The following is a 118074-nucleotide window of genomic DNA, read 5'->3' as shown; positions in this document are numbered from 1 at the left end:
GGGGCGTCTTTGGCGAGCCAGCCCGCAACGGGACGACCAGCCCTGCACGCTCTGCTCTATGCAGACTCCAAAAGAAAGTTCCGTCGTGGGTCTTCCGGGGCCTTGGGTCTTTTATGCCCTGAGTGGCCTAACCAGAGAAATATGTTGTTTTCCCTCAAAATTTGTAAATCTGCTGGCGCCTCAGCTTAAGGAGCGTGGCCCTTCCTTAGCAGGTGACGGAGAGGGGTCCAGTGTTAGGGCGAGATTTGGGGTCATCCCGCCAAAGAGAGGGAGGCCGAAAGGAGAGACGTTTTCAGGAGGTGGAGGCTTCAGAATTTGGATGCCTACGAGAGGGAGAGGACAGGAAGCCTCTCTTGTGCTGAGAGGCTGGGTAGACGGTTTTGTCCCCTGCGGGCTGATCACGAGTTCATCTTAGGAACCAGTGAACCTCAGGGGGCCATTGCACATTCAGGTGTGAACTGCGGTGTGGCCCCCAGGTGAGGACAGGGTGTGGTGGGGTCTTGGGCAGGCCCTGCGGCTGCAGCCCTTGGGGAAGGTGAGTGTGAGGACCATGGAGGCTGGGAGGGTTTATCTGGAGAAGTGCCAGAGGAAACCCAAACTTTCTTGGCAGAGGGGCCAAGGAGAAGCAGGCATCCACTCTTTTGGAAACTAAGAGGGGAGGGGTTTGAAAGCAGTTTGGAAGCTAGGGACAGACGGTAGGTTGGGCGAGCTTGCCTGGTCGTGGGCCAGAGGAAAGAACCACTAGGAGAAAAGCTTAACTTGCAAGGGGGTCACGCAGGATTCCTGAGCGAGGTGGCGCCCGTGAACTCTGGTTCCTCTTCTGCAACCAGCGCAAGCCATCAGCCCCGTGCTCAGCTCCCAGCAGGCAGAGGGTTCAGAAGCACCAGTGCCATCAGCTTGGAAGCCTGCAATCCACACACGGCTGACCTTGCCTACTTCCTCTTTCCAAGTTGACAGATTTTTTTGTTTTGGCCTCTCCACCTTCCCCACCCGTCCTTCTCTGGTTTGGCACAAAGTGGCCCCCTGGTGGGGATGAGCCCGCCATCCCTGGGGGTTGAGTCTGGACTGTAGAGCTGTAGGTGCAGACGTCCTCAGCCAGCCAGTCTTCCCTTTTCTCTTGCAGGTCGTAGATTACAGACTCTCTTTTGGGAAATTGCCCCCAAATCTAACAGGAGTACAAGAAGCTGGGGAGACTGGAAAACAGCACCGAATTCCCCTGAAACTGCGGTCTCCCCCACCCTCCACCTTGAGATAGCAAAGCTATAGAGACCCAGGAGTCAGGCTGGGTCCCCAGCAGAACCTGGGCTCCCTTCCCCTTTCACACCTTTAACTCTTCTGGAGCCTTCAAGAGGGCCTGAAGTCCAGTGGTGCCCAGGCCCTCTTGGACCTAATCAGTTTATAAATGGAAGGTACCATGGGAAGCGAAACTGGTAGGAGGAGATGGTTAAGCTTTAAGAAGCAAGAAAGGGGCAGTGGTTAACAGGTGAAGGGTGGGGGGTGCATTTTGTGCCAGGGAGTGCCCATTCCCGTGCCACAGGAACTGCCACAATTTACCCTACTGGAAAGAGTGACCCTCTGGGGCCTCTCTGAGAAGCATGGAGAAAGCTAGATACTCTCAAGTTGTGTGTGGAGGGGGGGTGGAGGGTGACAGAGCAGGGGCACCTTGAGGGGCGCCCACAGGGAACGTCATAGCCAGAGCTTTGTCAGAATTGCTGTTTCCCTTTTGGCACAACCTGCAGTGCTGGTGGTGAGGGTGCCTGTGGTCATCGTCATCTTCATAGTTTGGGTACTTACTGTGTGTCAGGTACTGTGCTAAGTGCTAGTATTTTTCAACAGGATGGAAGCCTTCCCAGTCCTGCAACCACCTGCAGACTCTCACAAGCACTGTGTTCCCGGGAGAAGACCTTGCTACCCCAGGCCCGGGGAGTCGAGAGAAAACAAAGCCCTGAAGGTTTTTCATCCCGGGGGTGAGAGTGCGTGATCCAAGATATACTTGAGGGAAATTGTACAGATAGTCCCAACTTAGCATTGTTCAACTTTATGATGGTGTGAAAGTGATGGCATTCAGTAGAAATTGTACGTTAAGTGCCAATACAATCACTGTTTTTCACTTTTGGTGCAGTATTCAAAAATCACATGAGGTATTCAACACTGTACTATAAAATAGGCTTTGTGTAAGATGGTTCTGCCCAAATTAAGGGTAATGCAAGTGCTCTGAGCACATTTAAGGGAAGGCTGGGCTAAGCAATGATGCTCTGCAAATTAGGCTTATTAAATGCATTTTTGGCTTAGAATATTCTCAACTTGCAATGGGTTTATCAGAACATGACATCGTTAGTCACTCAAGGAGCATCTGTGCTACTAATGACAGAGATGCTGGTTGGAGGAAGGCAGCCAGGGAAGGGCACAGTGTGGAAGAACTCAACTTTTTAAAGACAGAGGTCAGCTTTAGATATTGCTAAGAAAGAACTTGGAGAGAGAAGTTGATGATACTGGAGGCAGCAGGCAACAGATAGAGAGCCCCGAAGAACAAGAAGAGGAGGGAGTCTCCTCTTTTGGGAGCAGGAGTGTTGACTTAAATATTAGGGAGCCAAAGATGAAACTCGCAGAGAAACTGCAAAACAGTCTCAGAAATACTCGCCCACATCTAAAACCTCAGTCACTGAAAGTCTGAAGTCAAATGATTATGTGAAATCTTGGTAGTACATGTGGTTTCATTAGATTATTCTTTGTATCTATATTTGTACTATCTTATAAACACTATAAGTTGTAAAACTATACAAAAGGCGCTATGAAAAATAAATTGGACTTCATTAAAATTCAAAACGTGTGCATCAAAAGACACTATCAAGAGAATGAAAAGACAACCCATAGGATGGGAGAAAATCATGTATCTGACAAAGGTCTGCAATCCAGAACGTATAAAAAAAACTCCTACAATTCAACAATGAAAGACCACAACCCAGTTTTAAAATGGAAAAAGTACTTGACACTTCCCTGAAGATGTGCTCATGACCAATGAGCACATGAAGGGATGTTCACTGTTAGCCGGGCACGATGGCTTCACACCTGCAATACCAGCACTTTGGGAGGCGGAGGTGGGCAGATCACCTGAGGTCAGGAGTTTGAGACCAGCCTGGCCAACATAGTGAAACCCCATTTCTACTAAAAATAGAAAAAATTAGCCAGGCATGGTGGCGGGTGCCTGTAATCCCAGCTACTCAGGAGGCTGAGGCTGGAGAATCGCTTGAACCCAGGAGGCAGAGGTTGCAGCCAGCTAAGATGGTGCCATTGCACTCCAGCCTGGGCGATAAGAGTGAAATTCCATCTCAAAAAAAAAAAAAAAGAAAAGAAAAGATGCTCACTGTCATTAGTCATAAAGGAAATGCAAATCAAACGTACAGTGAGATGCCACTTAACACCCACTAGGATGGGTAATCATAGAATGGGAAAAATAAAATAAGTGTGGGTGAGGATGTGGAAAAATCAACTCTCACACACTGCTGGTGAGAATGTAAGATGGTGCAGCTGCTATGTGACCGTCTGGCAGTCCCTCAAACGATTAAACGTAGAGTTATAATGTGACCCAGCAATTCCATATATACCCAAGAGAAATGAGCATTATTCGTAATAGACAAGGGTAGAAACAGGCCCACGGTTCATCAGCCCATGAGCAGATTGACTGAATATGGTGTATGCATATAATGGAAGACTGTTCAGCCATAACAAAGAATGAGGTGCTGATAAATGGTACGACATGCAGGGACTTTGAAAACAGGTTAAGTAAAAGAAGCCAGTCACCAAAGACCGCATATTACCTGATTCCATTCATATGAGTGATCCAGAACAAGGGAGTCTACAGAGATAGTTGGTTAGTGGTTGCCTAGGACTTGGGGAAGAGGTCTGGGGAGTGGAGAAGTGATGGGTATAATATACATGGTTCCCTTTTGGAGTGATGAAAATGTTCTAAAATGGACTGTGGTACTGGTTGCTTATTTTAATATATCTGTGAATATATTTAAAAAACCATTGAATTGTACACTTTACATGGATCAGTTTTTCAGTTTGTGAACTATATCTCTATAAAGCTGTTTTTTTGTTGTTATTGTTTTTTTCCACTTTTGTTTTTTACTTAGATAGAGTCTCACTCTATTGTCCAGGCTGGAATGCAGTGGCGCAATCTCAGCTCACTGCAACCTCTACCTCCTGGGTTCAAGCGATTCTCCTGCCTCAGCCTTCTGAGTAGCTGGGATTACAGGCGTGTGCCACCATGGCCAGTTAATTTTTGTATTTTTAGTAGAGATGGGGTTTCACCATGTTGGTCAGGCTGGTCTCAAACTCCTGACCTCGTGATCCGCCCATCTCGGCCTCCCAAAGTGCTGGGATTACAGGCGTGAGCCACCAGCCTCACCAAAGCTGTTTTTAAAAAACCATACATACAGTGAGATATCACTTCATATCCACTAGTCTGGGCCATCACTTTTAAAATGGAAAATCACAAGTGCTGGTGAGGATGTGGAGAAATTGGAACACTCATGCAATGTTGGTGGGAATATAAGATGGTACCGCCACTTTGGAAAAGAGTGTGGAGGTTCCTCAGTAAGGTTAAACACAGAATTACTACATGATCTAGTAATTCTACTCCTAGGTATATACCCCGGAGAACTGAAAACAGGTGTTCAAACAGAAATTTGGGCTTAATGTTCATAGCAGCTCTATCCACAATAGCCAAAAGATGGAAATAACCCAAGTGTCCATGAACAGATAAACAGATCAACAAAACATGCTGTGTTCGTACAATGGAATAGTGTTCAGCTCTGAAGGAAGCACTGACGCATGCTACAATATGGTTGAGCCTAGAAAACATGCTAAGTGAAAGAAGCCGGACACCGAAGGACCAATGTATGACTCCATTGATGGGAGATCTCCAGAGTGGACCAATCCCTACGGAGGGGAGCGATCAGTGGCTGCCTGGAGCTCGGAGGAGGGGAATGGGGAGTGACTGCTTCCTGGTTACCGGGTTTTGGTTTGGGGTGATGAAATGTTCTATAACCAGACAGCGATGATGGTTGCCTAACACTGTAAATATGCTTAATGCCACTGTTGCACAATGTAAAATGGCTATGATGTTAAATTTTCTGTGTGTTTTACCACATACACACATAAAACTTATTTTGTGCCATTAAAAAGAAAAAGCTCTATGAACACCTCTATTATTACTGCTGTGATTAATGTTTGGAGAACAATGATCAGAGAATTAAAAGTATTAATGTTTGTAGAATAACGTGGCCACATACCCTTAGAACCCAGTATGTATATGTGTCCAGATTGTCAGTGCTGCTGGAGTCCAGAGAAGTATGGGAGCAGCGCTAGATGTTCAGAGAGTCCTGGTGTCCCTAGGCCAGGCCATGCACTCAAGGACTCAGATCTCCCCCACACCTCACACTCCCTCACATTCAGAACAGCGTTCTCTCCATCTGGCTCCAAGGGGTCAGTGTCTATTCCAGTCAGGTGCTGCGTTTCAAAGGAGGCAGCACTAAGAGACCAGATCGCCTTCTCCTGCTAGGAAGTCTTTGTCCTGATCTCTGCTGGTCACTGCCTCTAGCCCTGGAGTCCAGAGTCAGGCCCAGCTGAGTGAGAGAGTTGCTGCTTGGAGCCTGGCCCTGGGCACAGAGGGAGGTCTGGAATTAGGACGTGCATAGGTTTCTGTGATCCCCCAGCACCTGGGACTGGAAGGTCTGGGCCCTTCCTGGGTCTCTGACCAGGGCTATGTTATAAGGACAGGGCAGTTCTGGAGAAAGCAGGCCAGCTGGTAAACATCCCATCCCCCTACATTTTAGTTTATCCCCCATACAGCCTCCTCCTGGCAACTTCAGAGAAATGTCAGAGGCTAACGAGATAGAGGGAATGCAGTTTTGAAACAGCTTTCAAAATTCACTCACTTTGACTTCTGCTACTGGCCAAGAGGGAGTAACAAGGACCCATTTACCCTCCTGCCTCCTCTCTGAAACAACCCAAAACAAACACAAAATATATGAAGCAATTGTTTTCCAGACACTGGACACCAGGCAGTGAAGGACAGTAATCCCCAAGAGACGGGAAAAAATGAGGCAAGTCAACGACTGGCCTGGTTTATTGCCTTGAGAGAATGTCCAGACCACAGAGCAGGAACGGGGATCCCAGACAGAGCCCAGTGGACTTCCTGGGTTGAGGAAACAACTGAGTGTCTCGGGAGAACTAAGGGACCGGAGTGAGCAGGACAGAGATCTGGAGAAGGGAGCGCCCTGGAGAGCTCCACAGGTTCCCTCTCCATATCAGCTGAGTGTCTGTCAGTGCGTGCACGGGAGGAAATGACTCCAAGTGGGATCGGGTCAGAGGCAACTCAGCATCTGCGCAGAGTGGAGAATAGTGCAGACAGAGGCGTGAAGACAGTTGCTGTGGATAAGAACACATGGGGCTGGGTGCAGTGGCTCATGCCTGTAATCCCAGCACTTTGGGATCCCGAGGAGGGCAGATCACGAGGTCAGGAGATCAAGACCATCCTGGCTAACACAGTGAAACCCCATCTCTACTAAAAATACAAAAAATTAGCCGGGCGGGGTGGCAGGTGCCTGTAGTCCCAGCTACTCGGGAGGCTGAGGCAGGAGAATGGCGTGAACCCAGGAGGCGGAGCTTTCAGTGAGCTGAGATTGCGCCACTGCACTCCAGCCTGGGCGACAGAGCGAGACTGCTCAAAAAAAAAAAAAAAAAAAGACAGTTATTCAGTTATTGTACTGTATTCCATATGTTCAAAAAGTTATGTTGAAGCATGGAAGATATCAAAAAATTCAAAATTGAACATCTAGAGATGAAAGCAGTATCTGGAATTAAACAACACTGGGTGTATGGCCGGGCGCGGTGGCTCAAGCCTGTAATCCCAGCACTTTGGGAGGCCGAGACGGGTGGATCGCGAGGTCAGGAGATCGAGACCATCCTGGCTAACACGGCGAAACCCCGTCTCTACTAAAAAATAGAAAAAACTAGCCGGGCGAGTTGGCGGGCGCCTGTAGTCCCAGCTACTCGGGAGGCTGAGGCAGGAGAATGGCGTAAACCGGGAGGCGGAGCTTGCAGTGAGCTGAGATCCGGCCACTGCACTCCAGCCTGGGCGACTGCGAGACTCCGTCTCAAAAAAAAAAAAAAACAACAACACTGGGTGGGATTAACAGCAGATTAGATGATACAGAAGAAAATATTAGTAAACTTAAAGACATAGCAGGAGAAACTATCCAAAATGAAAAACAGAAAGAAAAAGGAACTTAAAAATGAAAAAAAATCAATGATCTGTGGGACAGGTACCCTAAATATATGTAATTGGAGTCCTTGTAGAAGAGGAGAAAAAGGAGATAACAGAAAAAATATTTGATGAAATAATGACTGAAAAGTTTCCAAATTTGATGAATAAGTCCATAGATCCAAGAAACTCATTGTACCCCATCACAAAAACATAAAATGCACAAACTACCAAAGTTGCATCAAGAAGAGTATGTAATCAAAATAGCTCTATATCTATTTTTATTTATTTTTAAAATAGAATATCTGGATAAAATGTTCCACAAAGAAAATTCAAGGCCTAAATGGCTTTACTGGGGAATTGCATCACACATTTAAGGAAGAAATAATACCAATTCTCCACAAAATTTCCCAGAAAACTGAAGAGGTGGAAACACTTCTCAATTTATTCCATGAGGCTGGTATTACCCTGATACCAAAATCAGAGACATTGTTTGAAAAGAAAAGTACAGGCTGGACACTGTGGCTCATGCCTGTAATCCCACCACTTTGGGAGGCCAGGGCAGGAAGATCACTTGAGTTCAGGAATTTGAGACCAGCCTGAGCAACATAGCAAGACCTCAGCTGCACTAACATTTTAAACAATCAGCTGGGCATGGTGGCATGTTCCTGTAGTTTCAGCTGCTGGGGAGGCTGAGGTGGGAGGATCACTTGAGCCTGGGAGGTTGAGGCTGCAGTGAGCTGTGATCACACCACTGCATTCCAGCTTGGGTGACAGAGCAAAACCTTGTCTCAAAAAAATAAATAAAAATAAGAAAATTACACACCAATATTTATCATGAGCATAGATGCAAAATTCTTTTAAAAATTTTAGCAATTGAGTTCAAGAATGTATAAAAACCATAAAACATGATAACTGAGGTTTATCCCAGGAATTCAAGGTTGGTTTAACATCCAAAAATCAATCAATATATGGTATAAGGATAGACATATAGATTAATAGAATAGAATTGAGAACCCAGACATGTATGGACCATTCAACAGGGGAAAGAGTAATCTTTACAAAAAATGGTCCTGGGACCACTGGATAGCCATATGCAGAATACATTTGGGCCTCTACCTCATACCATATAGAAAAATTAACTAAAAATGAATCAAAGATCTAAATGTAAGAGCTAAAGCTCTAATGCTTTTAGAAGAAAACATAGGTGTAAATTTTCTTAATCTTGGATTAGGCAATGATTTCTTAGATACACCCAGAGAACAAGCAAACAAGGAAAAAAATCAGACTTCGTCAAAATGAAAAGCTCTTGTGCTTTGAAGTACATGATCAAGAAAGTGAAAAATCAACCCATAGAATGGGAAAAATATCACAAATCCTTCCAGCCTCAGGCCTGGGAGATACCAGATGCTAAGGAGAAAATCCAAAGGACTTGGAAGACCCTTCCTCCGCCACTTCCTCCATTCTCAGTGCATTTCTGAGGACTGAGACAAGCAAACCACCCTTGGCACCTGGCACAGTTCTCCCAGCCCAGACAGAGATCTCAGACCTTCTGCATGCAGGCACCACATGTCTTGAAAGGGGATTTTGTTCTTATCTGTCACATTTAGGCACCCTGGTTAGAGTGTGTGTGTGACTGGGAGGGATGAGGAGGGAGCCCCATGCAGGAATGTCTGTTTCCACTCACTCCATAGGATTTCTAACTGCCCACAAAATGATGCCTTTGCTTATTCTTTGTGTGGATTCTGAAGCCCAGCTTCAGGAGTGCTGGGGTTGCTAATCCTACAAAGGGTATTTTGTGTGAGTTCACTGTCCTTCCTAGTGGGAGCCAAGGCCAGTGGGGCCACCCACTCCACAACTGCCTTTATGCTGCTGGGAGCGGAAAAAGGGAGAAAGTGGGAACCGTTCAGATTCTTTGGTTGCGGTGAAATAAATGAGTTTAGTGAGTTTAAGCAAAAAAAAAAAAAAAAATTGATTTATTGAAAAGAGAGCAACAGAAGATAGAGCTAAATATCCAGATTTGAAGGATAAGCACTAGGGAGATGCCAGGGAGCTCGGCAGCCTGGCCTTGTGTAATCGTCTCCACAATGTTGCTGCAAGTGGACTTGGCTCCAGCCTGCTTTTTCCCAGTGTGCTTTTGCACCAAGTTTAATTCCAAGGACAGAAGACTTAAATACCCTACCTTTTCTTTTTTAAGAGATGGGGTCTCGCTCTGTCACCCTGGTTGGAGTGCAGTGGTATGATTATAGGTCATTGCAGCCTCGGACTTTTGGGCTCAAACAATCCTCCCACCACAGCTTTTCAAGTAGCTGGGACGGCAGGCGCCAAGTACCGCACCTGGCTCAAGGGTCAGAGTTTTTAAAGTTAAAAAGTCACAGAAAGGCTGGGCATGGTGGCCCACCCCTGTAATCCCAGCATTTGGGAGGCTGAGGCAGGTAGATCACAGGAAGTCAGAAGTTCAAGACCAGCCTGGCCAACATGGTGAAACCCTATCTCTACTAAAAATTCAAAAATTAGCCAGCACAGTGGCACGTGCCTGTAATCCCAGCTACTTGGGAGGCTGAGGCAGGAGAATCGCTTGAACCCAAGAGGTGGAGGTTGCAGTGAGCCAAGATTGTGCCACTGCATTCCAACCTGGGCAACAGAGTGAGACTCCATCTCAAAAAAAAAAAAGTCATAATACACATGTGATATTATAGCAGCTGCCCTCTTCAAGGATGCCTAGCCTTCCCATTCAAAGGGTGCCAGGTCTGTGAGCTGATCCGGGTCTGGGAATTTCATAACAGGCCATGGTTCTCTAGCATGCTGGCTTTACTTGGGCCTCTGGCAACCTTCCTGAGTCTGCAAAAAAAGGCGGACATGAGTGGATTGATTACCGACATAATTTGGGGGATCCCTATCAATCATCCATGACCTGAGATTTTGGAAGATAAGGTGACTCCCTGATATCCATGCTCCACTTAGCCCTACCCAGTACACTTCCAGAGTGAAGACCCCCAGCTCCCAGCAATTCTCTCACCCCTCAGAGATTGGGGATCCCCCTTCCATCACTGTCCCTCCCATTAACATTCCATGGCAGTTTACACTTTGTGGCAAGGCTGAGGGTGGTGGAGTCACCTGATTCCATCCTGAGGTCCGTCCTGAGGGGTGGGTGGGGTGGAAATACACAAATGTATCCATTTCAGCATCTTGTCTCCCACAGCTCAGAACCAGTCTCTCTCTAATGCCAAGGGTTCCTAGCCTTTCTGCGTCATTTCAACACCATCAACTTTGCATCAGGAGGTTGTTAGGACATGGACAGCACCCCCTAAGCCAGTACACAGAATGCAGAATTGTCTTATCAATACCCTTGGTGCAAGCCAGAATCCAGTTCTTCCTTCTTTGGCCAAGAATCCTCAAAATCCATTCCCACAAACATTCTCCAGACTTCTGGCAATGTGGATGAGTGACCTCCGGCAATTTCTCTGGGTCTCTCTGCACTTCTCCCTCTAATCTAACCCATACAAGCTGAACTCCTGTTATGGGGCAAGCAACACTATGCAGTGGGCTGTGAAGGGAACTCTTAATTCTCCCCTTCAAAAGAGGAGCATCTTTCTCAGGTAAGAGGAACTTAGTAGGGGGTGTTTTAAAGGACTCGGGGGATCTGGAGGTTCTCCTAGTTTTCCAAATACTCCCAAATATCCCTGTTCCAATGGTTGGTGTCTCATTCTTTTTGTGTTATTGCTTTAAATTTCACATCAAATCTCTGGGAAGTTCATGCAGACAACTAACGTTTTCATTTAGCAACCTACAGGTTTGTTTCCAAACCCTGTCTCTAATGAGATTTTAGCCTGGTCACAGAAAAGCCTTGAGTTCTGCTCTCCACCTTGAGATGAGCTTTGTAGGATTTAATCTTGATGTGCATCCAAATATCCAGTGCTGTCAGAGGCAACTACATGTCAGCTGCATTCTGCATTCTTTTAAAATTATGTCACTACAGCAACTGTACAACCCTCAAAACTCTGCCTCAGTGCACACCTGGTTCCAGCTGGCCACGGAGGGTGGCCTGACTAGGCATGAGGCCCGTCTGTACCATGGGCAGCTCTCCCCATCTATATTCATTTCTTAGGGCTGTCATAACAAAGTACCACAAATTGAATGGCTCAAACAACAGAAATGTGCTGTTTTACAGTTCTGGACACTGGACGTCTGAGATAAATGAAGGTGTCAGCATGGTTGGGTCGCTCTGAGGCTTGGAGGAATCTGTTCCAGGCCTCCCTCCCAGCTTCTGGCGGTTTGCTGGCCGTCTCTGGGGCTTCTTGGCTCACAGGAGCATCACCTGGGTCTCCGCCTTTAACTGCACATGGTGGTCTCCCTGCGTGTGTGTCTGTGTCTAAATTTCCCTTTTTTTTTTTTTTTGTGAGACAGAGTCTCACTCTGTCACCCAGGCTGAGGTGCAATGACGATGTCGGCTCACTACAACCTCCGCCTCCTGGGTTCAAGCGATTCTGCTGCCTTAGCCTTCCGAGTAGCTGGGATTACAGGCGCCTGTCACCACGCCCGGCTAATTAAATTTCCCCTTTTTATGAGGACACCAGTCATGATGGATCAGGGGCCCACCCTACTCTAGTAGGATCTTGATGTGGACTCCCCAAAATTGATGCATCCAAGCTCAAGCTCCAAAGTGACTGTATTTGAACATACGGCTTTATCAGCTAATTAAACTCAAATGAGATCATAAGGGTGGAGACCTAACCTCATAAGAAGAAGAGAGAGATCTTGTGCTCTTTCTGCCATGTGAGGACACAGTGAAAAAGTAGCCAACTGCAAGTTAGGAAGGGGGCCCCTCACCGGGAACCAAGTTGGCCAGCACCCTGATCTTGGACTTCCCGATCTTCAGAGCTATGAGGAAATGCATTTCTGTGTTTAAGCCATCCAGTTTCTGGTATTTTGTTATGATAGTTTCAGCGGACTAAGACAGACCTCATCCTAACTTAACTAAAGTACATGGCAAGACAGTCCCATTCTGAGGTGCTGGGGGTTAGGACTTCAATATATACGTTACAGTGTCAACGCATAATGCCGTCCACACCAGAAAGTAAATGGGAGTTTAACTACTCTCTACTCATCTAGATCCCAATAACTAATTCCAAATATCCCACATTTTTCTGCTGGTCTGTGGCCTTCAACCTTCTGTCTAGTAGAAATTTCTGTCAGTTAGGGTTTTTGGTGTGCAGGTAACAGAAACAGACTTGGCTCCAGCCTCCAACCACCTTGGGTTCCTCTGTGTCTCTGCATAAGATTCAAATTCCCAGGAGTGCCTCTGATTGGCCCAGTCCACATGTGGCAGGGCATTGAGGGTGAGGCACACACACCAGAACCAAGGCAGGGTCAGGGGAAGGGTCACTGCCTAAAGGCAGTGATTCTGGGTAGAAAGGCCAGCAGGAGTTCTGGGAAGAGGACTGGACTGCTCCATTGAGACCTAGGATGTAAACACAGGCAAACCCCTCCTCCTCTCAGGGTCTCAATTCCTTTTCCATTAACCAGGAGCAACAAGACTTGTCCTGCTCACCTGACAGGTTAGCATCAAACATAAATTAAGACAAGGATGAACTTGGAAATTAACACAGAGACTTGTTATTACAGCAGCCAGGCACCCGGTCCCTTCTCTCTAATCGAAAGAACCACAGCCCTGCAGTTTCCAGCGTGAATCGTGTTGCCTTCTCTTCTGGAAACCTTTCACACATCTCTTCCTAAAGACCCCACACTGAATGCAGCATTCCCGTGCAATTGTTTTCCATTTCCACATCCCACAAAACTCTCTTCCAAAGAATGTGGGTTTGCCCCATGATAGAAACAAATAGGCCAGGCATGGCGGCTCACACCTGTAATCCCAGCACTTTGGGAAGCGGAGGCAGGCAGCTCACTTGAGGTCAGGAGTTCGAGATCAGTCTGGCCAACATGGTGAAACCCCATCGCTACTAAAAATACAAAAATTAGCCACGGTCAGGATACCGCGGCCATTGAACATATGTCACAGGGCAGGCAGTGCCTCTAATTGGGAAAAAACAAACTATGACCTTAAATAGATGAACTATTTAATAGATTGCTTTTTTAAAATCTATTTTAGTATTTCCAAGTGCAAGCACCTTTATTGCTCACCAGACAATGAAGCACACGGCTTAACACAGGAGGAACTAGCTGTTGGAGGTTTTGGGGTTTTTGGTTATGATGTTATCAGTTAGGAATGTTTTCAGCTGCAAATAATAGAAAACCTAAGTGTGGTGAAGCAAATAGGGGCTCACTTCTCTTACATGACAAGAAGGGTGGCTGCTGATGCTGATTTAGCAGCTCAGTGTGCTTGGAGCCAGCCTTTCCCTGATTCTCTTTGCTTTTATCTCATGATTACAAGAAGGCTGCCTGAATTCCTGGCATCACATCTTTATTCAAGGCAGGAAGCCAGGGGAAAGGGGCTTTCTACCCAGAAAGCCAAAGCTTTTTCTGAGGTCCTTCTGTCAGCTTTCATCTCGGTGACCAGAGCTGTGTCCCATGGCCTGGAAGGCAGAGAAAAGAGCATTTGGCTCTTCCAGATGCTTTAGTGAAGGCAGGCAAGGGAGGGAGGAGGGAACCGGGATTGGAAGAGCTAATCCACAGCGAAGGCTGTGGCTCCTTAAATCTTCATTTGTTTACACCAGGCAGTGCAGTATTTTTCAAACTGGAGAACTGTGACCTACTAGGAGGTTGTGAAATCAGCTTCGTGGGTCTCTGACCAGCATTCTTTTACAGTAAAATAAAATAGAAAACACTGATGCTCAACTAAAGAGTGAAAGTCGGGACTGTTTGTGACACAGCTGTGTTAGTTTTGTATCTAATGACCTACATGTCAGTCTCAGTCAAAAAGATGGGGAAGCCGTTGCCACAGGGGGGTGATGTGCAGAGGGGGTTAGGCGTGGGCTTGGGGGTCAGATGGTCTGGGGCACTTGGCCTCTTTGGCTATTTATGGCACACATTTGGGCAAGTTACAATCATCCTTTTAGGTCTATTTCTTCTATTGTGAAAGAGAGAAAATAATATACCCACCTTGTTATATGTAAAATATGGGCTAGCACACAGTTTAGGTCCCAGTAATTACCCGAGAAAATGCTGTTGGTATTGGTATCTACTGATAACCAGTCGCTGCCAGGCCCCGCTTTCATGACCCAATTAGGTTCACTTAAAAGTAGCAACATGCTCACACGTAAACCAGAAATGTTAAAATCTCCTCCCCCACAAAAAGTTGACTTTGGCACAGTGCCATCCACCGAATCCTATGGGATGCTATTAGAGAAAATCCTAGGAAACCTGTTGATTTCCCTGCAGGAGGGCTAACGTTGAGGGTGCAGCTTGTGAATGATCGGCATGGGGCCAGGAGACCCGTGGAAGAAACTTCTCTCTGGCCTCGGTCCCAGGAATCGCTGGGCTTCTTCCGGAAAACTCACTTCCTTTCATCTTTGGGACTGAGCAAATGATGGAGTTGATCCTGTTTCCCTGCTTGCTTTGGCCCTATTAGGAGTTCCTCTCTAGCAGAGAGCACAGGACTTGCGCCAGGGAGAATATTATGGATGCCTAGCTTTTTTCTACAACCTTTTCCTAAGTCCCCTCTGCCTCAACGATTTCCTCCCGTACTTTTTGTGTCTGCGTTTTTATCACAATGGGCTCCTCCTCTGGCCTTGGACCCCCTTCCCCCAGGGGTAAAGCAGCACTTGAGCCTCCCCTCAGTGTGCAGAGGTGACACCATCTCTGCCATCACCAGCCCCACGAAGGAACTTCCATCCAGCAGCCCCACTGGGTGGGAGCGCCCATTTCTACTGCCCGCATGACTGTCTGTGCAGTTTAGGAATGCCGGGGCTGGGAGTTAGGCTGGGTACACCGTGCGGGGGACACGCCGCCCTGCTCCCTGTGCCTGGCATCTAGAACTGAACCCTCTACCGCTATGGGAATGGAACCCAGGGCACGACCATCTCAGCCTGCGGAACGATCCAGCCCAACTGGTGAGAACTCCCTCCCTGGTGTTGGGGGCCAGACAGGGTGCGTGGAGAGGGTCCTTAGAACCTGGCCAGAGCAATCCCACACATTGCTGAGCCTTCTTCAGGTTGAGAATGCTCGCCCTCAGCCCAGCCCTACCCTCTGCCCCTGCCCCTGCCCCTACCCAGGGAGGGCAGTCCTGCAGGTCCCAGGACAGGCATGGACCAGGACTAGAGTTACCAGCACTGACCTGCCCAGCCTGCCCCCCCGCCCCAGCAAGGGGCTGCAGACCCACAGGCTGGCTCCAGGGCTGCCACCCCTCCATGCACAGCCTACGCCAGCTGGGCTCTACAGGATCCTTTTAAATTACGATTCCAAAGCGGGCTGGCCACAGGCAAGAAGCCAGGAACCTGTTTACACAAATGCTCCCTGTTCAGGGAAGGCTGTCCAAGTCACTCCTTCCTGCTGTCCCTAGACCCGGGCTACTAAGGTCTAGGGGTCCAGAAGGCAGAGTTAGTCCCAGGCAACCACAGGGACGCTCCAGGGGGCGCTGCTGAAGGACAAGGACCTCCTCCTCCTGCATCTCAGCCTCCCCAGCAGCCACAGCCAAGAGCCCTGCCAAGCTGATGGGACCCACTCCATCAACAAGCGGGTGACAGCTTCTTCAGGTAGGGGTGGGGCGTGGTCGCACAGGAGACCCGCAGGGTTCCCTGGGATCCAGGGAGGACCTTCATTCCCACCTTGCCTCCCACAGTCCTGAGCACCTGAGCAACCAAGGAGTTAATATTTTTTGATTATGGCAAAATACACATACAGTTTATCATCCTCACCATTTGAAGTGTGTGGTTGAGTGGCATTAAGTGCACACACACAGTTGTGCAGCCATCAGCACCATCTGTCTGTCTCCAGAACTCTGTCATCTTCAGAAACTGAAACTCTGGAGCTAAATCTTTAAATCTGTTTCATTCGACAAGCTTTTTGTTTGTTCATCTTTTTTTTTTTTTTTTTTTTGACGTCCCTGGGTGGGCTCAAACTCATCCAACAGGCTTCGATTGAAGATCTGTTGTGGATTCCTGGGGGGAACACAGGCAGGACAGACCTGCTCTGAAGGCACCCAGTGGCATGAAGAGGCAAGCCAAGAAGCCTCCAGCCAAGAAGGCGGCAGCCCGCTGGCCACCTAGGGGCACGGGAGGGAGGCCCAGGAGGGGGAGGGGCCAACAGAGACTTTTTGGACCAGCACTTGGTTGGTGGGAGGAACTTCTTGGCTCGGGGGATGGGGTGGCTGGGGGGATTCAAAGGGAATGTTTTTCCTGTGGTCAGACTGGACCTGATAAACAGTGTGCAGGGGTCCGGCAGGGCAGGGGGACCCAGGGCTGAGGACATGAGGGGATGGCTCTGTGAAAGTCCCAGCTTTCCAAACCACAGAGGGAGGCAGAAATATGTGAAGCATGTGTGGCTCTGAGGGCCTCTCACCCTCGGTCCATCGACCCCTGGACAGACTTCAGATAAATTACAAGCTGCCCACAAGCACTTTGGTGGGAATCTTGTTTTTCCTCTTTCAGACAAAAAGCAGATTTGCTGACAGATTAGGGAGCAGGGGGCTGGGGTGAGGAGGAGGTCACCCAGGAGCACAAAGCCCATTCGAGAAGCATTAAATCACCAGTTAATGAGGTGCTGCTATGCCTTGGTGCTGGGGAGGAGAGGAAGAGCTCAGGGGAAGCCTCTGGAACTCATGGGAAGGACTGCTAGGCCTGGTTTTTCCCGTGACTCCCAAGGACCTGGACTGAACCGGTGGGGCCTGCGGTTCTCATTTCATTCCCCAGGCATTAATTGCCTATGAGGGGGCGGAATGATTACCACTGCTCTATGTCTGAGGACACTGAGACACACAGCAGTGGCTTCTCCAATGTCATATCCTAGTGAGTGATGGAGTGGGAATCAGGTTGGAGTTTGGAGCCATGTTACCCTCTCTCCTGTGACACTACTCCCCTGCCTGCTTCCCCACCCCGCCACCTGCTGGGTCACCTACCACTAACCAGCCCTCATATGGCACCTGCTCACAGGTCACGCCTTTGGCTTTTACAAGGGTATACAGTTGGCACAACAGACATGATTGTACTCATTTCACAGAACAGGGTCTGAGGCCTGGAGAGGCTTTGGGTTTGCACCAAATTCATGACAAAAATATATCTAAATATGCAAAGGTGTGGTGCAGTATAGAGGAGTGGTTAGGAACAAAAAGAATCCATCAGCCAGCCAGACCTGGGTTTTAGTCCTGACTGCTGTGTGACCCTGGGCAAGTTGCTTAACCCGTCTGTGTCTAGCTCTACTCGTCTGTACAGTGGTGATAAGCGTATCATCATCTTGGCATTATTGTATGTGAGAAGTAAAATTACACAGATTCCAGCTACTACAGAGCCTGGCATGAAGTCAGTGCTCCACAAATATCCATCAACATCATCACCATCATCAGCCACGGGCTAACAGGTGCGAGATTGTGGAGGCCTGAGGGGAGCAGGGTGCCAAGGCCCAAGGAGGCTGTGGAGGGTTGGACGGCTGTTTCAGAAAAGACAGGGCCCTTGCCATGGGTGGGGAGGGCCTCCCGCTGGCAGATATGCCACACAGAAGGCTCCACCTCCCTAACAAACTGGCGGAGAAATGAAAACTGAGGGCATGATTTTAAGCAAACACTCTCCCGGCTCAGAAACAGTGCAGGTGCATTTCCATGTTGACCGGTTCCAGGCTCAGAGCTTTGCCGTCAGGAAAGGTGGCTGGGTTGTTGCTGGTTTTGTGGTGGCCTCTTCCAGTCCTTGATCTGATTGAAGAGAGCTGCTTACCTGGAAGTCCTGAGCTCCGAAGCTGCTAGGGCTCCATGTTCTGTGGTTTGCAGGTAAAAGGAGGAGGGGCCAGGGCATTAGGGGTACAGAGCAGGCCTTTTGTGGACCCGTCTACCACATGGCAGCAGGGAGCCCCTTCCCCTTTCCTGGGCGGAGTGGACGGTTGCCTAGTGGTTTCGTATCTTCATTTGGCCTCAGCTGTCATGGGACAGCCTAAGGGGCTCCCACAGCAGTCATGGCCCCTCCGTCTTTGCCACCCAGCTCTTGGTGGGGCATGGTCTTGGGTGAATTGAGTGACTCATCGTGACTCTTTTTCCATTGCTCTCTCAGTGAGGGATAAGGAGGGGCTGGAGGACACCCAGGAACGGGACAGCCATCCCCTGGCCCACCACACTCAGGCCACCACACTCTGTGGCAGAATCAGCCCCTGAGATTTTGTTTTTCCTTTGGGAACCCTGTGTTCCTTCCCTGAGCTCCCTGCCATACATCCATCACCCTCCGGGCCTGTCAGCGTGTCTCAGTTCAATTCAGATGGTAACCCAGGGCTCATGGACTTTCCCTCGGAGTCCTGAGCCGGGCGACCAGCCTAGAGGGGCTGATCCCCAGTCCAAACTCCTCCGCCTACTCAGAAAACCGGAGCAAGATGTGTGGTGAGGAGGACCCGGGAACTGAGAGGCCAGTCGGGAGCCAGCTGGTGGGGGGCCCTCTGGGATCTCTGTGGGGAATTAGAGGTCCAGGTCCCTGACCAGAACGCTGTGGGCGCATGGGGGATCCAACCCATGTACCTGGCCCCCCACTGATCCCTCAGACAGCCAGGCCTTGGTCCAGGCACAGGCCGTGTGAACATCTTTGGGGTCTCCACGTCCAGCAGCCCCGTGCTCAGGGACCTCGGGTCCAGAGCCCCTGCGTTCTCCTCAGAAGCCCAGAGCACTCCATCTGTTGCCTCCTTCTGGAGTGGGCTACGGTTTCCTCACAGGCAGCCTCCATTCCGGACTCTCCTGGGGGGCTGCTGGCAGCAGGGAGTTACCTGGGCCACCCCCAGGGACCAGCGTTCCCCCTCGAGGATCCTTTCCTCTCTCCCCGGTGAGTTGGAAGCCTAGGCGTGGGTGGGGAGGCAGTGGGGGGATACTTCTGGGGACGTGGACCCTCTTATGCTCAGGAATCCCACTGCCTGGGCTGAGTATCTCCTTCCGGGACAGGCTTCCTCCCTCCCTTCTGTCCTCCAGGGGTGGGGTGTCCCCTCGAGATTCAAGCCCACCCCAACAGGAGGACCCAGTGTTCTGGAGAGGGCCCAGGCCTGGAGGAATTCTGCAGGCGGGTGCTTGGTGCTGCACGAGGTGAAGACCCGAGCCAAGGCTGCCGGTTCTGGGTCTGCCGGCCCCACTGCTCCAGGGGCTACAGCTGCAGTAGACACGCCCCATTTCCCTTTCTCCCTGAAAGCCCCTCCATTCCCACAGAGCCCACCTGTTCAAGCTAAACCCCCACCCCGACACTCACCACCACTAATTTTTTTCTCTTTCGCAGGAGAGGGGTCTACCCTGGGTGCAAACCATCCTTCCAGAGCGGTCACCCTTAGAAATTCCGAGGCCAAGATTAGCCATGAGGATAAAACCCAGAGATCAGACACAGAGACCCTGGGTCAGGCCTTCGGCCACACGGCCTGGCAACCTCACCTTGCTGAGTCACAGAGAGGCAGAGCCCCAAGCGAGCCTGGGGAGTCCTGCACCGGCCTGGGTTCCGACCCTTCCCTCTCCCCATCGCTTCTCATCACCTCTCCCCACCACTCTCCCCTCCCTGGCCCGGGGGTCCCTGGGAGTCTGGGAAAGCACCCTGGATCATCCGGCTCCTCCTAGGGCTGGGACGTCCATTGCCAAGAGAGCACTCAGAAGCCGCCCGCTGGCTTTGAGGACTTTTATTGCCCAAGGTCCCAAGGTCTGGGTGGGACTGCAAGGGGCTGCCCCTGTCCCCAGAGCTGTGCCTGGCCATCCTGGTGGGAGGGCTCAGCTAGAAGAAGTTGGCCACTCTGCGGAGCGACTGCACCCGCGCGCTGTGGGCCTCCCAGTCAGAGAAGCTGCGGAAGTCGCCCCTCTCCACCACGTACATGCGGCCGCAGTAGTTGGGCTCCTCGTACAGGACCCACCTGGAGGCCAGGGGAGCGGGGATCAGGGGCCGCCAGGAAGCCCCCCTGGACTCCGGACAGAAGAGCTTGCACAGCCTGGCCACCCAGCAACCCCTCCCGGCCGAGCGGCCCCTTCACTCTGGGCTGCACGAAGGCATCCATGGTGCTCACCTTGGCTTTTATTTCCTTCCCCAGTGCCGTGTGGGGTCCGTGCAGGGGTGTGACATGTGTGGGGACAGGCCTAGTAACGTCCACATTTTAAAACTGACCAGTCCTGGCCGGGTGTGGTGGCTCATGCCCAGAACTTTGGGAGGCCAAGGCAGGCAGATCTCTTGTGGTCAGGAGTTCGAGAGCAGCCTGGCCAATGTGGTGAAACCCTGTCTCTACTAAAAATACAAAAATTAGCCGGGCGTGGTGGTGCATGCCTGTAATCCCAGCTACTCAGGAGACTGAGGCAAGAGAATTGCTTGAACCAGGGAGGCGGAGGTTGCAGTGAGCCGAGATCGCACCACTGCATTTCAACCGTCCTTGGCAAGGATGCACTCCCGCCATCACTGCACGCCCCACGCACTCCTGTTCCCTGATAAGGACCACCTTGCACAGACAGTGCCCCCAGCACCTGACAGGGGGCCTGGCACAGAGGGCACCATTCATTCAGTGAATGCCAGTGGGTTCCCACATGTGTGCACAACACCGTGTCAGGTACCAGAGGTGCCATAGTCACACGACATGGTTCCTGCCCCCTCCTGCCCTCATGGGGCCTCTGCTGCAGAGGAAATGGGCTGTGGGGGTACAGGTGCACAGAGGAGCCTGCAGGGCACAGAGAAGGGTCAGGGAGTCCCAAGTGGGGCCCCTTCCTCTCCTCCTCCCCTTCTGCACACCACCAGGGGTGGCCACCAACAATCCAGAGAGCAGAAACAGTCAGGACAAGTCTTTACGGAGCCCGGAGGACCTGGGGCTGCTGGGGGCAGGAGAGAACACAGACCGTCATCACCCAGGAAGCTGTGGGCCCGGCCCAGAAAAGCAGGAAGGTGCGGTGGGGAGGGAATGGGGGAACAGGAGGAAGGGACTGGAGGTCCAGGGTAGTGGCCTCTGCCTGGGAAGGGGCATGTGATACAAGGAAGACAGCTCAGGACAGCTCGGAGCAGGGGCTGGCCTGACCCTGTCCTTCCCTCACCATCTCTGAGACGAGTGAGGCTTGTCACACCTGGTGCCTGGCACAGTCTGCTGCCTCGAGGGTTGGCGCCAGGAAGGAAGAGAGAGAGGCAGAGGGTGTGAGCCAGCCTGGAGCACCTGCTGGGGGACTCTTGGCAGGCCTGGTCCAGCCTGGACCCCACCCTCAAGGCCCCCGCATCCATGCTCCTCCACACCTAGAGCTTTCTGACCCCATACCTATGCCATAGCTGGGGCCTCAGAGGCACCTCAGGGAGTCAGCTGGTCCTTTCCTACCCTGTGGTGGGCAAGAAATACCCTAAGCCATGTCCTGGGCCACATGAGGTTGCTCACATGGACACCCCCAAAAGGAAGGGGCAGGGAACCGCCCATCCTCCTGTCCCCTGTCCTGGCTGTGGCTACTGGGAGGAGCCTGTCCTGCCCACATCAGCACTGTGCCCTTCCCCAGGTGGGGGTGGTTGGGGGCAGAATGCCAGCACATTCTCCTCTGAAAGCCCACCAGGACATGGATCTGAGGGGACGGGTTATGCCTGGGCTGATGTGGGACCCAGAGGGAAGGAGTCTTGGCAGTGGGAGGTGGTGGAGGGGCCCTGCCTCACCCACTCCCCAGACCCCAGGAAAGGCCTCCTAGCAGCGTCCCCTCCGGATCCAGGGGACCTGGGGGCATTACCTCCTTGACAAGGGCTTACATTTGTGTAAGAGTTAGAGTCTTAGGCGGCAAAGGCTGAGCACCTGGGCCCCCACCTGGGAGATTGACAGCTGGCTCCTCGCAGGGATGGTGGGGATTGAAGGAGACGGACTGTGTGCCCCTCAGTCAGAGAAATGTTCATCTCCACCTTCTCCATCTTCCTTCTCAACAAGCCCCTGAGTGTTGGCAGTGGGCCGGGGGGATTGTGTCTCGGGCCTCTGGACATCCTCCATGCAAAGGTGTGACTTGGGCCTTACAAGACACAATCTAGCCAGCAAGTTTTCCAGGGCAAATTCTTGCTTTGGAATGCCACCCCTGGGCTCCAGGTGCCACCAATTTAGGGCAAAATGCAATTTTGTAAAATGGAATCCTGGAGCTAGCTAGAGTGACAGAAACAGCAGATTTCTGCCACTATCAGGCCACCAGGGAAAGGTGGGATGCACACAGTCCCTCCCTATCCCTGGGAACTGGTTCCAGGATTTCCCTTGGATATCAAAATCCAAGGATGTTCAAGTTCCTGATATAAAATGGCATTGTATTTGCATATAACCCACGCGTATCCTCCCATATATAGTAAGTCCTCGCTTAGCCCCATCAGTAGGTATTTGGGAACCATGGCTTTCAGCACGCGATATATAACAAAGCCATTTCTCCCCTCATCAATCTTATAATGAATCCACATTGAACAAGACAACATATTCAAGGACCTGCCATACATCGTTTCACTTAAAGTCACAGTCTCCAAGAACCTATCCTCAATGTTAAGTGAGGACTTACTGGACTTGAAATCATCTCTAGATTACTTACGATACCTAACCCAACGTAAATGCTTTGTAAATAGCTGTACGGTATCTTTCAGGGAATAATGCACATATTCAGCATAGACACAATTGTGGGGGGATATTTTCACTGTGCGGTTGGAGCCCATGGACATGGGGTGCCACCTGTGCCCAGCTCTGCCTTGGCTCAGTCTCTGTCTCCCTGGAGTCCCTCTGCCCCCTGCATCCTCTCCAAAGCTCCCTGGCCTTGAACCTCTGGAGTATAGAAGGCAAATTGTTCTTCAATTGCTTTGATAGGAGCTAGAACCATGCACAGCCAGCTGGAACCTGTGTGAGGGGCTCTTGGCCTGAGGGGAGGGAACTGAGGCCTGGGAAAGTGGTCAGCTCTGGAACAGGGACAGACACAGGCTTGGCTGTAGTCTCAGCTGTGCCACTCCCATGGGACGGCTGGGCAGTCAGCCTTCTGAGTCTCAGCTTGCCCTTTGTAGAACGGGGGCAATAATATCTACCTGACACAGAGGTGTGGGCTGGACCATGAAAATAGATGGCCAGCTTGAAGGTGCTCAGAGGGTAGTTGCAAAAGGGGAGTATGCGGGAGGGCAGGAGGGGGCACGAAGGCTGCTATTGGTTGACCAGGAGGAAACTCAAGTGTGGGGCAGACAAACCCATCTGGGCCTGGGCAAAATCCCCCCAGCTACTCTCTGTCCAGAAGTGAGCCACCCTGAAGTCCATCTTCCCCCAGAGGCCAGGGTGGTGGGGATTTGCAGAGAGGCCCGGTTCAGGGGTCAGCTTTGCTGGGTAGGCGCTGGGCAGGGTGGACTGGTCCACCCTTCTCAGAGCAGGTGAGCCCACTGTGGCTTTCCAGCCCGTAAGGCCCTGGGGGATCCCTTGGTAAGCAGGTGTGCCCCGGCTCAAGAAAACCAAAGGCGTTCTCTTGCATCAGATCAATTACAGAGAACTGTGCAGCTTTCAAGGCCCTCTCCTAGCTCTGTTCCTGGACTGACGCCCTACAGGGAAGGTCTCAGGATGCCTCTGGGGCCCAGGGTCCCTCTCTGAGAACCTTCTGAGCCACAGGGGAAGCTCCCTGCTGCTTGACTGGGGCAGGTGAGGCAGCTGAGGAAAAGAGAGGGCCTGTGGGGCCAGGGCCACGCTGCCCCCTGCTGCAAGTCTCATTCCCACCCCACCCATCAGCCCTGCATGGCGGGCAGCCTCCCACGCCTGGTGCTGAAGCGCCTAGCTGGGCCTCGGGGTGCAGCCACCCCGTGGCTGGCCTGTACTCACGCTCCGTCCCCATACACCTTGATGGCGTTGATGCAGTTCTTGGCCCAGCCCCCACTCTGCAGGAAGGGGCAGTCCTCCAGGAACTCCAGGCACTGGCCCGTGAAGTTGCAACCCTCGAAGATTTCTAGGCGGAAATGTTCCCCGTGCTCCAAGACCAAGCAAAAAAGAAGGAAAGAAGAAGGCTGCTGTGAATTCCCCTCTCCCAGAAACAGAAGCCCTGGGCAGGAAGGAATTAGGAGGCACCCAGGGCACTGGGCACCCCCACCCCACATACTTCAACCCCGCACTTCTGTTTGTTCTTCCACATGAGATGTGGTTGGAAGAAAGGATTCTATTACTCTAAAACTGTTTCAAGCTACTGAGCTGGTCTAAGCACCTCTTTCTACAACTAGAAAATCTGAGGTCCAAAGACAGCCAAACTGACCAGAGGCCAGAGGTCAGGCTCAGACCAGGGCTGGGGTCTCGGGGCTCCCTCTGGGTGCTCAGCCTGGGGGACTCATGCCCTGGTCACACCAACACACTCCCGTTTCTGACTTCACTCCGGGGCTGCAGCCCACAGGCAAGCCTTCAAATGATAACATTTTAAAACTGTAATAGAACCTTTTAGTAGAACATAAAGCCAAAAATCTAAAACAAACACCAGATCTCGTGTGCTGAAACTCCTGCTGGCCTTGACATCATTGTCCCCGAGGCTCAGCATGTCTCCCTAGATGATTCCCGCATTTCCAAAAGACAGAGGAGGGCCAGACCCTGCCTGGCTCAGAAGCCGGCAGGGCCTGGTCTGTGTCACAGCTGGCCCCAGGACAGCTCTTAGGAGAACAGCAGTTCTCAAGATACCAAGGATATTTTTCATATAAATAGCATTATGCAGGGTCCAGGGCCAACCATTTAAATTTCTTTTTTGCCAAATGTACCACAGCCTGGAAGAAATACTAAGAAAGCATTCTTACAATTTGAGATGCCAAAGCCCAGCTGGTTTTGCAACTAATACAGAAAAGAGAGGGGGCCCCACACAGAGGCCCCTTCCCTGGGATTCCTCAGACATTCACCAGAACCGCCCGGCCCAGGCATCAGGAGAGGGTCCTCGGCAGACCTAAGCCGAGACCCTCTGTGATGAGACACGCATACCCCCAGGCTCAGGAATCCGCCACTTCCCACATGAAGCTCCCAGAGCTCACAGCAGGTCAGCAAGTACTCATGACCCGGGGGAACGGCCTTGCTCAAATCCCACCCTAGGAGCAGCTGGACAGAAACAGGCCTTTGCCACGGGGGAGCCATGCCCCTCGTCTGCCCTCCCTGCATACACGTCTTGGGTGGCAGCTCCCTGTGCAATTCCAAGGGACCTGCCCTCCAATTTTCCCCTGACTGGCGGGTGATTCTTCAGCTTCCTCCATCAGCCACTCCAAGACCGCAGCATGGAAGGCTCCAGAATGTGCTACAAGACCACCTGTACCAGTGGCCACATTAGGCCCAAATCAGCCTCCCATTGGCTGAGTGTCCCTTATCTGGCTGGAAATCTAAATTTGGACGATTTCAACAGCATTTTAAATGGAAAATGCAGCTAGATTTTTGCATCCGAAACTTAAAGTGGTTTCCTGATACCTGTATGAAAACTCAGGGCCACTCCCGCTGGGTTCCCAGCAACTCGGCCCCCCACCTACTCACCTCATGCCAGCAGGTGGCTCTGGGTATAGCTCCCTCTCAGTCTTACAGACTTTAAAGCTGGGAGGCCCACGCTCCCCGATTCCTTGCCACTGTCTGCCAGGGCTGACCCTCGGTCCCTCCGGCAGGAAGACTCAGCCCTCGGTGGACAGGCCCACTCACCATTCCTACAGGCCGACAGGACCCCATGTGGTCACTGTGGCTGTTCCAGCGGAAGAAGTCGGGGTCGTCACCGTGCTCCAAGATGAACTGCTGGCCCCAGAAGTCAGGGTGATCGAAGCAGACCCAGGCTCCGCTCTCCACGCGGATGGAGTTCACTCGGTTCATAAAGCCCCGGTCCTGGAAGTTGTCACAGTCCCCAAAGACCTCCAGCTTCCTCCCCGTGAAGTGCTTGCCCTCATAGAGAGTGATCTAGAAAGGGCAGGTTACAGAGCTGAGGGCCAGGGGCTTCTCTCCTTCAGTGTTGGAGGTTGGTGTCTGGGTCCCAGCACCCTTGACGGAATCCCTACTCCCAGGCCCCCCAAAGCCCAGTCCTGCTGCACACAATAACACTCTTTGCCAATTGGGCAAAAGAATGAACAGCTGGCAGACTGATGCCATACACAGCTCCTGCTCCTTCCTACCCTTAGGAGCTCACAGTGGAGCAGACAAATGTCCACAGTGGTTTGGGGACAGGGGTTTCCCCTTTGTCTAGGTGCCCATTTCAAAATCGGCTCTTGTCAATTTCCACTGCCTTTTTAAACTCATTTTTAAATTCTTAAAACATAAAGCCGATAATAACATTAAAGGAGGTGTTTTCAAAAGAAGAAACTGCACCCACAGCCCTCTCGTGGTAACCCAACATGTGTTTTGCAGAAAGGTTCCTGGGATTGGGCTTCCTTCACTGGAGAGGCTGAATCGGCCGAAGCCGCATCAGGGCCTGGCTCGGGATTCATGTTCTCAAAAGAGGGCTTCTAAGTGCCACCCTGTCTCTCTGTTTTGTAGGCCACTCCTTTGGGTGGCAGGCACGTATGAGATCTGGAGCTCCATCACCCTGGTGGGAGTTCAGACACCGTGTAGTATAGCTACGTGGTACACACAGGTTGTCCTTGTCCCGAAACAAAACACAGGGAAGCAGTAACAACCCCCCAAACTCCTTTCCTGCTGTGGAACCTAAAATCCCAGCCATTCTGTAACTCTTTGGGTTTCAAGAACTGTGGCCCTACAACAGTCCTGTCAGAGTGCAGTGATGTTCCCCATCACTATGGTCGTTTGTGCCTCACCAGTGTCTTCAGTTCGCTCAAAAGAATGTGAGAAATGCCCTTCCAGGCCCCTTGGAGTCAGGCGTGGCCACCTGCTTTCACCAGAAAGGAGGCGGACACCCTGGTGTTCTGCACCCCAGAGTTACTGGGGCCTTTGTTACTGAAGCATCACCTGGCCCATGCAGACTGATACAGCAACACAGTCACCCCCAGACACTCTGGAATGTGGCCCTGGAGACCAGAGGCTTCATGGGAGTGGCTAGGCTAGGGGCACTGGAGAGAGGGAGGGAGAGCCACGTCTCCCATCCTTCCTGCACCAGGCAGGGCGGGTGGAGGGCCCCTGAGACTTTCGGGGAGGCCTGGGCACCAAAGGGATTCGGGGTTCCCTCAAATCTCAACATTTTTCAGAGAACCAGCCCTGAGTGTCCCTGAAGAGACCCTGAGGAAGGAAAAGCCACACAGACCAGCCTTGGGCAAAGACGCTGCAGCAGTGGGGCCGAGGGCTGTGGGACAAGCCAAGCCCCCCACCCCGAGGAAGTCCCAGGGAGTCTGACCACCCTCCCTGCTCCTGACTGCCAGGCCAGGGGTTGGCACCCCGGACGGAAGGAGTGGAGATGGAGACCTCCCTATCCACCCACACTAGAGAGGCCCCAGGCCAACAGCGAGGCCACCCCGTTTTATTAAGAAATTAAACCAGCTATCCCTTGGGTTTGTCATCCAGCAACAGTGTGCACCCTCCTGAATCCCCTAGCACAGGGGGTGAAGGTGGGGCCCTGCCCGGTTTCCTTGGGGTTGAGGGACTCACTCACCTTCCCCGAGCGCTGCGCCATGGTGCGCCCCGCCCCATCCGCGGGTCCCGGTTTATACCCGGCAGCGCCCTGCTGGCTCAGCGCCGTCCCGGACAAAAGATTTGCTGGGCCGGCCCCTGCGCGTTAGTGCTGTCGGGCGTGCTAAGCCCGAGGGGCCACCAGGCTGCTGAGAACCGCCGCGGCCACCCTGTGCCACCGCGAATGCAGCCCGCCCTGCCCGGGGTCTCCTTGCGCTCGGCGCGTTTAGCTCCCAGGCCTCCTTCCTCCCTGAGCCCTCCCGCCCAGCCCGCGGCTGCCCCTGTCCTGCCCTGGAGTGGTGAAGGGAGGAGTAGGGGTGTCTCTCCAGCCCTCCGGCCTTTCTTCCCTGACGCTGCCCCTCAGCCCTCAGGCCCATCTCCCTCCCTCCCAAGGTCTGTTCCGAGCTTCCCAGTCCACTCCCCTTTCTCACCTGGCTGCATGCAGTCTCACCTTGGTGCCAACTTTTCTCCAGGAGGGTGCAACCCAAGCTTCCCGGACAGACAGCGCTTGACCGCCCCTCCCCCGGATGCTCTGGTCTGAGCTCCCAGGTCCCCTTAGACCTCCTGCTCCTACTCACCCAGCCCCTGATGCACTCCCTCCCCCTTTTCCCAAAATGCCAGGCCAGGTCAGGCCTGCCTCTCCTCCTGCTCTCTTCCTGCCTGCCTCCCTCCCTGGCACTCTCCCTCCCTGGGTCCCTCTCTCCTTGAAGATCCTGCCTAGGGTGCCCAGGTGACCCGTGCTGCCCTGAGCTGGGGGCACAGTGCTCTGCCCCTTGCCTCTCTGCTGCACCAACCATAGCACCCTGGATGCCCAGGATCAGTTGACTGCACAAAGGCAGTCCCACCGCGGAGGGAGAGTTCCCCAGAGCCCTGGAGGAAGCACTTGGCAGAAAGCAGAGGCTCAGAGATTGTGGAGTGAGCAGAGCGAACATGGAGCCCACAGGATGTGTAGCCCCAAACGTCTGGGGAGGTGAGCTGAGAACACAGGACCCATGACTCAGATGGCTGGGGTGGTGGGGACAGGGCTCTGAGATCAAAGGAGAGGGGGGTAGGTGCTCCACAGCGGGTTCTGCTGGAGAGAAGGGAGGAGCTTTGGGGAACAGTTTGGGCTGCTCTTCCCTCAAACAGTGGAGTGTATTTTTATGACCAATTCACAAATGAGACACTGAGGCCCAGGAAGAGGAGGTTATGTGATTCTTGGGGCAGAGGGGTGACCTCTGTTTTGGGAGGTTTTCAGAAGTAGACAGGGTGTGAACCAGAACCTGCATGTCACCCTTGAACCCGGGGACGGTCTTTCCCTGGGACGCCGCCCAGCAGGCTGCCTCCACTGGTGACCTTACTTGCCAAGCCACACATTCCAATGTTTGTCTCTGGACACGGGCCCTGGTGGGGACATAAAATTAAAAACAAAATCTCCTGCCAACCCAGAAAACTTCTCCACGAAGGTAGAAGAAAAAGAAAACAATTTTATTACTGAATAAACTTTAAACTGGAATGTGATCTGCATCACGCTCTCTCCCCCTAAGAGATCGCAAAGATGGAGAGCGATCTCACTCTTCTGTAGCCAAGCAGACACAACCCATTGCATTCATGTTTTCAGGATAAAATTGCTGATTTTCTGTATCTCTATGACTGGAGGTGGGTTTTGCAATTTAGAGTCAGGTGACAGCTGAAGTCAGGTTTCTCAGGAAACGGGGGGAAGGGGGGTGGGGGCATTTACTGCTTGATGTCAAGACTCAAAGAGATGGTCCTGGCTCCCAGAGGAAACATGACTGAGTTGTTAAGACTGGCAACAGGCTTGTTTAGCCGTTAAAAAGATTTACACACATTTGAAAATGACAGAGAAGGAAATTCTGCAAGAAAAGGGAGGAAAGGGAAGCCTCGTCCCTTATTTTCAACAGGGAAAAGTAAGCCTTAAAAAAAGTTTTATTTTTTAGAGCAGCATTAGGTTCAAGCTGTATTCAGCAAAAGGTACAGGGATTTCCCATATACCCCCTGCCCCTCCATACACACACACACACACACACACACACACACACAGAGTTTCCTCCACTATCAATGCCTCCATTAGAGTGGTACGTTTGTCACAACCGATGAACCTGTGTTACACATTGGGACACAGGATGAGAATTTGAGAGAATGCCGCACAGGCTTTGTTAGAATAACACATTTGTAAAGTCTCCCCACATCATTGGTTGATTTCTCACAGCTTACTACTCTTTGTCCCATTCAGTATATAAGTGTTTGACTCTTAACTTTTCCTTTAGGTCTTCATCTCCTTAAAAGGGATCCCATGCCACATAAAACTTGTATTAAATAAGTTTGTATGTTTTTCTCCTGTTAATCTGTCTTATTTCAATTTATTTCTCAGGCCCAGCCAGGGCCCTAAGAGAATGGAGGTAGAACTTTGCTGCCCCTACAGTGTAATGTCATGGTTCCACCATTAGAGCACCATCTAGAGTATTCTCACTGCCTTAAAAGTCCCCTGGGCGGGCTGGGCGCGTGGCTCACACCTGTAACCCCAGCACTTTGGGAGGCCGAGGCAGGTGGATCACCTAAGGTCAGGAGTTTGAGACCAGTCTGGTCAACGTGGCAAAACCCTGTCTCTACTAAAAGTACAAAACTAGCCAGGCGTGGTGGCAGGCACCTGTAATCCTAGCTACGTGGGAGGCTGAGTCTGTGAGAATTGCTTGAACCTGGAAGGTGGAGGCTGTATTGAGCCAAGATTGCACCACTGTACTCCAGCCTGGACGACAGAGTTAAACTCCATCTCAAAAAAAAAAAAGTCACCTGTGCTCCATCTGTTTATTCCTCTCTCCCCCTTAACTCCTGGCAACCACTGATCTTTTTAGTATCTTCACAGTTTTGCCTTTTCCAGGATGTCATGTATTTGGAATCTTACAGTATGTAGCTACTATGGTTTGAATGGGTCCCCCAAAACACATGTGTTGGAAACTTAATCCCCAATGCAACAATGTTGAAAGATGGGGTCTCATGGGAAGTGTTTAGGTCATCAGGGCTTCACCCTCATTAATGGATTAATGCTGACTATAAAGGGCTACAAGGTCTATCTCTTGCTCTCCCTCTCACCCTCTCTTTGCCCTTCTCCCACGGGATGATGCAGCAAGAAGACCCTTGAAAAATGCCAGCACCATGATGTTAGACTTCTCAGCCTCCAGAACTGTGAGCCAATACATTTGTGTTCATTGTAAATTACCCAGTCTGTGGTATTCTGTTATAGCAGCATAAAACGGACTAAGACAGTAAGTAGCTTTTTCAGATTGGTTTCTTTCACTGAGTAATATGCATTTAAAATTCCCTCATATCTTTTTCTGGCCTAGTCACTCATTTCTTTTTACTGCTGAATCATGTTCCATTGTCTGGAAGTACCACAGTTTAGTTATCTGTTCATCAATGGAAGGGCATTTTGGTTGCTTGCAAGTTTTGGCAATTATGAGGAAAGCTTCTATAAACATCCATGTGTAGATTTTTGTGTGCTCCTTTCACTATACACTAAAGAGTGGGATTGCTGGATCATATGTTAAGGGTATGTTTTGTTTTGCAACAAACTGAAAATAAATAAAAGCCAGGTGCAGAGGCTTGTAATCCCAGCTACTCAGGAGGCTAAGGCAGGAGGATTACTTGAGGTCAGGAGTTCAAGACAAGCTTGGACAACATAGCAAGACCCTGTCTCTAAAAAATTCAAAATCAAATCAAATAAAAAGTAACTGTTAAACAGTCTTTCAAAGTGACTGTTTCATTTTTCATTCCCACCAGCAATGAATGAGGGTTCCTGTTGCTCCACATCCTCGTCAGCATTTGGTGGTATCAAATTTTGGATTTTAGTCATTCAAATAGGTGTGTAGTGGTGTCTCATTGTTTTAAGATTTTTTTTTTTTTGAGATGGAATCTTGCTCTGTCCTCCAGGCAGGAGTGCAGTGATGCAATTTTGGCTCACTGCAATCTCAGCCTCCCAGGTTCAAGCAATTCTCTTGCCTCAGCCTCCCCTGTAGCTGGGACTACAGGTATGTGTCACCACACCCAGCTAATTTTTTTGTTTTTGGAGATAGAGTCTTGTTCTGTTGCCCAGGCTGGAGTGAAGTGGCATGATCTCAACTCACTGCAACCTCCACCTCCTGGGTTCAAGCAATTCTCCTACCTCAGCCTCCCAAGTAGCTGGGACTACAGGCACACGCTGCCATGCCCAGCTAATTTTTTCTATTTTAGTAGAGATGGGATTTCACTGTGTTGCTCAAGCTGGTCTTGAACTCCTGAGCTCAGGCAATCTGTCTGCCTTGGCCTCCCAAAGTGCTAGGATTACAGGCGTGAGCCACTGCGCCTGGCCAATTTTTGTATTTTTAGTAGAGACAGGGCTTCACCACATTGGCCAGGCTGGTCTTGAACACCTGACCTCAAGTGATCTGCCTGCCTCGGCCTCCCAAAGTGCTGGGATTACAGGTGTGAGCCACCATGCCCAGCCAAACTTCCAAACTTTTTTTTTTTTTTTTTTGAAGATGGAATCTGGCTCTGTCGCCCAGGCTGGAGTGCAGTGGCACAATCTCGGTTCACTGCAAGCTCCGCCTCCCGGGTTAACACCATTCTCCTGCCTCAGCCTCCTGAGTAGCTTAGACTACAGGCACCCGCCACCACGCCTGGCTAATTTTTTGTATTTTTTTAGTAGAGACGGGGTTTCACTGTGTTAGCCAGGATGGTCTCGATCTCCTGACCTCGTGATCCGCCCGCCTTGGCCTCCCAAAGTGCTGGGATTACAGGTGTGAGCCACCGCGCCCGGCTGAACTTCATATTTGTAATTTGTGTTTGCCCTCATCACAGCAGAGCCAGAGCACACAGACAACCCAAAAAGGTGATGAGAACAGAATCCAAAATGGAAGCAGTTATTTGGGGTGTTTTCTGATAAATATATATGAAAAAATACCTAGCTAAAAGCCCCACTCAAATTGTTAAAAATGGGTAGATGAATAAGATTTTTGCAAATTTCACATCCATTCCCTATTTCTAATGCAATATCTCAGTTCTCCCCTGGGATTGTATTATAATTCAGTTACCAGAGGAGGAGTCTGCTAAGATTCATATTACCTATTTGTGCCCAGGTAGAACCTCTGCCCAAAATAGCTGCAAAATATGCAAACCTCAACATCAGAGTCATTTCTTAGAGTCATGTTTTTGAGTCATCTTTGGTAGAGCACTGTTAAAATGTACCTTGAGATAGGTGAGATCTTGAGTCACTATACAGCTGCTAGTTGGGGACAAAATTCTAGGGGAATGGACTGAGAATAAATATGGTGATAGCACAGAAGACACAGAGCTAAGAATGCTGTCATGGCTTAAAAAAATAAAATCTCAATAACATGTAGCCTTAGAACTGCCAGTAGCTGCTCAGCATTGGAGAGTTTTACAGCGTGGAGACTAACAGTTTTAATAATAAATCACCCGTTTGCCTGCCTCCCTTCTCTGCCTCTTGTCTCTCCCGTTTTTGGGTAATTTAGAGCACAGAGAAGAATAGGAAATAATATAAGGAACAATAACACCACCATACAAAGTTTGTCAGATCTTAGCATTTTGCCACGTTTATGTCGGGTCAATGTTTTTCCTTAAAATAAGAAATCGTTATACATAGAGTTGAAGCCTTTCTTCCCCATAAGGATAAGATACTGTCCTGATTTTTGTGTTGATTATGTCTTTGTGTGTTTTCATCTTTTTACTTTCTTCGTGTGTACCCTGTAAATAATAGAAACATTTTAGTGTGGCTACATTATATGTAGCTTTCTGCAATTTGTTTTCTTTTTTTAGTGACAACAGGTTCTGAAATGGTGAATGAACAAAGCTCAGTAGAATTTCTCGGAAAACTAAGTAAAATCTTCCATCTATAGATCTAGTAAATAGCATACTAGGAAATCTTCAGTATATATTAAAACCATGCAAAAAATACTATGCATTTCTAGGGGAAATTGTGGGACAGTGTCTCCTTGGATGTTATGGGATATCCAGCAACGTGGGGCCTGCCCACCCGTCCTCCAGCATTCTGACAAACAGGAACACCCTATAAAATTCCAACCGCACCCTGGGACCAATACTGCCTTCTTTGAGGTCCATGCCTCCGGGTGAAATTGCTGGGTTCAAACATGAGTTCACCTTCAAGCCACTAGATGCCACAGAGGTCCTCCAATGACCCCACTGACATACAGATGAGATCCACCCTTGGTAGATCCAAGGTCAGTTGCTCAGCATCAGTTCAAATGTACAGCGTTCATTTGAATTGGATCTTTTGTAAATTGCTTGTTCATATGCTTTGCTCATTTTTTTCCTGAGTCTTTCCTCGTTGATCTCATATGTGTGTGCGTGTGTGTGTGCATGCGTTTGTTTGTTTTAGAAACAGAGTTTCACTCTCACCCAGGCCAGAGTGCAGTGCCACGATCATAACTCAATGCAGCCCCAAACAACTGGGCTAAGGCATCCTCCTGCCTCAGCCTCCCTTGTAGCTGGGACTAAAGGCACATGCCCACAGCCGGCTAGGTTTTTTAAATTTTTTGTGGAGACAGGGTCTCACTAGGTTGCCTATGCTGGTCCCGAGTTCCTGGCCTCAAGGGATCCTCCTGCCTTGGCCTCCTAAAGTGCTGGGATTACAGGTATGAGGCACCACGTCTGGCTGTGTGTGTGTTTTAACTTGCTATCTATTCTTTTGCTGTGTGTGTGTGTGTGTGTGTGTGTGTGTGTGTGAGAATCCACTGTCTGTTCCTTTGCTGTGGGTGTATTAAGCTGTTGTCTATTCCCTGTTGTGTGGGTTCATTTTAGACTTTTTCCCAGTTTGTGGCTACTCCCAAACCTGCCTTAATTCAATACAAAGTCATGTGAGTGGGTAATGAGGCCCTTCCAGCCCTTCACTCTGGAGCTCTAGGTGTGTGTGACAGGTTGGGGGGAGGCACTTTCCCAGTGACCCCCTGCCTCCAGCATCATCCTAATGCTCTTGGGAGCAGAGTGGTCCTGAGGCTTGGGAGAGGCCATCCTGGGTAGCGTTTGAGAGACAGGACTCAGGACTCCCCTCCAAACTGAGGCTGTATGTGACACCACTGTGTAAGACCCCCAGGTTCTGTCCCCTTCCCTACTTCCGTCTCCATGCCCACCCCCAGTTCCAGCCACCATCAGCACCAGTGGAACTGCTGCGGGAGCCTCTCAGCATCCCAGTCTGTCTGCTCTCAGTTCCTCCAGACTGTTCTCCACGCACTGCCAGAGCAGCTCTTCTCCCTATATATATATTATGAGTCATTTTAGGCAGCGAATCTACCTTCCAGTTTAAGAAATAAGACATTATAGGCCAGGCAAGGTGGTTCATGCCTGTAATCCCAGCACTTTAGGAGGCCAAGGAGGAAAGATTGCTTGAGCCCAGGAGTTTGAGATTAGCCTGGGTGACAACGCAAGACCCTTTCTCTACAAAAAAATTTAAAAATTAGCCGGGCATGGTGGCACATGCCTGTGGTCCTAGCTACTAGGGAGGCTGAGGTGGGATGCTTGAGCCCAGGAGGTTGAGGCTGCAGTGAGCCAAGATTGCACTACTGCCCTCCAGCCTGGGCAAGAGAAAGATCCTGTCTCAAAAAACAAACAAACAAAAACAAAACAAAAAACAACAACAACAAAATAAGACATTACAAATAGGGGGGCCCCTAGGTGCTCTAATGTGAATACTCACTTAAAACCTATAATCTGATCCTACCTAAAATTGCTCAATGGCTTCCCATGGCCCTTCAAGTGAAGCAGGGTCCAGGATATGCAGGACCCTGAGATCAGGCCCCCTGAGATGTCCCACCCATCCTGGGGTGTGGTCCCAACACCTGAGCTGAGCGTCCCAGGGCTCAAGGACCTGGTCCCTCTGCGCTGCCTTCCCCCAGCCCCACTTCCCAACCTCTCTTGCCAGGGCATACCATCCCATCTATGTGGGCAAGGCGCTCAGCACTAGAGCTGTGGACACCAAGGAGGCGGCCCTCAAAAGATGTTTACAAACCGGCTGGGCGCGCTGGCTCACACCTGTAATCATAGCACTTTGGAAGGCCGAGGCAGGAGGATCGCTTGACCCCAGGAGTTCGAGACCAGCCTGGGAAACAGGGTGAGACCTTGTCTCTACTTAAATTTTACATATCTCAGGTCTATAATCCCAGCACTTTGAGAGGCCAAGGCGGGTGGAACACCTGAGGTCAGGAGTTTGAAACCAGCCTGGCCAACACGGTGAAACCCTGTCTCTACTAAAAATACAAAATTTAGCTGGGCATGGTGGCAGGCACCTGTAATCCCAGCTACTCGGGAGGCTGAGGCAGGAGAATCGCTTGAACCCGGGAGGCGGAGGTTGCAGTGAGCTGCGGAGGTTGCAGATCGTGCCACTGCACTCCAGCCTGGGCGAAGACAAGGTGAGACTCCGTCTCAATATATGTATATATATTTATATCTTTAAGAAATAGATATATTTCTTAAAGATATTTATAAACGAACAAAAAAATTGGAAACACTTTGCATACAAAAGCTCTGGCATGGGTGAGAGCTGGGCAGACTAGACTCTGTCCGCGGGCCAGGGCTGCCTGGGGCAGCGATGCCCGCTCTGCCTGAGGCTCCGCTCCGTTAGTGAAGCGCAGCTTGTGGTCGCCGGACCAGCGGCTCCCGCCTGGGCTCCGCGCTTCCGCACCGGGCTGCGGGTTCCTCTCTCCGCCTCCTGCGTCCGGTCAGCTCCGGAGGCCACTGATGAGTGCGTGAACGAGTGCGTGAACGAATGCATGGACAAGGGAACGAATGCGCGAAGGCCAGCACCCCCACGCTGCAGCGCCGGCCCAGGGCCCCCGCGGGGCTCGGCGGGGGTGCGGGGCGGTTCCGGGAGGCTCGCCAGCTGCTGAGGACCGAGCCCGGGCCCTGGCGTCGTGGCCGCCGGCAGGCAGCAAGGAAGGGGGTGTAAAGAGCCTGGGGGGTCCCTTCCCTTCCGAGGGAGTTAGTCCGCGAGTGAGCTGGACCTGGACCTCTGCAGGGGTCGCCCGGCCAGCCCGGAGCCCCTGGCTCCGCCCCATTTCCAGCCGGCGTCGGGGAGGGGGCTGTAGTGCTTGGGGGTCATCGGATTCGGGCAGGAAGGAAAGGCGGGACGTCTGCGCCCCCAGAAGACAGTCCCCGGGTCGCCCACCCTGAAAGCCAGCGAGGTTCGAGTAAATGAAAGTTGCTGAAGCCTGACCCCTCGTGGTGGGCACAATCACCACACACCCCAGGGCGGCCGCGGGGGGATTTAGAGTCACTCTTACCGTTACATTTTAGAGATGGGCTCTCCTTGTGTTGCCCAGGCTGGTCTTGAAGTTCTGGACTGAAGCGATCCTCCTGCCTCGGCCTCCCGAGTAGCTGGGACTACAGGCGGGTGCCACCACATCTGCTTAGAATTATAATAAATTCGAATTCTCATAGTGCCCACCACAGCCAGCACCAACTAAAGCTTAACATATATCAAGTCATTTAATTCTCTCAACAATCTTAGGAGGTGGGTTCTGTCGTCTTAGAGTTGTGGGGAGTGAGGCCCAGCCTGCCTGAGTAACTTGCACAAGGTCACAGGGTCACACAGCAAGCAGTCAGTGAAGATGGGATTTGAATCCAGAATTGGTGCCCTTAACTTCTACAGAGAATTATAACACACACATTTCCTCACCTTTGTGAGGTTTTAAAAGCTCACCAGCTTTATGTATTCATGTTCTTACTTTATTTTATTTCAGACAGAGTCTCACTCTGTTGCCCAGGCTGGAGTTCTGTGGCGCGATTTCAGGCCACTGCCTCCCAGGTTCAAGCAATTCTCCTGCCTTAGGCTCCTGAGTAGCTGGGACTACAGGTGTGTACCACCACACCCGGCTAATTTTTGTATTATTATAGAGACGGGGTTTCACCATGTTGGCCAAGCTGGTCTCGAACTCCCGACGTCGTGATTTGCCCCCCTCAGCCTCCCACAGTGCTGGGATTACAGGTGTGAGCCATCGCGCCCGGCCTCATGTTCTTATTTTAGATCTCACTTCAATTCCTTCTTCCTTACCTAAGTCATCAACACATCCTGATTGACTCAAAGGCTGAAAAGATGCCCATCCTTTAAAAGCTACCCCTCAAAGTGCAAATTAAAAGCACAATGAGACATCATAAGTGTCGATGAGGGTGCTGAGCAAGTGGGGCTCTCACTGCTGGGGGGCGTGTGAAATGGTACAGTTACTTTAGTTTTTTATCAAGTCAAGAGATGCTTACCATGTTAACTGAGAATTCCGCTCTTGGTGTTTACCTAACAGAGTAAAAACATAGACCCCCGGCCTTGCACATGTTATAGCAGTTTTATTCATCACAGCCCAGCCTGGATGCAGCCCAGGCGTCCACCAACAGTTGAATGATAACTACATCATAGTTCATCCATACAACTGAATACCTCAGCAGTAAAAAGGAACAAACTCCTGATACACATGAATGGCCCAAATAAATCCCAGAAACATCCACTGAGCCTAGGGAGCCAGACACAAAAGCCTGCATGCTAGATGGCTCTATGTGTATGAGACTCTGAACAAGATACAGGACTCTGGTGACAAACAGTACATCAGTGGCCTCCTGGTCTAAAGCTGGTGGTGGCAGAGATGGTGATTTTAGCACAAGGGAACTTTTTGGGGTGATGGAAATGTTCTATATTTTGATTGCAGTGGTGGGCATACAGGTGGATACATTTGTCAAAAGTCATCAAAGTTTACACTTAAAGTGAGTGAATACAGTAATCTCAGCACTTTGGGAGACCAAGGCAGGCAGATTACTTGAGGTCAGGAGTTCGAGACCAGCCTGGCCAACATGGTGAAACCAAAAAGTATTTGTAATGTAAAATGTATTTGTAATGTAAAAAGACATGTAAAGATACATGTCTTTACCAAAAAGTATTAAAAAATAGTCAGGCGTGGTGGCGTGCGCTTGTAATCCCAGCTACTTGGGAGACTGAAGCAGGAGAATCGCTTGAACCCGGGAGGCAGAGGTTGCAGTGAGCCAAGATCATGCCACTGCACTCCAGGCTGGGGGACAGAGTGAGTCTCAGTTTAAAAAAAAGAAGAGTGAATACATGTATAGCACGATCTGACAAGACTTTAAGACAAGAATTTGAGGAGTTCAGAGAGATAAGCAAAGCAAAAAAAAAAAAAAAAGATGTTTTTTGTCATCTAAAAAGGACAAGAAAGATAGGGGTGGGGACTGACGCCTGGAATCCCAGCACTTTGGGAGGCTGAGGTGGACCGATAGCTTAAGCTCAGGAGTTTGAGACCAACCTGGGCAATATGGCGAAACCCTGCCTTTACAAAAAATACAAAAATTAGCCAGGTATGGTGGCATGTGCCTGTAGTCCCAGCTACTCGTGGGGGCTGAGGAAGGAGGATCACTTGTTCCTTGAAAGTCCTCAGCCACTATTGCCTCGGGAGGTTGAGGCTACAATGAACGATGATCGTGCCACTGCACTCCAGCCTGGGTGACAGAGCAAGACCCTGTCACAGAAAAAAACGGTGTTCCAGAAAAGCATAAATCAAACAGCAGAGAAGCCTTACTTGAGGCAATAATGGCTGAGGACTTTCAAGGGGGAGGTGGAGGTTGCAGTGACTTGAGCCTAGAAGGTGGAGGTTGCAGTGAACTGAGATTGCACCATTGCACCCCAGCCTGGGCGAGAGCGGGAGACCATGTCTAAAAACAAAAAAAAAGATAAAAGGAATAATGAAGCAAAATCAGAAAGAAATAAAATAAGTCACGTATGAAAAAGAATCATTTAGAAATTTTGGAAGTAAAAAATATAAAGTAATTGAAATAAAAATTTTATGGGACAAACTCTAGACTGGGCCCAACTGAGGAATTTAGAGAATTCATAGATGGCTGAGAAATTCCTCCAGAAAGCAATGTATAGAGAAAAATATCAAACTATGCTGCAAAGTTAAATGACATAACTGAAAGACTGATAGTTCCCTCATATGTCTAAAAAATGTTTCAGGCTGGGTGCAGTGGCTCATGCCTGTAATTCCAGCAGTTTGGGAGGCCAAGGCAAGAGGATCATTGAGGCTAAGAGTTTGAGACCAGCCTAGGCAACATAGCAAGATCCCATCTCTACAAAAAAATAAAAACATTAACTGGGTGTGGCTGCACATGCCTGTAGTCCCAGCTACTTGGGAGGCTGAGGTGGGAGGATGGCTTGAGCTTGGGAGGTTGAGGCTACAGTGAATGATGATCGTGCCACTGCACTCCAGCCTGGGTGACAGAGCAAGACCCTGTCACACACAAAAAAGGGTGTTCCAGAAAAGCATAATACAAACAGCAGAGAAACCTTATTGGAGGCAATAATGGCTGAGGACTTTGAAGAATTGAAGATAATCTTGCATCCCCTGATTGAGAGTACTCTCTGAGTAGTAAACACGATAAATACAAATGCTGTAACTACACATCCAGACACTTTATGATGAAACTTCAGAACCTCATGGTTAAGGAGAAAGTCTCCAAACATGTCAGTGAGAAAGCTGGATTGTCTCCAGATCAACAGCAGACTTCTCAACAGCAGCAACACACCTGGAAGGAAAATAGGAAATAATTCAAAGCACTAAGGAAAGATGACGACCAAATTTGAACTTCATGTCTTGCAGAACGATCGTTCTTCTTTTGTTAAATTGTTAATTGTAGTGAAATACACATAACAGTTTAAAGTATTTTGAAACGTACATTTCGGTGGCAGTAAACACATTCATCCTGTTGTACATCCATCGCTGTTATCTTTTTACCTCTTTTCATCTTGTAAAACGAAAACTCTGTCCCTATTAAACACTAATTCCCATTTGCCCCTCCCACCCCAGCAACCTTCATTCTACTTTCTGTCTCTAGGAATTTGACCACTTTAGGGGCCTCCTGTAAGTGGAATCATGCAATATTTGCCCATTTGTGACTGGCTTATTCCACTTAGCACAGTGTCCTCAGTGAGGTCCTCCATGTGGTAGCATATGTCAGAATGTCCTTCCTTTTCAAGGCTGAGTAATATTTCATTGTACATATACATTGTTTATCCAATCAACTGTAGGTGGACACATTTTCACTCTTGTAAATAATGCTGTCAGGGACATGGGTGTACAAATGTCTTTTCCAGAACCTCTGATAAACTCTTATTAAGCAAAATCATTTCAGACAAGCAGAGACTGAGAGTGTTTACCACACAGAGGCTATCACTAAATGAGTAACTGAAAGACATACTTCAACATGAAGAGGAGAGAACTCAGATGGGCGGTACAGGATCTCAGAGACAATAGTGCAGTTAGCAATAAGATGTGTTGGTAAGTTTACTAACTAGTTACAGTCTTTCAAATGTGTTCTTAGAAAAAGGAAAATTAAAACTATAGATTGTAATATCAACTTGTGGGGAGAGAGCTCTTCTTTGCTTCAAGAGTAAAAGAAATATTAGAGAACTATGCTTGTTTTTTTTTGTTTTTGTTTTTTTTTTAGGAGTCTATGTCTGTTGCCCAGGCTGAAGTGAAGTGGCGTGATCTCAGCTCACTGCAATCTCTACCTTCCAGAGTTAAGTGATTCTCCTGCCTCCGCCTCCTGAGTAGCTAGGACTACAGGCACGCACCACCATACCTGGCTAATTTCTGTGTTTTTAGTAGATACAGGGTTTCACCATGTTGGCCAGGCTGGTATGGAACTCCTGACTTCAGGTGATCTGCCCGCCTTAGCCTCCCAAAGTGCTGGGATTACCGACGTGAGCCACCATGCCCAGTCAGTTTCTTTTAAAACTGTGCAGTTAAGCACAAATGTTAAAAATTGAGGGAAATCACAAGAAGAATTGAATTCCAAACATTCAGGGGGAAAAAAAGGAACACAGAAACCTTGTTAACCAGAATACAGGAAAAAATAAAGTATAAAAGACGATAAATAAAACACAAAATAAGATGTTAGACATCAAGCACTAACATGTCAGTAATCACGATAAGTGGGAATAGATTTTATGTATCCATTAAAACATAAAGATGATGGTAAGATTGGACTCAAAAAATCAGTCAGCTATATATACAGCTTACAAAAATTACATAAAACTGGATCACACAGAAAAGCTGAAAAAATTGTCACACATAAATGTCAATGTACAAGAGACTGCCATTGTATCAATATTCATAATGCACAAAACGGAATTTAAGGTAAAAAGCATAAATCAGGATAGACAGGATGCTACATAATATTGAAAGGAAGGACCAAAGAGCTTACCATGGTTTCTTTTTGCCTGGGAGGTCAGCCTCACAATTTTAGCAAAACCAGTATAACTACAAGGAAAAATTAGCATATCTACAGTCCTGATGGCAGAATCTTTTTTTTTTTTTTTTTGAGGCAATCTCACTCTGTCGCCCAGGCTGGAGTGCAGTGGCATGATCTTGGTTCAATACAACCTCCGCCTCCTGGGTTCAAGCAATTCTCTTGCCTCAGCCTCCTGAGTAGCTGGGGCTACAGGCATGTGCCATCACACTCAGCTAATTTTTGTATTGTTAGTAGAGATGGAATTTCACCATGTTGACCAGGCTGGTCTCAAACTCCTGACCTCAAGTGATTCTCCCGCCTTGGCCTCCCAAAGTGCTGGGCTTACAGGTGTGAGCCACCGTGCACAGCCCAGAATTTTTTTTTTTTTTCAAATATCAGAAACATATCAAAGGTCGGGTGTGATGATTAATGCCTATAATCTCATTGCTTTGGGAAGCCAAGGCCGGAGGATCCCTTGAAGCCAGCAGTTCAAAGCTGCAGTGAGCTGTGATGGTGTCGCTGTGGTCCAGCCTGGGTGACAGAGCAAGATCCTATCTCTAAAACGGAATGAAAGGAAGAAAGAGAGAACGAGAGTAGGAGAGAAGGCGAGAAAGACAGAAAGAGAAAGCAAGAAGAAAGAAAAGGAAGAAAGGAAAAAAGAAAAGAAAAAGAAAGATCAAACAGGCAAATGCTTAGCAAGAATATTGAAGATCTGAACAACAGAATTAACAATCTTCACCCAATATAAAACTACATGCAATGAATTGAGACTATTCCTTTGTTCCAAGGACACAGGGACTCTGATGGCAAAGTAACTGAATTAGAAATTAACAATAAAAAGATAGTCCTCAAACACTATATTTTGGAAACTTAAAATGCACTGCTAAGTAACTTATGGTTTAAAGAGGAATCATGAGAGATTTTAGAAAATATTTAGAGTTGAATGATTAAAAAAAGAGAACAGGCCAGGCGCAGTGGCTCACGCCTGTAATCCCAGCACTTTGGGAGACTGAGGTGGGAGGATTACTTGAAGTCAGGAGTTTGAGACTAGCCTGGCCAACATGGTGAAACCCTGTCTCTACTAAAAAATACAAAATATTAGCTGGGAGTGGTGGCATGCGTCCGTAATCCCAGTTACTCGGGAGCCTGAGGTGGGAGAATAGCTTGAACCTGGGAGGTGGAGGCTGCAGTGAGCCAAGATCGCACCACTGCACTCCAGCCTGGGCAACAGAGCAACACTCTGTCTCAAAAATAAATAAATAAAAAGGGTACAAAATTCATGGGTACAAATAAGAAAGGTTGACTGATTGATTGATTGATTGCTCAGCATCTAGAGGCCGCCTGCAATCCTTGGCTCGTGGTGCCTTCCTCCATCTTCAAAGCCAGCAGCACAACATCATCCAGTCTCTCTCGGTCTGTCCCTCTGATAAGGCCCCTGTGGTTGCATGGGGCCCACTTGGAAAACCCCGGAGAATCTCTCCATCTCAAGGTCTTTAGCTTAATCCCATCTGTAAAGCCTCTTCTGCCACGAAAGGTGGCACATTCACAGGTTCCAGGGAGTAAGACGTGGACATCTTTGGGGGTCGCTATTCTGCCAACCATGAGGAGCAGGAGTGAAGCTTCTGAGCTGGGGGCCTCAAGCCAGGCTCTTCTCAGCACCAGTTGGGCCTCAGCAGGGAGACAGCCGGCGCTTTCCACTGCCAGCCCTCAACTCGCCTCTGCTTCTGCTCCTTTCCTGAGGCTCTGGAAGGTTCCTGGCCACCAGATGGAGGGATGGGCAGAGTGGGGGCTGCACACCAGAGCCAACATGATGAAACACCATCTCCACTAAAAATACGAAAATTAGTTGGATGTGGTAGCGGGCACTTGTAATCCCAGCTACTCAGGAGGCTGAGGCAGGAGAATCACTTGAATCCAGCAGGCAGAAGTTGCAGTGAGCAGAGATCGCGCCACTGCACTCCAGCCTGAGTGCCATCCCGGGGAGTAAGCCTGTCCCCGCTCTGGTTAGTTGGGAAAGGTGTGTCACCAAGGGGAGGCCCTGGCCTCACACAGCAGGAAGGGCCTCCCTGATCCAGCCCAGGGAGGGAGGCTCTGTTCTGCATCCCCTGCCTCTGTCCCTGCGTGGTCCTAGTGCCGTTGTCCCCCTGCAGCAGGGCTGTCCACCATCCTGAGGTGCCACAAGCCCCTGCTGTGAGGCAGGGGCACCACACGAAGTCACGCTGTCCCCATCTGGGCTCCTGGCCCCGTGTCTCTGTGGCCTGATCTGGGAAAGGTGCACATGAAATCCCCCCTCACGGACCCACCATGGGTTTTGATCTTTTGGTGTTTAATGAACTATCACTGTTTAATTTGTGTCCATTTTGAAGCTCACAACAAGCCTGCCATCTTGGCAGAGTTCTGTGCGGTTAACCCATTTCACAGATGAGCAGGCTCCTTCCGGAGGAGCAGAGGGACTGGTCACCAGGTGAGTGTGGGGTGCTCCTGAGAGCCCACAGCTCAGGCAGCCCGGCACCAGCAGACAGGACACCTGGCCGCAGTGAAAGGGACCCCTGGAGTCGCCCTGGGCACCCTCAGGCTGGGCTCCTGGGAGGGCTGGAGCAGACTTAGGAGCAGCCAGTGGCCCTGGGAGACAGGAAGCCGGAGGGTGGGAGGAGCAGCTTTGTGCCTGCCAGGGTCTGAGGGGACAACTGCCCCGACTGCCTCTCTTTGCTTTTCCTGATGATTGGGGCAGCCTGGCAGCTGCTGTGTCTTCTACCCTTTGTCACCTCCCCGTTGCCCGTGAAGTGTGGGAAGTAATGCAGTCACCTGGGTCTCATTCTTTGCTCCCTCTTGCCCCTTCCCCAGGCAGAAGGTCAGCGTCTGTGGCTCTTCTCTGGGTGGTGGATACAGGTTCTGCTAGCTTCATAAAAGATGACGGGGACTGTCACTTTCTACTCTCCGGGAAGAGTTTGTTCCTTAAAAATTCTGGACGGTCCCAGCCTGATGCCATTCTAGGGTTAGATTTTTGACTTCCAGGTTCCATTTCTGTAACAGGTCTAGTTCTAGCTAGGTGTTCTATTTTTTCCTGAGTCAATATTGGTAATGTATCCTCTTCTAGTCTACTGATTATTCCATCTAAAATGTCAATGCACTGGCATAAAGATATCCACAGAGTACACTGGAACTGTGCGAGCCTGCTTCATCTGCAGCGATGCTCTCTTGCCTTGCTCTCTCATCTGCATCATGAACACACGGCAGGTGCCTCAGTCCCCTCGGCATCACTGGGGCCGGTCCTGACCCTCCAGTCATCTCCTCTCTAAGTGGCCTCCCTCTCTGGCTCCTGGCATCCTCACCTGGGTCGGGGAGCTCTAATGAGAGGCCAGTACTGCAGCCACTGAAATGTGTGCCCTGGAGGGGCTGGCACCACCTGCCGCCCCCACTTGGTGCTTCCTCCCGGACGTGGTGGGGTAAGGAGCCAAATGGGATGATAACAGCTCTCCTCAGCTGAGCAGATCTTCCCCAAACACAGCTTTCCACGGCTTCTGCTTGGCTAAGAAGCTTCTGTTGCCCAGTGACTCATCCCAGCGCCTGCCAGCAAACAGGTGGGATAGAATCACACCTCGGCCCTAGAGGCCAGAGGCAGCCTGGCTGCTGGGACGGACTCTCTCCTGGCACCTCTGAGCTCTGTGGCTCAGGTGCTTGCTGGCTTCTGCAGGTGCTCCGGTGAGGTTGCTGGACTCAGTTCTGCCTCCCTAGGAGGGTGTAGGCTGAGCCTGTGTGTGTGCACGTGTGCGCGTGCGTGCGTGTGTGCACGTGTGCATGCGTTCAAGGGCAGGGTGTGGACTTAGAATGCAAGCGGTGCCTTAGAGGACTTGGACTCCCACAAGGCCACTACCCCCTAAGACTCTTGTGTGCACCAGGAGCAGGACCTTCCTCAGCACAGCCCACGCAGTGGGGCATGTGTTCTAAGGGTGCCTTGAGCCCAGAGGGGAGACTGGGATTTCCAGGATTTCAAGCGAGGTCGCCCTCAGGATGTACTGGACCTGGGCACATATTTTGTGCAGAATGGCTTTCTATATACACAATTTGAGTCCCTTGAAATCCATACCACCACACCACTCCAGTGGCCCATCTTGGGCAACCCAGACCCAGTCAGAGTGATGGACTGACTTGCCAGGCCCACCCCCTGGAACCAGCCAAAGGGTTCAATGGAATTCTCTGGGAAGTTCCAGACCCCTGTACTCTTTGGGGCATCTGGCCAGGCCCCACCCCACTCACAGGGGGTGCGTGGAGGGTTGGAGAATGCCCCAAAGGGGCCCAGCTTAGCTCAGGGCCCCCACCTGAAGGCACTGCCAGCCTTGGCCAGTCCCAGCAACCAGGGGGACACTTAGACATTTTTGAATATTAAGGAGGGCATTCCAAGGCTCTGGAGGGTGAGGGTGGGAGTGCTGGTCCCTGAGGCACAGGGTTCTTGCCTGGGCTTAAGGCAGGACTGACTCCAAGAACAGGGACTGCGCACAGTCAGGCCCTAGTGTACTGACCAAGCAGGGAGCTCCAGGGCCTGCAGCAGCTGGGGTCCATGGTGCCCCCTCAGTGTCCCGCTGTGGATGCTACAGTCTCCTCAGCTGAAGTCCTAGGCTGCAGCAGCGTGCGTCCTCACACCCCCTCTTCCAACCTCAGGAGTCTGGTGCACACAGCCTCGCTTGCTTCTCACGTCACAGCCCTCTGGGCCAGAGCCTCATTCCTTCAGGATCTCTGAGTCCATGGCCCTGAGTAAGGGAGCCCGGACAGTTCATGTGGGGCCAAGTGGGGTCCCAGCCCAGCTCACTCCTGGTCTGATTGCCTGCAGCTGGGGGCGGCCCACACAGCACGTAGTCCCGCACCAGCCAGGGACAGGGGACAAAGCACAGCATGGAAGCCTGCCTCCTGACCTAGGCCACTGCGCATTTGCATCACCATTTGGTCCTGGTGGAGGCCGAGTGGCTCAGGATGAGGCTGAACATAGGGCCAGTGGCAGAGCAAAGGCAGGAGGAGAAGAGAGGAACTCTTGTCAGCAGGGACGTGGCTTTCACGGCAGCACCACATGCAGGGCGAGATGAGACATTTGCAGGGTTCACATCAAGAGAAGGTGTTTATTTTTTATCGTTTTAACCTTTTCTGAGACAGGGTCTCGCTTGGTTACCCAGGATGGAGTGCAGTTGTGCGATCGTAGCTCACTGCAGCCTCAAACTCCTGGGCTCAAGTGATCCTCCTGCTTCAGCGTCCCAAGTAACTAGGACCACAGGCACATGCTTCCATGCCTGGCTAATTTTACATGTTTTTGTAGAGCCTGAGTCTTGTTATGCTGCCCAAGTTGGTCTCTAACTCTCGGCATCAAGCAATCCTCCTGCCTTGGCCTCTCAAAGTTTGTTTTTTTTTATTTATGTATTTTTTTGAGAGTGAATCTCGCTCTGTTGCCCAGGCTGGAGTACAGTGGCACTATCTCAGCTCACTGCAACCTCTACCTCCCGGGTTCAAGCAATTCTCCTGCCTCAGCCTCCCGCGTAGCTGGGATTATAGGCGTGAGCCACCATGCCTGGCTAATTTTTTGTATTTTTAGTAGAGATGGGGTTTCACCATGTTGGCCAGGCTGGTCTCGAACTCCTGACCTCAAGTGATCCGCCATCCTCAGCCTCCCAAAGTGCTGGGATTACACATGTGAGCCACCTCGCCCAGCCTTGTTTTTGTTTTTTAATTAAAACCGGCCTGCAGCAGGAGCTCCACGCATGGAATGTGGAAGACAGCTGCTTTCCCAGGCCTTCCTCCTCGTCTCAGTTCACTTGCACTGCTGTAACAAAATTCCCGAGACTGGGTAATTTAGAAGAAGAAACTCACGTTCTCACAGTCTGGAGTCTGGGAAGTCCAGGTCATGGTGCTCGCAGGGGCAGGGGCAGGGGCTGGGGAGGGCCTGCTTCTCACCGATGGCACAGCCTGTCTTCATCGGCTAAGAGTGGACCCACTACCTCACGCCCTTTCATAAGGGCCCAGAGCCCATCTGTGAGGCTTCACCCTCAGACTTCCTTCCCCTTGGAAAGGCCTCTTCTCCTCCTAGTATCACACTGGCGATTAAGTTTCAATACCTAAATTTTGGGGGGTATGTTCAGACCACAGCACTCCTCAAATCCAAGCAGGATGTAGCAGAAGACAGAGGAGGAAGACTGGGCAGAGTGTCTGTGTCCTGAGCCTGCAGAGGAGCTGCTTGCACCCTCAGGAAGTTCCACAAGGAGCTGTGGGTCCAGCCACCATCAGGTGACAGGTGGCAGGAAAGGGGGCTCTAGCCCTGGAGCCCAAGAGCCTGCATGTCAGGAAGATGCCATCCAACTGCCCCTCAAAACCAGGATCTGTGGAAACAGAAAAAAACACAGCAAGGCCTCACATCCCACAAGGACTCTAATTCCAGGGGTTATGGAACCTGCATGCCCGGCTTGGGGTTCCAAGCACCTGGCTGTCACTGCACTGCTGGGTGATGTCAGACACGTGCTCTGCACTGTCTCTTGCCACCTTCCCTGCAAAGCCATGAAGAAGCAGCAGGCAGAGCAGGCACCCCCCAGTGCCAGGCCCCTCCCCTTTCCTGGGAGCCTGCGCTTTCAGGTCTCCCTTCACCCTGAACCTGGAAACCTCGAGGTCCCTGGGAGGGCTAAGTGTTTCTCAAAGCAGGTGCTGCATCTTCATGAGGGGCTCATGTGTGGCCCCCAGTCTAGCAGCACCAGGGTCACCTTGAACTCATCAGAAGTGCCAAGTCTAGGGCTCTACCCCAGAACTGCTGAATCTCAATCGGCACTAAGCAACGCCTTCCCCCAGTTGGCTGTCTCAGGGCTGCTGACATGTGCATACATGCACATATACACGGATCCATGCATGTGTGTGCAAATCGACTGGGAGGTCCAGCTGTTAGAAAACGTGGGTTCTCGTCTTGGTTGTAACATGGATTTTCTGGCTGCGTTAGTCTGTTGGCAGTGCTATAAAGGAATACCCGAGACTGGGTAATTTATTAAAAAAAAAAGAGCTTTATTTGGTTCATGGTTTATTTGGTTCAGGCTGTACAAGAAGCATAGCGTTGGCATCTGCCTCTGGTGAGGGCCTCGGGAAGCTTCCAATCACGGTGCGAGATGAAGGGGAGCCAGTGTACCCCATGGCAAGCGGAAGCAAGAGAGACGGGGAGGTCCCTGACTCATTTTAATAACCGGATCACGTGTGAACTCAGAATGAAAACTCACTCATTACTGTGAGGAAGGTACCAAACCATTCATGAGGGATCCTCCCCTATGACCAAAACACCTTCCACCAGGCCCCCCTCCAACACTGGGGATCACATTTCAGCATGAGATTTGGAGAGGACACACATTCAAACCATATCATTCCACCCCCGACACCCCAAATCTCATGTTTTTCACACATTGCAAAATACAATCATCCCTTCTCCATGGTCCCCTGAAGTCTTGACTTTCTAGTATTAACTTAAAAGTCCCAAGTCCAAAGTCGCATCAGAGACTCAAGGCAAATTCCTTCCACCTATAAGCCTGTAAAATAAAAAACAATTTTCTTCCAAGATACAATAGTGGTACAGGCACTAGGTAGTGATTCCCATTCCAAAAGGGAGAAACTGGCCAAAAGAAATAGGGAACAGGCCCTACACAGTCCGAAACCCAGCAGGATAGACATGAAACCTTGAAAGCACTAACATAATCTCCCTGACTCCATGTCCTGCATCCTGGGCACACTGGTGTGAGGGGTGGGCTCCCATGGCCCTGAGCAGCTCTGCCCCTGCGACTCTGCGGATTGCATCCCCCATAGCTGCTCTCCAGGTTGGACTTGAGTGCCTGTAACTTCTCTAGGCAAGCTGCTGGTGGCTCTACCATCCTAGGGTCTGGAGGGTGGTGGCCTCATTTCCACAGGTCCACTAGGCAGTACCCCAGTGGGGACTCCATGTGGAGGGTCCGTCTTACATTTCTGCTCAGCATTGCCTTAGTATTCTCTCTGCAGGGACTCTGGGTGGAAATCTAGGTGGAAGCTGCCAAGCCTCCTTCACTTTTGCACTCTGTGCACCTGAAGACTTAATACCACAAGGAAACCGCCAAGGCTTACAACTTGTGCCCTCGGAAGTGGTGGCCTAAGCTGTACCTGGGGCCCTTTGAGCCAACGCTGGAGCTGGGGTGCCAGGGATGTGGGGAACACTGTTCTGAGGCTGAACAGGGCAGCAGAGGCCTTGGGCCTGGCCCACAAAACCTTTCTTTCCTTCTAGGCCTCTGGGCCTCTGATGGAAGGGGCTATCATCCTAAAGACTTCTGCAGTGGCTTTGAGGTCCTTTCCCATTTGACCATTAGCACTTGGCTCCCCTTTAGTCATGCGAATCTCTCTAGCAAGTGGTTGCTTCAGCTCCTTTCAATTCCTCTCCTGGAAATGCTTTCCCTTCTTTACCACAAGGCTAGGCTGCAAGTTTTGCAAATTTTTACACTCTGCTTCCCTTTTAAATATGTTTTAACTTTAAGTCATTTCCTTATTCCCATATCTGAGCGTAGGCTGGGAGATGCAACCACACCACATCTTGAAAGCTTTGCTGCTTAGAAATTTCTTCCACCAGATACCCTAGGTCATCACTCTTAAGTTCAAACTTCTAGATTCCCAGGACTTGGACACAATGCAGCCAAGCTCTGCTGACGTGTAAAGGGTGACCTTTGCTCCAGTTCCCAATAAGTTCCTCATTTCCACCTGAGATCTCATCATTCTGGCCTTCACTGTCTATATTTCTATCATCATTTTGGTCACAACCAGTTAACAAGTTTCTAAGAAGTTCCAAACGTTCCCCTTGTCTTCCTGTCTTCTGAGCATCTTCAAACTCTTCTACCTCTTCCCATTACTTAGCTCCAAAGCCACTTCCACACCTTCAGGCATCTTTATAGCAACACCCTCCTCCTCAGTACCAATTTTCTGTATTAGACAATTTGCACTGCTATAAAGGAATACCTGAGCCTGGGTAATTTATAAAGAAAAGAGGTTTATTTGGCTCACAGTTCTGCAAGCTGTACACAAAGCAGTGTTGGCATCTGCTTCTGGTAAGGGCTTCAGGAAGCTTCCAATCCTGGCAGAAGGTGAAGGGAAGCCAGCATATATGGTGAGAGGGAGCAAGAGAGATGGAATTGGGAGGGGAACCCCGACTCTTTTTAACAACCAGGTCTTGCATGAATGCAGAGTGAGAACTCACTCATTAACATGAGAACAGCATCAAACCATTCATGAGGAATCCACCTCCATGACTCAAACACCTCCCGCCAGGCCCCACCTCTAACCTTGGGAATCACATTTCAGCATGAGATTCGGAGGCAACACACATCCAAACTCTATCACTGGCGACTCTTGGCAGATCACAATTTCTTTGAGCATCGCTTTCCTCCTTTGTAAACATGAATGTGCTGGCTAGCTGTCATCTGGGCTCCTTATCCTTTCTTGCCCTGGTTTGCCAGGGGCTGTCTTGGTCTTAAAACTGCAAGCCACAGCTAGGAGTGGTGGCTCACGCCTATAATCCCAGCACTTTGGGAAGCCAAAGCGGATGGATCACCTGAGGTCAGGAGTTCAAGACCAGCCTGGCCAACATGGTGAAACTCTGTCTCTACTAAAAATACAAATTAGCTGGGTGTGGTGGCAGGCACCTGTAATCCCAGCTACTCAGGAGGCTGAGACAGGAGAATCGCTTGAACCCAGGAGGCAGTGAGCCGAGATTGCGCCATTGTACTCCAGCCTGGGCGACAAGAGCGAAACTCTGTCTCTCTCTCCCACAGACACAAAAACAAGAAACAACTGCAAGCCACACACTGAAGGAACTCTCTGTTTTTGCCTCCTGGGGCTGCCATAACAAAGTAACCCAAACTGGGTGTCTTACAACGAGAGACGTATTCTCTTGTTCTGGGGGCCGGAAGTCTGAAATCGAGGTGCTGGGGGGTTGGTTTCTTCTCGGAGGCTCAGAGAAGAACCTGCTCCAGGCCTCTCCTGGCTCCTGGTAGTGCTGGCAGTCCTTGGTGTTCCAGTCTCTGCCTGTGTCCAAATTTATGTTTCTTATAAGGCAGGGGTCCCAACCCCCAGGCCATGGACTGGCCTGGTCTGTGGCCTATTAGGAACTGGGCCATACAGCAGGAAGTGAGCGGGGGCAAGCAAGCATTACCACCTGAGCTCCGTCTCCTGTCACATCAGTGGTGGCTTCAGATTCTCCTGGGAGCACGAAGCCTATTATGAACCGTGCATGCGAGGGACCTAGGTTGCGTGCTCCTTATGAGAATCTAATGCCTCATGATCTAAGATGGAACAGTTTCATCCTGAAACCATCCCCTCAACTCCAGTCCGTGGAAAAATTGTCTTCCACAAAACCAGTCCCTGGTGCCAAAAAGGTCAGGGACCACTGTTCTAAGGACACCAGCCATTGGTTTAGGGTCTGACCTAATCCAGTATGTCCTCACTTTAACTTGTTCATTGGTAATGACCCTATTTCCAAAGAGTCACATTCACAGGTGCTGGGAATGAAGACTTCAACATGCCTTTTGCGGGGACACAATTCAACCCACAGCCCCCCTCAGTCCCAGTCCCCAGGGGGTGGTTAGTGGCCCGGCCACCTCTGCGATCCCACAGTCCTGTCACTCCGGCCCATGCTCCCTCCTAATTCAGACAATAAGAGCCCTGTGCCATTATTGTCCAAGCCAATGCTTCTCAAAATGCAGCCCCTGAGCCCGCAGCAGCAGCAGCAGCAGCAGGCTCCCTGGGACTTGGGAGAAATGCAGACGTCCTGCATCTGATGGGGACTCCACAATCAGGGACTGTGCGGGGGAGGCTAGCCTGTGTCAGCGAGCCATCCAGGTCACTCTGACACACGCGAATGTGTGGTAACTGCCGAGCCAGGCGGCTGCGCTGGCTTAGAGCTGTTACTGCCATTCTACAACTTTACACAATGACCCAGACACAGAAAAGGTTGCGCCTCGGAACAATTTCTGTTATGGGATAATAAAAATCCCGACGTCAGAGCTAAGGAATGTGACCTTCCACTGCTCCAGTTGTAACTCCCTGCTGTCCTCCTGCTTGAGCCTTTTAGGGTAAAGTTCAGCACATATCACCCTCGTCAACCGCGCCCTGTAAAGCAGCCGCAGAGTCCTGTGCTGATGCGCTTGAATTCCTTGCTGATCTGATGATGGTAGGCGCAGGAGGCGAGTGGAGGGACATACAGAACGCCAGGCGGCAGCCACGCGGTGCAGGCAGAGGCTCTCTCCCCGCGGGAGCCTGCCAGCTGGCTGCTGTGTTCTTGTAGGGAATAAATCAGGAGGCACAGCTCTGCCTGGGACTTTCTTGGGCAGTAGGAGGAACTGGGTGAAAGGTCTCGGCGGCCGAGGCCACAGTAGTTCCCGAATCCTGTGCTGTTTCCTGTGAAACTACTAATCCAAGACTGTTTCCTAGATTGTGGCAGATGTGGGAGCTGGGGGGACCTTCGGAGCTGTCTCCCAGGCGACCCTCTTCTTCAGAGATGAGGAGCTGAGGTCCCACTGCTCAGAAGCTGACTGGGCATGTCAGCAGCCTCCCTGGCCATGACACAATCTGCCGTGCTGCCACAGGGTCTGGCTGGGCAGGTGTGGGACTGAGCTCTGGGGACCCATAGTGACACCACACAGCCAATCTTCAGCATGATGGTCGTGAGAACGAGGGCGGGCCTGCAATCCTTGCGTCACCGTGTTGGTAGTTCTGAGTAGATCATACTATCCTTGATGCCTTGGGCCAGACTGGAATGAAATATTTTTTCTCGGATTTGGTAAACTCGTTTGCTGGGGTAAATCGTGATGTTCCGTATTGCTTCTTTGGATGTGTAGACCAGGAATAAGATGGCAGCACTGCAGGATTCCGGAGCCACTCACAGCACCAACTGCTGCAGCAGACATACAACCATGGGTGCTCATGAAGCTGCAGAAACCTGCGGGGACCCTGACACCAGGTGAGAGCTCCAGCTGGCAGTCTGAGGTGCACACACCCATCCTCAGGACTGTGGCTTGGTGCTTCTGTAGCACTTTGGAAACATCCAGGGTGTTCATACTCTTGGCTGTGACAACAATCCCTGGTGAAGGGAAGCTTTACAAATAAAAGAGGTAAGATCACAAAATATAACGGAGTTGCCCAAAGGTTCATATTAGCTGCAGAGGGGGCCAGGACTGGAATGTTCCAAGTCTTTGTCCCTGACTAGGGGTGAAGCTCTGATTGGGGTTCCCTGTGGACATCCGGCTCATGGGCTTTGTCCCAATGTGGTGTGGTGGAAACACGGACTAAGTAGGGGATCTGGAGACTAGCTGCCCCTTGACCTCTCTGGACCTCGAGTTCCATGCTCTGAAAACAAGGATGTTAAATTAGATCTGATTCTTTCCAGTTCTAACCCCACAGCAGCTCTCACCTGGCCATTCTGTTGCCCTCTAGAAAGTCACTGAGGTAGGGAGGATGGGCAACACGAAAATTCTGTTTTTGTTTTTCTTTTCTTAATATAAAACGTTCCCTTCTTGGGGGAGAGTAAGGAGGTGGAATGGTTCTGGAAACTCCCAAGGAATGCTTTGAAGGCATCCTGGTTCAAGGATTGCTAGGCAGCGTGGGCAGAGTAACCACAGCATCCAGAGGCTTCTGCGAGCGCACACACCTCCTGGAACCTCAGGCTCTGCTGAGGAGGCTCTGGCACGGGCAAGGCAGCAGTGTGCACACCTCTCAGACTGGGGCAGCAGCCCACGGGCACTACAGATGTTTCCTTGAGAGCCCAGACCTCTACAAACATCGCTATGAGGCAGTGGCATATTCTGGGGCATCTGAATGACTTCTAGACCTGTGGGTACAGCTATGATCTCAGTCTGTTTACATTAGCAATGGCAGAGGGCGCTGAGCAGGAGCAGCCCTTCCTTGTTAGGAGCTGGTGACAGATGGACTCAATAACGACAGGTCAAATGGCAGCACAATACACTGTATACATGGTGGGGAATTTTAACCACACAGCAACAGGTGCAGGCTAAATTCAAAAGAACCTGCCCAGGTGGTACCCTACAAAGGCTCCTCTGCTCATTCATTCAGCAGCAACACCCATCAGACCCCAGGAACACAATGAGAACACTGGCAAAAACTGTCCAAATAAATAAACGTTTCCAGAGCTCTGGAAATTAACTAAAGGCTCATAATCCAGGGAGTGTTGAAGGAAATTGGCCAAATCTCGGAGCAGCAAGCATTGTGGCATTTTTACTTGCCCTATTCACAGCCCTCCAATCCTCTGCCCCCAAGCTCCCTGGTAGCCTTGAAAGCAACAGCAGCAATCCCCATAAAACTCAGCAGCTTAGCAGCCACAGGAAGGGTCAAGTTGAGGTTGGAGCTCAGTGACCTCATTTGCCTGGTCTGGTGGTCCTACCTGCAAGGCTAGCCTGTGACCTGACTCTTGAGCTCGGCTCACCCAGCACTTTCTCCCTGGGGTGTCAGGGATTGCTTGTCAAAACAGGGATTGTTTGTCAAAACAATCAGCAGCAATTTGGTTGACTCTGGGGCAAACAACAAGCTAACAAAAACTGGAAAATGAGGAGCCCACAGGGGGGCCTGAGAAGCCATTGTTTCTGGGGTTACACAAGAGCCTGCAGGCTCAGGGCTGAGTGCTGCTCAGGAAATACCTGAATAAGTTGGATGAGTAGAAGTGCTGACAGCAAAACTCTACCCCCAACTTTTATACCCAAAAAGACTATCCTTGAAAAATAAAGAAGACATTCCCAGATAAACAAAACCCGAGATAACCCATTGCTAGGAGACCTGCTCTACAAAATATACCAAAGGAGTCTTTCAGGCTGAAAGAAAAGGACACTAGACAGTAACTTGAATCCAAATGAGGAGTAATAATGGGCACCTGTAAAGGCAACCACATAGGCATGTAGAAAAGACAACATCAATGTATTTTTTTATTGCAACTTCTTTTCTCTATTTGATTTAAAAGGCAACTTCATAAGCAAATTGTAAGCCTGTGCTGATGGGCATATAATATATATATGTCATTTGCATGACAACAGCACAAATGAGAGAGGAACTGGAGCCAAGCTTTTGTATGCTATTGAAATTAAGTTGGTATGAATCTTAACTAGAGTATTATAATAAATTAAGATGTTAACTGTAATTCCCAGGGCAACTGCTCATAACTTACATACACAGAAACCACAAGGAAATTAAAATGGCACAGTAGAAAGTATTTCATAGGCTCTGTGCTAGGAGGAGCTTGGAATCCAAGATGTCTGAGACAGACACTGTCTCCACTCCAGCCAAATCTAGTTGAGTGATACACAATACAAGGAACAAAAGTGATGATCAGTTATGACACATGCTGTACCATGTAAGACGGGAGTGCTTGAATAGATTCAAATAGAGGGGTGCTTCAGGCCATCCTAGAAGCCCCTGAGAAGAGAGAATGTTGAGCTCTGAAGGCTGAGAAGTCTCAGGAAGGGGTGTCCAAGGCAAAGGGAAGAGCCCCGGAAACCCCCATGGCTAAGAGAGCTTTCTGGCTCCGGAAACTGACCAAGGCCACTGACTAGACAGGGTTGAGCTAAGCAGCAGCAAGGTCATGCTGTCTTGAGGCTGGGACACACAGATTTGGCACCATCATCACGGAAGGATTTTAGGCAAAGGAACTACGTGATACTATTTTTACAAGCTGGCTTTGGCTGGGGTGTAGGGGCTAAGAGGGTGTGCCATGGCAGACCAAGACACAGTGGAGACAAAAATGGACAAAATACAAGGTAGATTTTTGAAGGCAAGGCCCTTAGGATTTGTTGATGGAGTGGATGAGGAGTATGAGAGAATGGAGAAAGAACAGCTCCCAGATTGCTAGTTTTCATACGGACCCAGTGAATAATGGTGTCATTTCCTGAAACGCTAAGTCTAAGGGAGGACGAGGTTTCCAAGGAAAATCAAGAATTCGGTTCTTGATTTTTGGACATAGTCAACCTGAGATGCCTACAAAACAGCCAAGTAGGAGAGTCTGTCAAGTCAGCCTGGAGCCCAAAGAGGTCAAGGTGGGAGACATTTTGGACTCTTCTGGCTACACAGAGTTAAAGCTATGCTTGAAGAATATCAACGCGGAGGGTGTGGGCAAGAGAAAAGGCCTGCTGAGAGGTTTGATACAAAACAGCCGAGGAGACTGATGCACCAGCAGAGCTGGCAGGCCGGCCAGGGGACGGTGGGGTAACGGCACAGGGGAGATGGCGGTGAACTGTGTGGAATGCTACAGAGAGGTCAAGAAAACAACCAGAAACTGCCTATTAGATTTGGTGACAAGCAGGTGAGAAGCCATTCAGGCAAGAGCATCTCCGGTGAACCACTGGGGAGAGATGTCCAGAGTGGATGGACAATTTAGTTTTAGCAAAATTCTATCACATTAATTTTAATTTGTAATGTGATTTTATAATTTGTATTTTAAAATTCTGAACTGCAAAGTATTTTGGATATAGTTTTACAGTTGCACTTCCTGTATTTCAATAAATCTAAGACTACACTTACGTACCACAAAGAAAAGCATTACCTTTTACAACACAATTTTAAGAGACAGGTCTGGCTGTGTTGCTAGGCTGGAGGGCAGTGGCTACTTACAGCCATGCTCCCACTGCTAATCAGCACAGGAGTTCTGACTGCTGTTTCCAGGTTGGACGGGTTCACCCTTCCTTAGGCAACCTGGTGGTCCCTAGCTCCCAGGTCACCATATTGATGCCGAACTCAGTGTACACACAGGATTAGCACTGCATACTACAGTCCAGAATGGGTGGGCTCCAGCAATCTCCCACCTCGGCCTTCCGAGTAGCCAGGACTACAGACACATGCATCATGCCCAGTGACAATGTTTTATCACCGACTGTAAGACTAATGCTCTGGCCAGGCGCAGTGGCTCACGCCTGTAATCCCAGCAGTTTGGGAGGCCAACGTGGGCAGATCACCTGAGGTCAGGAGTTCAAGACCAGCCTGAGCAATATTATGAAATCCTGTCTCTACTAAAAATACAAAAATTAGCTGGGCATGGTGGCAAGCGCCTGTAATCCCAGCTACTTGGGATGCTGAGACAGGGGAACTGCCTGAACCTGGGAGGCAGAGGTTGCAGTGAGCCAAGATTGTGTCATTGCACTCCAGCCTGGGGAATAAAAGCAAAACTCCATCTCAAAACAAACAAACAAACAAACAAAACAAAACAACAAAAACACTAATGCTCAAACTATCAAGTAAAGGAGTCAACTGTCTTCTTGCGATTGCTGCCGTGGGCAGCTGGACTGGGGCTTACCCTGTGTGGCATCTCCAAGATTTAGTGCAGGATTTACGCGGCACAGGGGTGCGGGTTTCTCTGCTGTGTTCATGGCACGCAGAACAGTGTCTGGTACATGGCAGGTACTCAGGGCGTATCTGAAGGAATGTGTGCACTACACCACATACAGAAATGATAATATGCTCCCTCCAATCAGGAGGTCCAGTCCTTAAAGGACCACCCCAGGAGAGTTGAGTTGAACTTCAGTTTCTAGTACAATATGCGGTTGTAAGGTTCCATTCACATAGACGTAACTGGATGAACTAGGTCCCCATTTCCTGCTTAGTGTTCACACATTTTTAGTCCTAAGAATAACTCAGGTAGTAACAATACTGTGTTGTTAAAATTTATTTTTATTTAAAAGGTGATTATTTGGCCAGGCATAATGGCTCAGGCCTGTAATCCCAGCTACTCAGGAAGATCACTTACGCTTGAGCCCAAGAGTTTGAGGCTATGATCTGCACTCTAGTCTGGGTGACACAGCGAGACCCTGGCTTTAAAAAGGTGTTTGGTGGAGGTCTTCTAAGGCAGAAATGTCATCCTGAAATGACAAATGAGGCAAAAATATTTAAAAGATCCAAATGAATGACATGTGTTTTAAGAACATAATTTTTCATTAACAATCAACTGCAAAGCAAAACTATATTTTGTTAATAAAGTCAATGGTAACATTTGCTTACGTATTAGAAATAGCCCTGTGAAATTTTAGCTGCAAAAGGGAATCATTTAAAAAGCACTGCTCAACTCCAAGTTTGACTTACAGACAAGGTAACAGCCACCAGGCACATGAAATCCCTCTTCTCCTTTATAGTTGCTCCTTGGAGAGAGGGAGGCCCGTCGTCCGGGTCTGAAGGAGGCTCCCGAGACTCTGACACAGATCACTAAACTCTGGGGTGTTCTAGGACAGTGACAGGCAGGGGTGTTTTCTCAATCGTCTCCTGTCTGACACAGACATCAAGCTAAGCTATGAGCAAGGGTGAACAATGCCTCTCAGCAGCTCCTCCTCCTTGACCAGGCTCCCAACCACGGAGCATTTCAGTCAAGGTTTGGGGATCTGAGGATGGAAGGAGAGAATGTGATCACTGGGGAGGAATTCCCCTCACAGACCCCCGCCAGAGCCACTCAGCTTCAATCAGCTGTAACCCAGCCTCAACACCTGCCCGTCACTGTGCAGGGAGTCCATGGTCAGCAGCCACATCAGCACACCTCCTCCTGTGGCCACATCGTCACTGGTTTCTGGAATCCAACCTGGGGCCTTCCTGAAGCCAAGTAAGAAACTCAGGACAAGGCTTCTCTTCTTTGAAAGCCACATCAAGTAGCACAAAGGACTGAGGTTTGCAGCTATTTTATTTACAAGTATACATTAACACAATGAAATAAACACTGATATATTGAAGCCTAGTTAATAGTAGTGTAACAATATGCATCATTTTGATGATTACATTATTTTAAACAACAAACTACACTGAAAAATTAATGCCGATAAAATTCTTGGTCATAATATTAAGAAATACAATATATAAATTGAAAATATGATTGCTTAAAATTTGAAAATGGAAGTGAACTCATTTGGACAGACTCAGAGTTAACATAATCTGAAGGGAGGGGAGCTCTGACCCAAATGATATCTTTCCGGTTAACAGAAGAAGAAAGAAGCGTAGTTGATCTTCAAGGAGAACGGGCAGTTTCCTTCTTCAGGTAGAATATATTCCCAGTGTCCTCGAGCTTCGCAGCAGAATCACATCACCGAGCATGAAGACTTGCCTTGTGAAGCTGCCCCGTCCATTTTTTCTGCCTCCAAAATTATCCTTCTAAAAACATCAACAGCAGTCTGAAGAGAAAGAAACCCAATCACAGTGTTAGTGTGAAGCTGGACTCCGAGACTACTTCCCGGACTGAGGAGGGTGTGCCACTTGCCTGGCCCTCCTGCTGGTGGAGGAGGAGGGGTTCTGGTGAGCCCCAGAACTTCAGGGCCCCCCGACGCCCAGTAAGGCCACTGTCCACCCCTCCTGACCCAGACCCTAACCAGCCTCCCATTGTGCTTTTGACCCTGTTTTCTTCAGGCACCAGGAGAGGCCCGAAGAGTCCTCACTCCTGGACTCACCACCATCTCCTGTCCCACTCCACCCCACGACCACCACCCCAGTGTCCTCTGGACCTCAGAGTCCCTCTTCACTTCTGGCGCTATCTTCCCTCCATTCCCATGGGACACGCTCTCCCAGCAGCCCTTGCCTCTCACATCCTTGACTCCAAGAGGCCTCGAGTCGGGGAGGCACCCTCCGTGCTCCCGAGATGCCATGATGCCAGCCTCCGACACCTCTGCGGTATAATTCTCGGCCATGTCAATCCACAAACTGCCCTCCCTATCTCCTGGCCTCTCCCCTCCTGCCCGTCTTCCTGCCCTTAGCCTCAGCCCAGGGTCAACTCCACCAGTCCTTCACCACAAAGAGGAATCATGGCCACTTGTGGCAGGAACTCTTCTTCCACTGAGGGGAGAGAAGAACTGTCAGATCTTGTCTTTTTTTTTTTTTTTTTTGTTATACAGATTGGAGGTTTCTATGTTGCCCGGGCTGACCGCGAACGCCCAGCCTCGCCTCCTTATGCACCACGACAACAGGCCTGAGCCACCGTGACTCCCCGACCCTGTCCTTTAAAAAATGCAGTCCTGTGGTCATGAAAACCTGCCCCTGTTCTCAGAAGCCGCACGGGAAGTGCCCAGTTCTCCTAATCACCAAGAATCCCCCTCCCCGATCACTCCAGTGACTTCCCGTATCCCACGAAATGACAACACACCAACTGCCAGTGTCCCACCAAACCACCTTGCCAGCTCTTTTTCTCTAGCTATCCCGAAGCAACAATTCTCAGCCCCACAGAGGCCTGATGTGTTGACCCTATTATTACATCTCCCACGACCCTTAACCATTTCTTGCTGTTCCTTTCCCTCTCGGTCAGCTCAGACTCCGCAGGCCACCATGGCGCCACTGTACTTCAACTCCCTCCCCTACCAACTGTCACCGGCATGGTGCCCGCGGCCACACAGTAAACGCTGCCCAGGGAAAACACACACCGCTGACTACGGACCTCATACCCGTGACCAGGAACCTGGGACAGACGCTTGGTGCTGCCTAGCCACCCAACTGCATCCCTGGGGCTGGGCACTCCCCAGAGAAAGGATTCATGCCTTGTCTCTTCTCCTCAAATGTTCCCCATCCTCACGCTCAGCTGAAAACCTTGTTTTACACACTTCACTGGAAAACAGAAGCCACATTCATCAAAGAACTCCACATCCTCCGTCCACCAAGCTGACCCACCCACTTGAATGTGGGCTCCCATCCTCAGCCTTCTGTCCTATTGCTATGAATGAGGTGTCTGTCCTCCTAGTTAACCGAAGGCAACCCCAGGTCTCACCCGGCTTGTCTAATCTAGGTCACCGGCTTCGGATCACCTGATTGACAGGAAGCAGTGTGTAGAGAAAAAAGGACTAGATGTGGATGAGATTTACAATTCAGTCTTAGTTCTTACACCACCTAAGGTAGTGGGTGATTTTTTTTTTTTTTTGAGACGGAGTCTCGCTCTGTCACCCAGGCTGGAGTGCAGTGGCTGGATCTCAGCTCACTGCAAGCTCCGCCTCCCGGGTTTACGCCATTCTCCTGCCTCAGCCTCCCGAGTAGCTGGGACTACAGGCGCCCGCCACCTCGCCCGGCTAGTTTTTTTTTTGTATTTTTTTAGTAGAGATGGGGTTTCACCGTGTTAGCCAGGATGGTCTCGATCTCCTGACTTCGTGATCCGCCCGCCTCGGCCTCCCAAAGTGCTGGGATTACAGGCTTGAGCCACCGCGCCCGGCCATGGGTGATCTTAGAAGTCATTTAACCTCTCTGAAACTTAATTTCCTCACTTCTAAAATCAGGCGGTTCAGCTACATGATCTGAGGGATACAGTCCGTGGGCACTCAATAGATGACTGATTTAATTCAATTTTTAAAATATAGGTATCTCTTAACTATCTCAATTCTTATTTGAATTCTGTCTACACTCAGAAACTTGAGCTGACTTCAATAAATCCCTTGCTATCTGGAACTTGGGAACCAATTACACAGATCTGTTTATTCATTTTTTTCATCCGCACATAAGAGGACATGACCACACGGATTCACTATCCCTCCATATCCCAGCACAGGATGGATTCACTATCCCTCCATATCCCAACACAGGACGAAGCCAATTTGACTAATACGGGATACCTGGGCTGACAGATAACCCACTGGATACTAACACACCGTGCTGAACATTATAAAGGATATTTATGTAAATGATACCGACTCAGATCTCAGAATAAATTAAGGGGGCTAAGAGAAGAAACCACAGTTTCTTTCAGCTGGATGGATCCAAAGGGGGTCAACAAGAAGGTGAAATCTAGGTGGGGCCTTGAGGACTACGAACCTCTGTCATGGCGAGAGGGGTGGAGCAGGGAAGGAAGAGTGCCAAAGCTGCTGGCTCCCGGCCCTCCCAGGGAGGAGGCACCACCTTACTACACTAGAGTTTCCTCAGAGAAATGAAAACCGAGTCATCTTACCTGAGGATCAAACACTGCCACATGTTGAAAACACATTCAAAATATAAAACCCTACATGAATATAAGTAGATACTTAGAGAAGGGTTATTTTAAACCAGAGGGGAGCATGAGGAAAGGTGAGACATTTTGAAAGTGGAGTGAGGCCGGGCGCGGTGGCTCAAGCCTGTAATCCCAGCACTTTGGGAGGCCGAGACGGGCGGATCACGAGGTCAGGAGATCGAGACCATCCTGGCTAACACGGTGAAACCCCGTCTCTACTAAAAAAAATACAAAAAAAAACCTAACCAGGCGAGGTGGCGGGCGCCTGTAGTCCCAGCTACTCGGGAGGCTGAGGCAGGAGAATGGCATAAACCCGGGAGGCGGAGCTTGCAGTGAGCTGAGATCCAGCCACTGCACTCCAGCCTGGGTGACAGAGCGAGACTCCGTCTCAAAAAAAGAGAAAGTGGGGTGGACAGGAGATGATGTGTTTAAGGAAGGGAGCAGTTTGATGTGATTGAAAGTATAAGAATGTGGTGAGAGAAGAAACTAGAAAAGAACAAATCACTGACTGTACTCAGGACCAGGCGAAGGTTCTACAGAGAAAGGGCAGTTCACTGACAGTTTCTGAGTAGAGGACGGTACCATCAGATGTGTGTCTTTAGAAAGCTAAGGGCAGCAAAGAGAAATATATAGATGAAAAATGCACTGGGGGCGGGAGATAAGTTTGGTGCTGGGGGTCTAAATTAAAGCAATGGAAGAAAAAGGTTCATACAGGATTGTGAAGCCTCCTGAAGCAGAATCTACATACTTCCCAGAACATGCCTTCGAAGGTACATCTGCAGGGTGAAATTGGTACTAAATGCTTATAAGATGGTTCTTAATCATTTCTTTTTTTTTTTTTTTTTGAGACGGAGTCTCGCTGTGTCGCCCAGGCTGGACTGCAGTGGCGCCATCTCGGCTCACTGCAAGCTCCGCCTCCTAGGTTCACGCCATTCTCCTGCCTCAGCCTCCTGAGTAGCTGGGACTACAGGCGCCCGCCACCATGCCCAGCTAATTTTCTGTATTTTTAGTAGAGACGGGGTTTCACCATGTTAGCCAGGATGATCTCGATCTCCTGACCTCGTGATCTGCCCGCCTCGGCCTCCCAAAGTGCTGGGATTACAGGCTTGAGCCACTGCACCCGGCCGGTTCTTAATCATTTCTATGTTAAAAATTAACACATATGTCTGACCCGGTTTTATCTAACAGAAAAAAAAAGCCAGGGGGTAGGTACAGTTAAAAATTAGTGCTAATGATATAATTCTTTTTTTTTTTCCTGCATGGACTTATTTCTGTATCAGTTATTAATACAAAACAAAAATACATGTTTACAAAAGGTAGTATTTCCCTTACTAATAGTTTGTTTATCCTACAAATATCCTAGATTCCACTGTAAGTAGAATATTTACTGAGTTTATAAACACCTAAGTAGTATCTTCCTAAAGCAACACAAAGCTTGCTATTAAAAATGTTCTGGAAGGCCAAATGTTACACAGGAGTGATCAAGACAGAGGTCAAATGCCAACTGCAAGGAACACATCCCTGTGAGTGATGAGAACGCAATGCAAAATGAGGTTTATAGACTCTGTTACCTGATTTTCTTTAGCAGAAGATTCCAAAAAAGCTGCATTCCAAGATTCTGCCAAAGCTTTCCCTTCTTCATAACTGATAACCCTAAAGGAAAATAAAATTCTAGTTAAAGTACTTAGCTCTTCATTACATAAAATATCTATAATTGATTTTGAAACAGGCTCCATTTTGGTCAATTTCTTTCGCATGAAGCAGAACCATGCCCTGGCCTAACATTAGCATCGAGAATGTAACACAGGAGTGTTTCAATTACGCCTGAGCTGGGGAACAGAATAGACATTGCCTTATGGGATTATCCCTGCTCCAGCAAACCTTCCAGCTCAGAGAACATGATCCTATTTTCCAGTACTCCCGTATCTGTAACAATTGACTATTTTACAGCTAGGTTTTAAGCACCCAAGGCCAGGGGAAATTGTGAAAGGGCCTGAAAGCTCAATTCTCTTGCGTGCAGGCTGTAGAGTCTCTTACTCTCTGACATGAAGCTGCCTGGGCATGGGACATCTGCCTCCTTTGCTCCCCACTGTAATCCCAAACCCTGGTACTCAAAAACCACTTGCTGCATAAACGAGCACTACGTCTTTTTAGAATTTGCTCTACGCAAGGTGGTAGATAACCTAAAGGTAGTTTCCTATAAAGTTTGCTCTCTCTTTTCTAGAGGAATGTGAGATTTCTATTGCACTTTTGCTTCTGCTTCACACGACCATTAACATCTCTGAACAGGTAAGAAATGCCACAGCTAAAAATATTCTTGATATCAGAACAATAATTAAAATGACACTTCAGTGACTAAATCATCTTAAGACTTGACTTTATAAATCACTAATGATTTAAAAGCTACATACCTTTCCATATGCAGGTCTTTCTTATTCCCAACCAACATAATAGGTATTCTATTTAAAAGAAAAACAAAACAAAACAAAGCAAAATAGTGCCAGATTGTACTGCTCAGAAGATACTATTATAAGAAGTTTCTCTAACAAACAGATAAAATGGTGCTACTTACTGTACTTTCCCCACCATATCCAACAATTTGCCATGGATAACTTTAATCACTTCAAAACTATAAAACAAAAAGTATAAATTAGACATCCATTTTAATGTTGAAGTTTTTAAATGTATGTTATGTTGACAGCTGCAAAATGTAAAATGTCACAGACTCACCATTTTAACATAAACTAAACACAAAGAAGTCTTGTTTTTTCCTAGCAATCCGTTCACATGTGCACACATCTGACACTGAGTAACCCTGACTGAGGATATTCAAAGTGAAACAGGTAAGGCATTCAAATGGAAAGCCTACCACTGGGCTGACAAACCACATAAATGCAATTTTTCATCACCCAACTTATTCAGCAAAGAACCAACTGTTTACATTACAACTTGAACAGCTTTTCCTAGAGTGCCCTAGTGCACTCAGCCTGTTCCTGTTTTCTTTCCTAGGTACATACATTCTCTGGGTGATGCCAATCTCTCTTGGCTTTCTATCAGATCAATAAGCCGATGACTCCAGGTTGAAGGTGGCTCTCACTGGGAAGGGCATCTGAGATGTCACAATGATCACTCGAAATCTGCCATAGTAGGATTATTTATACCACTGACTGCTGACAAATAGCCACAAACCATTTCCCACCCTCCCCCAAAAAACCCATGCGAACATTAGCCAGCACATCACTGGCTCTGCGTTCAAATCCTACCTAGAATCTGATGGCTTCTCACTCCCTGCCACAGCTGCCACCGAGATGTGAAATTCCTGGCCCAAGACTGCCTGCATCACCGCTACAGCCCCAACCCTTCCCTGCCACCCCTGCTCAGCACAGCAACCAGAGGACCCGGCTGCAGCAGATGGACAGTGTCTCATTCAACGTCCTCTGATAGGCGGCCATCTCTACTCCGCCCCAGTTACTCTCAAACCCTGACTTCTGCCTCCATTCCCGTCTGCCCCCTCTTCTGTTTTGTCTGAGCTGCACTGGCCTGCTGCCATTCCTTTAACACCGCCAGGGCCTCTGAAGTCACCCTCCGTGTGCCTGGTATGTTCCTTCCCTAGGGATCCCTTGCTTCAAGTCTTTCCTCAAATGTCCCTTTTTTTTTTTTTTTTTTTTTGAGATGGAGTCTTGCTCTGTCACCCAGGTTGGAATGTAGTGGCATAAAACTCAGGTCACTGCAACCTCTGCCTCCTGGATTCAAGCAATTCTCCTGCCTCAGCCTCCTGAGCAGCTGGGACTGCAGGTGCCCACCACCATGCCAGGCTAATTTTTGTATTTTTAGTAGAGACAGGGTTTCACCATGTTGGCCAGGCTGGTCTCAAACTTCTGACCTCGTGATCCGCCTGCCTCGGCCTCCCAAAGTGTGGGATTACAGGCATGAGCCACCGTGCCTGCGGTTACATTACAGAACCACGTTTTCCTCCGCCTGCTGTATTTGCCTACATTTAAAAGTGTCGCCACTTGGGCAAAAATACAGTACCCCTGTCATGTGAGAAATGGCTGAAAGAACTGGGACTGTGTGGCAGGCAGCTTGGAGCCAGCTCCCAGAGCTCACGCTCTCCTAGGGGCCACACTGTGTGTCATCTCCCTGCATGGACATAATGACGTGCATCTAACGAACAGAATATGGCAAAGGTGACGGGATGTCCCTTTTGAAGTCAGATGGGACTGCAGCCCCTGCTGACACTCACCCTGCGGCTGCGAGAGACTGAAGTAGAGGACACAGCTAGGACACGCCCAAATTCCTGATCCACAAATCTGTGAGATCATAAATGTGTACTGTTCTAAGTGGCTAAGTTTCTTGAGATCACTGATTTTCTGAATCAAACTGGTTGATTCAGAAAGTTTTACTGACATATTTCTTGTATATTCATAAATATTTGTGTATTCAGCATATAGACTTCTAAAAAACAAAACACCACTCTTCTCACACTCATGTTTGAGATTTGAGAATGCTCATTAAACTACGAGCTACTAAGGCAAAAGGCATACAACAAAACAAAACACACCCATTTTTAGTAAGGAGAAACTTGGTCAAAACTTGCAACAGTACCACTGAGAGGACACAGTATCAAGGTTTTTGTCCTCTGCTTTGCACTAGGCCAATGTTTTCTCCAATACATGAGGTCCTTGGTGAGCACGTTTTCATATTTATAATCCAGATCAACGTATTTTTCAATTTCCCCAGTGACACATGCTATGTTTTCAACTTGATTCTATAATGTCATCTAATTTGTGTCCACCAAAGGAGATTAAAAAAAATCAGTGGAAGCACTAAGAAGATTTTCTACCTACTATTTTGATGCCTCAAAGTAACAATTTGTAATGTTGGTGAAAAACACCAACATTATTTTCTAAAAATTAGCTAGAATAAAATTATACTTACCAACAACAAAACAATTTTTGAATCATGTTTTTCAAGTAAATTAGTAAAACAATGGTAATTCATAAACAAACATGAACTTCCAACATTCATTAGATTAGTGGTACATTAAATTTGTTCTGGACAAGGCCTTACACATGGCAGGCGCTGAAATAGAAAATCTTAGAATTTATCGAGCAAACGAGAGCTTAACATGAGTTATATATACAATAAGTACATTTAAAAAATATACAACTGAAATTAAGAAAATCTTTGTACAAAAATGGCCAATATTTTTACTATTTAAAGTGTTCGTGTAAGAAGGTAAGAAAACAATCATGTTTCCAAATACTATGTACACTGTAGTTTTAAGCATAAAATCCATCTAAGCATTGCTTTTAGTGACAAGAATATGAATACATTAAAACAGGAAGAGAGATATCCATCTATTGTTGAACATGAAATATTATAAAGCTATTTACTATTTCAAACACTTGGTAATATGGAAAAATATATATTACATGGTAAGTAAAAATATAAAAATATGGAAAATATAAACCATAAAACAGCATTCAGAGAGCAAATAAAAGGATGTTAAAACAATCCATGCAGACTAAAACAAAGACCAGAAAAAACATATACCAAGATAGTCTCAGTATCTATGCTTAGGTAATGAGATCAAGAATGATTACCCCAACTTTCTGTTTTTCACAGTTTCCCAATTTTCCTTAAGGAACACATAATTTTGGTATTTAGTTTTGATTCAGGTGTAAACTTTCTCAGGGACTGACAGTATGGCGTCTGTTTATAAGAATAGCCGAGAACAGGCCGGGTGCGGTGGCTCAAGCCTGTAATCCCAGCACTTTGGGAGGCCGAGATGGGTGGATCACGAGGTCAGGAGACCGAGACCATCCTGGCTAACACGGTGAAACCCCGTCTCTACTAAAAAATACAAAAAACTAGCCGCGCATGGTGGTGGGCGCCTGTAGTCCCAGCTGCTTGGGAGGCTGAGGCAGGAGAATGGCGTGAACCTGGGAGGCGGAGCTTGCAGTGAGCTGAGATCCGGCCACTGCACTCCAGCCTGGGCGACAGAGCGAGACTCCGTCTCAAAAAAAAAAAAAAAAAAAAAAAGAATAGCCGAGAACGGTACTCAAACATTTTATAGCTAGAACTCAACACCCTAAATATGTTTCTCTGCCATGGAGAAAAATGTTAAACAACACACTCGCAGAGCTGCAGGCTGAATTTTCACTGGCAGTGGAGTATGTGGGGTAAGGAACCCAGACACTGGCCAACATGGTGGCCTCCAGCCACACGCGGCTACTGAGCACCTGAAATGGGGCTACTGTAACCGAGGGAGTATGAATTTTTCATTTTTAGTTAATTTAAACAGCCACCTGCGGAACAAATAGCAAACACTTCTATCACCGCAGTAAGTTCTATTGGACAGTGTCAGCCTTGACTGTGGAACTGGAGAGATGGCTATGAATCCCAGCAATGTCATTATGTAGCCCTGGGCAAGTTGCTTTAGCTCTGTCACTCAGTTTCTTTCTATGTAAAGTGGGATATAAAACATCTCTGATGAAGGATTGTTTAAGGTAATGATGAAATAGGTCATGTATCGTATGTAGGCAAAGAGCATAACAAACTCCCTAACGTGTTGCACACACTCAATAGATGCTAGGTAGCCACCAAACGCCCTCCACTGGCACTGATATTTTCATAAAGTCTTCAAACATAAGCTGTCACCAATGCCCAGAGCTCCGCTGCTGTATACAGCCAGCTGTTCTGTTAACAGACACAGACCACTGCTCCTCCTGATAACACATGCCATCCCCCAATAAGAGATGACAGGAAATATGTAGCTAAAGGAACCGACATTCATTCTTATTTATACAAATAATGGCTCTGTTTTTATGTAGTAAAGAGAGACTCTATTACCAAAAGGTCTTATTTCATAAATTCAAAGAATAAGATATTGAACAAACCCAAACCCTCAACATTTTATTAGAAAGTCTAGTTCACCTTAATACGGTAAAAACACACACAAAGTAAAATCAATTTAGGCATTTCCCATTTCAATTAACAGAAAAGCTTAGATCATGCTGAACCACTATTTTTCCAGGCAGCTCGAGGTAAGAAAGAGCCTTTTATCCTATTGATGCAACTAACAGAACATTTAGTGGGCCATGTTTTCCCCCAACAACCCAGTTGCTCCACAAGAAAATCACTAAAAAAACATGTAGCCTACTAATTCTAATTGTCACTATTAATAATTCCAGCATAGCCCTTTAAAGGGATCAATGCTATCTATGAGTAGCAAATAAACTCAAGCAGGCAGCAGGAGCCTTACCTTTTGATTGATGTAACAGAATACACAAGAATATAGCCATTAATATCTATGGAGTAGGTCTGAGGAAAGATAGAATATTCATCCTGTGGAAAAAAAATTATATTTGAGTAGTCTTCATACAGTATCACAAACAACCTTCACCCAAAGTTTTTCATGTATTACCTGAAGAAATCAAAGTAGACACAGAGTGGATTACAATATTATGCCAGAAACAGCCTACACACTGAAGCTTTAAGAATGGCTTGGAGGTGATAATGTGGTTCAAGCCAATGTTTAAAAATGACTAGCTGTTCTAGAACTTTAGGAGAAAGTCTGATGACCTCCATAACTCCTGGCAGAAGAGGATGGATGGAACACAAAGATGATTGGCTCTGTGATCTCAAAACAAGGGATGAGCATGACTAAGTCCAGAATCTTCCAGACCTCAGGACATTTATACATCCTGCTGATTTATTCCATAAATCTGCGTTTTTATACTTGAAACTGTCCTATTATTTAATTTATTCTCTGCATGTCAGTCACAATGACCTGAGCTTCAATCTACAGGTTGCTAGAAGGGTGCCAATAGCATCTGGGGGCGGGGGGGAGGAGAAGGAAGGGAGGGAGGCAGGGATGGGGAGAGAGAGAAAGAGAAAGACAGAGAGAGAGAGAGAAAGACAAAAGAGGATCAAAACACCAGATTCAATTGAGGTATTCAGACTTTTGGGGACCAAGAGAGTTATTTACTGAGCAATTCCAGGAATTAAAGAGAAAGGTACCTATTATGCAACAGCATAGCAGTCCTTTAGTTTTATAAAGCAACATTATGAAACCTTGCTTTATATACGTATTAAAGCATACAGAAAGTTCTGATGTCAGTGCAGTTTTCAACAGTACACGCTACTACTGTCTGGTACAAACATTTCATTCTTAGGTGAAACTAAATTGTCAACATAATACGCGTCCCAAGCACTATTATGGAAAAATCCCATCATGGTACCAGCAGATTAAGCAGCCGTCTATTACTTTTGTAAACTTACAGTATGGTTATAACCGCTGTTTACGACAGCCCAGAATTACTGCACTGTGGTAAAGTTCTTTAAAGAAAAAAAAAAAGAAAAAAGACAAATAAAATTAAGTTTTACTATAAATTCTTTGATATAATAAATAAGATTAAAAACAAGATCCCAAATGATTGTAATCACTAGCTCAGCAAGAGTAGGTTCAAAGTTAAAATTCTGTTTTCCCTAAAGGGAAAATGTGGAAACAGAAAAAAGTAGTTATGTCTAAGAAGCACTGAGTGAAAAACCACCAGTTAGAAGATATAATGGAAGAAAGAGGCCCCAGCTGATATAATTCTGATTTTTTTTTTTTCTTTTGAGATGTAGTTTTGCTCTTGTTGCCCAGGCTGGAGTGCAATGGCGCTGTCTCAGCTCACTGCAACCTCCACCTCTCAGGTTCAAGCGATTCTCCTGCTTCAGCCTCCTGAGTAGCTGGGACTACAGGCTACACCACCACACCTGGTTCATTTCTGCATTTTCAGTAGAGACGGGATTTCACCACGTTGGCCAGGCTGCTCTTGAATCCCTGACCTCAGGTGATCCGCTTGCCTTGGCCTCCCAAAGGATTAGAGGTGTGAGCCACTGTGTCCGGCCTTTAAAGTCTACTTTCTGAGAAAGAATAATAGCCATATAGTAGAAATTGGGAGGGCAGGTGAGTAGAAACCATAAAGCTCTCATAAAATAATACTGTACTGGCTCACAAATACAACAGACTGAAAAATCTAGAAAGACCTGATAGATATGAGAATGAGGTACATGATAATATTGGCATTTCAATCAGTGAGGACCAAAAGTAACCCTCAACTGAGCGTAGAGGGACACCTGGGGATGAATGGCTAAGCTGGATCTCCAATTCACACCTCGGCAAAAACATATTCCAGACGAAGCAAAGATTTAAAGATAAAAACGATGTGCACAACAGATGCGAGAACTTAACACATATTATCGGTTAAAAAAGAGTCATAAATAAAAAAGTTCTTCATGGTTGCAAACCTCTCAAACAAAAACCATAAATAAAAGACGAACTGAAAACAAAAGTGTGCATCTCAGATCATATACAAAATGCTAATTTCTTCACATATCGAGGGGGAATCTCACATCAACATGCAAAGACTAACCACCCAATAGAAAAAAAAAGGCAAAGTACACAGACAGGATAATTCATAGGGGGAAAAGAAATACAAACATCTTCCAACACAGGAAAAAATCAAAGCCCCTCCTAAGAAGAAAAATGCATTATTAAAAGTACACTGGGATGCTATTTTTTACCTATCAGATTGGCAAGTACCAAAACGTTTGGTTAACACATAGTGCTGTTGAGGGTGTAGGGAAACAGACACTCTCATTCACTGCTGGCAAGAACATGAACTGTAACCCTATGACAGCCCACATCCAGGAAGTTTTCCTATGTGCATCATTACCCTACGTGTAAAACAACGTCTGGGACGTTCATTAAGGGATTGCTGATGGTAGCAAGACGGGCAACAGTCCAACTGTTGATCAGCAGTTAACTTACAATATATATCCCAACAACTGGATATTATGCGGCCTTGGGGAAAAGAGAGGCCATAGGTACTGATACGGAATAATCTCCAAGATGGAGATGTATTACTCTTTGTGTAAAAAGGAAGAAAAAAAAACAAACCAAGCTTAAAACTCTATTTGCATATTCATGTATCAAGTATCCTAGAGGCATATACTAGAAACTGGTAAATGGGGTTGCTGGCAGGGGTGGGGGGTTAGATAGCTAGGATAGGAACGTCTTAAGTTTTACTATTTACACATTTTTCCACTATTTATTTTTGTACCATGTGCATTACACCTATTTTTTAAAAATTAAACTTAATTTTCAAAATAGCAAATTTGGTTACATTATAAGATGGACTGTCACTGAATCAATTTTAATTATTATTATTATTATTTATTTATTTATTTTTTGAGACGGAGTTTCGCTCTCGTTGCCCAGGCTGGAGTGCAATGGTGCAATCTCGGGTCACTGCAACCTCTGCCTCCTGGGTTCAAGCAATTCTCCTGCCTCGGCCTCCCAAGTAGCTGGGATTACAGGCATGTGCCACCACATCTGGCTAATTTTGTAGTTTTAGTAGAGACAGAGTTTCACCATGTTGGTCAGGCTGGTTTCAAACTCCTGACCGAAAGTGATCCACCCGCCCCGGCCTCCTAAGGTGCTCGGATTACAGGTGTGAATCTAAGTTATTAACCAATTTATGCCGGAGGTTGCACTTTTTCTTTTTTTTAAATGAAAAATCAGACCTTGGTGACCTTGATCAGTAGGATATAAATAACTTCCATAAGCTTAGCGTTCCAATAACGGAACACTAGGCATAAACGGGTATATAATACAGAAGAGGCTGCTTTTTTTTTTTTTTTTTTGATACTTCACATTCTTACCCCAAAATTCATTTAGGGTACATGCTCTCAGCCTAATATTGGGCAAAACCAAAATATTTCATGCAGTCTAAAAATAATCAATCTGTATTTAACTATGTTCATCATCATTCCTAGGTCGGCAATTAAACCACTATTAAAGCATAGTGGTATGGATGTACTGACATAAACCACTAAGTAGTAAATAGAACTTGCTAACAAATACCGCTATGCAGCAATTCACTGCATGCAATTTCATTCCTGAAATGTGGAAGCAGCTAGTGAACAAATTTACTACAGAGTACTTTTAAAATAATTAGCCTCTTAATCATCTTACCCTACTACTACCAGTCTTAATCCCAGAACTAGCCCTGTATGTATGCAATTTATAAAGCAGCTCTTGGAGCAGTAAACATCTGAGTTTTGTTCTCATTCAGTTTTCAACAGAACGAAGGGTGAAACTACGGCAGGACATGCCTGTGCTTCACTGTCCTGAGCTGTAAATAAAGAGCACATCTTTAATTCATTGTCCGTCAACTGTAAATATAACCTTCAAGAACTACTAGTTGCAATGAGTACAAATGATTTAAAGTAGCCAAATTTGGATACATTTTGTACAAAAATTCTCCAATTACTCTTACCCAGTTGTAACAGAACCCAAAGGGGCAAGACAGCAGGGCTGCTAATAGGACCACTGCTCTTGTCTTCTCTCGTATCATACACTCTTCCTAAACACTGGTGCTTTTGGTTTCACTATTTGTATTATTACATCACTAAAATATTTTAAATTGTTTGATACCTGAGTGTACATTTACGTTCTAGGGCAAAACAGTACCTCAGAGGAACACATGTTCCAACTTGATAAGTAGTCAATATAAACAAATTTATTCTTTAGAGAAATCTTTTCAAAGACAGCTCTCCAAGTATTAAGAACATGTGCACTTCCACCACGCAGCCTGTCAGCACAGTGAATATGCTGGTGTCACACTTGCCTCAGCAGCACTAAAGGTCTACAAAGAAACAGCACATCCGCTTCAACCCCACTGTGACAATCCTCCAACAATTCCAGTTATCGCTATTTATAGATAAAGCTCTGAGACACAGAAAGACTTCTTCACCCTTTAATTTAAAGAGATGGGATCTTGCTCTGTTGCCCAGGCTGGACTGCAGTGGTGCTATCACAGCTCACTGCAACCTCAAACTCCTAGGCTCAAGTGATCCTTCCACCTCCCACAGTGTTGATATTAAAGGCATGAGCCATCATGCCCAGCCCTCATTAGCTTCCTTAAGGTTACTGGGTTAGCAACAAAAGCCAAGATTCAAATTCAGGCAAGTGTGACTCCAGGACCCACACTCCAAACAGTTATGAAACTGGTCCCCTGAATTGCCTGATACAAAACATGTTTCCAGAGTAACACTGTATGAAAGTGATTTATCAATTTACATTCTCATCACCAGTTTTCAGGAGCTTAAAGAAGATTCCAAAAAAGGATACAAAAGCAAACTGAAGTCTTGATAGTGTCAGAGTCCCACAATAAACTCAACAGCTGTATTTCTTTGCCCAGGACACTCTAAGTTACACTGCTGTCCCAACGTAATTATTATTAGCACCCCCAGCCCACAATTCTAAAAGTGTCTTGGTTTAGGCAATAAATTATATAGTCAACTTAACTATAAAAGAAAGATACGAAACCCAACAATACAACACAATTTCCTACTCAAGCGGCTCTTCCCTTCCCAACTAATTTCTAATGAGCCTTGTCATCTGTGCCATGCCCCGCCCCCCCAACAGAGACTCACACTGCTCCCCTGGTCCATATAAGCCCCAACTCCTATTCTTCTGTCAAGAGGACAGAGATCAGGGAGTGAAAGTCTAGGATGGCTCTGTTCTAATGAAAGCATCAAGAATCTGACTGCTAAAGCACATTATATCCACCACCAGCCGGGAGTATGTAGGGTGAGTGAAGGAGGCACATGCTATAGCTCTGTGTACAAGCTCAAAGAGCCAAACACATTTATTTTCTTCCAAGCTTCCAAAATGGAAACCTCGGGGTTCTTCCAATGCTAACATCACTCAATACAGCTATCTTCTTGCTTCGCTAAGGCGTCACACTTTCCTTCTATGTTCACTTCAAAACGCAAAGCAGAGGGAATTCAGGACAGGTCATACTATTCTGGGTCTACTCTAATTTCCCCAGATTCCAGGAGAAAAGCCCCCATTTAACACGGCAGACCAGATCACACTACACTCACCCTTCTGCTACTCTTATCCTTTGATTTTAAGTTGCAAGGGTGGACCAGGCATGGTGGCTCACGCCTGTCATCCTAGCACTTCGTAGGCCAAGGCAGGTGAATCACCTGAGGTCAGGAGTTTGAGACCAGCCAGGCCAACATGGCGAAACCCCGTCTCTACTAAAAATATAAAAATTAGCTGGGTGTGGTGGCGTGCCTGTAATCCCAGGCTACTTGGGAGGCTGAGGCAGGAGAATTGCTTTAACTCAGGAGGCACAGGTTGTAGTGGGATAGCGCCACTGCCTTCCAGCCTGGGTGACAGAGCAAGGCTCCGTCTCAAAAAAAAAAAAAGAGTTGCAAGGGCAGGAGTTAGGAGCCGAAATCCCAGCTTCTTTACATTCCTCACCCTCCAGTGAAGAAGGGTAAATTCAGTCTAATAGAATGGTTTCTAGTAAAAGCAGGCCTGGATGTCATGGTAATGGGGCAGCTAAGCTGTCAAAAGGGCTTTTCTTTGTTCCATGTACTCCTTTCCCCCTTGCTTCCAGTCAATTCCCCTGGTGATCCAATTCCACACATCCCTGCTACATTAACCAACACGTGAATATCCTTTCTGGGGGGATTATTTGACTTTTGGCCATTACCTACTGTCTATCAAATAAATTGAAACTCCCTAATCTAGTAATCACTCTCAAATGCACCCACCCAGAGACTCTACTATATAAACTAAACCCAACACTCAAACCAGAGCCTAGACTCTAATCAAACTGGTATTTTATGGCCCAGGTCCTCATAAGATTAAATCAGCTAATTTCTGCCCTATGCCCCTCTTATGCCTTTCCTCTAGAAAAGATGTACTTTTGCCCTAATGTAGGAGAACACATATCACAAAGAGAAAGAAAGCAACTAATACGACTCTCTAATACAAAGTTTAGAAAACAGAAAACCACTAACCTGTAATAAGTATTAACCCTTACAATGTTAGTATATTTAAAGTAATTTTAAAGCAGAAAAACAAGTTATTAAAAGAAAACTGCCAGAAAAGTCTTAGAAAAGACCAAGTAGACAGCATATGAACATTTAGTTATGTACGCTCCTCGACTTATGATGGGGTTACATCCCAATAAACCTACTGTAAACCAAAAATATCATGAGTTGAAAATGTATCAAATACCTCAACAGACCCATCATAAAGATGAGAAATTGTTAAGTTGAGCCACTGCAAGCCAAACTATTGGGAGTCAGGGACTGTCTGCACACAACATGAGGGGTTTTCTTGGCATAGCTGGTACTTTCAAAAATCAGTGCTAGGACCAGGACTGTCAGATATGCTGTATAAGATTCTGAGATACCAGAGGTCACTTACTTGCCCAGCTGTGTCTACAAGTTGAAGATGATATTCTTGTCCATTTACTGTGATCAACTTTGTAAAAGCTACAGGGAAAAAGGGAATTAAACATTAGTTTTTAAAAATTAACTCTAAACCACTTAAAGTTTGAACAATGAAGCACAGAGTCCCTAGCAGTCTCAGAGAAAGGCCCCATGAAACAAAAAAGAACAACTCCCTGACTTGTACAGATTCTCCCCTACTTCCATTATTTAGCTAGGAAACACGGTGACTGGCTAAAATCAAGCTTGGTAAACCTTGATTCTTTTTCAAAGAGACAAAGTAGGCAACAATTTGTGTCCTATAATAGTAATTTCAATGCTCTGTGGCAAATCCTTCCTCTTGTGAAAAAGTGAAATATACTACGTAAAGTCTGACCTCTAGAATAAACCAAAACCACAAAAATTTTCCATTAATTTATAGGAAGTCTGGCATCAGAGCACAAAGAGCTAATATTAGTTGAAGTGCTAAGAACTTTTAGTACATAAGAAAAGTAACAGTTTTACTGACGGATAAAACAGCAATGAAACAGATGTTCTATGTTGAAGCCATTCTTCCCCCTTAAGCTTAAGGATCCAAGCAGTTTGCCACAGCTTCTTTTCCCTGACAAGGGAGGAAAGAAAAATCAGACTTGAATAAATTCCGGAAAAGTCAATTCAGAATTCAATTCAGAATTTGAGGGAGACAGACTTCAAGCAAGTATAGACAAAAGAGGAAAGAACTACTAACAGAAACAATGTAAAAATAACCACCTGGAACCCTGACAAGGAAGTGGAACAGATTTCTCTTGCATACCCGCCCCAGCTGTCCTGACTCACGATGAGTCCTCCAATCTCCTGACTGGCCGTCCTATATGACCAGAGCCAGGCTGCAGAATCTATCCCTCATACAACTGAGTGAGGTCCCACTCTGCCCACAGCAGAAAGGCAAAGCTGACACAGACAAATGGAAATTACGTGAGAAAACTCTAAGTAATAAGGAGGATTGATTGGAGATCTTATCTGAATTATATGAGTTCCACAGGGAAAGAAAAGATGGCCGAAAGACAAGCAATCATCACAGAGAACCGTATTAGCGTCACACTTTTCTAATACAAGCAGGGGTGCCAAAAGTCCGGTGAGTAAAGATTACAGACCACATGATGAAATCAATGGCCACACTATATTATGCTTACACCTTTTCTGGAAGTTATCACTTTTAGGAAACAGTTAAATCAGATGGAAACTGAATCGGAATATTTCAAGCTGAGGGGATACCCAATAAAACCTATTTCATCAATTCTAAGAAAGAATTCAGATTTGTTTTTACACCATATCCTCTCTGCTTGGGATGCATCCTATACCCCTGGAGCTTTCAGTCCTTGTCAGCCAGAGTGCAGTCACTATAGAGCTGTGTGAAAACCTTCAGTCAGATAAGATTGAAGTGTATTTCAGATTTGATGAGAAGTATGTAAGAAACACTGGTGAGCAATAAAACCAGTGACCTTCAATTAGAACTAAGTAACTGTGGTTATCAAGTATAATTATGATGACAAGGTTACTGAAAGGAAACATCATTCATTCATTCATTCATTCAATAACAATTTCTTGAGTGCGTATTATCACCAGTAGCACTGTTGTGGGTGCTTGGGATGCTGTAGTCTCTGATACTCTGTGAGCTTAGATCCCAGGGAAGGAAAGAGGAGACAGACACACATGTACCCTCCCACCCTGTCGGGGGTCTTTCCTGGGAGTGGAACATCCAGGCAGAGGTTAAACAGCAAGTGAAAAAAGCAAAAAAGTCAATGCAGCTAAAGCTGAGGGAGAATGGTAGGCAGCTAACTAGGATGGACAGGAGGCAGAAGGTCCTACAGAACTTGGGATTTTTACTCTGAATGTGAGGAGAAACCAAGGAAAGATCACTCTGGCTACACTGTAAATAACAAAAATGGTCCCAGAGATATTAGGCAGGAGCCCATGACATAGTGACCAGTGTCATGACTGTACAGACTATCACAATCTACAGGTGACACTGGCCTGGATTAGAGGTGCAGATATTCTGGAAGTATTTCAGAGGCAGAACCAAAAGGATTTTCTGATTGACTGGAGGTGGGATATAAGAAAATGAAGAATCAGGATGACTCCAAAGCTTTTTGTAAGTTGCCACTTACAGATACAGGAAAAACTAGGGGAAGAATACTAGGGATGGGAGAGGAAGGGAATTGAGAGTTGGGTTTTAGGGATGTTTTGGGATGCTTATTAAATACCAAGGGGAAATGCAGGCAGTTAAATAAAAAAGCCCAGGATGTAGTGGCTTATGCCTGTAATCCCACTTTGGGAGGCCCAGGTAGGAGGACGACTTGAGGCCTGGAGTTCAAGACCACCCTGGGCAACACAGTGAGACCCAATCTCCACAAAAAAGGAAAAACTGCTCCAGCGTGGTGGTTCACGCCTGTCGTCTTAGCTACCTGCAAGGCTGAGGCAAGATCATTTTAAGTCCAGGAATTCAATGTTCCCATAAGTATGATCATGCCACTGCACTCCTGCCTGAAGGACAGAGTGAAAGACCCTGTCATGTAAAATAAAATAAATTATAAAATAAAGCTCAGAGCTGGGGGGAGAGGTTGGGGCTGACAATACACACTGGTGAGTCAATAGCAAATTAAAGAGAGGGGAAGATCACTTGCGAGCAAGTGCAGAGGAAAGGCCTGAATCAGGGCACCCCATGTTGCCAAGTCAAAAAAAAATGCGGAAGATTCGGCCAAGAAGACTGTGAAAGTACTGGCTCAGCAGTGAGGTAAGAGAAAAAGGGTAGGAGATGTCATTGTATATAGTGTATAAAAGAAAAAAATTAATAAACATTGGCATCTATCTTTGCATGTAAAAAGAATGTAACTTGTCCTACTTGTAGCAGTAAAATGAAAAAGAAGACCTTCCATCTTGCGATCATAGGAAAACGGCCAGTTTTTGTTACTATAGAGAAAAAGGAGGTATGATAAGAGATAGGATAGACTAGGAAATAATTCCACCCTCTCTCACTTTAACCTCGTGTCCAAATGGAAAGCTGGCTTTCTTCTGACACCACTTTCCTTGAGCCTCTTCTCTCTGCCTCTTTGAATCACCAGAGAATCCCTTTCCAACCTAAACCCCTGAAATTCTCCTAAGTAGACTAATAGCTATTTACTAGTAAATGCCACTAACCAAGCTCATAGAGGTTTCTAAAATTTGGTGTTCACAAAGCAAGATTTGTGTCACTAAAGTGTGGTGAGGGCCGGGCGCGGTGGCTCAAGCCTGTCATCCCAGCACTTTGGGAGGCCGAGACGGGCGGATCACGAGGTCAGGAGATCGAGACCCTCCTGGCGAACACGGTGAAACCCCGTCTCTACTAAAAAAATACAAAAAACTAGCCGGGCGAGGTGGCGGGCGCCTGTAGTCCCAGCTACTCCGGAGGCTGAGGCAGGAGAATGGCGTGAACCCGGGAGGCGGAGCTTGCCGTGAGCTGAGATCCGGCCACTGCACTCCAGCCCCGGCGACAGAGCAAGACTCCGTCTCAAAAAAAATAAAAAATAAAAAAAAAAAAAAAATAAAGTGTGGTGAGGACTCTTCTTTCATACCCTACTGAGAAGTCCACACCCAGGACGCAGTGCCTTGAGAACGCTGCAACACCTAACTGCAATCTCCCAACTTGCTGAGAGGAAGGCGCTTATCATTCACCAACAGTGCTACCTGGAGATGGCAGAAGTTGGAAATTGCTGCTATATTTGCTTTTTAATTATAAACTACCACTAGCTTAATGTAATCCTATCAATTTAGTTTGTATTGAGTTGTTAGATTAACACTGCAGTAGATAATGAAATACATTTGCATAAGTAGTACTTCTGCTTTAAAATTTCCCCAAACTAGAAAATATGTGGTTTTATTGATATTGTTCTCCTACACCCCTACTATTAAAGATGACACAGTCCCAGAATTTTTGCTCTCACCATGACACTTCACTGAAATGTGTCACCACTGAGTGTTTGCTATAACAGCTTGTTCTAATATTATAAAGCATAAAATAACTACTAAATTATTTCCAGATCTACAGAGCAGTTTTTTAAAATCATAAAACCACCTACTTATTTATCTTGCTGGCAACAAGTTCATGATAACCTTTTCTTTTCTTTCCAATTCATTGTTATCACTGAACAATGAATGTTTTTCTACCAAATAATGGAAGAAATGGTGGACTAAGGGCTCCTGCCCTGTGTTAGGTTATCAAAAGTGTGGCAAGTAGAATATAATGTCTGAACATGCCTCACAAACTTTTAATGGATACATATTCATATTTATTTCTGCTTTTGCCTACAGATGTTAACAAGTACTCTGAATTCATTTTTGAGGTGAAGAAAAGTCTTCATTATTGAATTCTAAGATGAGAAAAATTTAAAATATGACCAAAGATGATGCTGATAGCCTCAAAAGAGTAGGGTCATATTACTCTGTTTCTGAGATAACATCAACTTACATAAGTTGGACTTTCTTCTGATCCATTACTAAGATAATGTATGTATGTATAGCTCCATGATACACAACTCCACGACTTTCCTTCCAACTCAATTTCTATTTTTGAGACCACATCTTGCTCTGCTACCCAGGCTGGAGTGCAGTGGCGTGATTACAGATCACTGCAGCCTCAAACTGCTGGGTTCAAGTGATCCACCTGTCTCAACTGAGACTACAGGCACACTCCATCATGCCCAGCTAATTCCAGTTCAGTATGAAATGGTATGAGGATACATACACAATTATCCACTTTTAGAGGCAGAGCTTACGAAGAAAACAATCTTCTATTGTTCTATTAATACAATTCCAAAATGAACCTTATTATTTCAAGGATCTAAAATCCTAAATTGCTATGTATAGCAAATATTAAAGTCTGAGATGATGATTTCCTTATGTTCTTATTCCAGTGGACAGAAAACCGAGCTTGTTCATCTAGCACTCACATTAATCTGCTCTTTCACACTTGCTTATCATGATATAATGAACAGCTAGACAAATCACAGGATGTAATCAGGACTCCTCCCTGCGGATAACCCAGAGGCTACTTTCAAATATAACACTTTGAAAGGTTACTTTCAAAAATATTCCCAGAGTTAGTTTATCAACCTATAGGTTTCCTTCTCTGCTACCAGTTCACTGAGACACAAAGGACAGCCAAATATTTTAAGTAAGGGGTGAGGAAACTTTTTCTGTAAAGGGCCAGATAGTACTAGTAAATATTTTAGGCTCTGTAGGCCACCTGGTCTCTGCTGTAACTATTCAACAACTCTGCCATTGTACACAATGTAAAGGACAACATGTAAAGGAACAAGCATGGCTGTGTATCAATAAAACTTTACAGATGTTAACACTGGAATTTCATACCATTTTCACATCAGACATTATTCTTCTTTGGACTTTTATATATTATGCCTAAATGTAAAAACCTTTCTTAGCTCTTGGTCTGTACAAAGACAGACAATGGGCAATGGGCCTTTCTGGCCTACAGGCTGTTGTTTGCCAAGCTCCTTACTTTAAGCCAAAGCATTCAAGTGATTCTCTTCTCTTGCAAGCCTCTGGCAGGCGAAATCTACCTCATGCATGATATGCCAACCAGGTGCTGATGAATCCCCATGTTTAAATCTACATGTTCCTGGTGACAAATCCTAGGTAAGTCCTGATCTCAAGAATCTGAGAAAACTAGCTTCAGGGCCCACCTGTGGTTCTAAGCCTGAAAAGACCAGCTTCCCTGTTTCAGATTCTCCTTAGCGATCCCTAGAATCAAGACCTGTCTCAAAGCTGGGCACAGTGTCGTATGCCTGTAGTTCCAGCTACTTGGGAGGCTGAGGTAACAGGATCACTTGAGTCCAGGATATTGAGTCCAGCCTGGGTAACACTGTGAGACCCATGTCTCTTTAAAAAAATTTAAAAAAATTGTCTCATGGTCCTAGAATCCATCAGGAATATGCTGAAACCACGTATTAAAATTGAACAAAGTAAAGGTCATAGCTGGTTCTCTCTTCCCTGCTTTTTTCTGCACATGGCCTAAAATGTCAACAGGCTTTTTGAGCCAACTTCTTTTTAATGCTGCAACTGCTCTAACCAATCCCAGAATAGTTCATTTCTCTTTCAAATCTTTCGGGCTGGAAAGAAGGGTATAGAGAAATGGGGGCGGGAGTATGGCTTCTGTAAGAATAAGGAACAGCGATCTGGAGTGTTTTGCATTCTTTCAAGTTTGGAATCCCTGGAAACTGCAATGGCTGGGAGGAAGGGGGTGTGGGGGAGAAGACTGTGCTCTCCACTCCTGTTTTTGAGCAGATTCTGGAATACGAAGATTCGAGTAATGGGCCAGATTCCTACTGACTTGAATTAACAATATCTAGATGGCAAGGCACGCAGACATGGAAGGAAAAATCTTTCAGGGTAAAGTAGGTAAATCTTTTGCAAGTTTTCTTTGACCCCAACTGGGAGACATACAGAATTTACCTCCTGCACTCAAAGCCTCCATGAATACACAATGGCTATTTTACACAAAAGAAGGCTTCTCAGTTTTTAAGTACTTGAAAACAATACTTACTGTTTTCTATGGTTGGATCGTAGGAGTCCACAAATTGGCCTTCAACAAATTGAATCGTCAATGAGGATTTCCCTATAAAGGAGAACAAGAGCTTAGTGTGTGTTGGCATATGAAGGTAAAAATTTCTAATTTTGCTGTTTCATTAAAAAACCACTAACAGATGAAGAAACTGAAGGTATTAGGGTCAGAAAACATTCCTTTAATTAGCATTTGGGCAATTTCAAAAAATGAAATAAATTTCATTAATTTGCTTTATATGAGGATATTATGCAATTAAGCTATTACAAAGTAAACTTGTCTGTGACATTAACAAATATTACTGACCAACAAGCACATCAGATATTCTGTTAAAGATAAACTAAAAGGTTTAAAGTAAGCTAATTTCCTCTAGTATCCTTGGAATCTTGCTATTTAATGTTAATATGAAAATTAAAATGATTAGTTTCGTTGTATTCTTTCATATATGACCATTAGAGGTGTTACCAAGTACAGCTTTTAAAAAGAGTAATACGGCCAGGTGCCATGGTTCATGCCTATAATCCCAGTACTTTGGGAGGCTGAGGCAGTTGGATCACCTGAGGTCAGGAGTTCGAGACCAGCCTGGCCAACATGGCGAAACTCCGTCTCTACTAAGAATAACAAAAATTAGCTGAGTGTGGTGGCGGGTGCCTGTAATCCCAGCTACTTGGGAGGCTGAGATAAGAGAATCACTTGAACCCAGAAGGCAGAGGCTGCAGCGGGGCAAGATCACACCACTGCACTGTAGCCTGGGCAACAGAGCAAGACCCCGTCTCGAAAAAAATAAATAAATAAAGAGTAATCTGAAAATATGTAACCTAAGTCTTTATCTTAAAAACTCCTTTGAAGCTAGAAATCCTATCTCATTCAGTATGAAAGGCCTAGCAGTATCTAGACAATTAAGAAATGTATGGATTTCACAAAATCGCCAATAACTGAACTTGTATGTTAATAAATCAACAACGAGAGCTTCTCACTCTTCCGTTACCTAAAATGTCTACTGGAGGACTTCAGAACAGGGTATGTGCCCTGTGAAGAAACCGCATGAGAGGCATAGTTCAGATGACTTTATCACCAGGAATGAGGAAGTGATCCCTCCCCAATTTCACCTCCAAACCCTTCCTTCTCTCTCACATCCTCGGAACATTATTACACACATGCTATATATGCCTGGCGTACTTAACTCCACCACAACAGGACGTGCAGTGAGAGTGAAAGAGAGGCATGGTAACACCTGTCTTACACTTCTGGGTTTAATTTCCACTTGTTTCTCCTCCAAACTATGGATAGGTATAGTTGCACAACGTTTTCACACCAAAGGCATTCCTCAAAATTTAAATTATTAAAAAGTTGGCTTAACAGTAGTGGTTGCTGGCCAGGTGCGGTGGCTCATGCCTGTAATTCCAGCACTTTGGGAGGCTGAGGCGGGTGGATCACCTGAGGTCAGGAGTTCAAGACCAGCCTGGCCAACATGGTTGGCCCTGTCTCTACTAAAAATACAAAAAAAGTTAGCCAAACGTGGTGATCGGCACCTGCAATCCCAGCTACTCAGGAGGCTGAGGCAAGAAGATAGCCTGAACCCAGGAGGCGGTCGTTGCAGTGAGCCGAGACGGCGCCACTGCACTCCAGTCTGGGCAATCAGTGAGACTGTCTTATTAAAAAAAAAAAAGTAGGGGTTGCTGGGAAGGAAAGGCCACGAGTTGGCAGACCTATTTACTCCTTATCAGCGGCCCAATACACAGTTTGAAATGTCTCTAGAATTACTAAAACCTGAAATTATTCTCTACAAAGCAACCTACATGACCATTTGAAAATCAAATGCTACTTCTCTGCTTCCAATCCTCATTGCAATTAGCATCAATTCCCAACTTCTAACCATGGCCCACAAATACCAGGCCATCCCTGCTCTGGCTACCACTCTGACCTTTTCTGCCAACAGCCCCCAACAACCCATCCTGAGGCTCCAGTCACATCCCTTCTGCTCCTGGAGTTCCTGCCCGCCTTGGCCCCTTTATTCTAGCAATGCCCATCCCCCCATCTCTGAATATATGACTCATCTTTGTCATTCTGATCTGAGCTCAAATGTTAGTTCCACAGAGAAACCTTCAAGACTACCCTAAGGTAGTACCCATGCCTTAAAAGTCATTCTCAGAGCTACTGTTTTATTAAGTTATTTGAAATTATCTTCATGTAGTGAACACTCTACTGAAGGCAGCACAGGGCCAGCTGACACACTGTAAACATTGAGGTTTCTGAACAAATGAATGAAATTAAAGCGTAGACCTCCAAATGTTACTCTTAGCCATTCAGATACTACAAAAGATCTCTATTTTATACAAATGAAGTAGAAAACACAGTTCATCAGAAATTAAGAAACAATTCAACTAGTATTTATTGATACCCAAGCACAGGACTGCCTGTGATACAGGAAAACAATAGTTCAAGAATTCCACAAATTTAAATTGAATTGTGTTGAAAAGAAACCATGTTATATATGCTAGCCTGTAAAGGAGAATTTAACTCAAAATATAGCAGAACTACTTCAGGTAATAAAAACAGCAAGGGGAAAACTCCTCTCTTACGCTATTGAAACTGAAAAATTAGGAGTAAAAAAATTGTTATTTACACTGAATGCTACTGCTTAAAGAAATGAAACTTAATTAGAAAGAAAGAAGACAAAAAACTTCTTAAGAGCTTTTGCAGGGTACTTCTAAAGACTCTGGTGGGCTTTTTATACCCTTATGTGGGTAGGATAAGGGTTTGTGGGGTTTTTGTTTGGCTTACAAATGGAAAGGAAAGAAAGCAGATCATTTTCTCCCTAAAGATACGGGCAAGAGTTACAAAGAAAAAAGGAAATAATAGAATTTAAAAGACTTTTGCAACATTTTGTGTAGCAGAACTGGACTAAAAATAGTGAAAGAGGAGCTAAGTATGATACATGGGACACTGGGCAACTGGGAGCCCACGGATCAGACAGTCCTCTGAACTGGCACTGGTCAAGTCTCAACAACCTGACTTGCAGGAGTGAAGGGATGCGGAGAAGAGTCTCAGGAGTTTCCCATGAAATTTAGGACGCCACATTTGAACAGAAAAGAAAGTTACACACATTAAGCAAGACAGCATGAGATCAAGTGCAAACATGTAGTGAGAGAAGAGCTCCTCATTTGTATCACAATGGCATATACTATTTGACAGGCTAAATTAACATTTCGGTTGAAAACTAAGTAATCATTCTGGTAACAGACAATGTAGTCTAACCAAAATCACATCGCAGGTTGACAGCCAACTGTTGTTTTCATGAATAGTAAATTGGGATACCAGAATTTAAAACTTATTTCTCCAGGGTGGAAACTGGATTCTCAATCAGACTGGCCCTGGGAGAAAGGTATTGTTCATTAGCAGAAGTGGCACTGAAGAAAAATGACGTTTCCCTTGGGTCTCTCCTCTCTGGGGCTTTCCTGCTAGGGTGAGGTCATTAATTATTTAAATAATCCAGAAGGGATAGGAAGGTTATGTTTGCTAACATGCTGTTTTCTGCCATTTCCATTGAAAGTGCTATTATTAGATAATTAGTGTTGAAATCTTGACAAGTCAGCATTAAATGCTAATGAATCTTCATAAATAAACCCCATCGCTCATTTTCAAGTGTTCTCAGTTCTAGTTACAATTTCTGGCTTTAAGGAGTGTCTTCTGGAGACACAGTTCACATCTTTTGGTTAGGATTTTCATGTAGTCTGCTTGCAGCCACAAAAAGGCATTTGTGATCTCTACTGTGATTATCTTTAACCTTTTTCTCTCAATAACTTCATATATTTACTCTGGCTTTTGTCCTTAGCAAATTCAGGTCTGGAAACACTGTTCCTTGCTGAAGATAATCTCACACTCCAGATCAACTCTTCGGAAAAATGTTACATGAAAACTATGTAGGAGTGATCCCAAATAAATGGAGGAGTAGCCCATACCCAGACATGTGTTTATCCTCAAACACACACCACTCATTTCATGACATAAATTACTACAAATGCTTTAAAAGGCAGTATCTCAATTCCCACAATTAACTGTCAAATACTCTTCCTCCAAACCAAAACCCACCTTAACTTTTAAAAATAAAAATTATTTTAAAAAATTATTCTGAGCTTTCATCGGGGAATAGCATCGCATTATTTTTTTTCCAATGATAAAATGGCACAGTGAGTTTTTCACCTGGTATTTTCACTACGGAAGGTGTACGTACTTTCAGAGGTGTTGACTCAACCTTATACCTCGTGATTATTGCAAAACAGGCACTGTTTACAGAATTATTTTAAGTTTTCAGATTAATATTGACTTTGTTATCATGATTATTCTCCTAAAAAATAACTTATTAGCCAGGTGTGGTGGCTCATGCCTGTAATCCCAGCACTTTGGGAGGCCGAGGCGGGTGGACTGTTTGACCCCAGGAGTTTGAGACCAGTCTGAACAACATGGTAAAACCGTATCTCTACAAAAAAATATAAAAACTAGCTGAGTGTGGTGATGTGTGCATATAGTTCTCAGTTACTCAAGAAGGTGATGTAGGAGGATCGCTGGAGTCCAAGGGTTGAGGCTGTGTGCGTGAGGGTGCCACTGCCCTCCAGCCACGGTCTGTCCCCCCTCCCACCGACTCCCTACAAGCCCAGCATTTTCCCAGTTTATACATTGCTTGTTCATTGGGATATGATGGGGAAAACCAGATATTAACTAGTCTATCAAGGTATTCTGCAGAAGGGGGAGTCCATTAGAACCAATGTAATGTATCCAGGACACAACCCATTCCAGGGCTGCTTTCATCACCTCAAATTCATAACATAACTTTAAGAGGCTTTGATGACCATGGACACAAGCTAACAGCTTAGCCTGAAAGCCCACCGGCCTTTGCACCAGTAATCCTCTCCATGCCACTTCAGCAACCCACCTCCTGAGCATACCAAGAAGTGCCTGGTCACCACCCAGACTGCTGTTCCTCTGGCACCTGCCCTTCTTCCCACCTATCAATCAATACACAGGACCATGTATTCCCCAGTGGTCTCCCTTTCTGATTCTCATCATCTAATCCAAACCATCTCTACTAGCAATGTTTTCAAATCAGTGGTGTGGCCTAACTAGTCATGAAGTCAATACACTGTGCCATGCATACCCACACTATTTTTTTAAGAAATAGGAATGCCAGCATGGACTACAAACAAGAAAGGTGTTATGAACCTTCTATCTCAGTTATACACACATTTATTACTGGATCACAGTGTAAAATGTGTTTCTTACTAAGGTGGCTGCAGACAAAAATTTTAGAAATATACTAAATCATCACCTTGAATCTCCAATCTCCACCAGGTTTCTTTCTTCCCTATACAGTATAAGCCCCAAGACAAATCGTCCACTGCTCTTTTCTAAGAAGTCTCCAATTTTCCTTCTGTAGGGCCCTTCAATGAACATACATTTTTTTTTTTTTTTTTTTTTTTGAGATGGAGTCTCGCTCTGTCACCGAGGCTGGAGTGCAGTGGTGCAATTTTGGCTTACTGCAAGCTCCGCCTCCCAGGTTCACACCATTCCCCTGCCTCAGCCTCCCAAGTAGCTGAGACTACAGGCGCCTGCCACCACACCCAGCTAATTTTTTTTTTTTGTATTTTTAGTAGAGACGGGGTTTCACCGTGTTAGCCAGGATGGTCTCGATCTCCTGGCTTCGTGATCTGCCCGCCTCAGCCTCCCAAAGTGCCGGGATTACAGGCTTGAGCCACCACACCCGGCCACAAACCTCTATGATTTTAATCTAATCAATTGCCTTTGTAAGCCTGTTGAGCTCAGCTACAGAAAATTCCAAAACCGCGTGGGTTGGTGACCCTTAGCAAGCTAAGGTCTATCCCTCCACGTCCCGTTGCATTAGAATCCCGAGTGGCTTCTTCCTTGCCTCCAACAGCAGTAATTCTTTCTCAAAGTGTGGGCCCAGCAGCTTAGAACTACATGGTAACCTGTAAGAAATTATTGAGCCCCACTCAAACCTACTGGATGGGCAACTCCAGAATGGAAGTATGAACAAGCCCCCTAGGTGATTCAGCTGTGCAGCTCTGATTGTCTCCAGGGTGTTCCCTAATCCTCCAGCTCCTACCAGCAACTCAGCTCATAATCAATTAAAGGACACCTACTATGGGCCAGGCACTGAGGATATGCTATGACTTCTGAGCTATGAGGAAGGCACTCTCAATGTCCCAATTGCTGCTATCCTCTACTCACCCAGTGTCCTAGCCTTGGTGTATACGCATCAAACACAGTGACTGGAGCCCCTGAGCTGGGCACATAGCCCTGTCTGCCTTACACAGTCTGACGTTTTCACCGGAGGAAGAGTTAGCCACCCTCCCCTTCCACAAAAGTTGTTCTATCCCCTTGTTCTCTAGATCCCACACTCCCTCCTTGTCTCCTCTGAACCTTCCTCCTTATAAACACATTTTTAGTTTACCTCATTCCATGTGGCTTGTTATAATGGTATCTCTGAAATATTTAAATAGATTTAAAAATCCAAGGGGGCATATTGATTAGGCTCCTCTTTGCTCTCAGTGTTACAGGGAACTCTTGCTGGATGCTGCCGTCGTCGGGTGCCACACACTCGACCATGAAGATGAATGTACCTTACAGAAAACGATCTCAGCCACTTACAGCTCCATTTTACTCACCCCAAATTAAATGTGCCCATGGGGATACACCTGTGCGCCCTGTAGAACTCTAATAACACCCCCGACAAAAGGTGTGTAGGTCCTGGCTTGAGAAGCCTTCAAGGAGAAGGTCAGGTAAATAGAGGTTTAAGTACTGGAGGCAATTAAGGAAGAGAAGCAGCTCTCCAACTTTAGGAGAAACATCAATGAAAGAAATCAAACATCAATGAAACCTGCAGAATAGAACTCAATGAATACCACTGAATTGAATGGATACAGTAATTGTAATCTCAGCAATTTTGGAGGCTGGGCTGAGGCTGGCAGATTGCTTGGGCCTAGGAATTCAAGACCAGCCTGGGCAACACAGTGAGACCCCCCGTCTCTATAAAAAAATACGAAAAAATTTGCAGGGCGTGGTAGTGCATGCCTATGCTCCCAGGTACTTGGGAGGACCACTCGAGGCCGGGAGGTCGAGGCTGTGCTCCAGGCTGGGTGACAGAGTGAGACCCTCTCTTAAAAAGATACAATTGAAAAGCTACTGGCCAGAGGCAAGAGGCATTGCGCTGTGACTTCTGGACGTCTACCTCACTACTGACTAAATGATGACATTCCCACAGAACAGCTATTAGGTTTCTTCCCTCCAGCTCGGTTATACATTTACTTAAACCTCTACCTAGTTTCATCAGTTACAAACAGAATCCCTTTTGTAGAACAAGAAGATTAACTCTCCAATTGTCCCTTCTCCCAGTTCTACCTCCTAACAGCTGTATTTTTACGGTTCCAAGCATGGCAATATTCCATTCCATTCCATTCTGAATCCCAAGTTTTCAAAGCTCTGACTACGGATTAATTCATTCATTTACTCAAGTATCTGTTAAACAGCTACTAAGTACGAGGCACAATTCTAAGCATGGGAACACACTGGTGAATAGACAAACCCCTTCCTCAGTATATAAATTCTAATGGGGAGAAACATATTAAAAATAAATACAATAGGCCAGACACAGTGGCTCATGCCTGTAATCCTAGCACTTTGGGAGGCCAAGGTGGGCGGATTGATTGAGCTCAGGAGTTTCAGACCAGCTGGCGAAACCCCGTCTCTACTAAAAATACAAAAAATTAGCTGGGCGTAGTGGCACGAGCCTGTAACCCCAACTACTAGGGAGGCTGAGGCACAAGAATCACTTGAACCTGGGAGGTGGAGGTTGCAGCGAGCCGAGATTGTGCCACTGCACTCCAGCCTGGGCGACAAGAGTGAAAAGGGAGGGAGGGAGGGAAGGAAAGAAGGAAGGAAGAGAGGGAGGGAGGGAGAGAGGGAGGGAGGGGAAAAGAAAAGAAAGAAGAAGACAGTGGGTAAAGGTTTAGGATTTATTTACTTACTTATTTATTTATTTATTTATTTATTTATTTATTTTTTGAGACGGAGTCTCGCTGTGTCGCCCAGGCTGGAGTGCAGTGGCGCGATCTCGGCTCACTGCAAGCTCCGCCTCCTGAGTTCCTGCCATTCTCCCGCCTCAGCCTCCGAGTAGCTGGGACTACAGGCGCCCACCACCTCGCCCGGCTAGTTTTTTGTATTTTTAGTAGAGACGGGGTTTCACTGTGTTAGCCAGGAGGGTCTCGATCTCCTGACCTCGTGATCCACCCGCCTCGGCCTCCCAAAGTGCTGGGATTACAGGCTTGAGCCACCGCGCCCGGCCAGGTTTAGGATTTAAACTCAAGATTGTGGTGTGAATCCTAACTGTGTCTTGAAGTTAAGCGCTCTGGGCCTCAAAATCCCTCTGTATCATAATGATTACATGAAACCACAGATATAAAGCACAGTACCTGGTACCCACCACATACATATTCAGTAAACAGTTATTCAATTCTGTACCACAATCCCATCGTCAATCAAGCTTTTCCCAAATTATGATCAACACCTTGAATCCACAAACACCAACTTAAGTCCTACTCCACGTGTAATTGTGGAAGAGTCAGTATAAAATACCTGATTGAAACCTAAAAGGAACCTGTAGTCTCAACAGGGAGAAAGGTACTACTAATTGTGAAAATCAAATATTACCCTCCTCCACCTTAGAAATGTCTTTTGTTTGGAGACAGGGTCTCCCTTGGTTGCCCAGGCTGGAGTGCAGTAGTGCAATCAGAGCTCACTGTAGCCTCCAACTTCTGGGCTGAAGGGATCCTCTTGTCTTAGCCTCCCAAGTAGCTGGGACTACCGGGGTGTTCCTACCAGGCCCAGTGAGTTTTTTTTTTGTAGAGACAGGGTCTCACCATGCTGCCATGCTGGTCTTGAACACCTGGGCTCAAGCGGTCCACAAAGTGCTGAGATTATGGGTGCGAAACCACTGTGCCTGGCCTGAAAAAGTCTTTAAAAAAATGCTCAAGATTTTCTTTCAAAAGCCACTAAGGGTTTTCCAGTCAGAAGACTGATATGAGAAGATGAAACACTAGGAAGATGAGAATGCGATTCTGAAAAATGGACTAGAAATAAAAACTGGACTTTTTTTTTAGTCCACTTCAATATAGGTACTTATTACAAACCAACAAAAAAGGGAAAAATTAATCTCTTAGAAAAAAATAAGAACATCTTAAGAAGAAACAAAGTATATATCTGGTTTCAAGACTTACTAGGAGTCTAAAGTAATTAAGACAGTGTGGTACTGGCATAAGGACAGACACAGATTAATGGAAGAAAATGCACACTCCCAAAATAGATCCATACATATGTATGATCAATTGATTTCCAACAAAGAACGGTCTTTTTCAACAAATGGTGCTGAAACAACTGGGTGTCAGTATCAGAAAAAACAAAAGAGAGGCCGCGGCAGCAGCTCATGGCTGTAATCCCCACACTTTGGAGCCGAGGTGAGAAGACAGCTTGAGGTCAGGAGTTTGAGACAAGCCTGGGCAACACAGCAAGACCAGTCTCTACAAAAAAATTTTAAAATAAAAATAGAAGAGAGAGAAGCTCGGCTTGTATCCTATAAAATGTATAGGATCCAAAATTGATCATAATGCTTGAGCCCAGGATTCAAGACCTGCCTGGGTAACATAGCGAAATCTCACCTCTACAGAAAATCAAACAATGAGCCAGGTGTGGTGGTGCGCTCCTGGGGTACCAGCTACCGAGGAGGATGACGTGGAAGGATCATTTGAGCCTGCCAGGTTGAGGCTGCAGCAAGCTGTGATTGTGCCACTACACTCCAGCCTGGGTGACGGAACAAGACCCTGTCTCCAAAATCAAAAAGATCATAGACCTAAATGTAAAAACTATGAAACTTCTAGGAGAAGCAATGGAAAAAAATCTTTGCAACCTTGAGTTGGGTGAAGATTCTTAGGTATAAAATCAAAAGTACAATCCATAAAAGAAAAAAATAACATCTTGGACTTGATCAAAATTAAAAACTGTACTAAGAGCCTTGTTAAGGGAATGAAAAGACAGGCCAGACTGGGAGAATATATGTGCAAAGGACCCACAAGCAGAATACACTTAACTCTCATGACTCAACAACAATCCGATGAAGAAACTGAGCAAAAGATCTGAACACTTTAACAAAGAAAATATTCAAGTGGTAAAGCACATTAAAGATGCTTTTAACATCATTATCCATTAGGGAAATGTAAATTAAAAATTACAATGAGACCTACACACCTAATTAAAATGGCTAAAATAAAAAATACTGGCCATCCCAGTGGTTGCTAGGACGTGGATCAACCTATACGCTCACCCACTGCCTGTGGGAATGCAAAATAGTGCAATTTGGCAAGTTCAGCAGCTTCTGAAAAGCTTAACCTACACTTACCATATGACTCAGCAATCTCATTCCTAGGTATTTATGGAAGACAAACGAAAATTTATGGTCAACACAAAAACCTGTATTTGCATGTTTATACTGGCTTTACTAATAATTGCCCCGAAGTTGAAACAAACCAAATGTCCTAAATTATGTTAAACCCACCCCGCAGCCTTTTGCTCCGCCCCTGGCGGAAGAAGTGCCCCATGTGAGAGCACCGCAACATATGCAGCTGTCTGGTCAGAGGGAGCCGGTGTCGTACCAGCCGCTGCTGCCCAGGACTGGGCCCTTAGGGAGGAGGAGGTGAGAAGATGGTGGACGACTCCAGTGCTGTGGACAGGAAGGTGGAGATCTGGAAGATCAAGAAGCTCATTAAGAGCTTGGAGGCGGGCTGGGCGTGGTGGCTCACGCCTGCAATCCCAGCACTTTCAGGGGCCGAGGCCTGCGGATCACCTGTGGTCAGGAGTTCAAGACCCATCTGGCCAATATGGTGAAACCCCGTCTCTACTAAAAATACAAAAATTAGCTGGGCGTGGTGGCAGGCGCCTGTAGCCTCAGCTACTCCGGAGGCTGAGGCAGAAGAATCTCGTGAACCTGGGAGGCAGATGCGGCAGTGAGGCGAGATCATGCCCCTGCACTCCAGCCTGGGCAACACAACAGTCTCAAAAAAAAAAAAAAAAAAAAAGAGCTTGAAGGCGGCCTGCAGCAACGGCACCAGCGTGATATCATTGATCATTCCTCCCAAAGACCAGATTTCACCAGTGGCAAAAATGTTAGCAGATGAGTTTGGAACTGCATCTAACATTAAGGCAGGAATAAACCGCCATTGAGTCCTGGGAGCCATTACATCTATACAACAAAGGCTCAAACTGTATAACAAAGTACCTCCAGATGGTCTGGTTGTTTACTGTGGAACAACTGTAACGGAAGAAGGAAAGGAAAAAAAAGGAAGTCAACATTGACTTTGAATCTTTCAAACAATTAATATGTCATTGTATTTGTGTGACCACAAATTCCATACTGGGGCTCTTACAGCACTACTTTCAGACGACAGCAAGTTTGGATTCGTTGTAATAGATGCAAGTTGTGCACTTTTTGGCACACTCCAAGGAAACATTAAGAGAAGTCCTGCACAAATTCACTGTGGATCTCCCAAAGAAACACAGTAGAGGAGGCCAGTTAGCCTTGCGTTTTGCCCGTTTAAAAATGGAAAAGCGACATAACCATGTTCAGAAAGTAGCGGAGACTGCTGTGCAGCTGTTTATTTCTGGGGACAAAGTCAATGTGGCTGGTCTAGTTTTAGCTGGATCCGCTGACTTTGAACTAAGTCAATCTGTTATGTTTGATCAGAGGTTACAACAGAAAGTTTTAAAATTAGTTGTTATAGCCTATGGTGGTGAAAAAGGATTCAACCAAGCTACTGAGTTATCTACTGAAGTCCTCTCCAAAGTGAAATTCATTCAAGAGAAGAAATCAACAGAATGATACTTTGATGAAATCACCCAGGACACGCCCAAGTACTGTTTTGGCGTTGAAGATTAACACTAAAGGCTTTGGAAATGGGAGCTGTAGAAATTCTAATGGTCTATGAAAATCTGGATATAATGACATATGTTCTTCACTGCCAAGGCACAGAAGAGAAAATTCTCTACCTCCAGACCAAGAAAAGGATAAATCTCATTTCACAGACAAAGAGACTGGACAGGAACATGAACTTATCGAGAGCACGCCCCTGTTGGAATGGTTTGCTAACAACTATAAAAAATTTGCAGCTACATTGGAAATTGTCACAGATAAAACGCAAGAAGGGTCTTGGTTTGTGAAAGGATCTGGTGGAACTGGAGGTATCCTGCGGTACAGAGCAGACTTCCAGGGAATGGAATACCAAGGAGGAGACAATGAATTTTTTGACCTTGATGATTACTAGGTAGTTGACATGGGTCCAGCAAAATGTGCCTCACCCTCCAGCATCCAACCCAAGGAACATACCCATGGTGGAATCCAAACAGATCCCTGCCTTACAACTGGAACATTTCCAGGGCTTTATCCATGAGCACTGGTTATTGAAAAGACAACCGAGACAAAACCAGACCCAGTGCTACACTTTGGTCTGTCATGGTGTCAGCGCAGCAGCCTACAACTAAGTTCCTAAATGCCACTTTGGTCTAATTTAAAAAAGAATCCCAGTTTTTACTTTTACTTGATGGTGAAATTGGTTGCTCTTGTACTTTATGAAAAAAAAATAATTTTTTAACCTTCATATATAGAAGTAAAAATACTTTAACTGCTGTAAACCTTCAAAAGTTAATAGAAGTGAGATCATACTGGCTTATTTTGATTGGAGAAAAATTAAATTGCTGCATTTTGCAGTGACCCATTTAAATGGCATTCCCAGCTTAGACTGTGTAAGAAATATATGTGGTGAAATGTTGGAACCATTTCTCTCTTGGTCTATTTAATGTTGAAAGGATGAGCTAACAGGAGGCAATTTCAACTTCACTCCCTCACGCTACCCTGTCATCCTCCAGACTGGCAGTTTTCAAGGATGCAAACTGCATTGCAAAATCAAACTGACTCATGAAGCATTAGAGCCAGTGCACTGTTTACTTCCATCTGTTTGCTGACACATTTGTGCCCGGCGCTTGGGAGTCCTTTGTATCAACGTTCTGACAAGGGTCCCTATAACCTTAACCTACTCAAAACCAGTTTGGGTTGGATATGTTGGGGCTTCTGTGCTATCGCTGGGATTGGGGGAAATAAAACATGCAATTTAAGTGGGGGGGAAAAATTCACCATACAGGCATCCCTTGGTATACAAGGGGGACTGGTTCCAGGATGCTTGAGTATACCAATATCCGAATGTGATGAAGTCCTGCTTTTCACCCTGCAGAACCTGCATATGTGAAAAGTCGGCCCTCCATACATGTGGGCTTTGCATCTATGGAATACTATATTTTCCATCTGCATTTGGTTGAGGAAAAAAAAATCCTGCCTATAAGTGGACCTATGCAGTTCAAACTGTGTTGATTAAGGGTCAACTGTCCTACTAAGCAATACAAAGGAATTAAATAATGGTATGTGTACACATGAATAAATCTCAAATGTGTTGTGCTAAGTAGCCAGATGCAAAAAGTTGCATAATATATGGTTCCATTTATTGGGCATTCTGATAAAGACAAAACTGTAGGACAGAAAACACAAAGGGCTAACTAGAAACAGGCACAGGACGCTTTTTGGATTGATGGATTGTTCTACAGCCTGACTGTGGATGTAGATGACTGCAGACTTCCTAAAACCTGTTGAGTGCTACATGAAAAAGAAGAAATTTTCTCAAAGTTTTAAATTTTATTTTTCCTTTCTTTTTATGGGTGTGGGACCTCAAGTTTTTTTGTTTTTTGTTTTTTTTTAATCTTCACCCTTACCTCATACATAAAAACTAACTAGAAATGGATCAGAGACCTAAACATAAAAGCTAAAACTAGAAAAATTCTAGAAGAAAATATGGAAACAAAAAACAAACAAAAAAAACTTTATCTCAAGTCCAATAGAGCTTAAAGGTGAAAACAAAAAAAAAAAACAACTTTATGATCTTCAGGAAGACAGATTCCTGACACGATACAAATAAACAAAAAACCAAAAAAACGATGAACCAAGTTTCATCAAACTTACAAACTTCCTCTGTTCTCTGAAACACAGGAACAACAAAAAAGTCACACTAGGAGAAAACATTATATATACATCTGAAAAAGGACTTTTATCCAGAATATATAATTCAGTAAGAAGAATCTGATAATCTAGGCAAAAGACTTGAACAGACACTTCACAAACCAAGATATCCAAATTTCCAGTAGGTATATGAAAAGGCGTTCAACATTCTTAGTGGGAAAATTCAAATAAAACCACAAGCTACCATCTGAGAATGGCCAGAAAGTTAGAAAGGCGCCAATAGCAAGTATCAGGGAGGATGGGCAGAGCAACCAAAGCTCTCATCTGCTGCTAGTGGAAGCACAAAACGGTCAAAACGTTTTGGAAAAACAGTTTGGTAGTTTCTCCTGAAGTATACACTTAACATATATGTGACACAGCAATCCCACTCCTAGGTATTTACCAAAGAGAAATGACTGTGTGTCCACAAAGACATTTACTCAAAATGCTCATAATAGCTTTATTCTTAATAGTGAAATACTGGGATAGCCCAAATATCCACCAATAGATGATCAGATAAACAAATTAAGGTATATCCACTCAACAGAACACTACTCTGCAATAAAAAGAAATGATACATGCAACACCATGGATGAATCTCAAAAACATTATGCTAACTGACATACAAAAATGAGTATATATTGTATGATTCAATTTATGTGAAATTTTAGGGTAAGAAACCAACCCAGAATGATGGAGAGCAGATCAGTGCTTCCCGGGGAGCCGGGGTAGGGTGTGAGGGACATGAGGGAACTTGTGGGGATGACAGAATGTTTCATATTTTCATAAAGGCAGAGGTTACATAGGTGCATAAATCTGTCAAAACTCATCCAACTCTACACTTAAAATGGATATAATATGCAAATTACACCTCAATAAACTTGATTTAGGAAAAAAAGAATTTTTTTTAAAAAAAGATAATGTACTTTTTTTTTTTGAGACATGTTTTCGATCTGTTGCCCAGGCTGGAGTACAGTGGCAGGATCATAGCTCACTGTATTCAAACTGCTGGTCTCAAATGATCCTCCCACCTTGGTCTCTCAAAGCACTGGGATTACAGGTATGTGTCACCATGCCCAGCCCATTTACTACTTTTTACTAAACAGTATGAGATGGTAGTTATTAGCTATGTGACTTTGGGCAGTTTTCCTGAGTGCTTTTCCTTATCTGTAAATGGACATAGTAATAGCACCTATCCTATAAGGTGCTTTGTGAGGATTAAATGAAAATATCTAACAAACATCTGGCATGTAGTAAGTGCTCAGCAAATCTCATTATTATTAATATTAGTAATACTATTAGTAACTGCTCCTAGGCAGAAATAATCTGCTTAGGATAAAAAAATTATTTTCAGAATTATATCTAATAAATTAACCTGAAAGATGACATACAGTTTATTTCAACTAAAGCCTCAAAATAACACAACAAAAATAACAAACACACACATGCCCCTAAAGCAGCAAATTACTGTTTCACAGTTACCCACAGCTGTAGTACGAACCACCCCACAGCTGGCTGACTGACACCACCCATTTCATGTGCTCATGGTTCTACAGTCAAAGCTGGGCTCACTTTTAGTTTACTCTTTGGGCTGCCTTTATCTGGTGGGCTGGTGGTGCTACACAGCTGGGAAGGCGGGGCATTCTCCCTTTCTTTGTGTCTCCTCCTAACATCTACTGCATGTCACTTGAGGCTCCCAAGAACACAAAAGCAGAAGCTGCCAACTTCTTAGGGCTTAAAGCATGGAACTGGCACATCACCATCTTTGCTGCATTCTGCAGGCTCAAGACAGTCCCAGGGCAAGCACAGGAATATCAGGAGAGCGCCTCGTTGGGGACTAACAATAGAACAGACACTAGAAAAGCAGACTTGGTTTGTAAAGGCAGAAAAAGACTGCAGACTCACCTGGGTTATAAATGGAATGAAACCTGAATCACCATTGTTAAAAGGCTGGAATAATAATGAACCGCATAAAGGTTTCTATGTGTTCCTTATATGACACACAATGCCAATCATATGCTTAACAATCGTATGCACCCACTCTAGTAAGAAATGTGTAGATCTCCCTATGGTAGGATTGGTGGTTGCTGCTTTTTCGAGAGGGAGGGGTGATATGTGCTGTGTTGCGTGTGTCTATGTATATTACACACACATATATATATATTAGTAGTGTCACTAAGGAAGTGTTTTGAAAAGGTGTTTACGATTCTAGTCGGAATACCAATCCCCACATGAACGTCATATACAGTCGGATGACAGTGTGTGATGCAGAACATACACATCTTATTGAACAGAACCTAAAAAGTGAGACACTGTTAGAGTTTACAGGACATTCTCACATGAATTATCTCGCTTGTTCCTGTGAGCTAAGCAGGGTTGACATCATGTTGTTTTTTCTCACACCTCTTCCCCAACTTTAAAAATAGATGCTGGGAGATTTTTAAAAAAGGAAAAAGTTAAACCGCAATTATTATTATTATTATGACAAAGACAAGGCAGAAAAAGTAAAACTAGTTCATAAAATTACCCTTTCAAATACTTACAGGTAATCCTATTGCCAATTATAATGCTACCAGATATATACCACTGAGGAAAATAAGAAATATGTTTAATTACATAACATGAAGGACTAAGTTTCATAGATGAAGAATTTTATTACCAGGATTACTACACTAAAGGAAAATAAAGTGCTAACCAGAAAGGCCATCAAACTGTTTCCCTGAAGACTTTAAAAATAGGATATTCATCTCTAAAGGATGGTTTAAAGATAAAGCTGAGGTGGAAGGCAGTAATAATAGCCCTGATAAACTGCAGGAAATTAAATGTTTAGCAACAATGAAGAATGAGTCTTCCTAGAATTGTGGCCAATCTGGAGAGAAGATCCGGGACACAGGTGAGCGTGGGAAAGAGCTAGAGAAAAGCAAAGACAAAAATTCTCTAATTCTTAAGATATTAAAGAACATGAAATTTAAGAATGATCAAAACTAGTAATAACAGAGTATGAGGAAAATGAGATATGAAATAGAGTATACTCATCTGTCAGCCTGAATGGTTAAAACCATTCATGTTTTAGAAAGATAATTTCTTCAAGTTCTTAAAATCTGCACTGACCTCATTATCAACACCAATTCACTCCTCACAATATCCGGGCTGCCCAATATACATGGCAGCCAGTAGCCATACATGGACAGTAAGTACCTGAAATGTGCTCAGTTCTGATTGAGATGTGTCACAGTGTAAGTATGACAAAATATACAAATATCAACAATATCCATCACATGTTGAAATAACATTTTGGACATACCGAGCTAAATTAAGTATATTAATTTCACCTATTTCTTTTTACTTAATATGGCTACTGGAAAAATCTAAAATTACATTTTTTGTTTGTTTGTTTTTTGAGACCTCAGCCTCCCACTTTTGTACAGACAGGGTTTCGCCGTGTTGCCCATGCTGTTCTGGAGCTCCTGAGCTCAAGTGATCTTCCCACCTCGGGTCCCAAAGTGCTGGGATTTTAGGCGTGAGCCACTGCACCAGGCCAGATTATGTTTCCGTTGGACAATGCTGCTCTGTACCCTTGTTTAAGGGAAAAGGATCATATTATTCGTATAAATTTAGCTCCCTAAATTTGTGCTCCAGAAATACTTTCACAGAAGTCTAAAAAAAATGGAAGGCAGGCTCATTTTGTGTACAGCTCAATTTTTTAGGACACTGCTCATACAGAAACATGGCTAGAGTAAGAAAGCAATTTATTATTATAAAACATATTCACACATTTTTGTAGCACTGTTATGCAGAATGAAAAGATCTAGAGAAAGAGCCCAACTCCCCCTCCCCGCAAGCAGGAATGACAAACATCCTTGTAGTAAGACACTGCCTGCTTGAGTGGGCAGCGTGAGTGTGTGGGGCCAACTGGGTCCAGCAACCTCTTTTGTCTCTGGGGCAATAATCCTGCGGTGTGAGGGTATGCTTGGTCAAATCCTTGGGTGACACAAGGATCCAGGGGCAGCAAACCCTCAGAACCCTAGTTGTAGGCACAGCCATCTGTCTTCGGGACCATGGGAACTGTGCCCTGTGTGGGTGGTCGCTAGGGCCTCTGTGGCCACAAAGTAAGGCAAGTGTGTGGATCTGGCAGGTGGGTAAATGAACCTGGTCTGCCCCTTGAACTTGCTCCTGTTCCATCATTTCTGATTTTAGCCAATGGCAACATGACCTACTCGGGCACTCGCATGAGAAATCTGAAGGCTACTTCACAGCTCCCACACTGATCTCGTCCATTCTCCCTCTGAGGAAATCTCCGACGTGTGTCCTCTTCATCTCATCTACTCTGCGCCTTGGCTGGTCTTCCCATTTCTACTCTGTTACCACCCCCACCCACTTCACAGAACAGCAGGAGGGATGGAAGCCAGGATCAGCACACTTCAGACCAGGGGCCAAATTTGGCCTACAGCCTGTTTTGGTTTTGTACAGTCTATGAGCTAAAAATGGTTTTTTCATCTTTAAGTGGTTGTAAAAAGAAACAGTATTTCATGATACTGAAAATCAGAAGAAGTTTAAGTGTTATATCCATAAATAAAGTTTTACTGGCACACAGCCACACCCACTCGTTGATGTATTGTCTGCAGCTGCTTCCGTCCTACAAAGGCATAGCTGCAACAGAGGCCACATGGCCTGCAAAGCTTGAGCTATTTACTATCTGGCCTTTTACAGAACGAGTCTGCCAGCCCCTGGTATAGATTATCATCTTATTTGTTGCTTAAAACCCTTCAGTCACTTTCCAGTTTCTAGGAAAAAGTCTAAAACTTTTCACAGAGCAGACAAAGCTGTTCTTGATGGACAGCTGGCAAACACATGAGTCCAGGCCTCTCTCACATCTCTCTTACTCACACCTCACCCTTCTCATTCACTCAGTGAGCCACACTGCCTTTCCTTTAAAGACAATTCTCCCACCACCCCCATCCCCACCTGATGGTCAAGTTAGCCCTGCCTTTCATTATTTCTCTCAAGCACTTATCCCAACTGTATTCAAACAACAATCGTGTTGTAGCTGGTTAAAGACTGCCTGCTCTGGAGCCACTGCCTGAGTTTAAACACTGGCTTTGTCACTTAACAACAGTTTGACATTGGGCAAGTCCCATAAACTTTTTGTACTTCAGTTTCCTTATCTGCAAAATAGATGTAACAACCGTACCTACCCGAGTTTAAAGGCTATTAATACCTGTGCATTAAGATTGTACCCCATAACAGTAAATGCTTCAAAAGCACCAACAATTATTATTCTCAGTAGCAGGAAAAGGTTCCTGTGGCTCCTCAACTAGATCGAAGCTCCTTGAGGGCAAGGATTATTAACTGTCCTAGCTTTTGTGACTGGTACTAAGTAGAGCATTTATTCAAATGCTTAATGAACACCTAGTTGAGTAACACGTAACACTCACAAACCGTCCTCTTCAACCACAGTTGCAGTGATTCAATCTTTGGGGGCCTGGCCCAGCTGTTCTCTTTCAAACAAATGCCAAATGTGACTGAGATTTTAAAGCCAGCAAAATACAGGTGCAGTGGCTCATGCCTGTAATTCCAGAACTCTGGGAGGCGGAGGTGGGTGGATCACTTGAGTTCAGGACTTCGAGACCAGCCTAGGCAACAAGTGAGATCTCATCTCTACAAAAAAATAAAAAAATAGCCAGGGCATGGTGGCACACATCCATAGTCCCAGCTACTCGGGAGGCTGAGGCGAGAGGATCCTTGAGGCTGGAAGGTTGAAGCTGTAGCGAGCCGAGATTGTGCCAATGCACTGCAGCCTGGGCGACAGAGTGAGACTCCGTCTCAAAAAATAAAAAATAAAATAAAAATAAAGCTAGCAAAATAGCCAGACATATTTATATCTAAGACACAGGAGTCTTAGAAAAGCATTTCATCTCATAAAACTGTATTAACTGTAAAAGCCCATATTTGCAAACCCATTCACAAATGATGTACTATGCCATCAGGCAGTTATTAACATTCAACTCTCAATTCTGCAAAGGGTAGGATTATGTATCTTGCTAAAACACCAACTTCACTTTTAAATGTCCATGAAGAGTCCTTCTGCAAACATGTAAGCACAACAAAAAGAGAAATGGGGAAGAGGAAGACTCAACTCTACTACAGGTAAGACACAAACCAAGCAAGCACGACACTTTGCAGTGAATTCTATCAGTATCTTTAAATTGCCCTGCTTTCTTAACTTGCCCATAAGAGCATAACGTAAAGTCTTTTCTAGCACTTCCTGTTCTAAACTAATACCAGTTTAGATTTAAAGCTCCAGTCCTACAGGGAACTCCTTTTTTTGTAACCAGAAGCCTAATATATATTGAAAAAAATTAAAATACTAAAGTAGTATTCCAGGACTTTTAAAATGTTAGATTTCTTTCTTTCTTTTTTTTTTTTTTTTTTTTGAGACAGAGTCTTGCTCTGTCGCCCAGTCTGGAGTGCAATGGCGTGATCTCGACTCACTGCAACCTCCCGTTCCCGGGTTCAAGTGGTTCTCCTGCCTCAGCCTCCATAGTAGCTGAGATTACAGACACCCACCAACACGCCCAGCTAATTTTTGTATTTTTAGTAGAGACAGGGTTTCACCATGTTGGCCAGGCTGGTCTCGAACTCCTGACCTCAGGTGATCCACTCGCCTCGGCCTCCCTAAGTGCTGAGATTACAGGCGAGAGCCACCGCACCGGGCCGATTATATTTAAAAATCAATCAAGCAATTCACGTTAGAAGGACTCAGCAGTCTGCATTCTCACAGTTAGCAGTGTGAAGAAGACAGACCCTGTGAGGACACTCTCAATGTTAAGATTTCATTTGGTACTTCATAATAAATTAGAACTAAGAATGAAGGTTCCTTCAACTATGATCCCTAAAGATTTCACAATGCTCTCACTTGCACAATCATGTGCACACTCAGTTCTGATTTATCCAGCCACTTGTAACAACTATTACAGTTGTTATTGTGAACTTGTTATTCTGAATCTTCACCCAAGAAGTATTGCACATTTCTGACTTCCACAATCACAGGGAGAGGTGGCAGTGTCTCATTCTGTGATGAACTTGCTATTTTCACTTGTGTACTCCTCCCCGCCTTCATCATGATACTTGTATTTAAAAACTATATTATTAGTATATGGGTCTCTAGTATCCTGCCACTCTTTGCAATTTTCACTACTCTCTGGGAGCCTCACCATCACCAGGTCCAAACACAACTCATCCAAAAATGCACCACGATCAGAAACCAAACCAACAGGCACACAGATATCATAACTCTCCTGCTGTTCTCTGGCCTCCCTCGTGCTTCCTTCCATTCTCAACCACGCCAAGTTCTTTCCTGCCTTGCCATCTTTGTCTCTCACAATGCTACAGGGCCTCTCCTAGGAGGCTCTTCTAAGACTGTGGGAACCACATCGCTGTGAACAGTGTCTGGGATGCAGTCACTCTCAATTCAATGTTGCACAGCAGTGAGCAAGATCCTAGCTTACAACAACTGAATGGTTCTCAAAGGGTGGTCTGGACTTCCAAGGGGCTTACCAAAATCTTTTCGAGGGCTCATGAGGTCAAAATGATTTTCACAGCAATATTAAGTTATCGTTTGTCTTTTCTACAAAGTTCCCACTTGTACTAAAGGTGCAAAAGCAATGGTGGGGAAAACGGCTAGCTTGGCACCCCTTGGCATGAATCAAAAACAGTAGTTACAAACTGAGTGGTAAGTCACTGTACTCTTTACTGCCATGTGTTCACAGTGGGAAAAGAGCTGTTTCTACTTAACGATGTCCTTGAAAAAGCAGTAAAATTGTATTAAATGTTGACCCTTTGGTACACGTCTTTTGAATATTCTGCATGACAAAATGAGATGCACGCATAAAGCACCTCTGTTACATACTGAAGTATGATGGTTGCTTCCAAAAAAAGTACTTGTGCAATCATTTGAGAAGTGATCTGAACTGGCCACTTTTATCATGGAATGCCTTTTTTACTTGCAAGAATGATGACAAACTATCATTATTGCAACTGTGAATAGCTGGCAGACATTTTCTTGAAAATTAAAGTAACAGAACGTCAATTCAAGTAAAAACTAGTAGCATGTTGCCAAGAAAATTATTTGAACTCAAGGAGGAAATCAGAATTTTGGAAAACTTGCACTGCTCATGGTGAACAGTGTTCTAAAACTTAAGACTTTGCAGAGATTGGTGGTGATATTAACAAATGTGATTTTTTAAAATGCTTGTATATCAAAATGTGTCAACATGTGGAAGATCTGCGTAACAATGAACAAATATTTTCCAAATGATCAATGATGCTACAAAACCAGGCATGGTAGCAGATCCATTCCAAGTATAAAACAGAGCTGCGGAGTTGGGCAAATTCATCATATGATTTCAGACTGCATAGTGTAACTATTCTTCCAAACTACCACTTAGGAAGTTTCGGTATCAAAGACCATTCAGCTACCCGAAAAAGCTATTCAAGTACTTCTTACTTCATTAAAATAACGTTCAGGGAGTGAGTTAAGGAGCAGACATGAGAATCCAGCTGTTAAGATATTAAAAGATACCTGCAAAACCGTGAAACACCCTATCAAAATTGTATTGTTTTTTGGCAGAAACTGGCAATCTAGTCCTAAAATTCAATGTGAAAATGCAAGGAACTGAGAATAGCCAAAAACATCTTCAGAAATAATCAAGTTAGAGGCCTCATATGCCCCTATTTAAAAACCAGCTACAAAACGACAGCACTCAAGATCGTGTGGTACTGGTGTAAGGACAGACATACAGATCAATGGAACGAGTGAGTCCTTGTATTTATGGTCACTTCATTTTGGACAAGGGAATTCAATGAAGAAAGAACATTATTTTAACAAAAGAAGCTGGGGCAACTTGATATCCACATGCAAAAGAGTCAAGTTCTCGCATCATATACAAATATTAACTACAAATAGATCACAGATCTAATGTAAGAGTTAACAGGATAAAACATCTAGAAGAAAATATAGTAGTAAATCTACATGACCTTGGATTAGGCAATGGCTTCTTTTTTTTTTTTTTTTTTTTTTGAGACGGAGTCTCGCTCTGTCTCCCAGGCTGGAGTGCTGTGGCCGGATCTCAGCTCACTGCAAGCTCCGCTCCCGGGTTCACGCCATTCTCCTGCCTCAGCCTCCCGAATAGCTGGGACTACAGGCGCCGCCATCTCACCCGGCTAGTTTTTTGTAGTTTTTTTTTTTTTTTAGTAGAGACGGGGTTTCACCGTGTTAGTCAGGATGGTCTCGATCTCCTGACCTCGTGATCCGCCCGTCTCGGCCTCCCAAAGTGCTAGGATTACAGGCTTGAGCCACCGCGCCCGGCCGCAATGGCTTCTAATATGTGACACCAAAAACATAAGTGGCAGGACAAAAATAGATATATTGGCCTTCAAATTTAAAAGTTTTTGCTTCAAAGGACACCACTGAGAAGGTAAAAGGACAACCCACAGACAGGAGAAATTATTTGCAAAACCTATGATACCACTTCACTCAGTAGGATGGCTAAAATGAAAAAGACAGTAACAAGTGTTGATGAGAATGTGGAGACAATTAAACCCTCATACACTGCTGATGGGAATATAAAATTGTACAGCTGTTTTGGAAAACAATTTGACAGTTCTTCAAAATATTTAGCACGGAGTTAACCATTAACGACCCAGCAATTCCACTCCTAGGAATGTACCCAAGAGAAATGAAAAGATATGTCTACATAAAAGCTTGTACAGGAATGTTCAAAACATTATTATTCATAGTAGCCAGAAAGTAGAGCTGCAAGTGGTGGCTCACACCTGTAATCCCAACACTGGGAGACTAAGGCAAGAGGATTGCTTGAGGTCAAGCGTTCAAGACCAGCTTGGGCAACAGAGCAAGGTTCCCACCTCTACAAAAAAAAAAAAAATAGCTGGGTGTGGTGTCGCACACCTGCAGTCTTAGCTACTCGGGAGGCTGAGGTGGGAGGATCATTTGAATCCAGGAGGTTGAGGCTGCAGTGAGCCATGATAGCTCCACTGCACTCTAGCCTGGGCAACAGAGCAAGACCCTGCCTCATAAAAGTAAATAAATAAAATATAATAGCCAAAAAAAGAGAAACCACCCACATATCCAATTGACAAATGCATAGAAAAAATGTGGTATGCTCACATGATGGAATATTAGTCAGCACTAAACAGGAAGCGGCGACATATGCTACAACATGGACAAAACCTGAAAACATTATACTAAGTAAAAGATGCCAGACCCAAAAGACCACATATGTATGTTCTCATTTATATGAAATGTCCAGAGTAAGTAAATTCATAGAAACAAAAAAATTAGTGGTTGCCAGGGGCTGATAGGGAAGCAAGATGGAGAGTGACTGCTAATGAGTACAGTTTCTTTTTGGGGTGATGAAGTACAGAGAGATATAACCCATATGGACAGCAAAATAACATTTGGCACTGGAAAGTCATAATCAGAAATCTGAATTCGGATTATGCTCTTGTGCAGAACAATGAGTGAGACTGAAAAACAGTAATTTCTTTTTTTTTTTTTTTTTTTTTTTTTTTGAGACGGAGTCTTGCTCTGCCACCCAGGCTGGAGTGCAGTGGCCGGATCTCAGCTCACTGCAAGCTCCGCCTCCCGGGTTTACGCCATTCTCCTGCCTCAGCCTCCCGAGTAGCTGGGACTACAGGTGCCCGCCTCGTCGCCCGGCTAGTTTTTTGTATTTTTAAGTAGAGACAGGGTTTCACCGTATTAGCCAGGATGGTCTCGATCTCCTGACCTCGTGATCCGCCCGTCTCGGCCTCCCAAAGTGCTGGGATTGAAAAACAGTAATTTCAAGTTTCAATACAAAGTGGCCACTTCAGGACTACCCCCACCCACAAGTATACAACATCGGAATATTAAGCACCTGAATATACAATGTCACATACTGGTAGATTTCATACATAGCAAATATTCTTTTGCCTTTCAATTTTTCAATAAAAAGTGTCATCAAATGATAGGTTAACTTAAAAAATAAACAGTACGTCAGAATCTGCTGGGAACAACTATTTAATGACATCTTTCCTCATGAAGACTCTAAATACTACCCAAAACATTTTGACAAAGTAATAATTTGAGCACTTTTGCTGAATTGCCTTCTTCCAAACCACAAAGCTGTTTCATTTTCCCCCCATGATCTTTCACATGCCTGTGATCCCATCCCTCTTATTAACCGTATGTAAGAGACTTATATATGACAACCAGCTTTTGATTATGGTCTAATGGTAAACTAGGTTACCAAAGCTCTCTGTACAGGTAAAATCTCAGTGAAAGACGTACCAGACTGAAGATAGTTTACGTAACACTACCATTTTAACTTGTTTAGTTACTTCCTATCGCGGGACTACTCTGCTGTGGTAGAAACAACGGAATGTCAAGGAGCTGGTACTTTTGGCCACCACAGGAACAGTTAATACAAAGCACTCCCTGAAAGCCAGACTCCCAGAGTTACAGGTGACATGTCCTTAAAAGCCTTAACATTGTAAATAACAGAAAAAGTACAGGGGATTGGGAGGGAGAATTGTATAGATTACCTGAAAATTATATTTTCCCTATTGGTAGTTCTGACAAAAACCTGAAAGCCAAGTAGAGGGCTGGGCATGGTGACTCACACCTGTAATCCCAGCACTTTGGGAGGCCGAGACAGGTGGATCACGAGGTCAGGAGTTCAAGACCAGCCTGGACAAGATGGTGAAACCCAGTCTCTAATAAAAATACAAAAATTAGTTGGGCGGGGTGGCAGGCGCCTGTTATCCCAGCTACTTGGGAGGCTGAGGCAGGAGACTTGGTTGAACCCGGGCGGCAGAGGTTGCAGTGAGCCGAGATCGCACCACTGCGCTCCAGTCTGGGTAATAGAGTGAGACTCTGTCTCAAAAAAAAAAAAAAAAAAAAGAGAGAGAAAGCCAACCAGTAAAACAAACATAGCATTTTGTTGTTTTAGCTGAAGACAACTTTAAAAATAAAGTTTGTGGCATGACAAAGTCACAATGACAAGTATCCTACTAGTCAAACTGGCTTAATGTACTTAATCAAGAGAACATTCTAAGAAAGGTGTGGAGCCTTTTTCTATGGCTCTACCCCCAAAATATAGGAGAAAACAGCTCAGCATCACAAAACACCACAATCTAGAAACACATGTACTCAGATTTCTCTGGTATAGCACCATTTGCAAGCTCCCAGAAGTGAGCATGCTGAGTAATTCTCAAAAGGGTGGCTTACTAGAAGAAACCTGCTGGCAAAACCTAATCTCCTTCCCCTGCAAAAGACCCCACAAACTACAAAATATCCCGGCTCATAATACACTTTAAAATCAAATGGGGCTGGGTGTGGTGGTTCACGCCTATAATCCCAGCACTTGGGGAGGCCAAGGTGGGAGGACCACCTGAGGTCAGGTGTTTGAGACCAGCCTGAGGTTTGGCCACGTGGTGAAACCCGTCTCTACTAAAAATACAAAATTAGCCAGGCGTAGTGGTGCATGCCTGTAGTGCCAGCTACTCTGGAGGCTGAGGCAGGAGAATCACTTAAGCCCTGGACGTGGAGGATGCAGTGAGCCAAGATCGCGCCATTGCACTCCAAACTCCGTCTCAAAAAAAAAAAAAAAAAAAAAAAAATCAAATACAAGATTGGAGCAACTTAACCTCTCCAAAATCGTTTAATATGACTACGCTTGAAAATAAAGTATGGAGAAGTGGGGTAGGTTGCAGAAATATGAAATAGTGAAGATAGAAAATAGGGACTAAAAGTGTAACCCACCGAAGACTAAATTAGCACAGTATTTAACAAGCAGCAGTTTAAAATAATGCTTGTGAAGAGACGGCTAAGGGGTGTCCTGTCACATCTCCGTCCTCAGGAGGACGCTGAATAGAGGGGAGGATAAAACAGAATGGATTTCAACTGGACACAAGGAACTTCTTAGCAAAAAAAAAAAAAAAAAAAGTGATAAAACTAGCCCTGCTAACCAAAGACTAGAGCTACCATTTCAACATTTTAAAAGGGTAAATCAGTCAGAATCTTTAGGTCATTCTCTTGGGTTGAAATCAAGCAGCCGAGGTACTTGTTGACCATAACGTGATTATTCAGGGGCTACTATTTTCAAATAGTTGGCAATAAGTACTTACTTGACTGACTAGGGAGGGCTCACCCAAGAGCCAGGACACCTCGCGGTCCCAACTCCTCAAAATGCAGAGGAGGAAATCAAGAGAACAGAGACAAGAGCATGGATTCAGGCTGCCAATAAAGGTTGGATCCCAGGTTCCATGTAGATATTTGAACAGTTAGTGACTTTGAACCCCTCCGTTTGATTCGAGGTTACTTCCTGGCTGCAGCACCGCATCGCACAAGAGTTCCCCCTACGACTCTGGGCACCCCGCATCTCTAGCCAAGCTTCTTTCAGCCCTTGATTTCCTCCAGCTCTCGACGGAGAGGTAGTAAAAGGATGAGTAAGCACGCAGTGGCTGATCTTGGTCAAGGAGCACAGACCCTGGCACCGGCGGTGGAAAGCGCAGTTGGGGAGTGCATCCCGCGAGCGGCAGGCAGGTACAAGCTTCCCACGACAGATACTGTCACTCCGTTCCGCAATCACCGGAGCCTCTGACCCTCGCTTTCACCTCCCCATCCCCCCCAACTGTGGCCCGGTGCACGTCTTCCATAGACAGTTACTTCAAAACAGCCCGAAAAGATGAACGTAATTTCTCCAGGCTTCCGGATGTCGGGAGACAATACAGCCTCACCCTGAAGCGTGTCTAAGTTCAATCGCTCTGGTTTCTCACAGGCCAGAAAACCGCTTGTTCTGTGACACCCCGTCCGTCCCCCAACCCGACCCTAAGCCACCTTATTCAGCAATAAGGCGACGCTATGAACCGTTTCAAATGTATGTCAACCTTTTGAGGGAAGAAAAAGAAAACAAAAAGACTTTGGAATTACTTCAACAGCCTGGTTGCAAGTACCTGACCTTATTCCTTCCCGAAGAAAAATAGGGCACTGAGAGATCAGACATGCCTTTTTCTCTGCCCTCCTACCCGGGCCGCCAGCAGCATCTCCAGGGCCTCCAGAGGGGCCTCTTTTGGGGGCTCGCCCAGGTTTCCTATGTAGAAAACTTGCGTTCAGAGACCAAACGTTCTCTAAGTCCCTAGTTTTCTTTACAAGGGTAAACTTCACCACAGATGGAATGAAGCCGAGGTGCTGCTTCCTTTGTTAAAATCCCACGGACTTTCTTTTCCTTGCATCGGGGGCGGGGTGGGGGAGACCGCCAACCCCGGTCACGCGCGCCCGCGGCGAAGGCGGGGAGGCAGGTGTGACTCCTTCCTCGCGGGAGCCTCTAGCGCGGTTCCCCGGCGCCGCCTCATTTCCCCAGACGAGCCCCGGACTCCTCGGCGGCCGGCGGCCCCAGCCCCGCGCCTCCCACGCCCTCCGCCCGGCCGCCACCTGCCCGCCCGGCCCGCGGAGGGCGCCCGGCTACCGCAGCTCCTCGACCGGTGCGGACGCCGCCCCGATCGCCACCACCTCCGCTCAAAATGGTGGTTACGAAACGCGCGGCCCCCGCCCGCCCCGCCACATGGCCGCGCCGGCTCCAAACTTCGCAGGCCCGGCAGCGACCCGGCTTCCAAGCGAGGCCCCGGCGGCGCGAGGAGGCCGCGCGGCCACCGGCCACTCACCCACAGACCGGTAGCCCAGGATCGCGATCTTCCGGGACTTGGACTGCGGCATCTTGGCGGCCTCCTCAGCCCCGGCCCAACCACATCAACCGCGGCGGCGGCGGCTCCTGCTGCTGCGATCGGCGGCGGCCGCGTCGGGAGAGAGCGGCATACAGAGCAGGGGCGGCGGCGGGCGCGGCTGCCTCTAGCTCGCTCGCTCGCTCGCGCGCTCCCAACCGCCCGGAACCGACCGCGCGGCGGCGCCCCTCCCCCCACAACACGCCCACGTGACCGGCCGGCGTCAGCACCGCCCCTCCTCGCGCCGTGGCCCGCCGCCTCCGCCCCCCCCGAAATACGCGGGGGTGCGTCGGGGCGACGTTTTACTTTAAAGGCAAAAAAAGGGGACGCCGCGATGCCCCCAGAAAAGTCACGACTGAAACTCGCTGCGTCACGACCCTCCCACCTTCTTCCGCCGCTTTTTAATTACGCCATTCTCCCCGAGCGCCGATTGGACAACTCTTGCACAGCCGCGCGATGACGTGTCAGAAACTCCATCTCCCATTGGGGGAGGCAAGGAGGCGGGGCGGGGGGGGCGGGGCTGCCCACCCAGGAGCTAAAAATACACCGCGCTGCTACAGCGCGGTTGGTTGCCTGCGAGGTTTGAAGGCTTCGAACTTCAAACCGGTTGGGGGCGGGCGGGAGAGGCGGAGAGACAAACGGTGACTCCCCGGCGATTGGCCGGAACGGAGCGCAGGGCGGGGCGATAGGTGGGAGGTGCGGTGACTGGCGATACGCTGAGCGGTTAGCGGGTTCGCGCCCGCTGAGCCCGTGAAGGGCGCGAGGCGCGTGGCCGGGGTGGGCGGTGGTTGGGCTGACTCCTCCCTCGGGGCTTTTTTGACAATTCCCCTTGAGCTGCGTTAGCGTTCGTGTCTGGGTTTGAGGATGTAGTGGTGACTAAGCGTCACCCATGGCCGAAGGACTGTGGGAAGCATGGAGTCTGCGTTAATTCAAAGTGTTAGGAATTTCATTAAAAACAGAGCGAGCCTCGTCAATTCTGGTGTCTGCTTCGCTTCGCGCGGAGCTCGGCGCACCTCCTGGAACAGCGCCGGGGCGGGAAACCGGTTCTCTGCCAGCGCCAGGGCGGCTGGTGCGGCGGGCAGGCCGGAGCCGGGTGCCAGGAACGCCTCGGGCGGCGGTGTGGACGGGCGGAGGCCGCGGTGTGGGCACAGCCTTCCCAGGGGTGCAGTGCAGAGGGGCGCGGGAAGAGAAGCCGGGCCGGGAACGCAGGTGCAGTTGAGGGACGAGCCTCCAGGTGTGGTGGCTGCTGGTGGGCTTGGCACTTGCCGAGTTAGCAGAGGCTCCGCCGCGCCGGGGAACCCGCCCCTATTCTGCCGAGGCTGTTTGGCAGTGGGGACCTGCAGAGGCAGGGCATGGCCCTTCGCCCTTTCCCAGTGATCGGTAGGGAGGAATGAAGCCCAGCGAAACTGAGTAGCAGGCCTTGTATTCCAGCGTAGGAAGGTTTAGAGGTGACTGGAGTCGAATTGGAACACCCAGCCCAAGAGCGACTCCCTCCAGCTTTCCCACGGAAGCACTCCGATAGGGGCTGGGGTGTGCATTCTTGTCCTCGGGGATCTACAGATAGAAGCCCCAGGCAGCCAGCCGGAAGTGATCAATGTCTGAAAGTTCTGTTTTCATGAAATGTTGAGGTTTACGCTACAGTTATTTTAAGTGTTTTAAAACTAAAGGTCTTAAAATGCACTCTACTATAAAATGTGTCATTTTTATCCTGTGGATTCGGATTCCTCACCACAGTGTCTTTGAACAGATGCTACTAAACTCCTTGCATTATCAAATCAGTTTAGTTTTACCTTTCTTAAAAAAATAGAACAGAATAGAAAACTGCATTATGCATAGTAAGGGTAAGTATGTGTCCTCAGTACAGTGGTGAGTTAAAAAAATGAGTAAGGGTAAGTATGTGTAAGTGCATGTGTTGGTATATATATTTATAGATATGCTATATATATATTATTGTTAAGTTGGGATTCATTGTAAATTTTCCTTTTTTTTTTTTTGAGACAGAGTCTCCCTCTGTCGCCAGTCTGGAGTACAGTGGTGCGATCTCGGCTCACTGCAACCTCCACCTCCAAGGTTCAAGCAATTCTCCTGCCTCAGCCTCCCGAGGAGCTGGGACTACAGGCGCACACCACCACGCCCAGCTAATTTTTGTATTTTTAGTAGAGACGAGGTTTCACCGTGTTGGCCAGAATGGTCTTGACCCCTTGACCTCATGACCTGCCTACCTCGGCCTCCCAAAGTGCTGAGATTACAGGTGTGAGCCACCGCACTGGCCTCATTGTAAAGTTTCTTACCGTGGGCTGCTTCAAAATGTTTGAAAGCACCGCTCTAGCCTGAGAATATTGGTAATCCAGATGTGAAGCACAGTCGTAAAGGACAAACTCATTCAAGAAGTTTTCCAGGCCAGGCTCGGTGGCTCACGCCTGTAATCCCAGCACTTTGGGAGGTCGAGGCAGGTGGATCACGAGGTCAGGAGTTTGAGACCAGCCTGGCCAACATGGTGAAACCCCGTCTCTACTAAAAATACAAAAATTAGCCAGACATGCAAAATTTAGTAGAGCCCTGTCTCTACTAAAAATACAAAAATTAGGTGGGTGCCTGTAATCCCAGCTACTTGGGAGGCTGAGGCAGGAGAATTGCTTGAAACTGGTAGGCGGAGGTTGCAGTGAACTGAGATAGTGCCACTGCACTCCAGCCTGGGCAAAACAGCAAGACTCTTGTCTTAAAAAAAAAAAAAAGTTTTCCAGTTGCTGTCTTCAAGCCCTTTAATGTAGGATCCAGAGGTTTAGCAGATTCCTTTATTCCAGAGTGGGGAGAATTTGTTTCGTTAAAAAATGACTTAGCCAGCCTGGGGAACATGGAGAAAAGCTGTTTCTATAAAAAATACAAAAAAATTAGCTGGATGTGGTGGTGCGTGCCTGTAGACTTGGAGGGCTGAGGTGGCAGGATCACTTGAGCCTAGGAGGTCGAGGCTGCAGTGAGCTGAGATGGCGCCACAGCACTTCAGTCTGGGTGACAAAGTGAGACCTTGTCTTAAAAAAAAAAAAAAGGCTCAGATTAGCTAAAATAGTAGGGACACATAGTCTGAATTCACATGGAAATACCTGACTGCAACCAGATGGGAACACGGTCGGAAGAAATGGACTTGCTTTTGTATTCAAGGTGGCTCCCTTATTGGTGGCTAACTCGGTCAGTCACCTTTGACTTTGCAGCAGCAGGAAGGTCTGCTGCCACCAGTCAGCTTCTCCTCAGCAGGTCCTGCTTGTTCGGGACTGCTCCTCGAGGCCTAAGCCTGCTGCCTCCTCTGTGTGTACTTCCACTTCTGTTCCCTTTCCCTGCGAACTAAGAACCATGTGTCTTCCGTTAAGTTCCCAGAAAGAGAACATCATCAGTTCTGTTAATTCTCATCATCCCTTGAGTGAGGAGCTCATGCTAAGCATGTAGATTGTCCAGAGGGGTCCCTGCTGACCTACACCTCTGATGGCTGGTGGCTATGGAAGTTCTTTGAAATTTGGATGTCTGATACGGGGTTTGTATTAACTTTCTATGAGCATTTCCAAGCCCAATATCTGATTTCTAGTTCCAACATGTTTTTTTTACGTACCAGAGATAACATACAAAACTTTTTTCCCCACCATTGAGTTACACTAAGATCAGAGTAAAAAACCACTGCTATGATTGTTTTTACCAAAAGGACATTCTTTTACATGGAAAATGGTGACTCCAATGAAAGTAGACATTAAGGAGTTTTGTGGTTTGGTTTTTAAAAATATTTGATGAGGGAAGAATGGAGAAGAACCAGACTCCTTTTGATCTTGGCATAAGCCAAAGCAGACTGAACTGTTATGTCTCACATTGGTATCATTCAAAATCAAACAATGCATGCTAAGGTTATTCTATTGTGTGGTCATCTTGTTGAAGTCAAAGGGGCAGATCCTTTGTGGATGGGAGAGGGGTTTCCTTGATGGGGAGTTGACTGTCCTGTCTTCAGCATTGTAGGATGAAAGCCATCCTGGGAAAGGTGAATCCCTGAATTTCACTGGGAGGAAGAAAAATCCTGCCCTCTCTCAATGACATAGGGGATCAGTCTGGTCTGAATCCTGAGGTATGGAGTTGCATGGAGTGCTCTCAGAAGGGGGAAAGTGGAGTAAGCCAGCCCTAAGTCCATGGAGGTAGGCCATGTTTGAGAGAGGGTCAGCTCAGCAAAGAACTCTGAGGACAGATCTGGGGTTATACAGTAGTTGTAAATTGTTCTCAACTGCTACAGGTTGAACTGTGTTCCCCGCCAAAAGATATGTTGAAGTCCTGCCCTTTCAGAATGTGACTTATTTGAAAATAGGCCATTGCAGATGTCACTAGTTGAGATGAGATCATATTGGAGTAGGCTGGGCCAATCCAGTATGACTAGTGTCCTCATAAGAGGAGACACAGACATGCAAGGGATGATCAACGTGAAGACCAAGGTGGAGACTGGAGTGATGTTGCCTTAAGCTAAGGAACTCCTGGGGCTACCTGAACCTGGAAGAGGCAAGGAAATGTCCTTTCCTAGTGCCTTCAGAGAGAGCAGGGCCCTTCTGACACTTTGATTTCAGGCTTCTGGCTTCCAGAACTGTGAACAAATTTATCTTGTTTTAAGCCTCCAAGTTTGTGGCACTTTGTTATGGCAGCTACAGGAAACTAACACATTATCCTCAAATTTTCAAGAAAGTTTCATTAAAAGTTCAAATCTGGTTTCTGCTGGACTATGAATGAAGTTGGCTTCTCCCAGCCCCAAGACCAGGATGCTGCTAGTAGGAGCCTTCACCAGCAGCGGGCTGCCAAGCCCAGCAGTCTCCTGAGGTTGACAGTAGCAGTGGCCAGGCAAAGTGGTTGGTGCAGAACACACACATGGGACCTGTTCCTAAGAACCTGTGCAGAGGCACTTGGGAGACACACAGGAAGAGCCAGGAGGCCCCTTCCTTGCAATAAAACAGGTGATGGCTTGTGCCTGCACCGCTTGGATTACATGTGATCCTCAGATGCGTCTTAGATATGGATTTAGTCACAGGGTTAGTAAGCCACTGAGAGATATGTTAATAATTAACATTTGAGGGACGTATTCACTATTGGTTCATCTGTGTGAAGAGTTGTCTTATTCAGCATAT

At 46.7% G+C, this 118074-nt stretch overlaps 2 protein-coding genes and 1 pseudogene across 4 annotated transcripts; 1 reads left to right on the top strand and 2 right to left on the bottom strand.

The window, feature by feature from the left end:
• Nucleotides 1–16781: 16781 nt before the first annotated feature.
• On the bottom strand, nt 16782–28132 carry CRYGN (crystallin gamma N). Of its 3 annotated transcripts, none has more exons than XM_033193687.1 (4): nt 27843–28130; nt 25955–26203; nt 24131–24276; nt 17920–18130 (listed from the first exon to the last, which is right to left on the bottom strand). In XM_033193687.1, exons 1-4 carry the CDS (start codon nt 27861–27863, stop codon nt 17998–18000), a joined length of 549 nt encoding a protein of 182 aa, XP_033049578.1. In that variant the 5' UTR covers nt 27864–28130; the 3' UTR covers nt 17920–17997. The 3 variants fall into 3 exon arrangements, 2 of the variants coding, with proteins under 2 accessions (XP_033049578.1, XP_033049577.1); XM_033193686.1 differs by lacking the exon at nt 17920–18130 and adding an exon at nt 19639–20230 and having other exon boundaries at nt 27843–28129; XR_004433123.1 differs by lacking the exon at nt 24131–24276 and having other exon boundaries at nt 16782–18130; nt 25796–26203; nt 27843–28132.
• A 31675-nt stretch (nt 28133–59807) lies between these two features.
• On the bottom strand, nt 59808–113340 carry RHEB (Ras homolog, mTORC1 binding). Its single transcript, XM_033194620.1, has 8 exons — nt 112877–113340; nt 83977–84048; nt 77377–77444; nt 70357–70439; nt 65662–65718; nt 65501–65548; nt 64661–64742; nt 59808–60309 (listed from the first exon to the last, which is right to left on the bottom strand). Exons 1-8 carry the CDS (start codon nt 112926–112928, stop codon nt 60217–60219), a joined length of 555 nt encoding a protein of 184 aa, XP_033050511.1. The 5' UTR covers nt 112929–113340; the 3' UTR covers nt 59808–60216.
• Nucleotides 94762–96377, top strand: LOC117073573 (annotated as a pseudogene).
• Nucleotides 113341–118074: the final 4734 nt, after the last annotated feature.

This window comes from Trachypithecus francoisi, unplaced genomic scaffold (genome assembly GCF_009764315.1).
Source record: "Trachypithecus francoisi isolate TF-2019V2 unplaced genomic scaffold, Tfra_2.0 Lachesis_group4, whole genome shotgun sequence".
In the NCBI taxonomy this organism is placed as follows: domain Eukaryota; kingdom Metazoa; phylum Chordata; class Mammalia; order Primates; family Cercopithecidae; genus Trachypithecus; species Trachypithecus francoisi.
Note: the sequence above shows the minus strand (reverse complement) of the source record. Positions and strands in the feature narration are given on the sequence as shown.

Bases quoted from the DNA above. Each gene is read 5' to 3' on its own strand.
- RHEB (XM_033194620.1), bottom strand. From the start codon at position 112,928: ATGCCGCAGTCCAAGTCCCGGAAGATCGCGATCCTGGGCTACCGGTCT. The intron at 65,719-70,356 runs GTAAGGCTCCTG...TTTGTTTTATAG, and splicing joins TCTGTTACATCAATCAAAAG to TTTTGAAGTGATTAAAGTTA. The intron at 65,549-65,661 runs GTAAGTAGCACC...TCTTTTAAATAG, and splicing joins GATATGGTGGGGAAAGTACA to AATACCTATTATGTTGGTTG.
- CRYGN (XM_033193686.1), bottom strand. From the start codon at position 27,863: ATGGCGCAGCGCTCGGGGAAG. The intron at 26,204-27,842 runs GTGAGTGAGTCC...TGCCCTTTCTAG, and splicing joins TGGCGCAGCGCTCGGGGAAG to ATCACTCTCTATGAGGGCAA. The intron at 24,277-25,954 runs GTGAGTGGGCCT...TTGGTCTTGGAG, and splicing joins CCTGTCGGCCTGTAGGAATG to CACGGGGAACATTTCCGCCT.